The sequence below is a fragment of the Trachypithecus francoisi genome, unplaced genomic scaffold, assembly GCF_009764315.1.
Source record: "Trachypithecus francoisi isolate TF-2019V2 unplaced genomic scaffold, Tfra_2.0 Lachesis_group2, whole genome shotgun sequence".
Lineage (NCBI taxonomy): Eukaryota > Metazoa > Chordata > Mammalia > Primates > Cercopithecidae > Trachypithecus > Trachypithecus francoisi.
The window spans coordinates 37,844,866-37,989,044 of NW_022681465.1; the positions used below are offsets into that span (position 1 = coordinate 37,844,866).

The 144,179-nt window shown below is 36.9% G+C and overlaps 2 long non-coding RNA genes across 2 annotated transcripts; both read left to right on the forward strand.

Moving 5' to 3' along the window:
• The first annotated feature begins 16,919 nt into the window (after window positions 1-16,919).
• Window positions 16,920-81,151, forward strand: LOC117064874. The gene is made up of 5 exons (XR_004429720.1): window positions 16,920-17,211; window positions 17,366-17,458; window positions 17,739-17,844; window positions 72,051-72,222; window positions 80,716-81,151. It is a non-coding gene; the product is annotated as an uncharacterized LOC117064874 (long non-coding RNA).
• On the forward strand, window positions 22,860-54,311 carry LOC117064873. The gene is made up of 3 exons (XR_004429719.1): window positions 22,860-23,131; window positions 31,907-31,974; window positions 53,331-54,311. It is a non-coding gene; the product is annotated as an uncharacterized LOC117064873 (long non-coding RNA).
• Window positions 81,152-144,179: the final 63,028 nt, after the last annotated feature.

The window sequence follows — 144,179 nt, forward strand, 5'->3', positions numbered from 1 at the left end:
GTTGCTTTAGAGTTTGTTTTGTTTGATATAAGACTAGCTATTTCTACTTGCTTTTGGTGTCCATTTGCACGGAATGTTTTTTTCCACCCCTTTCCTTTAAGTTTATGCGAGTCCTTATGTGTTAAGTGAGTCTCTTGAAGGCAGCAGATAGTTAGTTGGTGAGTTCTTATACATTCTGCAATTCTGCATCTTTTAAATGGAGACTTTAGATCAATTATATTCAATGTTAGTACTGAAATGTGAGGTACCATTCCATTCATCATGCTATTTGTTGACTGTATACATTTTTTAAATTGTCTTTTGTTTCATAGGCCCTGTGAAATTTATGCTTTAAAAAGGCTCTGTTTTGATGTGTTTTCAGGATTTGTTTCAAGATTTAGAGCTCCTTTTAGCACTTGTTGTAGTGGTGGCTTGGTAGTGGCAAATTCTCCTAGCATTTGATTGTCTGAAAAAGACTATATCTTTCCTTCATTTATGAAGCTTAATTTTGCTGGATACAAAATTCTTGGCTTATAATTGTTTTGTTTGAGGAGGCTGAAGATAGGGCATCAATTCCTTGTACAATATAGGACTTCTGTTGAGAAATCTACTGTTAATCGGATAGGTTTTTTTTTTCTTTTTTTTATAGATTACTTGGTGCTTTTGCTTTACAGGTCTTAAGATTCTTTCCTTCATCTTAACTTTAGATAACCTAATACAATATGCCTAGGTGATGATCTTTTTGTGATGCATTTCCTAGGTGTTCTTTGAGCTTTTTATATTTTGATGTTTAGGTCTGTAGCAAGTCTGGGGAAATTTTCCTTGATCATTCCCCAAATATGTTTTCCAAACTTTTAGATTTCTCTTATTCCTCAGGAATGCCAATTTCTCTTAGGTTTGGTCATTTAACATAATCCCAGACTTCTTGGGGGCTTTGTTCATATTTTTGTATTCTTTTTCTTTGTCTTTGTTGGATTGGGTTAACTCAAAGACCTTATCTTTGAACTCTGAAGTTCTTTCTTCTGCTTGTTTGATTCTATTGCTGAGATTTTTCAGAGCATTTTTCGTTTTTATAAGTATATCCATTGTTTCCTGAAGGTTTTTATTTATGTGATCTAGTTCATTGGAAATTTCTTCCTCCACTTCTTGTATCATTTTTTAAATTTCCTTAGATTGGGCTTCACATTTCTCTGGTGCCTCCCTATTTAGATTAATAATTAACTTTCTGAATTCTTTTACAAGTAAATCAGGGATTTCTTCCTGGTTTGGATCCATTGCTGGTGAGCTAATGTGAGTATTTTTTTTTTTTTGGCAGGGGAGATAGGTGTTAAAGAACCATGTTTTATCATATTACCAGAGTTGGTTTTCTGGTTCCTTCTCATTCAAGTGGGATCTGTCAGAGGGAAGGTCTAGGGCTCAAGGCTGTAGTTCAGATTCTTTTGTCCTGTGGGGTGTTCCCTTGATGTAGTACTCTCTCCCTTTTCCAAGACATATGGCTTCCTGAGAGCTGAGCTGTAGTGATTGTTATCTCTCTTCTGGATCTAGCCACCCAGCAAGTCTACCAGACTTTGGGGGTTTTCTGCACAGAGTCCTGTGATGTAAACCATCTGTGGGTCTCTCAGCCATGGATACCAGCACCTGATCCAGTGGAGGTGGGAGGGAGGTAAGCTGGAATCCGTGAGGGTCTTTGGCTTTGGTTGCTTAATGTACTATTTTTGTGCTGGTTGGCCTCTTGCCAGGAGGTGGTGTGTTTAAGACAGCATCATCTCTAGAACTCACAAGAGTATATACCTTTTGTCTTCAGTTACCAGGGTGGGTAGGGAAGGACCATTAGGTGGGGGCAGGGCTAGGCATGTCTGAACTCAGACTCTCCTTAGGCTGGTCTTGCTGCAGCTGCTTGGGGAGATGGGGGTGATGTTCCCAGGTCAATAGCATTATGTTCCTAGAAGGATTATGGCTGCCGGTACTGTGTCATGCAGGTTGTTAGGGAAGTGGAAGAAAGCCAGCAGTCACAGGCCTCACCCAGCTCTGATGTAACCCAAAGGTCTGGTCTCACTCCCACCATACCTCCCCAAATAGCATGGAGTCTCTTTACAGGCAGTGAGCAAGCAGATTTGAGAACATGCCCCAGGCTACTCACCTCCCAGCTGCAAAAACAATTAGGGCTTTCGTTCTTCCCCTGCCTGTGGAGTCTGCACGCTGGATTCAAACCTTCTCCTGAGTTCTGGCCAGGAGACATCTTGATTGGTTCAGATTGTTAACAAAGTTCAACTGGAGGTTTTATTCTCCTGGAAGACTTTTCCAGTGTCTCTGTCTGCCCTCCCCAAGGACCCTTTTGAGGCAGGGTAAAAATAGCTTGCTTGGGGACCCAGCAAGCCCACAGAGCTATTTCAGCTGCTTTCATTACCCTTGTATTTCTCTTAGCTCTCTAAATTGACTCAGATCCAGGTAAGATCAGAATCTTCTCCCATAACATAGACCTTCAGGTTCCCCAGTGTGAGGGTGTGTTCTGGAGCGGCCAATCCCCTTTTCCCACTTCCACAGTTTGGACACTCACAGTATTTGGGGAGTCTCCTGAGTCCTGCAGGAGCAATCAGCTTCTTTCAGAGTGTCTGTGGGTTCTCTTGGCTTTCCCAATGTATTCCTGCGATTGTTCTGGAGCAAAAATTCACAATACAAGCCTCCACAGACTGCTCTGTCTGTCTGAGTGGGAACTGTAATCTAGTCCTGCCTCCCATCTGCCATGATCTGTGTTGACAGTATCTCTTGTTGTTCAGAAGGTATTATAAAAACACATGTATGCATAAATTCACTGTAGCAATATTCGCAATATCAAAAACATGGAATCAATCTAAATGCTTGATATGGCTTGGGAACCTCCACTTAGATTTCAGAGGATGTATGATGCATCTGGATGTCCAGGCAGAAGTTTGCTTCAGGGGTGGAGCCCTCATGGAGAACCTCTGCGAGGGCAGTGCAGAAGGGAAATGGGAGGTTGGAGCCCCCACACAGAATCTCCACTGTAACACTGCCTACAGAAGCTGTGAGAAGAGGGACACTGTCCACCAGACTCCAGAATACTAGATCTGTTGATGGTTTGCACCATGTGCCTAGAAAAGCCCACAGACACTCAACACCAGCCTGTGAAAGCAGCTGGGAGGGCGGCTGTATCCTGCAAGGCCACAGGGGCAGAGGAGCCCACCTCTTGCATCAGCATGACCTAGATGTGAGACATGGAGTCAAAGAAGATTATTTACGAGCTTTAAGATTTAATGATCACCCCACTAGATTTTATACTTGTATAGATCCTGTAGCCCCTTTGTTTTGGCCAATTTCTCCCGTTTAGAATGGCATCACTTATCCAATGCCTGTAACCCCATTGTATCTTGGAAGGAACTAACTTGCTTTTGATTTTACAGGCTCATAGTCAGAAGGGACTTGCATTTTCTCAGATGAGATTTTGGAATTGGACTTTTAAGTTAATGCAGAAATGAGTTAAGACTTTGTAGGACTGTTGGAAAGGTATGATTAGTTTTGAAATGTGAAGACATGAGATTTGGGAGAGGCAAGGGGTGGAATGGCATGGTTTAGCTTTGTGTTGCCACCCAAATCTCATCTTTAATTGTAATCCACAGGTCTGGAGGGAGAGACCAGGTAGGAAATGAATAGATTATGGGGCGGTTTCCCCCATGCTGTTCTCATGATAGTGAGTAAATTCTCATGAGATCTGATGGTTTTGTAAGTGGTAGTTTTTCCTGCAGTCATATACACACACACACATTCTCTCCTGCTGCCATGTAAGACATACCTGCTTCCCCTTCCACCATGATTGCAAGTTTCCTGAAGCCTCGCCAACCATGCAGAACTGGGAGTCAATTAAATCCCTTTTCTTTATAAATCCCTCAGTCTTGGGTACGTCTTTTAGCAGTGTGAGAACAAATTGATACAATGCCTATCAATGACAGAATGGATAAAGAAAATATGGTACATATATACGAGGTAATACAGCAAAAAAAAAAAAAAAAAAAAAAAAACCTTATAAAACAAAGAGATCATATCCTTTGCAGGAACATGGATGGAGCTGTAAGACATTATCTTTCACAAACTAGAGCAGGAACAGAAAAACAAATACTGCGCATGTTCTCACTTATAAGTGGGAGCTAAATAATCGAAACACTTGGATGGAAAGAGGGAACAACAGACACCAGCGCCTATTTGAGGGTGAAGGGTGGGAAGAGGGAAAGGATCAGAAAAAATAACTGTCGGGTACTATGGTTAATAACTGGGTGATGAAATAATCTCTGCAACAAACCACTGTAACATGAGTTTACCTATATAACAAAACTGCACATGTATCTCTGAACCTAAAATAAAAGTTTTTAAAAATTTCAAAAAGTAATAATGTTTAAAAAAAAGCACCTAATAATTTGCAGGGTTGGCAACACACAGTAATATAGCTAGAAACACAACATGCCCTTTTTAGGACACACATATATTATGAGCTTTTGTGTTGCTGAATCCCATTGACAGATTTGCCTGGTGCATTTTATCACAGTTGGGATATATAAACATATTTTCTGTTTCTCTTAAAGTATTTTCCATCAGAAACATTATTTGAAGATATTTAATGAACTGAGGCTAATGAGGAAAATGCATAAAGGGAGAGAATGATGAGTAAAGCTGGAAAATTCTGGATATTGATTGAAATTGGAAAAAGAGTGAGGCATATTTATATTATTTATATAATGAAAGAGGTGAAAATTTTCAATAATATATATTATTTTCCAGATGCATGACAAATCATGAACTTTCACTAAGACAAACTTAAAGAAAGCAGGCATTTCCTAATTTTCCCTGGCAAGTATGCACTATGGATATGTAGATACGTTTATTAAAAATATATAGAAATATATACACGTGAATATATGTTTACACAAATATCGACAATGTGAATTCTCCAGTGCAAACTTTGCATATTAGTGGGTAAACACAGCTATAATACATTCCTGTGCAAAAATATATTCAAGAACCATATGTGTCAATATATTTATTTCTCCACCTGAGTTAAAGAAGAAAGTTTACTATGAACTAAGAGGAGGTAAAGGGGTTACATTATAGGTTAATGCAAAGATAAAATTGTTTACTACGCTTTCCAAAGAAAGGTAGGGGTCCCCATCACCCGTCCATAGATCAGTACCAGTCTGTGGCCTGTTAGGATCAGGAGTGTACAGCAGGAAGTGAGCGGCCTGGGAGGGAGCATTAACACCTGAGCTCTGCTTCCTGTTAGATGAGCCAGGGTCCTTAGAGTCTCATAGGAGCATGAACCCTATTGTGGAACTCTCCATCTCCTCTAGCCCACCTCCACCCTGACCCCATGCATGGAAACGTTGTTTCCCATGAAACCGGTCCCTGGAGCCCAAAAGGTTGGAGATCACTGCTTAAAGGGACTTTATAAGGAACTATGATCCTTTAGTCCAGTTGTTAGAATTTTTTTATCACTCTCTACCTTTACTTCTAACAGCTGCTTCAAACTGCTCTGTATTCTCCCTAATGTTCAGCTTATACCAGAAGGAAAACCAGAGGGATAGTTATGCTATCTCACCACAAATAGACAAAAGGCACAGGAAACTCAGGTTTCGCCTTTTGACATTTTCAGAGTCTTGTAGATCAAAAAAGTGAGCCCAACCCTATTTCTCACTGTGCATTTGAATCACAGCCAAAGCAACAGGTAAGGATATTAGGCACATATGCTAATTACTCCTTGGATTCATATTCTTTGACAACGACTTGCAGAGATAAGCTTCAAATTAAATTTGGTTACTGTCTAGCATTTTTGTTGTTTTTGTAAGTTGATAAAGTTGAGTCAATGGAATAAATACCCTTTTTACAAAAATAAAATATAAAAATTTGATTTGTGTACAGGCATTTATTTGATATGTTTATTATGTAATTTATTTATTTATTTTTTTTTTTTAATTTTTTGATATATTTTTTTTTATTATTATACTTTAAGTTCTAGGGTACATGTGCATGACGTTTATATCATGTATAACTCCCCAATGCAATCCCTCCCTCCTCCCCCCTCCCCATGATAGGCCCCAGTGTGTGATGTTCCCCTTCCCGAGTCCAAGTGATCTCATTGTTCAGTTCCCACCTATGAGTGAGAACATGCGGTGTTTGGTTTTCTCTTCTTGTGATAGTTTGCTAAGAATGATGGTTTCCAGCTGCATCCATGTCCCTACAAAGGACGCAAACTCATCCTTTTTGATGGCTGCATAGTATTCCATGGTGTATATGTGCCACATTTTCTTAATCCAGTCTGTGACAGATGGACATTTGGGTTGATTCCAAGTCTTTGCTATTGTGAATAGTGCCGCAATAAACATACGTGTGCATGTGTCTTTGTAGTAGAGTAATTTATAATCCTTTGGGTATATACCCAGTAGTGGGATGGCTGGGTCATATGGTACATCTAGTTCTAGATCCTTGAGGAATCGCCATACTGTTTTCCATAATGGTTGAACTAGTTTACAATCCCACCAACAGTGTAAAAGTGTTCCTATTTCTCCACATCCTCTCCAACACCTGTTGTTTCCTGACTTCTTAATGATTGCCATTCTAACTGGTGTGAGATGGTATCTCATTGTGGTTTTGATTTGCATTTCTCTGATGGCGAGTGATGATGAGCATTTTTTCATGTGTCTGTTGGCTGTATGGATGTCTTCTTTTGAGAAATGTCTGTTCATGTCCTTTCCCCACTTTTTGATGGGGTTGTTTGTTTTTTCTTGTATATTTGTTTGAGTTCTTTGTAGATTCTGGATATTAGCCCTTTGTCAGATGAGTAGGTTGCAAAAATTTTTTCCCATTCTGTAGGTTGCCTGTTCACTCTGATGGTAGTTTCTTTAGCTGTGCAAAAGCTCTTTAGTTTAATTAGATCCCATGTGTCAATTTTTGCTTTTGCTGCCATTGCTTTTGGTGTTTTAGACATGAAGTCCTTGCCCATGCCTATGTCCTGAATGGTACTACCTAGGTTTTCTTCTAGGGTTTTTATGGTATTAGGTCTAACATTTAAGTCTCTAATCCATCTTGAATTAATTTTCGTATAAGGGGTAAGGAAAGGATCCAGTTTCAGCTTTCTACTTATGGCTAGCCAATTTTCCCAGCACCATTTATTAAATAGGGAATCCTTTCCCCATTTCTTGTTTCTCTCAGGTTTGTCAAAGATCAGATGGCTGTAGATGTGTGGTATTATTTCTGAGGACTCTGTTCTGTTCCATTGGTCTATATCTCTGTTGTGGTACCAGTACCATGCTGTTTTGGTTACTGTAGCCTTGTAGTATAGTTTGAAGTCAGGTAGCGTGACGCCTCCAGCTTTGTCCTTTTGACTTAGGATTGTCTTGGCAATGCGGGCTCTTTTTAAAGAGAATAAAATACCTAGGAATCCAGCTTACAAGGGATGTAAAGGACCTCTTCAAGGAGAACTACAAACCACTGCTCAGTGAAATCAAAGAGGACACAAACAAATGGAAGAACATACCATGCTCATGGATAGGAAGAATCAATATCGTGAAAATGGCCATACTGCCCAAGGTGATTTATAGATTCAATGCCATCCCCATCAAGCTACCAATGACTTTCTTCACAGAATTGGAAAAAATGATATGTTTATTATGTAATTTAAAGGTGAGAGGACTTAACAAATTTATTTCAATGTAATTAACTTGGGCTTAATTATTGTGCATTTATTAGTCCTTTTATAGTTACACTTTTCTCAAATGACAGTGCTTCTCAGGAAATTACTGATGCTTATATATTTTGTTTAATGAAATTTAACCAAGTAAGTAAAAATCAAAAAGATGACATTATGTTTCAGATACAGATCAAATTAGGGCTGGTTTGTGTAAGTGTTTTGCTTTATTTGCTGTACTCCGAAGCACAATTTTCCACACATTTTCTTACCAGCCATCAAGCCTTGTCTGCTCTTCATGATCTGTGTTAATTAAACCTTGCCATTTTTATGGAGTTTTTGACCTTTAGCAATACCCTAAAGGTCCCTAAAGTCTATAATTTCTTCTGGGGTTAAGACCAAGGAGAAATTGGTATATAAATTTCACAAAAATATTTTTGATCCTTTCTAGCTTCTAGCAAAGTTAGAACTGGTAGAAAACAGCAAAAATCATCTAAAAATAAAAGATGATGCTATTTATGAGAGCAGCATGGCTCCTAAAACTATTTTCAAATTAACTCATTGTAAATGTTAACAAACGTTTGATTTAAACTTATTAAAATGTATAACTATACAAATTCTCATTTTAAAAAAGGAAAGCTAGCTTAAAATTGTATCAGGAATGAGACTTTATGGGCCAGTTTTTCAGAATGTTGATTTCAATGGAACTGAAATAACATCTATGCTACCTCATCTACACACCACAGAAAAACCTTTCACTTCTTCAATTCCATGTTGCTAAATTACAGAACTCTATGAAGAGTAACTTGTGATCTCAAACATGACTTTATGAAATCCTGCATCTTATTTCTCAAACAGTACGAATATATGATCTTTACTGCAAAAAAAAGTCTTACTTCATTCTGCTTAGCATATTCTGGTAGGTAATCTTGTCTTCTTTCCCCTAATTTACTGAGTCCAAAGATTCAAATTAAACCTACTGATCAGTCTCTGCTTTTGAGATACACTCAACAAAAGAGAAGATAAAGTTACTGGAAATGACTTGCTTTTAGTAAATTTGTATGTGCTCCTAGTGACAAGTGTGTGTTTTTTTTACTAAATTTTTAGATCATCAGTTGGAGAATCTATCTTAGTATTTTTGGGGGGAAGGTCACTCTCAAATATCCATTTTTTACATCACTTAGAAAGTCTTATTTTATTGATCTTTATTCTGTCTTCTGACATTATTCTCATCTCCTTGACATTTTTAAAGATTTATTTAGTTTTAATGCGCTCCTTCTGTAAAATTTTCACACAACTCAGGATATAACTCATCCAGATATAGAAGCTTCCTTTGCTGGATCAATCACCTTACTCAACCTCATTTTCCCAACTCCATCGATGTTGTCTGTACACAAGACTCATGACTCATGATATACCTCTTTTATATGGAGTAACTCATAGTTATGTTGGTTTTAAAATTCTATCAGTGTGTACCTGATCCTTCAAACAACAATTTGTTATCAGAAATAAGCTAGCAATTTGTTGTTACAGACATTTTAAGAAGTGATTGATGAAAACCTACTGAGTATATTAAGGGTCATTTTATTACCCTCATTATTCATTAAGACAAATTGAAGTGGAATCTGTAAGTTCTAGTATTAAAACTTTAAATTTCCTTTTGGGTTTTCTGCAAGGTTTTCCTTTTTGCAGGATTAATTCAGCTACTACTACCATTTGTATAGTTTTTACATTTCGTGGTATTTTAATAATCTCACTATATTACCATATACAATTAAAATATAACTTTTAGAAATGAAAGAAAAATAATCTTCCTTTTATTACTATTCAAGTATAAACATTAAGATGTGAGAATGAAAATGTATTAAATGTTTATTCTCTGGAGTCTTATGAATAACTGTAAAGCCATTACAACCACAAAAAAAGAAACAATGATTATTTCCTAATACATTGGGATAAATTACCAGTTGGCTTTAATCAATGAGTTTGGATAAGAGATGCAGACAATTGTGTGACTTAATTTGTATGGTTTTTATAGACCTTTTGTGATGCTATGAATAAAATAACAGCTTTTGGGCATAAGGTACAAAAAGTGAATCACAGTTTTTTGGGTTTACATGCTCTGTTATCCATGTAACATGTGTAGAACTCATGTGAAAAATTCAAAAGAATAGAAAAAGTTTTAAATTACTTATCTGTATATTTATTTATTCATCTAATCTGTTATTTGAAAAGTAATGATCTCACTGGGTTTAATGACCCCAAGTTTAGAAAGTTGCTAATTTATCTTTGTCTTTGAATTAGTGCTCAGCATCTTGTCTTACCATTCAAAATTTCCAAGAAGCTTGCTAAATGCCCACTGTATCTAGCAAAAATAATATTCATAAATAAGATGGACTCACAGAAAAACATTTTCATATTATATCAAATGCCTTTATAGTAATTTCACAAGTGTAGGTACTGAATAATCAGATTATATTTCAAATTAATATAATATAAAATTATATAGTTATTCTGGTTACATTAATTTGTGATAATTTTAAAATTAATTAATTAAATAATTTATCTTCATCTTTCATTCTTTAACACTGTATTTTCAAATTCTCTATTTTTTCCTGGTGTAAACTTTTTCAGAAATATTGCTAGTTTATCTATATGTGAATTTTTTAGCATATGGTCATTTATTATATTCCTTCATCATTCTATTTAACTTCTATATTATCTGAGTAATTAAAATGTTTATTTTGTTTCACAAAAAATAACAAATTAAAAAACCTAATACTCAACTTTTTAAAGAGTTTTCATTTTGCAATGGGGCAATTAATAAAAGGGAAGGAGACAGGTTGTGTCCACTGGGAGAAAATACAGGGAATTTGTACAGTATGGAAAATGTACATAGAAAACCTTGACTGTCCTTTCCCCTGAGATTAGAAAGTGCTGTGGTGAAGAAAGAAAGGGAAAAACATCCCTGAGGGGATATTTCTGTGACTCTTAAAAAGTGAAATGACCAGATTGTATTGAAAAGAAGCAGCTGAATTATGTAAGGGAAAGCAAAAGACGTTGTTTCTGTTGTGAAAATTTCAAGCTTCAGTAACTCTCTAGTGCGAAATATAGCAGACATGTTTCCATTCTTGGAAAAGTATGGATAGCTGAAAATTCAGTAGAACAAGGTATTGCATAGAGTAAGCATAGATAAATGTTAAAATGTATTATTTTCTCTTTTAAAAATTGTAAGATGAATGATTCTCACTTCCTAATATATTTTGTTTCCAAATTAGTAACTTAACTGTATGCTGGGGTTAATACTTAGGTGAGGTGTTGATAGGTGCAGCAAACCACCATGACAGATGTTTACCTGTGTAACAAACCTGTACATCCTGCACATGTACCCCAAAACTTAAATTAAATAAATAAACAGAAAAAACAAGTACCCCCAAAAATAATGTATGAAAAATAAATAATAAATATCAAAAAGGCAAATATTCTCAAGTGCTAATGTAAACATGTTATGTTTAAGGCACTAAATATTGCACTTGGGAATTCAAAAGAAAGAATAGACATGGTCTTTTTACTCTAGGATCTTTGAACTCATGGGACTACTATGGGAAAAATTCTGGGAATTTAGATTCAATACTTTTTCCTTAATCTTCTCGACTGTAGACTCTATCCTGCAGCCAGAAGTTGTAGGTACAATGGGTGAGGGGTGCAGATGAGATACATTATTGAACAATTTCAGTAAGTGGTGGATGGACAAAACAATGTGTTAGGGAGATTGATTTGGAGACTGACACAGTAAGATTAAATTCTTAAAACACTGAATGTATAAAATCAAATTTGGAGGTTTTGAATTATTTATTATATAACACTATAAAGGTGAGGAGTACAAATCTGAGCTTGTTTACAATTGTTGTCTACCAAATAGTCCTTAAGGTAGAGATTTTTAGTTTACTTATCTTGGGGACTCTAGACAGCTAATTATTCTCTTGAGTAAAGAACAGTTCCCCTACAAGAGGCTGTGGGAGTGAGAAGATGTGAATGACCTGTGCTGTGGGTTAGATGTGCACATCCCTGCAAACGAATGAGTGAGTTGTTTCTCAAGCCAGAGCCCATGGTGCATCCAGAGAAACATGCTTGGCTTTGGTGTTTCTCAGAATGTTAATACATAGGAATGACCTAGCTTCATTATGGTTCTACCAACACCGCGTTCAGCAAAGCTCGGTAGTCTCCATAGTGTCAAGTGATGTCTCAGTTCTGCTAGCCTGTGTGTATCTCAAGGCAGAGCCTAATCTATCTTTCTACTGACTTTCAGCCTCAGAGGTGGTACGGGAGGATCCATGCCTCCTGTAGTTCATTTTTAATTTTGTTTCCCTCTAACACCACTGAATGAGCTGTAAGGCATTGTATTTTATACTTGCGTGACTCCCTCAAGGTGAAAATTTGGCTTAGAAAGAGCTGATATGTGTTTTCATGTGGCCTCCATGTTAACTAACATAACAAAAAACATAATCCTTCAACAACCATCCACTTGCCTCCCTCCATCCTCCTGGATGTGCATGTGGATTTGACAGAGCAGGAGGTGATGTCCCCCAAGCCCTCACCACCACTCATCCAAAGTCACACTTTCTCAGCGTTGCACTGTTACAGCCATTGCTTTTGGTACAATTAGTGAGGCCCAATAATTCTTCCACTAAGCCCAGAGCTAATATTTTAAAGATAAAAATATTTTTACTTAAGTTTTTAAAATTGCATGTGTGGCAACACATATACCTATACATATACACACTATTTTATAGTATTACTTAATGAAAGGTTTTGTACTCTACTATTTAAAAATACATTTTAGTGTTACTTAATCCATTTGGGGACAATGTTAATAAGTTAAAGTGACAAGTATAATTTTTCTTGGGTACATATTTTCACTTTATAGAAATAATTTATCTTTATTCACTTTTGGCTAAGGTTTATTATTTTTCTTAAATAACACCTCTCTCTAACACAGATCTCCTATATAGTTATATAGTGGATAAGAACACACACTATGAAATCACACAGATCTTTGCTCAAATGTCAGCATTCCATTTGACTCTTTAGATAATTGTTTAATCTTCTATGAAATGGGAATAATAATAATAATACTACCATTCTGAGACTTGTTTGAGTTAATCATGCATGTAATATAATTTACACTGTGCCTGGCACATAATAAGCAGCCAATTGACCCTATCTGAACTTCGCTTAGTATATAGTCCCTGATATATATTAGCAATGTAATAGTTAAACAGCAAGAAGAAAGGAAAGTCGGGGAAGGAAGGGAAAAGAAAGGGGAAGGGAAAAGGGAAAGGAAGCAGAAGCAGAAGGGGAAGGGAGGGGACTCTCTTGAATGAAACAGAAGCCTAGATGTGTTACAAAGTATTGTCATGATCTGTTTACATATCTTTCTCTCCCACAAAACCGTAAGCATCATGCAGGCCAAAAGGATTGTGTTGTTTTCATGTCTGTAGAATCCAGAACTAGTAATGCATTATCTTACAAGTAGTAGATACACCTACATTTTTAAGTGAACTAAACCAAATAAGAAATATATATGTATAAGATAAGATTTGTTTAATGTCTGTCACCATATTAAATTGTAAGCTTCAAGAAAGCAAGGAAAGGACTTGTATTTTTTTTCACCACTATATCATTATCAGTTACTAGAAAACTAGTTCAGTAAATGGCTATATTGGACTTCAGAGAAGAAATTTCCGAAGGTATCTACATCCTTGCATAGTCTGATCTATAAGTAGCACGTGCTACATGAACATGAGAGAAGCAATCTTGGAAGGCATTACCATGAATTAGGTAATCAATTTTTCGGTAACATTGCAGATGTCCATTGCTTTACCTTGTATGTACAACGTTCCTGAAAACTTGTGAACATAATATCTACTTAAAAATTACAGCGCTAAAGATAATTTTATTATCATTATGTGAGGCATTTAAAATATCTTTGAAATATGTTTAATATTTTCAATCACAATGTGTTGTTGGTTATTCTCCATATGTGCTGTGATAGCCTTTGTTCCTAGGACTTAGAAGATTTCAGATAGCCTTGTTCCACCTCTAAGAGGCTAGAGAGCAATCTAAGGTCAGTTCACGGTAAGAATTGGGGTTGATCACGCAGGATGTTGCCTGGCCACATAACTCCCAGAACTGCCTGTGAGGTTACCCAAACAAGCACTTTTCTCCCGCAGCGAGAAATTACAAGATGTAGCCATCCCATGTTGGGAGAGTTTCTTGCCATTTCTGCTGTCATCCTGATTTTTTCTTTTTGGGTGCGTAACAAAGAAAATGGATCCCATGGGGCAACTCTCACACTTGTTACCCTCCATTTCCTCAGTCTAACTGAGTGTAAGTAATGGAACTGTGTTTTAATGGCCCACTCTCCCAAACGCCCTCCTAACCCTTCAGCAGAGCTGCTTTGTAGCTGACAAATATGACAGGCAAGGCTAACGAACCCTTAGGCCAGCAATATTCTCATCTTTAATCCATCATAGACATCAAAAAATAATGAGATTTCTTGAAACCGTGCCAGCAGTGAGCTCATATGACACTGAGATGATGAATTTATTCAACCACTTACAAAGAGGTAGCCAGCACACCAAAAGACCCAGGTAATTTCACAAGGCAGAGTGACACTGCTTGGAAACATTAATGTTTGCCACATTTTCTAGGTGGTATCTCGTCCCAGAAACTAGTCCATTTGAATTTTTATCCCTGATTCTAAGTTGTGCCTGTTATTTCTTAGTGTGTTGCATGGAAATTTAATTCTGCCATCCTTCTCCTGGGAAAGCTGATAAGGGATACTCAAGCTTATGTGCATGAGGCTATTGCTGCTGTAAAACTGTGACAAAATGAGACATTTTAAAAAGAGAGTTTTTTTTTTAATGGAGAATTTGTGTTTCTTTATTTGTTTGTATTTTAAGATTTAAGTTGAACTGGTCTAATCTGGGGGACCTGAATACGATTTTGTAGTTTTGAGTATTTTAGTTTTATTATATTGATAAATTATAGGTGTGTATATATATAATGCTTAAAAATACTTATGGAGTAAAAAGTATGTTGTGATTTTGGAATACAATGTAGAATGCATAAATCCTGCTAGCTAACATCTATCACCTCAAGTATTACCATTATTTTGTGACAGCATTTGAAATTTACTATCTTAGCAATACTGAAATGTACAGCAGTCAATTATAAGCTATGTTTACCATGCTGTGCAATGGATCTCCAAAAAAACAAAACAAAACAAAACATAAAAAAACAAATCAAACTTATTCCTCCTATCTAAGAGGCTTGTACCCTTTAATTACCATCTCCCCGTTCTCCACCCTGTCCCCAGCCCCTGATAATCAGCTTTCTACTCTCAGCTTCTATGGGTTAAATAGTTTTAGATTTCACATATAAGTGAGAACACATGATATTTTGCTTTCTGTGTTTGGCTATGTCATTTAACCTAATGTTCTCTAGTTTCATCCACATTGTCACAATTGACAGAATTTCTTTCTTTTTTAAGGATGACTAGAATTCCACAGTGTACATATGCCACATTTTCTTTGTCCTTTCCTCCCTTAATGGACACTTAGGTTGATTCCATGTCTTGACTATTGTGAATAGTGCTGCAGTGAACATGGAAATGCAGACATATCTTTGACATTCTGATTTCAAATCTTTGGGTAAATACCCAGTAGTGAGATTGCTAGGTCATATGATAATTCTATTTTTAGTTTTTTTAAGGAATCTCCAAACCGGTTGTCATAATGGTTGTGCTGATTTTCATTCTAACAGTGTATAAGGGTTCTTTTGTCTCTACATCCTTGCCAACACTTGTTATCATTTATCTTCCAATAATAGACATTCTAACAGATGTGAAGTAGTTTTAATTTGCATCTTCTTATGTTTAGTAATGTTGAGCATTTTCTCATATATCTAGTAGCCATTCGTATGTCTTTTTTGAGAAATGTCTATTCAGGTTCTTTGCTCATTTCTTAATCAGAATATTTGTTTTTTTTTCCTATAAACTCGTTTGAGTTCCTTTTACATTTTGGATATAGATCTCTTATCAGATATATGGCTTGTAAATGTTTTCTCCCAAACTGTAGGTTCTCTTTACTCTGTTTATTCTTTCCTTTATTGTGCAGATACTTTTAAATTTTGATGTAACTCCATTTGTGTACTTTTGCTTTTGTTACCTATGCTTTTAGGGTCAAATCTAAAAAAAAAAAAAAATCATTGCCCAAATCAATGTAATGTAGTTTTTCTCCTGTGTTTTCCTCTAGTAGTTTCATAGTTTCAAGTCTTATGTTTAAAGTCTTTAATACATTTTGAGTTGATTTTTGTCCATATGATTTTTGTCCTTTATTCTGCTGATGTGGTGTATCATATTTATCAGTTTGTGAATGTTGAATCATCCTTGTATCTCAGGGACAAATCTCTCCTGATTATGGTGAATTATCCTTTTAATGTGTTGCTGAATTCAGTTTGCTAGTATTTAGTTGTGGATTTTTGCATCATGTTCATTAATGATATTGGCCCATAGTTTTCTTTTCATGTGATGTCCTTGTCTGGCTTTGGTATCAGAAAAATATTGGCCTTGTAAACAGAGTTTAGGATTGTTCCCTTCTCTGTAATTTCTTGAAAAGTCTTTAGAGAATTGGTATTAACTGTTACTGACAAAGCTGGTCCCCCAAAAGATGGGGTCCTTCCCTGTTCAGTCTCACAAAACCAATACACAAAACTGAAAGTGTCCATCAGTGCAGGCTTTATTCAATGGCCATGGGATTGAGAAGTAAAAGCATGGCTCAAATCAACTTCTCAACTAGTGAGGGGTGAAAGGGTTAAAATATAGGATTTCTCTAATGAAGGGATTTGCCTTAAAAGTAAGAAGAGGAATATTCATGTCTTTTCTGGTAATGGGAGGGAAATGTCCCAGAATCTGAGTGCTGCCTTTCCTTTTGTCCTTTCATGGCTTCTTTTTGTCATTGTCATGGTCATTGTCAGCAGTCATGGTGCCATTTAGCATGGAAATCTGATCATAATGGAGTCTGAGGTCTTTTTGAAGTGATTTGATTGGCCATCTTGGTTCTTACCAGTCTCAGCTCGTAAGGGTTACAAAGGGAACTTTTTATTACAGGTGTCCTGTTCCTTAAAGATAAGCAGAATTAAGACTGGGTAGAAATTCAGCTATGTCATGTTACCATTAAACTGTGTAACAAATTCTTCCTTTTCTCTCTATGTACTCCTCATTCTTGAGGAGTATGAAGGGACGAAGGTCCATCTTCTATAACTTCTTTAAGCTGAATCCAGGTGTTGATATGGGACCCACTGGAGGAGTGAAATTTTTCCTAGCTAGTCTTAGGTAGGTCTAGTTATCTCCCGGGTACAAGCCTAGCCGTTCATATTGCTGTATGGCCTCAACTTGCTTAGACACAAAAGAAACAAGGCAGTTTAAGAAACAGGGCCCAAAAATCAAAGAAGTAGGATGTCAGCTAAAGTGCCCAGGAAGGGTAAGAACCATGCAAGATTAGGGATGGCCTGTTTTATAATTTTTCCATATTCCCTGAGGGCCCATGCCCTTTTGGTTAAATTGGTGCAACCACTTGGTCTGGTTGTAGATGACTTTAATGTATTTTTTTATTTATCTGAAATTATTTACCCAAGCACAACAGGAAGAGTTGGTGACTATACACACCCTACCTTGTTCTGCCAAGAGGTCATCAAGAGCCAGGCAGTTATGATGCACGATAATGGCTAGTAAGTCTGAGGAGACTGTGAGGCAGATGAGGCCATCACCAGTCTTATAGGCTAAAGTTTCTATAACTGTTTTGAAGTTGTGGAGGGTAACTTCATTGTAGGCAAACCTTCTCTATGGAGCAAGGAGACTGCCCACTATCCTGATGCCAGCCAGAATAAGCCAAATCGCTGTTTTACTCCTTGAGCAAGAGGGGAATGGAAAACAATTAAATATTTTGACTTGTCTGGGGGTTAGGTTCCCTAACTGCACTCTCCTTGATGTCATGTGTTTTCCAAACAGGGGTAGGCTCTGAATGAAACAAGGTGACTCCAAGAGCAAAGCTTAGAATACCTGCAAGCAAGACAAGTAGATTAAGTCCTGGCAGGAAAGTATATGCAGGTCCAAGGTAACTTATGTGTTTGAGGTTTCTTGTCCATCCTTTTGTAAAGGAACCTTAGATCTGAGAATGTTTCAGTTGAGTAAGTGGCACTTTCTTCCTTAGGTTCCGTGGCTGCCTGTATCTGGGTGTGGTGGACCCAAGTGCCACTCCCTATAACTCTAAGGTAGAGCTAGTTGTGAAAATTACCAGATATGGTCTTGTCTATTTAGGTTCTAAATAATCTTGTGGTCCTCCCACTTTTAGGTTTTTAACAAAACCCAGTCCTGGGTTGTAAAAGATGAAAGGCTAAATGAGATGATGAAGGTAATCCTTGAATTCTATACTCCTAAAAGGCCTTTATTATTTTTCTAACCTTGGTGGCATATTTTATTTTTTTCATGTTTCTGAGGACCTCCTGGTTACCTTACCAGACCTGGACCAGTTGGCCATATATTAGCTCATAAGGGCTCAGTTTGATTCTTTCTTTTGGAGTTCTTCTTATTTTTAACAAGGCTGTGGGGAATAATGAAATCCATGGGAGATGGGTTTTCTGGCTTACTTTGGCTAAAGTCCTTTTAAGGGTCTGGTTGGTGTGCTCTATTTTGCCTGAGACTGTGGTCTCCAGATGGTATGTAGGGATCCTTTTATTTCTAAGCCCCAAGAAGCAGCCGTAGTAATGAAAGCTATAAATGCTGGTCCATTATCACTTTGGATTGACCAAGGCAGCTTGAATCTGGGGACCTTTGCCACCTCATGGGCAATTTCAGTGTGGGTGGCAAAGGCTCCTACCCGTCCTGAAAAGGTGTCCGTAAGAACCAGGTGGTATATAAGCTTTTAGAGCCTCTGGGCATAACTGTGAAACTGATTTACCAGTCTTTCCCTGGGTGTCTACCTTGGTACCAGACCAGCTGTGTAGTCTCCCTTCCCTTCTCCCCACCCACTGCATAAGGTGGATATTAGGGTTATTAACATAGCAGATGGACTAGTCTCACCCATCTCTTTGATTGGCTCCCTGAGGGTTGGGGCAGTTATACTTTTACAAAGTCAGTTGACGGGCCTCTTGACCAGTGAGTGTTGGAATGGTTTTTGTTTTAACAGTCTGCAAGTCAACTGCTTTTGGGGAAAGAAATTGTCCATGAGGGCTAATTAGCCATCCTGACTGATCAATACTTTTGGTATAACCCCATTTGGAGGCTTTTTTCCATTCCTTTTGAGAGTCAAAGAGGGTAAAAGAGCAGGACCCAGGAAAGAAGGTGAAAGTGGCATTTGGAAAGTGACCTTCCCTAAAGTCACCTGTTTTGACACTAGGTTGGCTTTATTAGTTTCTTTAATTACCTTAACATCCCCCTTCTGGTGGCTGCAGCAATGAACTACTGCCACCTGGGCGAGTTGTCTTACAGTCTCTAATAACCTTAAAATGATGGTACCATTTTTGACCTGTTTGTTATCCAATGTTAACATGCCCCTTTTCCTCTAACTAGTGCCATGTGTATGAAAGATGGAATATTAGTACCTAGAATCAGCATACTCATTCCCTTCACTCAATTTTATGCCCCAGTTAGATCAACAAGCTCTGCCTTCTGTCCCCCAAAAGATGGGGCCTTTTTCTGTTCAGTATCACAAAGCCAATACAATGAAGCTGAAAGTGAGGGTCAAGAAGTGCAGGCTTGACAGTGCAGGCTAAAAGCATCCAGGTAGGAGACTGCCCGCTTCTACGGTATCAGTGAGACCATAGCATACCCTGCCCTCCCCTGTTCCTCTTGCATACAGCCATTCTCATTGGTGAACCACTAGGATTCTGCATTCTCAATAGATTCCCGTTTAAGGTTCGGCCTACTGGAGTAAACTTACTCCATCACCTCTAAGCAATTGTGAGATAAGTCACCATCTTCAAGTGGAAGGAGTGTGGCTGTGTTCAAGATATTACATACCTTCAAAGTTATGTGATGGTTGTCTGTAACTGGAGAGCACTGCCTGAGTACAGCCATTTTGACCCCCTTTCATTCATGAGGGTCTGGGTATGGTGGGGAGTCCAGACGGTTAGGGGTCGGCCAAAGGTTAACTTTTCTGTTGCTTTTAAAAGGAGGGCTGTGACTGCCACTGACCAAGGGGGCCAGCGTTTAGCAAGTAATTCCAGTTGCTTGGAAAAGTAGATCGTTTATCCAGGTCAGTGGGCCCAACCTTCAAGTTAGTATTACTAGAGCAATTCCTTCCTCTTATGAAACATAAAGATGGAAAGGTTTGTTTAAGTTGGTTAGGGCTAATAGTGAGGGCCTTGTGAGTAGGGTTTTAAGTTTTCAGAATGCTTGGTCACATTATGCCATCCATTCAGAAGAATCAGGTGCTCTGGGTCCCTAGCTAAGGCTTCTCCAAATATTGTAGGGGAGTTTTTGAATGCCTGGGTCCACACAGTGATATAGGAGTGGGGTAGGGCAGTGCTGGGTAGACACAGGTAGGTCCCTGGCAAGGGCTCCACCCCCACGGAACTAGGTGAGGACAGGCACTCCTGCTTTCATGCCCAAATGTTGCATTTTTCAAGACCATCCTGACCCCTGTCCTATGCCTATAAAAACCAAAGACCTTAGCGGGCAGACACACAGGCGGCCAGATGTCAAGAGGAACACATTAGCAGAAGAAGACAAAAGTGACTGGACCCTAGAGGACGGGGAGGGAGCACGCCAGCAGAAGAGTACACCGACAGACACAGGCAGGCACGCTAGCACATCACAGGTCATCCACCAGGGGGACGAGGCAGAGTTTAGCTGGGGCAGTCAGAGAAGAGTCTGCCGAACTCCAGGAGAAAACCATCTCCCCTCTGACTCCCCCATCTGCTGAGAGCTACTTCTACTCAATAAAACCTTGCATTCGTTCTCCAAGCCCATGTGTGATCTGATTCCTCTGGTACACCAAAGCAAGAAACCCGGGGATACAGAACTCCTTCTGTCCTTGTGATAAGGAAGGGGGTCTCATTGAGCTGGTTAACACAAGTTGCCTATAGAAGGCAAACTAAAAGAGGTCCCTGTAACACACGCCCACTGGGGCTTCAGCTGTAAACATTCACCCCTAAACACTGCCATGGAGTTGTTGCCCCACAGCCTGCCTGTCTGTATGCTCCCCTAGAGGTTCCAGCAGTGGGCACTGGAGAAGCAAGCCACATCCCCATCACACTCCCTGAGATGAGGGCGAGGTAACCTTGCCCATTTCAACTGGGGCCTCGCCTAGGATCCTGGAAGGTGAGGGTGAACGAATGTGAAACTGTCAAGTCTACCTCTCTTCCAAAACCTCGCCACTTCACTTTCTTCCCTGCGGGTAAGAGGCTCTGTTTCCCTTCACTGAGTTTTAAATAAAAAATAATTAGCAAATCTGAACAAAACTGTATCCTAACAATATTGAAGACATGTTTAAAATTTTTATTTTATTAATTTTAAAACCATTTTTGTTCATCAAAGATTACTAAATTCATGTGAACTTGAAGAGCATTTGGACTTACTTAACTCATGAGTACTTATTTACTTACAAGCCACTTTGGTGGTATACTAGACTTCCTGCATAAGGTAACACATCTCTGCACATACACAAAGATGCAAGAGCTTTTACCTCAGAATTTTAGCCGTGAGATACAATACAAGCTCACCATTTCATAAGTGACAAAATGGCAGATTTAATTTTTTTTTTTTTGACAAAATTGGAACCCGTTCACATGACTAAAATTTCATTTGCCCCAGTAAGTATTCAAGGAAGGCTGTGGACCAAAATTTCGGCAAAGCAGTTTTTATGGCAGTTTTTTTTCTTTTTTTTTGTAATCCTCTTTTACAGTTTTTCTTCAGTTTCAAATGGGTTTCCAATGTCTCCATTTCAATTAGACCATAAATAATAAGTCTTATCTCAGCACCAGCAACTGGATCACAGGGGATTCACAGCAGGCAAAGAAAAGAGAGGAAGATAGCTTTAGAAAACTGCTTAATAAGTGCAGGCTCACCATTTGAACTCTAAATATTTCTTACTGTGCACAAAACTACTATTTATCACTACATGCAGGCATCCCTAATATCTTCTTGAAGGCCAGCTAGGCATCCTTGACATCTCTTCTTTCAGTAGAGTAGCCAAGGCCACCTTGTCCTTTTGGTTTTGTCAAAGAGTGGGAAGAGGTATTTTCCAAGAAGGATGAAACCCAAGCTTCTCCAGTGCAAGAAAAATGGTATGTTGGAGGTTTTTACAGATGTAAGAGAACAAACACTAACAGGAGTAAATAGAGAGGAACAGAGAAGGACACACACACACACACACACACACACACAAATTTACCTATAGGCTGTTTCCTGATCCTGCAGTCTAGACTGTCAGCCCTTCAGTTCTTCTCTCATCTTTTCAAGAGCCTTTTGCAGGCCCTCTACTTGGGGCATAGCCATCCTTCAGTTCCTTTCTCACCGTTGCCGAGACACTTAGGGGAGTCTCGGGATGTAATGAGCCATTTACTGAGGATGGGACAATGATGTGGTGCCAGGAGTCCCCATGCAGAACACTAATCCTGGGAAAATGTCCCACCGTACATTGCTCAGCGGGTCCTTCCCAGTATAGTTCTATAACCCTTTGCCTGCCTGCTTACTCCCTCACAACAATAATATATTACATTCCTCAAAGCTGATCCCTGGCACCTAGAGTCAGGACAAACGTACGTTATTTGATGTAGGTGTTTATTGGTATAAACATTTTTGAGAACTGTTTTTGCTGCTTCTCGTAAGTTATGATACATTGTGTTTCCATTTTGTTTGTCTGATGCTCTTTTAAATTTCCCTTTCAATTGGTTGTTCTGGGACATATTGTTTAACTTCTGTGTATTTGCAAATTTATCAAAATTTCTGTTGTTATTAATTGTGACTGGAAAAGATGCTTGATATAATTTGATCTTTTCAAATTTGCTACCATTTGTCTTGTTAGCTAACATTGATCTATCCTGGAGAATGTTTTGTATGTTCTTGAGAAGAATGTGTATTATGTCGGATGGAATATTCTGTATAGGTCACAATTCTTTGTCAGCTGATGCTGTCAGGTGCCAGTTGCTGGGTCTCCAGGGAGATAAGAAGTTCCCATACAGGGAGGTGGACCATTTAGTCCAGGGCCACACACTGGTTAACCAATTCTGTTACTGACAAAGCTGGTCCCCTATAATAACATGGAGTGTTCCCTGTTCACTGTCATGAAACCAAATAAAGGAAACTGAAAGTGAGTTTCAAGCAGTGCAGACTTTCTTTAATGGCCATGGAATTGAGAAGTGGGAGCATGGCTCGTGAGTAAACTTCTTGACTAGCAAAGGGTGAGTGGATTAAAATATGGGGTATCTCTAATGCATGGGGTGGACATTAAAAGAGAGGGAAAGGATATTCATGTCTTTTTTGGAAATGGGTGGTGAACATTTTGGAAATGGAGTGCTCCCTCCCTTTTTCTTCCTTTTATGGCTTCTTTTGGTCATTGTCACAGCAACTGTCAACTGTCATGGCACTGATGGTAGTGTCATTTAGTGTAGAAATTAGATTATAATAAAGCCTGAGGTCTTTTTCGAGTAATTTAATTGACTATCTTGGTTCTAAACAATCTCAAAACAAAGAGCTCTGGTTCTAACCAGTCTGATTACAACAAGAATTTTTATCATAGGTGTCTTGTTTCTTAAAGATAAGCAGAGTTAGGGCAGGGTAGAAATTCAGCTATGCCACATAGGCATTATCCCAGGTAACAGTTGTTCTTTAAATACTTGGTAGAATCTAACGACTATGCTATCGGGTTTTAGAATTTTCTTTGGTGGAAGACCTTTTTTTTTTTTTTGTCAGACTTTTTTTTGTCAGACAGAGTCTTGCTCTGTCCCCCAGGCTGGAGTGTAGTACAGCAATCTCAGCTCACTGTAACCTCTGCCTCCCAGGCTCAAGCAATTCTCATGCCTCAGCCTCCTGAGTAGCTGAGATTACAGACATGTGCCACCATGCCTGGCTAATTTTTTTGTATTTTCAGTTGAAACAGGGTTTCACCATGTTGGCCAGGTTGGTTTGGAACTCTTGGCCTCAAGTTGATCTGCTTGCCTTGGCCTCCCAGAGTTCTGGGATTACAGGCGTGAGACACTGCACCCAGCTGAAGACTTTTTATTACTGATTCAATCTCTTTACTCATTATTCCAAAGCCTCTTTATTTTTAATGCCTCTTTTACATTTTTTGGTCTGTTCAGATTTTTTGTGTTTTTATTTTATTTGTGTGTGTGTGTGTGTGTGTGTGTGTGTGATTCAGTCTTGGTAGGTTGTATGTGTCTAGGAATTTATTCATTTCTTGTAGGTTATCCAATTTTTTGGCATATAATTGCTTATAAAAGTCTCTTATGGTATTTTTATTTGATGTGAGTTGTAATATCTCCTCTCTAATATCTTGTTTTATTTATTTGAGCCTGTTTTGGGTTTTCTAGATAAAGATTTGTCAATTTTATCTTTTTGAAAAAAAACTCTTCATTTTGTTAATCTTTTGTGTTATTTTCCTAGCCTCTATTTCATTTATTTCTGCTCTGATCTTTGTTATTTGTTTTCTTCTGCTTACATTGAGCTTAGTATAGTCTTCTTTGTCTATTTTCTTAAGACAAAATGTTGTTTATTTGTTAAGTTTTTTTAAGAGATGGAATCTCACTCTGTCACTCAGGCCGAAGTGCAGTGGCATGATCCGAGCTCATGCAGTCTAGACTCCTGGGCTCAAGTGATTCTGTCCCTCAGCCTCCTGAGTAACTAGAATTACAAGTGTGATCTTCTTTTTTGATGCAGGTGTTTATTGGTATAAAACATTTTTTTAGAACTGCTTTTGCTGCATCCCATACGTTTTGGTATTTTATGTTTCCATTTTGTCTTGTGATATTTTAAACTTCCGTTTTAACTGGTTGTTCTGGGGCATGTTGTTTAACTTCTATGTATGTGCAAATTTACCAAAATATCTGTTGTTATTGATTGTGACTGGAAAAGGTGCTTGATATAATTTGATCTTTTCAAATTTGTTAACATTTGTCTTGTTACCTAACATAAGATCTGTCTTGGAAAATGTTTTGTATGTTCTTGAGAAGAATGTGTATTCTGTTGGATGGAATATTCTGTATAGGTTTGTTAGGTCCATTTGATCTAAAGAGTTGTTCAAGTCTAATGTTTTCTTCTTAATTTTCTGTCTGGATGATCATTCCATTGCTGAAAGTGATGTATTAAAGTCCTCTAATATTATTGACCTGCAAGCTATTTCTTCCTTTAGATTCTTTACTATTTGCTTCACATATTTAGGTGCTCCACTATAGGATGCATAAGTCTTTACAATTGCTATATCCTCTTGAGGAACTGATCCCTTTGTCATTACATAATGTCCTTCTTTGTCTTTTTTCACAAATTTTGAATTAAAATATGTTTTGTCTGATAGAAGTATCACTACCTCTGCTCTCTTTTGGTTTCAATTGTGTGGGATATCTTTTTCCATCCCTTCACTTTCAGTCTATGTGTGTCTTTAAAAGTGAAGTGGGTCTCTTGTGGGTGACATATTGTTGGATCTTATTTTTTTATCTATTTGTTCATTCTATTTTTATTTACAATTTTAATCTATTTTCCTTCAAGGTTATTATTGATAGGTGAGGACTTACCACTGCCATTTTGTTAACTATTTTCTTGAAGATACTTTGTTGCTTTCTTCCTCTCTTGTCTTCCTTTGTGGTTTCCTGGTTTTCTGTCATGGTATGTTTGGTTGGAAGGCAAGATATACAAATAATATGAGAGTACTTATGCTTTAAAAAAAGATACAAAAAAACAGGCCTCAAATAAAACTTGGCATATTTTACAGTTTTTTGCATCATGGATGATGAAGTATGGTGGTTCAACTCTAATTATATGAAGAAAGTGTTTAATTCATAAGAAACTGTTTTCTTTTGCATTCTAAGGTAACATTCAAGAGTGGAATTTATAGAAATAGTTGCCCTATAGGTGATGGAAAAGAAAATTGTTCGTATTTAAAAGAAACAATTCTTTCAGGCTACTGTATGATCCCATACACAAAACTTTATTTGAGGTCTTTCTTCGTACCCCATAAGGAAGATCAAGTTCAATACCTATTCAATTAACATCCTGAGGTGATGGGTAGAAGAAGGAAAGTACTGGAGAAACACTGTTTGTGTGTGTGTGCATGTGTGTGTGTGTGTGTGTGTTTAGAAACTGTGGATGAGAAAATCATTTAAGTCTTCATATCCATTTACAAACTTAAATGAAAGAAATAGCCAGTGTTATTCATAGCACAAACCATTTTGCACATATAAGCAAATACAGTCTTTACTTGCTTAAGTCTTAACCTAATTCCTATGCAAGCAGGGCCTAGGGCCCTGGCCCCTGACCCCATTGTTTTTGGGAGTCTGAGCTGGCCACAGCACTGGGGCAAAACTGCTTCGTGATTGCCAGAATGTAATGTCAAAGGTAAAATCCATGAGTAAAGCCAGAACTGAGATCCAATTAGACCATACTTACTCATATCACAGTAAATATCTGAACAGAGAAAGGAGAACAAAGAAAATAGCAAGATGGTAGAATAAGAATCATCTAAATAGAGCAAGTGCATTTAGAATGAAGGTGAGAACAGAAAGTCAGTCATATTCCTGAGACACTGAGGTGCAGGAATAAGACCCTTTTCCTGCCTGCTATTTTGGGTGGGAGATAACATTGAAGTAAGTGAAATTATTTAAACAACCTGGGGACAGGAGAATGTGATGATAAGGTCTTGGGGTACTAAGTAGTAGAAGATGTTGGAGTGAGGGAATTGGTGATTTTTATAACCCAATGGAAACCAGATGCAGCCTCTCGATTCACAGCAGAGGCACAAGTGCATCTGTCATGGGCAGCCTGCTCAAAAGGATTTCTTTGTCAGAAATTCACAGAACTGTGCCAATTTTTGGCCCACCAGAGACTGCCCTGATGATCCCTCTAGGCAGTAACTGACATTTACTCAGATGGTCAGTTGTTGGAGAATTGTTTCCAAGTGGAATGTGGACAAGAACTGGACCAGAAAGCAGAGCTATTTTCAATTGAGGTGCTGTGAGGGGAGAATCAGCAAAAGATTGTAAGTCAGTTCTGTGATGGAGAGTTAAAAGGATTAGTGATCTGATGAGTAAAATTATGTAAACCCAAATCTCTTGAAGTTGCTGAGTATAGGTAAATGATATGATCTAATTTACCTATTAATGATAGGGTGGAGTAGGACAGTGGATAGTAGACAAACGTTGCAATTTTTGAAGACCTTGAAAACTCCAAAACTAGTTCCAAGGAAGAAATTGATTGGCTTGGTGATTCTGGTGAAAGTCATATCTGGGTGAGGAATATAATAATAAAGGGAGTAGTGTCCTAGAGCCAGTTAGGATTTGAAAGAAGATGCAGAAAGCAGTTCTGCACTGTTTTCATCTTATAATTTGGAGGATGGTTTCATTTTACGGTTTAAAGTTTACTGTAGGGTAAGATTCAGCAGTGTTTTCAATTGGGATCTGCCACCACCGCAGCTTCAGCATACATGGGGAAAATGGCCACCTAGGCACAGGTTCCCAAACTAGTATATTATTCTCTTCCTGGGCATCAGCAAATGGTTAGTCTGGGCAGAGAATAACAGGGCTTTATTCTGTTTCTATAGTAGTAGTCTGAGTTTTAATGGCAGAGCATCAAGGAGAAAAGAAAAGTTATTTCTCACGTGCTTCTGATACTCATGGGGAGGTCTTCCAATTCAGAAGTTCTGGAAGGCTCATGCTACCCAGACAGCTATGCATATAGGACTTCCCTGAAGCTTTCCTGAATCTGGGCCTACACAATTGAGTCATTTCTCCTTTATGTCCTGGAATTAGGATAAATGTTCTACAGGGCAACAGGTCATTGATTCTGATCCTGCCAGCATCCACCCATCTTAACGGCAGGCATCATCCCAGGGTGAACCTGTGAAAGATGTTTCTTAGTACTGCTTGGAGGTAAGGTATCTTCAACAAACAACCTGGAGAAAGGAGGGTTATGGACCAGTTATATGGCTTCTGTGCAAAGCATGAAACCAAGAAGAGGCACATACATTTCTCCAGAAATTGCTCTTGTGGTGGGGGGTAGGGGGCAGCAGTGGTAGTGCTCTCTATGATGGACCCAAATCCAGAGAACTATCTGCAGTTTTAGCATCAATTCATGAAGTGTCTAAAGCTGTAAGTGGTCATAGCATAACATTAAAGATCCTTAAACCCAAAACTCTAGACACATCCTCATTAACTGGGATACAATGCAGCAACTATGAATGAATATACAATGGGCAGGTGGTATCTGTAATAGTAATAGATCTCAGAATTGAGATCAGTGGTGAGGACTTGTGACCTAGGTCCTCAGAGAATTACTGTCTTTTGTATGTAATTTTTCTGTTTGCTTTCAGCTCATTTCTCTAGTCTCCCCTTGCTTTGCTCTGAATTATAGGGAGCCAATTGACCCTACAAATTCAAAAATCACATTTCTTAGTTTCTTTGTCCATTGGCTTCTGGCTAAGCTTCATCAATGGGAAGCACTGCAGAGAAATTGGGAGGTAGAAGGAAGAGAGAATCCAGAGTATTCCCTCTACCTTTTCGGTTTCAGGCAGTTCTTTAGCAGTGGCTGTGTCTCCTTCTCCATAGTCCCAGCTCCCCCAGATTGACTCTGATTTCTCACTGTATGGCCCTGGCTTATCAGTTTGTATAACATCTTCTTCCCGTGTCTTAGTAATGCTGGTCGCTTCCTGCTTTTGTTAATTTGTTCCTTCTTTGTTTTATCATCCTCCTGGAAGCTTTATAACTAGTTTGCCATATAAAATTTGATTTTCTTAATGTAATCACTTGTTATGAGTTTCCTGACACAATTGACTGTCAGAGAGTCTTGGGCAAGAGGGAATACAGAATGTGGGATATGGGGTGGGGTATCTGTTAGCATAGGCTTGCTCCAGCAGGCAGGCTGGGCTGGAATCAAGGGAAAATTGAGCCATGGATTCTAGGGGCAAAACTAGAATCAGGCGTCACAAGCAGCCAAGTAGTGTTATTATGCAAGGGGTTAGGAAGAAAGAAGGAAACTAGTGTAACCAAGTAATCTGAGTGAGGTCATAGAGAAGGAAGCACTATTTCAATATTGAAAAAGAAAAATGAATGCAAATGTTTATTAAATATGTTCAAAGTGGCACAACGAAGAGGTTATGTTGCCTAATACACAGCAAAATTTATCTTTGCTCTTCTCTCTACTCAGTTTCACTCACCATGACTGTTCTTTTACTACACATGTTTAATCTAATTGCCTATCTGTCTAATCTCTTTCTGGTCCAAACTCTTTCCTTTTGCTTTTTCCTTCTCTTGTATCTTTCTAACACCTTTTCTCTTCCAGAAGGAGCCTTTTCTTACGTAAATCAATCACAGAGGATGTATACTTGTTATAATGTATTTATAGTTTTGCATCTCTCTCACACAAGATAATAAAAACCAGGATGAAAATTGGAGATATTAGATCAGGATAAACTGGACTGAAAGAAAAGTGGGAAGATGAGCCCAGAGATATTACTCTCATTAGGACTAAAAATTACCTTTTATGTAATGATTTTGCCTTGTCCCTGCGAAAGGAAAACTCTGCTAATGGGACTCAACTAGTTCAAATAGTTGGAATCTAATGCTGCATGTGGAAATCAGCTGTTTTGAATTCAGAGCGTGTTCATGTATAAGGATATATACTGGGTAGGTTTTCAATGCCATGGAGACCACACTCAATGGATGTTTAATAAATGAATGCATAATATGTGAAGTACAACATGGTATTCTACCAAGAATTCTAGAGAAAATAGCTACCAGATATAGATATGTTGCTGTAATATAATTCATTCAGAATTCCAATTTGGAATATAAGAAACAAATTCTTCAGGTTATGAGAGTTGAAATCTCCTTTTCTTATCTTTCCCATTTTCTATGTGCTGCTCAAATTCTTCAAACTCCAAAGGGATCAGATAAAAATAGGTATTTCTAGAAAGATACTACCCAACCCAGGAACAAAACTTACAAACTTAGACCTTTTTTTTTTTTTTTTTTTGACATGGAGTCTTGCTCTGTTTACAGTCTGGAGTGAGTGCAGTGGCGCGATCTCGGCTCACTGCAGCCTCTGCCTCGTGGGTTCAAGCAATTCTCCTGCCTCAACCTCCCAAGTAGCTGGGACTACAGGCATGTGCCACCACGCCCAGCTAATTTTTGTATGTTTAGTAGAGACGGGGTTCAGATCTTCCCTTTTTTAAAAATATGGCTCCAAGGAGTGGCTTATGAGCTTCAACTTATTGCTTCTGATTAAGATTTCATTTATCCTTTACTATTCATCAGAACAGACCATCCTTGCTTTCTTTCCTTTCCTAGCCTATCTTTAAAATGAACTCAGCTCTTTGGAAGGTAATAAGCAGTTTATTGGTAGCAACAAAAGGGGGAATATATCATAAGTGAAAAATAGCAACAACCTTAAGTGTTCTCAAATATTTTTAAAGTATCAGTTATAAATAACATGAGAGCTACAGGTAGTGTAATAGTTAATGGTGAGAAACTGGACACTTTCTATCTAAGATCAAGATAAGATGAGGATATCCCCCTTACGGCACCTGTTCAATATTAGCATGGAAGTGGTAGCTAATGCAATAAAACAAGAAAAAGAAATGAATATAATAGTCTTTGTTCACAAAGAGCATGATAAAATCCCAATTAATCAAAACGACAACAACAAAATATACTGGAATTGATAAGGATGCAGGATACTAGGTTAATATACAAAAGTTAATTGTTTTTCTACATTCCAGCAATAAACATAACAATGCCATTTGCAATAACACCCAAAAATGGAATATTTGGGCATAAATCTAACAAAATATGTACATAATTTATATGCTAGAAGCTATTAATACAAAACCCTGTGGAAAATCAAAAGAGCTCTAATTGAATGGAGTGATATTCCATGTTCATGGATTAGAAAACTCGGTGTTGTAAAGATGTTTCTTCTTCTGAATTTCAACTATAGATTCAACATAAATCTCAAATCTATAGATTTCAACAAAATCTCAGAAAGCTATTTTTTCAATATTGAAAACTCATTCTAAAATTTATATAGAAAGGCCAAGAACCTAGAATTCTGATATAATATTGAAGGAGAAGAAAAAGTTGGAGAAATTCTATCCAATTCCAAAACTTATTATAATATCAGAGTAATCAACACAGTGTGATGCTGGTGAAAGGCCAGACACTTAGATAAATGGAAGAGAATAGAAATATAATCACATAAATATAGTAAACCAATCCTTTACAAAAGAGTAAAGGCCACTAAATAGAGAAAAAATAGTCCTTTCAGCAAAGGTGTGGGAACGATTGAAACCAACATGCAAAACTTAACCTATACACAAGCCTTATATCTTTCACAAAAATTAACTCAAAATGCACCATACACTTAGATGTAAAATACAAAATAGTAAACTTCTTGAAGAAAATATAGGAAAAATATAGGTGACTTATGGTTTGACATTATATTTTTGATACACACTAAAAGCATGATTCATGAAAAATAATTTAATGTTAGATATCATTAAAATTAAAAATTATGTTTTTTGAAAGGCACTGCTAAAATAATAAAAAAATGGACACAAAAAAATTTGAAAGAGAATATTTGGAAAATAGAAAATATATATTCAATAAAGGATTTATATTCAAAACATAGAAAGAGCTCTTGGAGCTCAACTATAAGAAAATAAAAGACACCAGGCATGGTTACTAATATCTACAATCCCAGTGCTTTGAGAGGCCAAAGTGGGAGGATTACTTGACGCCAGGAATTTGAGATTACCCTGGGCAATATAGACAAAAGAAGAGGAAGAAGAGGAAGAGGAAGAAGGGAAGAAGGAGGAGGAGTAAGAGGAACTGGAGGAGGAGGAGGAGGAGACATATCTATACATAGGTATACACCATGGCAAGTGTATGCTTATGTAACAAACCTGCACATTCTGCACATGTATCCCAGAACTTAAAGTATAATAACTTAAAATATATATATATAGTTTATAGAGGAGGAGGAGGAGGGGGGAAGGAGAAGGAGAAGAGAAGAAGAAGAAGGAGTAAAGTAAGAATAACAGGTAAGGGGAAAAAGTCTATGATAATCCATATAGTAATGAATTAGAATTGGAGACATCAGTATGAACTCATATTTAATTTAATATAGATAAAAATAGTTACATCTGGAGATTTTTATAGATATGCATATGTACACTGGGTAATATAAACACATTTTCTTGATCTTCCATTAGATAGAGCCTAAAAAAAATGGCTGGGCATCTTGACTTACACCTGTAATCCCACCACTATAGAAGGCCAAGGCAGGAGGATTGCTTGAGCCCAGGCATTTGAGACCAGCCTGGGTAACATAGAGAGACCCTGTAGCAACAAAAAATAAAAGTAAATTAGCCAGGCATGGTGGCACACACTTGTGGTCCCAGCTACTCAGGAGGCTGAGGTGGGAGGATCACTTGAGCCTGAGAGGTTGAGGCTGGAGTGAGCTGTGATCCCACCACTGCACTTCAGCCTGGATTGCAGAGCAAGATCTGGTCTCAAAAAAGAAAAGAAAGAAAAACAATTGATAGGCATTTGTCAAAGAACACAGGAACAAATTGAAAGACCTCCCAATGGCCAAAGCTGTAACAATTTGAGCAACAAAAGAGGTAGTATTGTATTAGAACCTAAAATATAAAATAAATATCTGTTGGTCCATATTGATACATTGCCTTCAAGGAGGTAGAACATAATTCCCCACCGCTTAAAGAGTAGGCTATGCATAATGGCTTCATTCCAAAGAGTACTGTATGTAAAGAGGAAAAAAAAATAACTTTACAGTGAAAAATTGAGACAAGCACTACCTCAGCCAGTGATCAAGGTCAATATCATCAGTGATAAGTCATTTTGATAGTATATTCTCTTAATATGATGCGGGAAAGATGACACTTTACCCTTTGATGTTTCCACCTAAGCTCACAACTTCAGTTTAATCAAGAGAAACACACTAGACAAATCCCATAGAGATTTGTAGAGAGATGTTATACCGAATACCTGTCTAGTACTCCTCAAAACAGCCAAGGTTATCAGCAACCAAGAAAGTCTGTGCAAATGTCACAGCCAAGAGGAGCCTAAAGAGACAGGACAACTACATGTAATGTAGTACCCTGGGTGGGATTCTGGAACAACAACAACAACAAAACATTAGGTAAAACTAAAAAATGTTGAATAAATTGTGGACTTTACTTACTAAAAAGGCATCAATTGTAATAAAACTATCATACTAATATAAAATATGAAAAACAGGAGAAACCCAGTGTGGCGTCTATAAGAGCTCTCTGTATTATCCTTTCAACTGCCCTAAAAATAAAGTTTATTTAAAAAATAATGTGGAACTTGGAACCAACCCAAATGCACATCAATGATAGACTGGATAAAGAAAATGTGACATATATACACCATGGAATACTATGCAGCCATAAAAAAGGATGAGTTCATGTCCTTTACAGGGACATGGACTAAACTGGGAACCATCATTCTCAGCAAATTAACACAGGAACAGAAAATCAAACACTGCATGTTCTCACTCATAAGTGGGAGTTGAACAATGAGAACACATGGACACAGGGAGGGGAACATCACACACTGAGGCCTCTTGGGCGGTGGGCAGGATAGCATTAGGAGAAATATCTAATGTAGATGACAGGTTGATGGGTGCAGCAAATCACCATGGCATGTGTATACCTGTGTAACAAACCTGCACGTTCTGTACCTGTATCCCAGAACTTAAAGTATAATAAATTAAAATAATGTGGAAGAATGAGAAGTGTTATAGAATAAATATGCTTAACCATAAGTTAATAATTATTGAAGCTGCATATAAATACATGGGTTCACTATAATATTCTGTTTACGCATATGCATATTTAACATTTTTATAATAAGATTTTAAAAAGTAAATCAGCAATTTAAAAACTCACCAGAAGAAAAGTTATTTGTAATATTTATTCTATTTTAATTGAAAATAGATCCTACTTTCTTCCCATATTTACGAGAACCTCACTTAATCACTGGAAATTCCTTGGACCTGGAATAGAACTTTAACTGCAGTGACTAAATAATTTATTGTCCAGAATGGGACACTTTGGAGACTGAAAGGAATGCTATTATGTAATTACACTGGGACAATGATAATCAGCTAGGAGTAATCTGGGTAAAATCAGGTTATCCTATTTTTCATTTTTTTTTTTTTTTGACCTAACATGTCCTCTATCTGTGTAATGCTTCCTTCCCCCATCTCCATCTCGGAAAAGACAATGTTTACATAGATGACAACAGTGAATTTGGGGTTTCTAGAGCCCTGAACTAAGATTAAAGCTAGACTGTTGCCAACTGCTTTCTTTTATCACCAAGAAAGACTTGAAAGTTTAACATAGAAATTAAAGATGACAGCCTCAGTATGTGGTGGTAAAAAAAGAAGAGAGAACTAGTTAAGACACTCTTCTTCCACCCTCAAACCCCAACACAAAGCAATTCTAGCAACAAATAAGCAGCCAGGAGTCAGTGGAGGTTACAGTTCTGAGTCTGTACCAAGTGGGTGAAGGGAGAATGTGGGTAAAGGGTAACCCAGTGTGGTGGTGTAATGGCAAAAAGGACTTCACAGCCCTTTGGGATAGCAATTCCACGAAATGAAATCTAAGTTGGCTTGGTATGTGTTATCATTTTGACAGAAGTTTAACATTGGAAATTGTTTCAATCCAAACCGCTATTGATGTGAAAGCTACTTTTCTGTACATGTCTGTAAGCTTCTTCAGAACAGTACTGTGTCTTACGGATCATTTTTTTAACCACCTTTCACAATACCCTCAACATTGTAAAGCTCATTGATGTTCATGGAGATTAATAGTTACACGTAAATTTCAAAACCTAGAAAAACCCACTATGGAAGATTTTGTCACTGATTTGCAAAAAATGTACTGCACTAAAATTACATTCATAAGGTCTTAGTTGGCTGAGACCACCCGTATATGCCTTGTATGTACGGTGGGATCCTCAGTCTTACCCTATCTAAAATATTTTATTGTGTTTCTCACTAATCCAGCAGTGTTCTTTTATTGATGAAGCTGTCAGACGAGAGAAAAATCCAAGGGTGAAAAGATAAAGGAAAAGAGAAAATAAGAATAGAAAATGGCTGACAGATGAGAAGAAATGGTTTGAAATACCTGTTGGAAATTTCTATCTGATGACACAAACACTCCATTGCCATGGCTTCATAAATTCACATCATTGATACTTGCCTTTCTGAGATATTCAATATCATTAAACACCCTCTCCTTCTGGTAGCAGGCTGTTCCACATTACCATTCTTCCTGCTTGTTCTTCACTTTTTTATTTTTGGTCTTTAAAAGAAAAGACCATGTTCTTTGTCCTTCATAAAAATATGTTCCAGCCATATTGAATTACTTCCTGTGCTTTGTGACCACTGTGCTACCTCACGCCTTCATGCCTCTCCCTTTGCTTCTCCTGACGCCTGAAACACCTGCCAACCCCTCTTTGCCAAGTAAGTGTTCCTCAGTGACTCGGCTGAGATCAGGAATTTGGATGTATTTCCTAATCTTGGCAGGCTAAGACAAGGAAGGTGTTTTGTTCTGTACTCATCTAATATGCTCTTTAGGTCACTTATTTCACTGTATTGAAAGGATTAATTTTCTTAACTATCTCATTAGATTGTGAGCAGTTTGAGGTCAGGAATTGTGTCTTATTAATGTGAAATGTGTCTAGCACATAGAAGGCATAATAATAAACACGTCATTAGTGCTAAGTCAATAAAGATGTATGCATATTGTCTAACCATAAAAAATCAGAATTCGTTACTCTCTGCTATAGAAATCTGTTCACCTTATGTGAGTATCATTTTATTTTCACTGTTATATTTAGACTTTTGCTGAAACATGCTCCCAGCCCCAAGAAGTCATTCCTCTACCACTTCAGAAGTTGTGGCAGCTGTTGTATATTTTCAGCCTTGAAAATAGTAAGCTCTATATTTGGACTTGTTGGAAGGAATTAAAGTCTGTGCCTTTGGACAAAATAAGCATTTCATTCATTACCCATCATTCCAGAGATACCCCCTGGGCGCTTTCACTTCTAGCAGCCTGGTCAGGCTGACATCTGTTGCTTTGTCTCCTAAGACTTATCTTGAAACTGTGTTAAATTGGATTGAAATATTTCAATTACTTTTCTATATGTAAATTCCTTCCACTATGATGAATTAATTGTAACATGAAATCTATGAAATTGTACTATTTTGATCTGAGTTCCTTATTAATAATTATGTGTCCTAAGTATCTTTAATATTATGTGTCCTAATTAAGGCTTTTTTCGAGAGGGTTTTGTAACATTGTTGGAATTGTAGGTGAGATAGTCAGGGAGTCTAAACTCAGGGAATTCATTCTTATCATTTAGTTATTTGCTCTTTCTGAGACCTTCAGGAGAATAAAAGACTCATCCTCTCTATCAGCGTGCTATTCCAAACAGGGATATAAAAGCTTTTATGGGTTGCATTGTGTCCCCTCAAAAATCATCATTGAAGTCCTAACCCTCAGTACTTTAGAATGTGACCTTATTTAATGATAAGGTCTTGACAGAGGTTAACAAGTTAAAATGAGGTCACTGGGTGGGCCCTGATCCAATTTGACTGGTGTCCTTGTAAAAAGGAGAAACTTGGAGAAAGATAGGCACACAAGGAGACTGCCATGTGGAGATGAAGTCAGTAATTAATGTGATGCATCTATAAACCAAGGAATGCCAAAGACTGGAAGAAAATCAGCCTCTGGTAAAGCCAACTTCTGGGGGACAAGGCATAGAACAGGTTTTTCCTCACAGCCCCGGGAAGGAGTTAACCTTTCTCTCACCGTAATCTTGGACTTCTAGCCTCCAGAGCTGTGAAATAATAAATTTCTGTTGCTTAAGCCACTCAGTTTGTAGCACTTTGTTATGCAGCCTTAGAAAGCTCTTCCAGCCCCATGCTTAATTACTGTCCCCACAGACCTTTGTGTGATAAGCCATGGCCAGGTGTGCTCATGAAGACACTGGGTAGACATGCATGAGTTCCTAGTTGCTACACAGTAGATGCAGACAAAGGAGTGTTGAAAATTGGAATGTAAAGAGGGTGGGAGAAACAGAGAGAGAGAGAAAGGGCATAAGTGCTGTCACAGTAGGGATTTCCACCAAGTGCCAGTGCAGGAAGAATGTCATAGCTCAAAACTCATCCATAAGGCCTAGGTGATGTTAGTGATTTTGTTTATGAGTAACAGGTCTGTTTATTCATTCAATATTTATTTTTTGAGTGCCTAAAATGTGTCAAGCACTGTTACAGACACTGGGTACTTAGCAATTAAAAAAAACATAGAAAAATTCCTGTCTTCAAGGAGTTTACATTCTGGGGAAGAAATAGACAATAACTGAATACGTAAGCACAATGTATAGCATATCACATAGAGAAAGCTAAAGCAGGAAAGAGAGCAGGGAGGATAGTGTGTGCATCTGGAGTTGGTTCATTTTGGTCACTGGTTTTAGAAGACTACAGATACAAGATGCTATTTTAGGAAAGATCTGATATAGGCAAGGAGGGAAGATATGCAGAGTCCAAGGGAAAGTATACCAGGCAGAAACAACATCAAGGAAAGGGGCTCTGAAGTAAGAGTAGGATTGACATGTCTAAAGAACAGAACAGAAAGAAAGCCAGTGCAGCTGGAACAGAGTGAGCACGGGGAGGGGTCCTAAGGGATGAGGCCACATGGGAAAGTCCTGTGGGGCATGCTAGTGCTTTTGATTTTTAGCCAATATGAACTGGAAAGCCACTGCATTTTGTAAGCGCATTAGAGACCATCTGACTGGCAGGATTGCTCAGATTGCTGTGCTGAGAAGAGACTGAAGGCAGAAGAGGTAAAGGCAGAAGACTGGTTAGGAGGGAGAACATGGTAGTTTTGACAAGGAAGGTGATGGTGAGATTGGTAGACAGAGTCGATTCTGAATTTAAATTTAAAGTGGAACCAACATGATTTTCTGACAGAGTAGAGAGGAGACAAAGATAGGTCCAAAGTCTTTTTGATTCTTGGCCTGAGGAAACTGGAAAGCTTGTATCATCATTTTCTGGCATAAGAAAGACAGTAAGAATGGTATGTATTTGAAAGAAGATCAGGAGTTGAATCTGGATGTAGAATTATCTTTCCTGTTTGAATCCATTCCGTTCCTAGATTTCTGTGACCAAAGTTTAAAGAGTGAGAGTTGGGATAAATAGAAAAACCTGTAGTAAGATCCCACTGTCTTAGATATTTAAGTAGATATGCTGAGTAGTTAGCTGAATAGTGGGACATATGATTCTGGACTCCAGGGGGAGAGGTCTGAACTAGTGATAGAAATGTGCAAACTATACTAATCTAGGTAGTATTTGTAACTGCGAGAGCAAATGAGATCAATAAGTGAGTGAGTATAGACTTGAAAGAAAAAATATCCAAGCACCAAGTCTTGAGGCTCTCCAAAAATAAAAGGATGAGAAGATGAGGTAGAAGCTGAGAAGAAACTGAAAATGAGTGGCCAATAAGGTAGAAAACTAGGAGAGTGTGATTTCTGAAGCCAAGTAAGTAAGCAAGAAATGCTCAACTGTGCCAAATAATGCTTACATGGCTGACAAAAGGAAATCTGATTTGACAACACAGAGAATATGGGTCAGCGGTGAAGGAGAAAGCTGTGAAGTATATTGAAAGTTGGATTAAATCAAGAATGTAGTTGTTTACTGGGACAAAGCAAGAGAAAGAGAAAGGAATTGACAGTGTGTAGAAAAGTATGATTATAGCTGATCATGAAAAACCAACCTGAGAAGGAGGGAAGCAAGGGTATGAAAGGGCAGAGAGAGAGTGAAAAGGTAGGAGGATCAGTGGATTGTAGATCCCTATGTCGATAAGGTATTTCTGAAATTCCATCATGTCAGCTAGCAAACTAGAAAAATCATAACAAGTCTAAAGAATGACCATGGAATAAGTGGCTCAGGGAATGGAAGAAAAGATCACTAGAGAGAGGAATTCAAGGAATTGAGAGACTATGGTAATAGAAAAAAGATAGCTGCAAGGACATTAAAATCACCAAGAATTGAAACAGCGTTATCGTGGAGAGAGTGACAGTGAATCTTTAAGAAACAAGGGGAAGTGCTTGAAAGGTTGATCACTGAGGGCAACAAGGAGGGTAGTGGGGCTCATGAAGATGAAATGAGATGCAAAGCTGGGAGTCAGGGTGTGCATGCAGAAGAGTCTGAATGGTTTGCAAGCAGGAATGGGAGGCAAAGAGGACTGTTAACTTACCTCCAGGCCCAGCAGTAAAGGGCTTTAGGAAGAGAACAACACACATGTTGTTGAACCCTGAATATGTCTCTGAATGATACAGAAGCGACCTTCTATGGGTTTGGGTTTACTCAGAAGTATAATTTTCATATATATTGTGCTCGATTTTGTGAGAGGAAGCCAATATGTTCTGTGAGGCTCATTTTCTTCCAGTCTTCTAATCTAGTCCCACTTCTCTACAACTAAGGCCCAGGATAGTATGATTTTAACTTCTTCTTTAATATGTAGTGTTCTCAGCTCTGCTGTGACAGAGACACACCCAAGTACCCTGACAATTCCCTCTGACTCTTGTACCTGATACATACACTTAAGTCATGGCTCAGACATAACACAGAAAATCAAACAGCAGATACATTGGTATTCCAAAGTAGGGCATTTTCTAATTTATTACCTAAATCAAGTCCCAATTGGAGTGCAAATGGTAAAGAGACAGCATTTCTTTTATAGAGAGGGCTGCTCAGAGAAGACACAATGAAAACTACTAAAGTCACTGCATATTTTGTTCTTTTTCTTTTGGGAACACTGGTAAAATTTGAAGGCAATTCAAGAGAAAAAGGTATCAATTACTGTGTAAATCCCCTTGAGCACCTCAGGTTTTGCAGCATTTCATATTATTTTTATTTGGGAGTAGCAGATTTATACAATTTCTGACTACTGCTTAATGATGACAAGACTATACTGTGCCAAAACATCATCTATCAATTCACAAGCTGCCTAGTTAACTAGTGTGCCTCCTGCTGACATTTTAACTCCAGATTAATGTCAAACCCTTGCAATTTACAGATGTCTGCATATTCAAGCCAGAAAAGGCATAGTTTTCAAAATCTAGAAAAGACATCCCCTCCACATTTGCTTGAAAAATATAGATTAAGATTTTTCCCTACAATGAGAATGTAAGAGTTTGGGAACTCCTGAATTTCTCCCATTATGGAAAAGCTTACATTTTCCTTTGGAGCACTTGTTTTCAGGCCCATCTCCTAGGTGACCTCTCTTCCTAGGCCTCCTTATGCTGCCCCTCACTGACAGCTAGGTTTTCCTTTTCTTAAATTGACTTAGACTTATGATTATGTATGGTCACCTGATTGAGCTATCTGGCTCTGCAGCTGGGCTCCCATATTCATTCCTAAATTTCTTTCACTAGCAAACAGTCTTGAGATCTGAGATATGTGGGGTGAATTTTGGTGGCCTTGTAGCTTTCAAGTAACAGTATTTCCAACTGCCATACTGAACCAGCCCAGTGTCCAGGATACTCCATTTTCAAATTCCCTGATGTGGTCAAATTGTGTAATTTCTGTAAATGTTTGTTTTTACGTCTGTAATATGGAGAGAACAATACTTACTTCATGGAGTTGCTGGAATGCTAACATTAGTCCACACTAGAAGGGAATCTTTATGTTCTATTGATGGTTTAGATGCATGACATGCAATCACTTTTATGAACAAATTTTCCAGCATCACCTGCTGCTTTGTATGACTTTTGCATTGGACTGCCAACTGAAATAATGTTGCAATTGTGTCTTCACTGAATTTGACATCATGGTATTTAAAGACTAACTGAATTGCATTTGATATGACTACAACTTTTAGAGCAACACCCCTCAACCTCAACCTTTAATGTTTATACAGATATCCTAGGCATCTTGTTAAATGAAGGTTTTGATTCAGTAAAGTCCAAGGTGGGGCCCAAGATTCTACATTTCTTACAAGCTTTGAGATGATGGCAATGCTATGGATTACATTTTGATTATCAAGGCTTTAGATAACTGGTCCTCAACATTGTCTAAATATTAAAGTCATCTGGGGAGTTTTCAAAACTCTCAATATTCAGGCTAAATGCCAAAGCAATTAATTTGAAGCCCTACCCTCCCTGCCTTCCTAACTTACTTTTTTTTTTTTTTATTAATTCAGGAAATATATACCATGTGTCTACTATCACTAAATGCTATATAAATAATAGTGACTAATAAAAAAGATTGCTTTCACAAAAATAGAAAAGGAGTTTCAAGAAGAAAATTGAGTGTATATTGAGAAATATGCTAATATCCTAAAAGTTACCTTAGGTTGGTAAGAATCCTGATACAGAATGTTTACTTTATACCAAGCACATTGCAGGGGCTAGTTTATTTCATTTTGAGAGATAATATTTCACCATTTTGAGATGAGGTTCAAAAAAAGTTTGAGATTAAACATCTGGAAGGAGACAGATGTGGAGGTGAAAATTATGCCTCTCTTAGTTTATAGACCCTTTTGTTTCTACCACATCTATTCTCAGGTGTTCCCATGCTTCCTATGTAAGGACTGTACATCTGTAGTATGGGCTCAGGTCATTGGATGCAATTAAATACAATTTAGGAAGGCTTGTAATTTGTATTTCAAATACACACTTTCAAGAGCTATAAGCTATCACTTACTGAATTTCAAAGGGTTCTGATTTATTTATAATCGATTATATTAGTGAGGGTAGGTTAACTGCTATTAAAATTATGTCAAAAATATCACTAGTTTAGTGCACCATAATTTACACAACCGTCTTAAGGTGATGTTCTTTGTCTTATTAGCTATCCTTGTAGTAGTAACTAAGGTATGCAAGCTCCTATGGCTCTGCCTTCCCCTAGGTCATTTGAGTTCTCTCTGACGCAGATGGCTAAAGTGCATGCAGGATCTCGTTTAGGAAGTTTTGTGAGAGATAACTGTGTGTCATGCATTGCTTCCAGCCACATCCCAATGGCTAAAATGCATGTGCATGGCTCTCTCTAACTGCAAGGGAGCCTGGAAAATGTAGTCTACCTGGGTACCAAAAAGAAAAAGTGAAAAAGATTTTTTTTCAACTAAAATAAAATATGAAATGCAGATATAATTGTTTAGTTCACATGTGTGGAACAACACTTGCCATGACTTTTTCTTTCTTTTACTATTTCTTGTCCTTTTAAAAATTACTCATTAATGTCTTCCAAATGAGATATTACCACTTCAAGTCATTGACAAGGGAAGGGCAAATGCACAGGGAGCAGGAGAAATGCACCTCTGAACACACCTACTTTAATTGCTTTGTTTCTGAGACTCTAAGTTTAGTGAAACCACACCATCCCCTCACTCTTAAGTAGAATTCTGTGCATGCCATTCTTTACCAGGGTAAGATATACCTTTATATTTCTTCATTCCATTCTCGTCATTTTATGCTAGAAACACAGGAAAACTGACCTCAAATGTCAAGGTAGCAGAAACAAGATATCATATTAACTTTGGTTCAGGTGCTCTTAAAGAATAATATATTCTATGATGAGCATTTAAATTTTTTATATAAGTATCTATTTTGGACCCCTTTTTAATTGACTCTTCTTTGAGGGAATAAAATTTTAATATATAAGCTGTCAGTTATTTTGCAGATTTTCAAATTCTTTAAATTTTTCCTACATTAGGAAAAAAGTCTTCAAAGCTTACTATGCCTTTAACACATCTTACCAATAACTGCTGACTATTTAGGAGGGAAAAGGTACTGGATTGGGCTGTCCACAGATAGCAATAGCAGGAATAATGAGAGAAGAACAGTAGGCAAGATCAGAAATGGGTTTAAGTGAACTGGAAGCAAGTGAACCCAGTATAGACCTCCTGTTTAATATTTTAAACTAGAGCCATAAAGCCTTAAATCTGGAGGCTATGCTCTACATGGACCAATTATAAAGCCCATGCCTTTTTGTGATCATTACATCTTGTTACAGGTTTGCTAAGGTTTTCCAAGCCAGTTCCTCAAAATCAGATAGCCTTTAAGATTTGGTAAAACCTCATGATGGTCATTCTGGAAAGTGGCACCACTTGGAATATAGGCCATCTGGAATGGTTTTTCCCAACCCTCTGAATAAGGCAGTCAATGTATGTGACAATTTGGTCAACACCCTGTCAGCAATAAATAGCTGCATCCATATGGTTTCTTATGCCCAGTTTACATTGTGCTTAAGCCAGGCTTTGAATCCCTTCCAATTCCAACCACATGAGAGAAAACACATTAACAAACACATGAAAGAGATCTGTTTTCACTTTGTCCACTTTCATTAAGATTGGAAAACCCGTAATCTTCCTTTTCGATAGCTCATTTGGTAAATGAGTGATGACTTGGAGCTTGTTGTTTAGATACGTGTATAATTTTCCTTTTACTTGCTTGAATCTCTACATGCACTCCATCTATTATTATTTTTAAGATAAATTTAGAACAGCAAATACAACCACACTCATGCATATCACATAATGATGTTTTGGTCAACAACAAACCATGTGTATGGTGGTTGCCCCATAATATTATTTACAAACTGAAAAATTTCAAATCCCTAGTGATATCATAACTATTATAATGTCATAGCATAATGCATTACTAACATATTTGTGGTGATGCTGGTGTAAAAAAACTACTATACCACCTGTTGTATGGAAGTATAGCATATACAATTATGTACAGCTTGAAATACTTGATAATGATAATACATAGTGATTTATTAATTACATTTGATCATTATTTAATTTATTTAATGTATATTTTTATTTACTTACATTTTTAAAGATGAGTTCTTTCTGTGTCACCCTGGCTGGAGTGCAGTGGTATGGTCATGGCTCACTGCAGCCTTGAATTCCTAGATTCAAATGATCCTCCTGCCTGAGCCTCCTGAGTAGGTGAGACTATAGGCACCACCACCATGCATAACTTATGTATGTATGTATTTATTTATCTATTTATTTATTTGTTTGTTTGTTTGTTTTGATAGAGCCAGGCTCTCCCTATCTTGTCCAGACTGGTCTTAAATTTTTGGCCTCAAGCTATCCTCCTACGTCAGCCTCCCAAACTGTGGGGATTGCAGGCAGGAGTCATTGTACCTAGCTTGTAATTTTTTTTTTTTTTAGAATGTATTTCTTCTACTTAGAAAAAAAGAAAGTTAATTGTAAATCAGGCGTGGACCGATCCTTCAGGTGGTATTTCCGAAGAAGACATTGTTACTATAGAAGATGAAAGCTTCATGCCTATTATCGTCCCTGAAGACCTTCCAGTGGAACAAGATGTAGAGTTGGGAGACAGTGATATTGGTGTTCCTGGCCATATGTAGGCCTAGGCTAATATGCATTCTTGTGTCTTTGTTATTTTTTTTAAGTTTAAAAAGTAAAAAAAAAAAAAAAAGAAAAAAAAGCCTGAAAAAAGGATATAAGAAATTTATATAGAGCTGTGCAATGTGTTTGTGCCTTAAGCTAAGTGTTATTGCAAACGAGACAAAAGGTTTAAAAAAATTAAAATGTTTATAAAGTCAAAAAGTTATAGTAATATAAAGTTAATTCATTATTGAAGAAAGAAATTTTTTAAAAAAGAGTTAGTGTTAGCTAAGTGTACAGTGTTTATGTCTACAGTATATGGTAATGTTCCAGGCCTTCACATTCACTCACCACTCACTCACTAAGGCCTAGAGCAACTTTCAGTTTTGTAAGCTCCATTCACGGTAGGTAAGTGCCCTATACAGGTATACTATTTTCAAAATCTCATATTATGATTTTACTCTATCTTTTCTATGTTTAGATATGATTAGATATACAAATACTAACACTGGGTTACAATTACCTACAGTGTTGAGTACAGTAATATGCTGTACAAGTAGTAGCTTAGAAGCAAGGGGCTACATGGTATAGCCTAGGTGTGTAATAGGCTATACCATTTAGGTTTGTGTAAGTACATTCTATGATGTTTGCACAATGATAAAGTATTCTAATGATATGTTTCTTAAAATATCCTTATAGTTAGGTGATACATGACTATAATAGCTATTTATTTTGAGAACTGCCATGGACATCTAGGCAGCTGGTGCTGTATGGTGGACTAGAGCCTGTAACTATGGCCTTAGCAGACCTGGGTTCTGAGTCCAGTTCTGCCATGTAGGAGCTTAGGACTGGTTTAACCTCTCTGTGAAGTGAAGGAATATAAGAATAAGACCTCCTTTGGAGTATGTGGAAACGATTAAGTGTGATGGTGCATGTTGTTTTAGTACATTTTTCTACTGCTATAGCAGAATAACACAGATTGGGAAATTTAAAAAGAAAAGAGGTTTATTTGCCTTATGGTTCTGGAGGCTGGGACATTCAAGAACATGTGCTGGCATCTTGAGAGAGTCAAACCATTCACTAATGGTGAAAGGGTAGAAGGCAAAAGAGAGCTTGCTTTTATAACAAAGCCATTCACACAGTAAATAACCCACTTCCTCGATAATGTGATTAATTCATTCATGAGAGTAGAGCCTTCATGACCTAATCACTTTTTTAAGCTTCACCTCTTAATATTGTTACAGGATAATTGCATTTCAACATGAGTTTTAGAGGGGACATTCAAACCACAGCACATGGGAAGCACTCGGTCCAATGAATGGCTGCTGGCAGGTGTTCATCACAGCTATTATTAACACCACCATATGCCAGCACTGAGCAAAATAACTTACCTTCATTCTCTACTGTCACACACAATAGAAAGTGTTTTTAAATAGAGTTTTTAAACACTATATTGTACAGGAAGAAACTGAAACTCAGAGTTGAGCTACATAGGTATGATGTAGAAGAGCTACTTACTCAAGAAAAGTCATGCCATTTTCAAACTACTTTATCCTAATGTAGGACGTGTTGAATGACGACTCTAAAGATATGAAACATGGTTGTCCAAAATAACTACTGACCTAATATATAAGTTGAAAGTAACAAGGCAAAAATGAATGGACACCTTTTTATTGTTTTTAGTAGCTAGCTATCTTGTTTGGAATGTCTGTCCTATCTCAAGTATGCAGAGGGAGGAGAAGACGCTGTTATCAAAAATGAAAAGATTTAGTGCTGTTCTCACCTTCTAATGACTTTCCTGTGATTGGTGGACATCAAATAATGAAGAAAATATCAACACAAGTTGTGAAAATTCATTCATTTATTTAGTTACACATTAACTTACTAATTCATTAAGGATTTATTGAGCACCTACCTGTCAAAAACCATATTGGAAAAAAATAAATATGTTGATAAAAACCCTATAATTCTTATCTTGGAGGAGCCCACAGTCTAATTTAATTAAAAAAAAAGAGCTATATATGAATTTCCTTCTTACTTGTACTTTTAAATTTATGTTTCCTTATGAGACTGGTGCTGGGAACATTTAATGTGATAAGGCAGTGCGTATCAAATTTGTAGGCAGGGGCTTGGGAGTTCATCAGACCCTGGTTTGAGTCCTGGATCAATCCCATACTAATAGTGTGACCAAAATATAGTTTTCTTATCTGTACAAGCAGAATTTTAATTCTTATATTAGAGATTTTTTTAAAAAAATGTTTCAAGGCCGGACGCGGTGGCTCAAGCCTGTAATCCCAGCACTTTGGGAGGCCGAGACGGGCGGATCACGAGGTCAGGAGATCGAGACCATCCTGGCTAACATGGTGAAACCCCGTCTCTACTAAAAATACAAAAAACTAGCCGGGCGACATGGCGGGCGCCTGTAGTCCCAGCTACTCGGGAGGCTGAGGCAGGAGAATGGCGTGAACTCGGGAGGCGGAGCTTGCAATGAGCTGAGATCCGGCCACTGCACTCCAGCCTGGGCGGCAGAGCGAGACTCTGTCTCAAAAAAAAAAAAAAAAAAAAAAATGTTTCTTTTTGGTTTTGGGGTGCATATGTAGGATGTGCAGGTTTGTTACATAGGTCAATGTGTGCTATGGTGGCTGCTGCACCTATCTACCCATCACCTAGGTATTAAGCCCAGCATGCATTAACTATTTTTCTAATGCTCTCCCTCTCTCCACCCTACCCCGCAACAGGCCCCAGTGTGTGTTGTTCCCCTCCCTGTGTCCATGTGTTCTCATTGTTTAGCTCCCACTTATAAGTGAGAACATCTGGTGTTTGGTTTTCTGTTTCTGCATTAGTTTGCTGAGGATAATGGCTTCCAGCTCCATCCACATCCTTACAAAGGACATGATCTTGATCCTTTTTATGGCTGCATAGTATTTCATCATGTATATATACCACATTTTCTTGATCCAGTCTATCACTGATGGGCCTGGGTCCCTCCTATACCTGGAATTATCACCAGTGGACCCTGCAGAATAGCAAAGATGGCAGCCTGGTCCTTTCTCTGAGATCTCTGTTCCAGAGAGGCACCAACCTGATGCCAGCCAGAGTACTCCTGTATGAGGTGTCTGGAGACTCCAGGTAGGAGGTCTCACCCAGTCAGGAAGAATAGGATCAGGGACCTGCTTAAATAAGCAGTCTGCCTGCCCTTTTGCAGAGCAGATGTGCTGTAGAGGGGATAATCCCCGTTGTCTGGGCTGCCCTGACTCTCCAGAGCTGGCAGGCATAAAAGACTAAGACCGCTGATTCATGATACCGTGGCCACCTTTCCTCCTAGGAGCTCCTCTCAGAGAAATCAGAGTTCTGTCCATAAACCCCTAGCTGGTGATGCTGAGAATCCTGCAGGCAGGCCCTTCCCAGTGAGAAGAAATGGGTCAGGGTCCCACTTCAAGAAGTCTTACCATGAACTCTTATAGCCGCTGTGCTGCGCTGTGGGGAATTCCTCCACCAAACCACCCAGTCTTGCCGACAATGGCAGCAGGGGAATATGACTGACTGGAGCCGCAGTGATGGCAGCCGCCCCTCTCTGTCCCCTAATTCAGTCTTCTTAGGCAGTCTCCAGCCTGCTGCATTGGCGGACAGGAATTCCAAGTCAGTGGGTTTTAGCTTGTGGGGTTCTGTGGGAGTGGGGCCTGCTGAGCAAGGCTGCTTGGCTCCCTGGCTTCAGCCCCATCCTATGGGAGTGGATGGATCTCCTGCCTCACCAGAGTTCCTGGAGCCAGAGTATGCAAAACCGCCTGTGTTTCAGTGCCTGCTTGAGAGGTCACCCACCCAAGCAGGCACCATGAGTCTGCAGAGCTGTGTGCTTGGGACCCAAGCCCTGGTGACATGAGCTCACAGGGGGACCTCCTTATCCATGGGTTGCAGAGATTCATGGGAAAAGCATGGTTTTCAGGACGGGGTAGCACAATCCGTGACCACCTTGGGGAGGGAGCTCCTTTTGACCCGTGCGGCTTCCAGGTGGGCCTTTGCTCCACCCTGCTTTTCCTCACTCTCCGTGGGTACAGGCCAATCACCCAGTCAGTCCCAGTGAGAAAACCTGGGTACCTCAATTAAAGATCAGAATTCACTGGCTGTTTTCATTCTTCTCAGAGACTGGAACTGTTTCTATCTGGCCATCTTGACTGTTCCTTTGTGAATTTCCTTCTTTTTAAGGCAATGGCAATTTGAGAATCTTTCTCTTCTTGCAGAAACATGTGTTCTATATTATAAAAACATTACCCTTCAAAGTGAATATCTTCCTTAAAATTTGGTAAGAATGCATGATTTCATTAACTGTCTCTGTCAGTATGATTCAGATAATTATCTTGTATTTCCTTTCTCTAAAGATATCTAACTTAATTAAATTGAATGTAGAATTATCTTTTCATACATTGAGTCATTAGGTGGAAGTTTTAAGGAACAACTGACCTATGGGTGTTATTTATTCTTGATTATTTCTATTAAGAATATGGGCCTTGTGGTTCAGCAGTTTGGAATTGAAACCTGCTTCTGCCTTTATTAGCTGTGTAATTTTGAGAAAATTACTTGAAATATAAAAATAATTAATATTGCCTGTTTTCTAGTGTTATGAAGATTAAGTTGTAAGCACTGAATAATGTTAGATATTATTAGTTATTATTGTTATGTTAGCCAAATCACTTAGTACAAAAATGTAAAAATGTCCAGGGGACCTCAAGAAAACAAGCAACCTCAAGTGGTCCATCTACTCTTTGGAAAAGCACTAACTGTAGAATTCTATTAAAGAATAACTATGTAATGTTGATTACATAAAACCAAATGTAACCTCAAATGTACTTTTATTATATGATTGCAATCAAAAATAATCAAGTATTAAATAATTTTTCTGATAACTCTTTATAAAATGTATTCCAACTTAGCTCAATAATAATTTATTGGTCATGTAATCTACATAAGAAATTATATTATAGGTTGAAGCATAGATAAACACAAATAAGCCCTGATCTGCCCCCTCAAACTGCTTAGAGTTCAGGAAGAAGAGGAAAAATGGATTTCTGCAAGTTACTTCAGTAAAGAAAATAATAATAATATGTCACAAAACAGAGAATGGAAAGAAGCTAAGGAGATTTAGAGACAGGAGCGAGAGAGAGCTACATCTTGGAATTAGATCCCCAGTGTTTGGTTATTAGGTTCCTGAGTCAGTTTGCACTGGTTGGAAGGGTTCTGAATGTGTAATGAGTATTGCTCTCTTGATTCTAGCCTTGGTTTCACCAAAAAAGAGCTTTGCAGTCCAAAGCAAATTTGCTTACCCTCTAGGAATTCACTTCCTCACTTACAGAACAGGTTACTTCCCAGGATAGGTATAATGACAAAATAAAAAAAATTAATATGAAAATACTTTAAAATATGTCACAGAATTAAACAAAAGAGGGATGCAGTTTTATCACTTTTAAGAGACAAAAGATCTTTTCTTTAATTTGGAAATTTTAATTTTATTTATTACTACATGTTTTATTATTAAAAAGGAATATTTTATTATAGGTCTTTGAAGACAGGCATGTAAATTATTATAAAATATCCTAACTTTGCCTTATAGTGCTTTCAGGTTAATCTGTGAGAGAACTAGAGCAGTAGTCCTCAACCACTTTAGCACCAGGAATTGGTTTTGCAGAAGACAATTTTTCCACAGACAGTGTGGGGTGGAGAGGATGGTTTCAGAAACTGTTCCACATCAGATCACCAGGCATTAGTTATATTCTCATAAGGAGCACACATCTAGGTCCTTTGCGTGTGCAGTTCACAGTAGGGTTCACGTTTTTATGAGAATCTAATGCTGCTGCTGATCTGACAGGAAACAGAGCTCAGCTTTGCTCTCCAGCTGCTCATCTCCTAGTGTGCAGCCTGGTTTCTAACAGGCCATGCACCGACACCATGGCCTGGGGATTGGGGACCCCTTGAGCTAAGGATCAGTAAATAGTAGGAAAACATTTTGGATTTCTTAAAAATGGTGCCTATTTAAATTAATTCATTATTTTTCTCACCTTAACTCTCCTGATATTTATTAGACAATGAATGTCTGCTAGGTGCTGTGATATGCATAATTTATAAGAAAGGCAGGATTTCTCTCCTAGATGAGCTTAATGTCAAGCTTGGAAGGTAAACACAGAATGGGCCAGGTGTAGTTGCTCAAACCTGTAATCCCAGCACTTTGGGAGGCTGAGGTAGGTGGATCACCAGGTCAGGAGTTCTAGACTAGCCTGACCAACATAGTGAAAACCCATCTCTACTAAAAATACAAAATTTAGAATTCAGCTGGGCGTGGTGGTGCACACCTATAATCCCAGCTACTTGGGAGCCTGAGGCAGGAGAATTGCTTAAACCTAGGAAGCGGAGGTTACAATGAGCCATGATTGCACCACTGCACTCCAGCCTGGGTGACAGAGCAAGACTCCATCACAAAAATAAAAAGTAAAAATAAATAAAGATAGACACAGAATGTTACTTATATGTAAGTATTATGAAAGAAAAGTGCAGAATACAACAGAAGCATGTAGCAAGGAATCTTTTATAACTTAACTTTGGAAGTGACATAACATCATCTCTGCCGTATTCTATTGGTCACACTGATCTGGAATCTCCTGGAACAATATTCATGGGAGCTACCCAAATATATAAACATCAGAAGGTAGGGATCATTGGGGGCCATTGGAAGCTGGTTATCTAAGGATCCTAACCTAGATTTGCAATTGTAACATTGTCTTTGCTACTTAGACACACAAAATTAGCCAGTAAATGTGATGAAATCGTTGCATATAAATTTTAAGGACAAACTAGAGAAATATCACAATCCTCAATGCTTTTAAATTATTTGTAAGAAATTAACCATTTGCTGTGGAAAGCATCCATGAGTGATCTGTGTCTAATACACATTCAAGAATTCTTGAATCTAGGCATGAAAACCAAGCAATATGGCAGCACAGAGCCCTGTTTCCCTTCCCACTCACATGGTTACAGAATCATGAATGAGCTCAGACTAATCAAATTCAAAGAAGAACAGTGTTAGCAAGGGCTAGTGTAACTGGAGAATCTGCAAACTACAAGTACATTAGAGAAGTTCCAGTACTTGCCTATAGGGATGCTCTGTCCCTAGCACCTCTGCTATGTGAGGATGTCTGTCTTGCTGCAACACTGTATAGCCTGTTCTGCTAAGGAAACAGAGACACTGTTGGGCTTTTTCCACTAATGCTTATCTACTTCTTGATATAACTATCACTTATTTTAACAGTATATTTTTCCCCTAATGAGAGAATTGTTTAACACAACATTCAAAATAAATAACAATTTAATTTCTGCAGTAAACTACTGTGACATTTGCTACAATAAACAAGAACAGGATTATGTGCTTGCTTTATCATTTTGAAAAGACTGTTATTAAATATTCAATCCTTAGAAATTATAATTTATATTTATGGAATATTAGAAAGGAGAAGTTATATGTGATTATTAATAGATATATATTTGCATTTCAAGTAAATGAGGAAAGAGGAACCAGACGAAAATGCATTTTTGTTTCTCTTTGTCTACTTTATGTACCTTATTTTACTACAGATCTGGAGACCTAGAATTCACTACCCAAAGAATTTGCTATGACCTCATTCTTACCAGATTAAGCTAAGAATGATAAAAGCATGTGAAAATTCAATAAAGATACTGATCATTTCTTTCATTCTGTAAACATTTGAGGATTTTCTGTTACATTTGGGATCAATAAGCTGATAATATTTGTGGACTATTATTTAAAAATAAGTATTTGTGTGTGTGTGCATGTAATTAATTTTACTTATAAAATGTTTCTATCAGTCCCTTAGCTCAGGGGTCCCAAGCCCCCAGACTGCAGAGTGGTACCCTCCATGGTCTGTTATAAACCAGGCCGCACAGCAGGAAGAGAGTGGTGGGCGCATCAGCATTACCACCTAAGCTCCTCCTTCTGTCAGATCAGATCAGCAGCAGCATGAGATTCTCATAGGAACTTGCACCCTGTATTGCAAACTGGACATGTGAGGGATCCAGATTGTGCACCTGTGAGAATATCTGATGATCTGAGGTGGAACACTTTCCAAAACCATTTCCCACAACCCTCCCCCACACTCTCCCCCAAACAAATCCTTCCTGTCCAAGGAAAAATTGTCTTCCATTAAACTGGTCTCTGGTGCCAAAAAAGTTGGAGGCCACTGCTTAGCTCGTTCTTAAGTGAGACACATTTGAACCCACCATATAATTAGATTAAAGTAAACATTTCTGAACCCAACTTTTTTCCTTAATTTTACTTTAGGCAACAGGTGATGGTAATTGTGCCTATTATTTCCTATATTTCATGTTCATGCATCCTTGTCAAGCAAGTACAATATGTAGCATATCTCCGTAGTGCCCCCTGCTTTCTGTGAGAGACTCAGCTCAAAGTTTATGAATATTTGGAGGATGAGGCAGAGCAGCAATCTTATCAGCTTTAATTTGTCACTCTACAGCTTGCCTCCATATTAAGTCCTCACATCCAGAGATGGTCCATAACTTTGAGATTAGCTAAGCCTATGAGATAATGCATTTTATTTCATTAACCATCTGTGGTGTGCTGCCAGGGATTTATAAATGCTGGTCAATGCTTGTGTTCCCTTAAGGATAATTTTGCAATCAGTCTGCAAAGATGTGAATAGAAACTACCCAGCCCTGCGGAAAGATGACATCCTCACTCAGATAAATAAAGATATAGGGAAAATATGATGACTAAATAAAATATATGGGAGGCAAAGCCAAAGTAGAGAAGACAAACTTCCTAGAAGGAGCCATAGAATGACAAAATAATGAGAACTTTAAAGACAATCTGATTCTATTTCTTCACTTTAATGATGAGAAAAAATGTGTTCCAAAAAGAGCTTTTTTTTTTTTCTTCTTTTTCTTTCTTTTTTTTTCAGGGTCATGGGCTATATGAGTTGAAGACAGCTCTGAGTCTGGTATTTTCACTGGGAAGCCTTTCTCTCTGGAGCATCTCACAGAGAGGTTACTGCAAGCACACCACACCCCAGCAGTCTGGGAGCCTGTATTCTTTTAAAACAGAACTTAACAAAGGACACAGACACACAAACCCACAAAAAGATTATTGTTAGCAAACAGATGACTGAATCACTGGGTCTTTTCCATTTTTGATTTGAGGGGTTTATGATGATTAATGCAGGGTGATGTGAGAAGCTGCTTTCTGCACAAAAAAGTCTGGAGCACTAGGGAAAAAGTGGAAAAGGAAAAAAAGCTGATGTTCAAAACCACAGAATCATATGTGACAGAGGGAGCCAAAACCTCTCCAACCAAGGCTCACAGAGCACACCACATAGAGGCTAGCGTGGCTCAGGCTGCCTGTGCCAGTCTACTAGGCTAGTACTCTCTCCTCTGAAGGGTGGGGAAGGAAGAGGATTGGAAAGCAGCAATGTCAGGTGGCTCTGACACTTTACCTGTAATGCCTTAAACATATCCCAAGGCTTGCATGGACAAAAGATGAGCTTTCTGAGGCTACATGGACTTTAAACATTGAATAATTCCAAATGAAGGTACAATTTGTAGTTAGTACACATGGATCCATTTGAAATGTTTCACTGGAGCTGGTGGTAAAAACTTTTGTTTATGAATAAAAATTTTCCAGTTATCTCTGGATATATTCCTAAGACCCTCTGGCTAAACATGCACTGCATGTATTTGTTTAACATACAATCAGATTGATTCTGTAAAAAAAGGTAATGTGATTATATATGCTTATGCAGTAAAAAAAAAAAAAAAAAAAAAACTTCACATCTGTCTGTATCCATCTGTCAGAAATACATATGGCAATATACTGACAGAGGACATTCTTTCACTATTTATTATGCATAATGTGGACATATAATTGCATAAGAACAGAAACAGAAAAGTTGATGTGAAAATGTACCCCACACTTGGACAACGAATGATTCCCCAGTCCAAGCTTTTAACTTATTTTACATACAATTCTTAAACAGATTAAAATACAAATACAGATCAAGAAGGATTCACCTGATCTTTGCCTGATCCCAAGCTAGCTTATAACAACCTCACTTAAGGTTCAGTTTATCTTCTACTGCCCACCAGAATCCCACAGGCTTCATGTATGGAAAATCTAATTCAGAAGGATCAAACTGGGAGGCTGAGGCAGGAGAATGGCGTGAACCCGGGAGGCGGAGCTTGCAGTGAGCTGAGATCCGGCCACTGCACTCCAGCCTGGGCGACAGAGCGAGACTCCGTCTCAAAAAAAAAAAAAAAAAAAAAAAAAAAAAAAAAAAAGGAATGTATGTTTTAAAAAGCTCTAGATATCTAACTAATTTGTCATATTTTTAACTTTAAGAACTTGTGACTCAAAGCACCATCACTTTCCCCTAACACAAATCCCAGACATAAAGCTTACTCTCTCATGCCTGAAGAATATGAGAACTGTTCTGATGAACCAAAGCTCTGAGGACATGGGAAAGGGTAGTCACTCTAAAGGGCCAATATTAGGCCCAGATGTTTAGGTAAAGGGAATGGAGAGTCAATCCCCCAAGCTAGCATATCAGACCCCTCAAGGGCAGCATTTGTGTCTCATTTGCATCCTCACTTCTGGCACAGAAGTTGATGCTGAAAAGGGCTTGATCAATGAAAGCAGCCTTCTCACTGGAGAAAGTGGACCATCAACAGTTTATAAGGTCTATGCAACACAGAGGAGAAGACCAAAAATTAAAAAGAACTAGCGGAAGTATATTAGGTAGAGATGTCTATTATCTACTTTCATACTGCATGAGGTTTGGACTAACATTAAAATGATCAAGGACACAGAAGTTGGATAGCTATATTTAGCTCTACTTTAACAGATCAGTGAATGGTTCTAGTGTTTATTTCTTGCTTTTCCTCAGAGTGTCATATATCTGTTTCAAGGGCTATGGATCATATATATATATATATATATATATATATAATATAAGATATATATTATATGTGTGTGTATTGATCCCTTTCTCCTAAAATTAATGAGATGAATCTAGCTATTTGCAAAGGATTCATTGATAAGGATGCTGAAAGGAGAGAAACAAGGAGGTTAACAGGCCTATTTTGCCATGTAACCGTTTTGATGAATAGTGAGAAGGTAGATCCCTGCTGTACTAAAGTCTTTTCTCTTTAGATAAATAATATTGATTTACATCTATAAACCACTGCCCTTTTATGCTTTAGTCTAAGATTTTAAGGGGAGAATAAGGGAGGTACAAGAAGGATACCACCTGAGATAACATGAACTAAGTCTTTATAAACCATAACTTGACATTAGCTGGCAACTCATTTCCTCTAAAATGCAGTATTACAAAGGTTTTACTGTGTGTATACCCATGTCTATATGGTAATGAGATGGGGGTTTTATGTGGTTTATGGAAAGCAGCAATCATTATTTTATAGCCACTTCCTGACCTTTTCCCTATTCTCAGCAGTAAATTATCTTTCTTTTAATGTTCTCTATATCCCCACCTCAATTTCTAATGTCTCTTAGGTCAACAATGTTCTAAATGTCCAATAAACTCAACTTCAGGTTTCTCATATTGTTTTTAATCTCTGATCCATCTGAACATACCACTAATTAGGAGTGAGAGCAAGAGAAAAAGATATTTTTGTTGAGAGATTTATATTTAACGTTTTACAATTTCTATTGCATAGACAGGAAAGTTAAATCATACGATAATAAGATGATTGTTTTAGATTACTAAATAGTACATCTAAAGGGAAAACAGAAAAAAAAAGAAAGCCAATCTACGTTTAAATATTTTAAGAAATTAAGGTTTTTTATTTGTTTTACTTAACTTTTAACCAACAAGTTCTTTAGACACGGGAAGAAATTGTGGGGTTCAAAGGCTGTAAGAATATAGCCAACAAGTTCAGAAAGAAGATTTGTTTGTGGGAAAAAAGTACAAGTAAGTTACCAGTTAGAACCATATCATAGCCTTTTTCTATTGGAAAAAGGAATTATTTTTGGACTGTAACATGTAGTCTTACAGTGTTTCTCCCCTTAGAGTTGGAGCTAAATAATATTTAAAAAAATAGCTGTCTGGTTTCCCACAATCCACAGGAAGTTTTTGTGTCTGCACTCTTGCTCACACCCTGAAATTCTGTTATATTAGTCTCCCTCCCTCTCTGGGGAGCAGATGATGCCTCTTCATCTTTGCAGAGCTTGCCTTCACATGGTAATGAAACCAACTAAGGAATGCAAAAAAAATTATTAAAAGAAAAAAAAAGGCTAGGTTAAATGATACTCCAACTGCTAAATCTCAATGATGTCAGCTCCTCAAGAAACATGTGCATATGTGGTTTCCCCCAAGAAATCCTACCTAAACTTCCTATCCTACTCTCTGATATTTTTGATATTTTCTCAAATGAAAGAATACCAGCAAGGCATACAGCATGTACACACTAAATTATACTTTAAGTACCATATGACTTTTACAGAAAGGGTCTTTAAAACACTAAACGTCTGTTTGAACATGAAGAGGAAATGACCATTGTGAAATTTCTCAGCAAAATCAGTTTACTGGGAATGACATGGAAAGTCATGAGCAATTTCATTTTCTGTTGCAGCTGCTTAAACACTGGCTAGAAATTAAAACATTGGAATAACTTCTTTGCTTTATGGTCATGATGCAACTCAGTGGTTTCAAACCTGTTACCAAGGACAAGCGAATCCTGAAAATAGGTCCATTTTCCACTAGTTCCTTAGAAAAGAAAATGTTTAGCTTTCCCCAGTTTGTCAATCTTGTGGTAAGGAAATGCCACCAGGGTACCTTTTATAAGAATTTGGGTTCAGAAACAGCTGTACAAATCATAAAATAAGTTTTTTCCCCTTTAATCCAACTGGCATTCAAGTCAATGAGCATTTTCAGAACAAATTATAAAGCAGACTCGCTTTGAAACCCAACCTGAAAAGAGAGACACACACAACCATGACAACCTGTTTAGAACTGGATATTCTGATTTTCAACACTGGAAAATGAGGGGAAATCATCTACGATACTATAAGCAAAGCTCTCCTAGTGTTCTCTACTTGCCTGTAGATGGAAAAACAAATCAATGCAATAGCCCCAGGTTTCTGGAAGAACAAGAAAAAATGTCCTTGAGAGATGATACGAAGGATATTATTCTTTCATGAGCTAATATTCTCTCCTTATTCGTTTAAAATGAACAAAGAAACCCCCAAATGGAAAGCTAAATAAAGGCTTCACAGTACACAGCAATAACAAGTGAATCACTGAAACTAATTTTAATCCCAGAGTGACAGAGAATGGTAAATCGTTTCCTTCCCCCTTGCAACCTCCCCTCCTTGCTTGCAAAATTTTGCTGTTAGATTTAACCACATTAAAATGTAATTTCATCTTATTCTATGCCTGCCTTTGTTACTTCTAAGGGTCCAGCTTCTTTTCTTCCCACACTAGTAGGGAAGAAGGCACAATTTTTTATTTATTTTTAAAAACATATGTGTTTTATTTTATTTTATTGTGATAAGAACGCAACATGAGATCTATTCTTTTCACACATTTTTAAGTGTACAATATATTATTGTTGACAATGGTTACAGCAGATCTCTAGAGCCTGTTTATTTTGCTTCACTGAAACTCTGCCCATCTTATTGACAGTGGGAAGAACATAGCTGCCCTGGTAAGATGCTGCATGAGCACTGGCAATTCAATTGGGCAACTCAATATGTCCCCCACAAGAGTTCTGAAAGCCTGTTTTAAAGATATCTAAGACGGTAGTGTGTTTAGGGCAGATCTCCTTTCCTGGTTCTCTTCTTTCTCCTATGAGAAAGACTTTGTCAGTGGAGGAGCTAGACACATAGGCCTAGGAGAGGCATTTTTATTTAAATTGGTGCAATATGTTCTGAACCTCTCACCTTGTGTCTTGCACAGAGATTTTGCACTAAGGAACCCTGCTTCCTGAGTGAGCATATCTCAGAAAAGCAAATAACATATTTCTGTTACAAATAAATTATTATGAAACCATTTCTATGTTTGAATATCTGGAGGGCTCTGTATGGCTTTGTAGAGCAGCAAGATTTCTGGAGGAAAGGGATGCTGTGGTAATCACCCAGGACTTAACACAGGGGATTGAAAAATAGCCCAAAGTTTGGCCAGTAGAAGACAAGGGGAAGGTTCAGATTGCTAAACTCAAAGTTGTTGAGAAACTAAGTGTTGATGAGAGAACACTCAAATCATTAGGATAAAAAGAATCAACAAACTCTTTGGTAGAAAGGTAAACAAAGGGAGATGATCCACTCTCCCCTACCCTCAGTTCTCCATATTCACTTTGAACAGCTGAGCGTCATTCAACAACTATCAACATTTAATGAGCACGTATTATGAGAGAGGCAAAGAGCACAATCCTAATCAGACAAGAGCCAGGCACAGAGCAAGATGCTAACCACACCAAGTCAATCAAGACATGGTTCCTAACCATAATACACATAAAAATTCTCCAATGGAGTGCTGCCCACATGGCTTTGAATCTATCATTAGTTGGATGATTGATGGCGTGGTTTTTCAAGGCCTAAACTTTCTGAGTGCTCAATGGGTCAACAACTCTGCAAGGCATTTAAACTGAAATCTTTCCAATTAGACCTCTAAGTTAAACATCACCTACCACCATTTTACTGACAAGAACTAAATTATTAACAATGAAGAAACTTGCCCAAGCTTAGCTATAAATGGCAGAATTGAGATTTAGATGTTTTTATGACTCAACACCAATGGCCTGTTACCATGTAAGTGCTGGTGTTCTTCATTCAGGTAGTTTATATAACGGATATGTTTGAACCTGTGCTTATTAACCTCCTCCTACTATGTTGCTTAAGAAGCATTTTATGCAGAAATGGAAACAAAAGGAAAAATGATCATAAAATTACAGGTCTTTCTCGTTGATGAGAATGTTCAAATTGGATACACACTCACTTGAATGTATAAATGCATTGTCTCTCCTTCATCCCCAGGAGATGTGGCTCTGCATATCTGGTTGCCAGAGAGAGATTGCAGCTGGCTGGAAACATTACACAGCACTGTGTGAGCCTGCAGTGCATTATCACTATTATATTTTCTGATTATGGCAAAGATTAAGCTTGCAGCTTCCTCATATGTTAGATAGTATTAGCAAAGTTCAGCATGAATAAAGAGAATCAATCCAAACAATAATTCAACCTGCTTTTCATGGGTCTACCAGTTTCCTGTAATCATTAAAAAATTATGTATCACAGATTTAAATTTTGAATGTTATAAACATTTTCATTTATTTTTATTTTACCCATTTTCCATACAAATTCATTTGTATTTTATAAATTAACAAACACAGAGGTTAAAAAGCTTTCACAGAGGGACGCAGTGGCTCACGCCTGTAATCCCAGCACTTTGGGAGGCCGAAGCAGGTGGATCACAAGATCAGGAGATCAAGACCATCCTGGCTAACATGGTGAAACCCCATCTCTACTAAAATACAAAAAATTAGCCGGGCATGGTGTCGGGCGCCTGTAGTCCCAGCTACTCAGGGGGCTGAGGCAGGAGAATGGCATGAACCCGGGAGGTGGAGCTTGCAGTGAGCCAAAATCGTGCCACTGCACTCCAGCCTGGGCGACAGAGTGAGACTCCGTCTCAAAAAAAAAAAAAAAAAAAAAAATCACATAACTAATGGCAAAATAAGTTGGTTACAGATTTTTGATGTTATTTCCATAATAATTTCTTTACTTTTTATGATTTGTAGAGCTGGAAAACAGAATAGGTACAAAAAATGCATATTTTAAGTTCACGTGATCTATTCTAAACTATTGTAAAACATATTATTACATACTGACCTCCTTTTAGGTTTATGAAAATATTCACTTGATACATAGTTATGCATTTTCTACTTTTTATGATTTGTAGAGCTGGAAAACAGAATAGGTACAAAAAATGCATATTTTAAGTTCACGTGATCTATTCTAAAATATTATAAAATATATTATTACATACTGACCTCCTTTTAGGTTTATGAAAATATTCACTTGATACATAGTTATGCATTTATTTTTGAAGGGAAGTTCAGTGGATAACCACCAATGAGCAACTGGGAATGGACATAGCATTTAGATGAGATAGTCTTGTAAATCATGTAATAGAACACTGGCTTTCATCCTTAGCCCTTACAAATGGCAACAGAGGTAAGTGAGTGGTATGAAACATTCATTCATTCAACAAATACTTATTAGGCATTTATTATGAAAGGAATGTATTCCGCCAACAGACACATGAAAAAATGCTCATCATCACTGGCCATCAGAGAAATGCAAATCAAAACCACAATGAGATACCATCTCACACCAGTTAGAATGGCAATCATTAAAAAGTCAGGAAACAACAGGTGCTGGAGAGGATGTGGAGAAATAGGAACACTTTTACACTGTTGGTGGGATTGTAAACTAGTTCAACCATTATGGAAAACAGTATGGCAATTTCTCAAGGATCTAGAACTAGATGTACCATATGACCCAGCCATCCCACTACTGGGTATATACCCAAAGGATTATAAGTCATGCTGCTATAAAGACACATGCACACGTATGTTTATTGCGGCACTATTCACAATAGCGAAGACTTGGAATCAACCCAAATGTCCATCTGTGACAGACTGGATTAAGAAAATGTGGCACATATACACCATGGAATACTATGCAGCCATATAAAAGGATGAGTTTGTGTCCTTTGTAGGGACATGGATGCAGCTGGAAACCATCATTCTTAGCAAACTATCACAAGAAGAGAAAACCAAACACCGCATGTTCTCACTCATAGGTGGGAACTGAACAATGAGATCACTTGGACTTGGGAAGGGGAACATCACACAACGGGGCCTATCACGGGGAGGGGGGAGAGGGGAGGGATTGCATTGGGAGTTATACCTGATGTAAATGACGAGTTGATGGGTGCTGACGAGTTGATAGGTGCAGCACACCAACATGGCACAAATATACATATGTAACAAACCTGCACGTTATGCACATGTACCCTAGAACTTAAAGTATAATAATAATTTAAAAAATAAAAATAAAAATAAAAAAATAAAAAGAAAGGAATGTATTCCAAGCAGAAAGAAAAGCAACTCTGCAAGGTCTATTTTGTATTATTCGACGATGAGAAACAAAATCAGTGTGAATGAAGTAGAATGTGCTGGGGTACAGCTGCAGCAGATGAAGTCAGATGGTATAGATATGTCAAATCATGTTTGGATGTGTTTGTAGGGATACTGAATTCTATTCTCAGTTAAATGGGAAGCTGATGGAGACTATTCATTAGGGGCATTGCATGACCTCAGAATCCAAAACTATCTGGATTTGTTTCTGCTCTTTTGATGAATATCTATGGGCTCGATCTTTATGGGCAATATATATTCTTGAGTTACACGTATAAGAACACCAGTTTAGGGATTATGACTCGGTCCATTAATTGAATATTTAGTGAGAAATATTTGTGAGCCAGAATTGGGTAGGGGATAGGTTGGATGAATATTGGACCAGAAATCAGAAGTAAGCAGATCTTTTGTGTTGGCCAACAACAGATGGATAAGACAGGGAGGAAAAACAAATGACAAACTGGAAGTGGTGAGTTATGATGTCATAGCAGAAATAGAGGGGTGGGAGCATCAAAGGTGAGTATATAACCAATACCAGATGATGTCGGTAGCTTCATGGAGTCCCGATGAATTTCTGTAGATAATTTGCTGCCACTACAAATAAGGTCTCATACGTGAGACGAGTCAAAATTTTGATAAAATTCTGGTAAGGAATTAAATGATCCCATCTATTTGGTAGCATCTTTGAGTTTAATGGACTTTAATATAATTTTATCTTAAAATAATTTTGCCATTTCTCAGTTGAAAAAAACAAAATTTAGAGACTTTAAAGCAAAATGAACAAGGACAAATCAGTTATTAAACTCAAATATTTTGACTCTCAACCCTTTGTTGAGAGTTTTAACCTTGTCATTAATTTAAACTTTTTTTTTCTTTTTTTTCTTTTTTTTTTTTTTTTATTATACTTTAAGTTCTAGGGTACATGTGCATGACGTTTATATCATGTATAACTCCCCAATGCAATCCCTCCCTCCTCCCCCCTCCCCATGATAGGCCCCAGTGTGTGATGTTCCCCTTCCCGAGTCCAAGTGATCTCATTGTTCAGTTCCCACCTATGAGTGAGAACATGCGGTGTTTGGTTTTCTCTTCTTGTGATAGTTTGCTAAGAATGATGGTTTCCAGCTGCATCCATGTCCCTACAAAGGACACAAACTCATCCTTTTTGATGGCTGCATAGTATTCCATGGTGTATATGTGCCACATTTTCTTAATCCAGTCTGTCACAGATGGACATTTGGGTTGATTCCAAGTCTTTGCTATTGTGAATAGTGCCGCAATAAACATACGTGTGCATGTGTCTTTGTAGTAGAGTAATTTATAATCCTTTGAGTATATACCCAGTAGTGGGATGGCTGGGTCATATGGTACATCTAGTTCTAGATCCTTGAGGAATCGCCATACTGTTTTCCATAATGGTTGAACTAGTTTACAATCCCACCAACAGTGTAAAAGTGTTCCTATTTCTCCACATCCTCTCCAACACCTGTTGTTTCCTGACTTCTTAATGATTGCCATTCTAACTGGTGTGAGATGGTATCTCATTGTGGTTTTGATTTGCATTTCTCTGATGGCCAGTGATGATGAGCATTTTTTCATGTGTCTGTTGGCGGTATGGATGTCTTCTTTTGAGAAATGTCTGTTCATATCCTTTCCCCACTTTTTGATGGGGTTGTTTGTTTTTTTCTTGTATATTTGTTTGAGTTCTTTGTAGATTCTGGATATTAGCCCTTTGTCAGATGAGTAGGTTGCAAAAATTTTCTCCCATTCTGTAGGTTGCCTGTTCACTCTGATGGTAAACTTTTTAAAATATGCTGCTTGCATGATTTCAGACCATTTGAATTGGAAGTTCAACATAACATTTCATATATTTTTAGGAGTCATTGAAATGAAATGTTAATGCAGGCTCTAAATATGTAATTTTCTTGTTCATATTTGATAGTAATTAAAAAGAAGATAACTGCTGATAGCTGGATTCTTTGGGTAATGAATCTGCCACTTAGTTGAGTAATGAGATCTTGGACTTTTTGGTGAAGCTTCATTTTTAATACAGACAGAAGGAGTCTAAAATCAAATCTGTGAAATAATTGGATAACTCAAGTTATAATGAAAATTAGAATATGACAAAAATCATGGGCTTGTTTCCTTGCAAATTTGAAATTAAGTAATTAAAGACAAGTGCTGACATTTCTGTTTAACATCAAGTCTGGCTTATGTGTATTAAGTAAAAAAGAACATCTTTGTACGTAAAGAACATACAGGGGCCAGGAATGGTGGCTTACATCTTTAATCCTAGCACTTTAGAAGGCTGAGGCAGGCAGATTGCTTGAGCCCAGGTGTTTAAGACCAGCCTGGGCAACATGGTGAAACCCCATCTCTACAAAAAATAGAAAAATTGGCCAGGCACAGTGGCACACTTGTGGACTCAGCTACTTGGGAGACTGAAGTGGGAGGATAGTGCGAGCTCAGGAGGTGGAGGCTGCAGTGAGCTTTGATCATGTTATGCACTCCAGCCTGAGTGACAGAGTCACCTGTCAAAAAAAAAAAAAAATGAAAAACAAAAATTATACAAGGGGTTAGTCACTGAAAAGCGTCAAAACTGTCTTGGCAAAGAAGCCAGGATTTTCTTCCCTAGTGATTATGTAAAAATCCAATCAAGCAAGCAGATAGACTCTATTCCTCAATAGAATGCTTGTCAAGAAATGAGTGAACTTCTGTAATTGACATCTTGGAAAAACAACAGATGAGTAGAAAAAGAAGCTAAGATATAGTGCCACTGAGTCACAGGTGGTCACAGACAACTAAGAACATATCAGATTTAACAAAAGTAGCACCTACATAAAAATTTAGAAGAGCTATATCAATTGTTCTCATCGATGACTGATTTTGCTCCCCCAGGAGACATTTGATAATGTCTGGAGAGGTTTTTTGTTTGTTTGTTTGTATTTAATTTTCACAAATACGGTGCCATTGGCATGTAGTGGGTAGAGTTAGGGATGCTGCTAAATATCCTACAATACATGTAAAAAGTGCCAAGGTTCAGAAGCACTCATCTAAATAAAGATTTTACTATGAGACCACTTGGAGGAGAATTAGTCTTTCCTAAATTAATTGCAATCAAGAAATCAGTGGTGGATGGTGCCATAAAACAGGGCTAAATAATATAGGAGAGTTAGAGGCACTTTGAGTCACCGTCACTAAAAGAGAAAATAGAGGAAAAGTCATGGATGTCCACCACAGAGTACTACACAGCAGTTAGAAACAACAGGTTAGATAGACTCATAGCACTATACAGAAAGAGAGCACTGATTTAAATATAAGAAACAGTGGGAAATATCTATCAAAATACTTTTTACAAATATACCAAGTACAATAAGCAACAAAATACAAACAAAACAACAATGCACATTTTGCAAGAACATAAATAAGCAAAAAGATATGTTAAATTTCTTAGCATCATTACATGTCTAGAAGGAGAAAATAGAGAACTATGGCAGGAAGATAACTGATCAATTAATCAGTCAATCAAGAGAGAAGCTAATACAAATAATGTGCTATGCACTGAGATTTGTGATTACTTCAATCCTCTTCATCTTATGCCCCAAAACATACCATATGTGTATTATATATATATTCTTAGCATATATAATATGCTATATGTCTGTATGCTAGTATGTATAATATGCAATACACATAATATGTATGCTAAGAATATTGACACTAGGTGAGAATACTCGAAATCAATACAGACGGTAATCAAATAGAATTTTAATTATTCACATCTGGATTCGTAGATTTTTCTCATTAAGGATAGGTATGAGGAATACATTTTTGGGAGAATAAATAACTGTTTCTTAGATTAAGTAATTCTGGAATTCACATGGAAAGGAAATACACCAAGTTCTGCATAAAAGACAGGAAGTGAATCAGGAATTACACAAATCATTATATATTAGTGATTAGTATATGATTAAGTTCCACTTTCTACTGAGGGTGGAAAAGCCAAGAAACATAGAACACATGCTAACTCACTTTTAGAAAAGAGGCCTACATCAAAATGTGAATATTAGAATAAAATGCAAGGGAGTTGGAAAAAAAAAAAAAGCAAATAATCTACCAGAAACCTGGAAGCTGTTTAAAACACCTTATTAGAAGCCCAGGCAAAATATGTGCCAAGGATCAAGAAACCCAGGTGTTCAAACAAAAACCCTGTATGGCTAACTGGTAAAGCAAAAGAGGTCATTGTGGGTGAGGAAAAGGAGAAGGCATTTTTTAAAGGTACAATTGGTAAAGGGACCAAAACAAGAAAATCTATTAAGTAAGGTAAATTAGGTGCAAAAAACCCCGTAAGACTAGCTAAAAAAAAAAAAAAAAAAAAAAACAGACTTTAAGGAATACTATGCTTTCTATTCCAAAGAAAATAATAAAAGCTTAAAAAATAAATAAATAAATCAACAGCCGGGAGTAGTGGCTCACGTCTGTAATCCCTGCACTTTGGGAGGTCGAGGCAGGCAGATCACATGAGGTCGGGAGTTGGAGACCAACCTGACCCCATGGAGTCAGAGATGGGGGAGAAACCCAATCTCAACCTAAAATACAAAACTAGCTGTGTGTGGTGGTGCTTGCCTGTAATCTTAGCTACTCAGGAGGCTGAGGCAGGAGAATCACTTGAACCTGGGAGATGGAGGTTGCAGTGAGCCAAGATTGCGCCATTGCACTCCAGCCTGGGTAAGAAGAATGAAACTCCATCTCTAAATAAACAAGTAAATAAATCAACAGTAAGATGCCAGCTTGAGAATCACCAGGACTATACAATGATGATCATAGTTGAAAAGCTGACTTTTGAAATAGAATTCAGCAAAGAGAATCAATAGATTCTTTATTTTGATTTTTATTATGAAAAAGTTAGCTAAATATCTAGCTACACATAATTGTAAAACATAAAAAAGACCAGAGAATTAATAAAAGTACTTTGTAAATTCAAATATTCTCTTCATTAATGGCTTGTAATTAGAATTAGAAAAGTAATACTTTAAAAGTATGGATTTGGGGACCTGCAATTGTATTTTTCCTAAGTTTCTATGTGATTTTGATGATTGATTTGTTTAGGAACAACTGTTCCAGATCTAATTAGCAATCTAGAATTTACATATAAACAATGTCATGGCTAAAGTAAGTAATTATTCAGCTCAGTTGTCAAGAAATAACATCCAAATCCATATTCTGCTGAACAACTGAAACAAGCTCATAGCTAATGTGATTTGCACCCAGAAAAGACCCTGAAAAGTACAACCTGTTAAATTGCACTACCATATCTGACTGGAATTACAATAAAAGGCAAGATTATTTTACACTTAAATATGCATAGAAATTTAGTGGAAAGGCAATATGGTATTTTTTCAAGGGAAATTTTTTCTATTAACTTTAGAATTATTTGACAGATTATTTATATGAGAAACAGTTAATATAATTTATTTAGAATTTAAATTATACAAAAGTATGTAATTAAGGATATTAAAAGCAGTTAATCAGTATGAAGTGGGAAGAACAAATTCTTTAAAGAGGGAATAACTCATAGACAGAAAACAAAGGCTAGGGAGAGATAGGCCCCTTTCAAAAATGAAAAACAGATACTATGATGTGACAGTGTCTGGCCACAGGTGCCCAGATAGTTGGACAAACATTATTCTGGGTGCTTCTGTGAGAGTATTTTTAAATGAGATTAACATTTAAATCTTTAGACAGAGCAAAGCAGATTGCCCTTGATAATGTGGGAGGGCCTCATGTAATCAGTTGAAGGCCTACATAGAAGAAAAGGCTACAATTTCTTGAGTGAGAAAATTCTCCTGCCTGATGATCCTCAGACTGGAATATCAGTTCTTCCTGGTTCTACAGCAGCTTTCCAATTTCCATCACTAACCAGTACATTGGCTCTGCAGATTTTGGGTTTGCCAACATCTATAATCATGTGAGCCGATTACTTACCATAAATCACTCTTTCTTTCTATATATTCAATTGGTTTTGTTTCTCTGGAGAACCCTGACTAATACATAAGATATAACCTACTTGGTGATCTGCCAAGACCTACCTGAACATCTTCACTATGAAAGAAAGTCAGTAGGGAAACTTCAAGACTTTCAAATAGCACTAAATATTTAAAGATAATGAAATGTCTGGTGGAGGAGTATAGGCTACAACTGAGTCTTATGTATAAATTGGCATATAAGTAGACGCCAAGTATCTGAATGAACTAGTATAATAATGCATTTGAAAAATAAAAATTACACACACACACACACACACACACAATACCCACATACATACATTCTATACTGTGAGGAAAATGCATTCCTCTTGTAGAATCATTCCTAAGAATACATTCTGAAAAACATGAGGCCAACAGAACAATAAGGCTTATTATTGAGAATGTAGTTAAAAGAAAAATTAGCTAGTAAGTTTATTCTTATCCTTGAATAAAATATAATTTATTGAAATTAGTGTACTGAATGCAGTTCTGTATGCCATACCTTAAGAAAGAAATAACAGTATAGAAACTGATCCAGAAAAGAACAACCATACAAAGATGAATGGGCTTTTTAAGATATGTGATTTAAAGAGACAAAAACTTAGAGATAAGAATGAACGTAGGGTTGGAGGAATCAAAGTTTATAGAATTATAAAATATGTGAATATGATTAATATGTATTTGTTTACCCAGATCTAGAATATTAGAACTAGAAGGGCTCTCATTAAGTATAGAAGAATCATTAAATAAAATAATCAGGATGAATAAATAAAAATACGTTATAAAACTTAGAGACAGCAAGTGTAAATAGCATGGTGCCAATTATTTGGCCACAATGTTCATAATTATGGATTTTCTCAAATGAGAAAAATGGTATTTGTGGATTATAAAGTGAGTAAATGCCATTTATATCACATAGATTATACACTTGGAAAACACTTTTTATAAACATTGCATTAAAAAATGGCAATCTGGGCATGGTAGCATGTGCCTGTGGCCCCAGCTACTCTGGAGGTTGAGGTGGGAATGATTCCTCGAAACCAGGAGGTCAAGGTTGTGGAGAGCTCTGATCACACCACTGCACTCCAGCCTGGCTGACAGAGTGAGAATCTGCCTCAAAAAAAAGAAAAAAGAAAGAAAAAAAGGGAGGAAGGAAGGAAGGAAGGAGGGAGGGAAGGAAGGAAGGAAGGAAGGAAGGAAGAAAGGAAGGAAGGAAGGAAGAAAGGAAGGAAGGGAGGAAGGAAATAAATGTCAATCTTTGGAAATGAGAAGAAAACAATTTCTCCATGTGTCACTTTTTTTTTCTTCAAAGGTTTTCTATATCCTGAAATAACTTAACTTTAAAAAGCTGCCGTGATAGATACATTATTAAAAACCCTATTCAGACCAAAGATGTGAGCTCCTATGTCTGACACCTTATGCATAAATCAATACTTACAGTCCTGTTAGTAAGATAAATGCCTGGGATAATAGATATACAAAATGAAAGGCCTTAGATCAGAGCTTGCCTAGCAGACCATTAGGTTTATATCTTACTTTCTTCAAGGCACTTATTTACTTTTGGAGATGCTGGGCCACAGAGGTTTCATTGGAATGTGTAAGTCATTATTACTCAATGTAACTGACATTTGCCTTTGTAAGCATGATGCAATTGCTTCTTCCTTTCCTTCATTTCTAGCTGAAATTATGCAGCTTTAGCAATTGATCTTCAACCGAATGAATAAGTTATTCCATCACAACCTCAGAGAACACGAAAATGCTCAAGAAACATTTCATACCTTAGAATAACTTATATTGCAGAGGTAAATTCTTAGGTAAACATTTATTCTACTTATTGCACACTCAAGTATGTTCAAAAAGATTGTGCTACATGTCTGAAGTGACTTTGACCTTGAACTTAAAACAGTGATTCTGTGGTTATTGGCTGATCAGTCTCATTTTATATCACATTCACAATTACTTGTTCAAGTTTCAACTGCAACTACAACATTAGGCTATTCACAGTTTTAATAGTACTACTTGTGACTCCAATCTACTTCACACAGGACTTTGAGATCTGTTTACAATACAGCTTGCACTTTAAAATTAGAATAATCGATAAAGTTCTCATGCCTCCATTTTCTTATCCATAAGTAATATTGCCCCCAAAATATACACAACTCAAAAAGCCATAAACACTGGAATAGAGTATAAATTATAGAATGAAAAAACTAAAAGAATAGAAATGCACAGAATATGATTTTCTTAACTGATAGTTCATGATGGCCTTGGGGATCGGTTGGTAGAAAAGTGATTTCATCCATCTGAATACATCTAAGATTCATTCAAATGTTTTGTCTAGTAATTAAAACAGGAAAGAACACCTCACTTCTGCAAAAATTAGTTTAAACTACATTATTCTATGTCTCTTACATATTTTAAAGTGATAGTCCTACTGTATTAGTTCATTCTCAGACTGCTATAAAGAATTACCTGAGACTGGGTAATTTACAAAGGAGAGAAGTTTAATTGATTCACAGTTCCACAGGCTTAACAGGAAGCATGACTGTGAGATCTCAGGAAACTTAGAATCATGGTGGAAGGCAAAGGGGAAACAAGCACCTTCTTCACATGGTAGAGAGAGAGAGAGAGAGAGAGAGAGAGAGAGAGAGAGAGAGAGAGCGAGCCACATACTTTTAAACCATCAGATCTTGTAAGAACTCACTATCATGAAAACAGCATGGGGGAAATCCACCCCCATGATCCAATCACCTCCCCCTAGGTTCCTCCCCAACACTGGGAGTTACAATTCAACATGAGATTTACATAGGGACACAGAGCCAAGCCATATCGCCTACATTAAATGTTCCAGATAAATTTCATTTGAATTTGATACAGAAGGATAATTTATTCTGATAATGTTAAAGATTCTCAGAAAAAAAAAGTTTTTAATGCAACCACTCATTTTTAATGTAAGATTTTTTTCTTGGCTGAGATGAAGGATATCAAGAAAATGCCATTTTCTTTCCCCCGCTGGATCCAGGAGCTTTTTCTTTGGATTTTCACAAAAGAAAGACTTTTTAAAAGTTATTTGAAAAATGAATCAATGATGCCTTAATTTTAAGTGTCATCATCTACATTTCATTTTCAACTTTTGCTGTTTTATCTTCTTCTTTGTTAAGCTCTATGAATCTGGCTTGGTTTTTCCTGTTCCTGACATTTATGAATAAATAAAAACTATGGAACTCAACAAGTGTGACAATTCTAGAATAATAGAAGCATAATGAAGAATCTCACAGAATTTTCTTTCTAGTGGCCCACCTAACCCTTGCCTCACCCTCACCTAAGTATATAAGTAAAGATGAAGCTTTAGGGGAAACCTCTGGTGTACAGAGATTTCATCTAGGAATGTTGCTACAGTACAAACTGTCATTATCTAGATAAACTCACATGCATTTTCTTCAAAATAATGATACTCTCACTTGCTTTCCTTCACAGCCCAGCTGAAACCATTTAGCCTTATGACTTTGTCCTCAATGGAACATATTGATTATACCATCATATCTCACGAGACACACATCCGCATACACAAATCATTCCACATCTTAAAATAATTTTCACTGCAAAGAAACATCAATGAGTGTGCATTTACTCCTCTTGTCTGGTGTTTCACACTCAATTCTGTTCAGAAATATTGATCAGCATGCTTGGATTAGGTTAAGAATATGAATAAATTTAATCAACATATCAGCTGAAAATGTCATGAAAAAAATCCACACAAAATAGAAATCTACAGGTTAAGTAAACACACTTAAAATACATTCATGAAATAAGAACATGGTGGGGGAACATGGGAAAAGAGACAGATGAACTAAACTGACTTTTCTTGCAAATAGGTATATAACAGAGTAGACTCAAGGTTATCCTGCATAAAATGAATGTGACAACAGAGTCCTGCTAACGACTTTCTAATTGCTACACAATAGTTGTTTCAAATAACACCAACAAGCTAATTACAGGCATATTACCTGAGGCCACATATTAGGTTGGTGCAAAAGGGATTGCGGTGTTCACCATTAAAAGTAATTAAAAGTTGGTGCAAGAGTGACTGCAGTGTTTGCCATTAAAAGTAATTAAAAGTAATGGCAAACACTTCAATTACCTGATAAATCTTGTTTTTCTTAGTGACATTTTTGTACACTCTTGCAACAGCTTCTTGGAATGTGAATAGTTCGTATACATGCAAAAATACATGAATATATAAATATAGTATATGTTATGATCATTGAAAAGCCTGGCTCAAAATACCTATGCCATATTTACTTATCCATGCTTTTATCTCTAAACCCCCTTATTAACATATGTGTCCTCCACCTCTACTATTTTCACAATATTTTTCACTTGTATATATTACTATTGATATGATACACATGATACAACATGATTTTATCTGGATTATCCTATTTATAGCTATTTTTAGCCTCTGCGGATAGCTCCATAGGGAGAATGAACCATTCCTCAACGTCAACCATATTTTACTGAAGATTTTGAAGGTATTCCAACATGACTGACTACTACATTTCCTCACATGTGTGCTGCTGTGTCTGAGATCACCATGTTTTCAATTATCTGACATGAACCTGTAAGATAAATGTACTTTTTAAAACATTAGAAATGTTGGAATAGTAAGGAAAATATTTTTAATTAAAATATCTGCTACTGGCAACCTTGTCATCTTCCAAATGTAAATATAGAACTTCCATAACCATAAAATTTGTTGTAAAACTTTGTGATGATTCTTTCATCCAAGGGAGTAGCAAGGTCATGTTAAAATTGCCTGGAGAGAGAAATAGAGGTGTGTTCACATTCTTTTTTTCTTTTTTTAAAATTTTTTTATTATACTTTAAGTTCTGGGGTACATGTGCCGAATGTGCAGTAAGGTGTTTTCACATTTTAAAGCTGTTAATAAGAACTCAAGGGGTCCTCCTGCCCCAAATAGCCTCTCCTCAAAAACTGTATCTGATATAATTCCACTTATCTGGGAACAGAACCTAAAGTATTTTTTCCCCAAGTAAATGCTGCTGTTTCTTACGTCTGCATCTTCCCACACACAACTCTCTGGAATATCCTTTATTTTCTTTCTCTCTGGTAAAGGCCTACTTTCATTTGAGATTCATATTCTCTGGGACATACTCCTTGAGAACATTCTAGGCTTGTGAAAGTCCCCTCTCCCATCTCCGTTCTCCCATGACATTTTGCCCCTGATTTTTATCACCCATCACAAAATTGTTATTATTACTACTATTATTATTATTTGAGGCAGGGTCTTGCTCTCTTGCCTAGCCTAGAGTGCAGTAGCATGATCATGGCTCACTGCAGCCTCGACCTTCTTGGCTCAAGTGTTCTCCCACCTCAGCGTCCTAAATAGCTGGGACTACTGGCGCAGGCCACTACAGCTAGCTAATTTCTGTATTTTTTGTAGAGACAGGATCTCATTCTGTTGCCCAGGCTGCTCTCAAACTCCTAGGCTCAAGCAATCCACCTACCTTGTCCTCGCAAAGTGCTAGGATTATAGGTGTGAGACACCATACCTGACCTATTTTTAAGTGTTAGATTCTCCTACTACACTAAGTATCTCTGAAAAGAAGAATTAAGCAAGAATAAAATCTTATTCTAAAATTGCTTATCACAGAGGTAGCAAGTTAATGTCAACATAGTCTAAATTCTGATTTATAAGTTTTTTTTCACTTTTATGGTGCTTTATGAATATTGAAATTTTTATATGAAGATCCACATTTCTGGCTCCTCTTGAAAAATCTAAACTCTTGAAACATTAGGCCTTCATTCTTACATGATAACATTCGGCTACAGTTGAATAATGGATGTCCATTATGGACATGGTCCCTGTCTCCAGTTTATCTCAGTTTTCATCATTCAGGTTTGTTCTATTTCTTGCTTTACTTTCCTTGGTAGTACTATATGCCTGCTATAGTATTTAATTGTGTTAGAAATTCCAGGCCTATTCAAAGTAACCTTTAAGGATATTAGAAAATACATGAAATAATAGAACACACCAATAATAGCAGAAACTGAATTTCATAGCACATAGAACATTGTGGAAGGCCAGGCCTGCTCCAGGTGCAAAAGGTGAAAATTTGGGTTGTAATGGGCAAAAGCAGAAAGTGGTAGGAGGTTGTTAGACCCTCAAAGGAAGGAGAAGATCACAGAATGCAGAATACGAAATGTCAAAAATTAATTTCACCGTTTTTACAGCTTTGCTTAAGGGCAGGATTAGTGATAAGATTTGAAACTGAATCAGTAAAGCTCACATTAAAACATTCAATATTTAAAAGGAAAGATTTGCAGAACAGTACCATATGATCTTCCTAGAAGGTCTTTTGTGAAAGATATTCCACTTCTCACAGTATTTTAGCTTTTCTTCATCTCAGCTCATTTATTTCTGTACCTGATAATTTTTAAGTTATGAATTTGAATGATCTTTGTTGCTGAATTTTATTAGGCTCTGTATGTCCAAAATCCCCAGACGTGATGGTCTTCTGGATAGTGGGTGCATGTGTGTGTGTGTGTGTGTATGTGTGTGTGTGTTATAGGAAAATTGGAATTAAGAAAGAATAGGAAATGAAGAGTGAAAGGAAGGTATAGAAATGGTTAGGTGATATACGGCTAATAGATTTAACCAGTTGTTAAATCTAAATATATACTATATATATTAAATATGTATTAAACATTGACTATTATGATCACTTTCTCTTATTGTCACCTTCATCCTGTAAATCAGGCAGACAGAACTGATTGTTGAAATCTTGAACTGTGAAGCTCAGACTACTCCTTTTCCTCCATGTAATGCTTCAAAAGAAGATTGGTAATAAGGAAAAGGTCTCTGCAATGATAACATAACAGTCACATATTCTAAATAAGTAATAAAGATGACTATGTTTACAGTAATAGAAAATGGAGGGAAGAGAAAATTGCAATACCCAAGAAAGAAGTAGGTTCTTGTTTGTGCCTCCTCAAAAATTTTACACAATTTTAACAGATAACCAGTCATTACATATTTATCTTTTTTACCACTGTGCTAGGCATTTTGGGAGACATGGAGACAGAATCTCTTTTCTCAAATGGCTTATGTGTAGAAGTGAAATTATTGGTGTTAAGGATATATATCTGTTTAGGTTATAATTGTTAACTAACCCTACATCTACAGCATTGTAGTTGCTACTGTAATTTAAAACAGTATCATTTTTCAAGGTAGAGTGCCCTGCATTTTGCTCCATGCATCAATCGCCGTTGCCATCATATGTCATTTGGAGATATTCTATCTATTAGGACATTAGTATACATTGGAGAGTAGAATGATAGTTACCAGGAGTTGGGGTGGTTGGCTGGGGGCAGGGGAGAGAAGCTGGTCAAAGGATACAAAATTTCAGTTAGGAAAAAGGATTCAATTCAAGAGATCTATCGTACAACATGGTGATGATAGCTAACAATAAATTATACTCTTGAAAAATGCTGAGAGTGGATATAAAGTCTTTGCATCACAAAAATCTTAATTATGAGAGGTAATGCATGTTAGTTAGCTATATTTAAGTCTTTCCACGGTGTATATAGACTTCAAAACAACTTGTTGTTTCATTTGTCAATTTAAACAGTTTCATTTGTCAATTAAAAAATTCTAAGAAAAAAATAAGAAATTTTGGGCCAGGCACCATGGCTCATGCCTGTGGGAGGCTGAGGCAGGCAGACTGCTTGAGCTCAGCAGTTCAAGACCAGCCTGGGCAACATAGTGAAACCTTGTCTTTACAAAAAGAATTCAAAACTTAGCACATGCCTGTAGCCCCAGCTACTCCAGAAGCTGAGCAGGGGACTTGCTTGATCCCAGGAAGTTATGGGTACAGTGAGCCGTGATCCTGTCACATGACAGAGGGATACCCTGCCTTAAATAAATAAATAAATAAATAAAAATAAAAAATAAAGACATTTTCCTTTTATTCATAATCTACTGAGAGGTTGTTTTAAAATCACAAATACATGTTGAATTTTTACCATAAAAAGGAAATTTCTAAATTATGACAAAAATTCTTAGAGATGATAAGTTAATCACACGTCGGGAATTATGTTGCTACATGATCCCTAGTTTGGGGGCTAATTGTTTAATCCAGGTACTATGGTTTGGCTATGTCCCTACCCAAATCTCATCTTGAACTGTAATCTCCACATGTCCAGGGAGGGACCTAGTGGGAGTTGATTGGCTCGTGGGGGCCATCTCTCCCATAATGGTTTAAAAGTGGCAGTTTCCCCTGTGCTCTCTCTCTCCTGCCATCTTTTGAAGATGTGCCTTACTTCCCCTTTACCTTCATTGTAAGTTTCCTGAGGCCTCCCAGCCATGCAGAACTGTGAGTCGATTAAATCTCTTTCCTTTATACATCACCCAGTCATAGGTAGTATCTTTTTTTTTTTTTTTCTTGAGACAGAGTCTCGCTCTGTTACCCAGGCTGGAGTGCGGTGGCATGATCTTGGCTCACTGCAACCTCTGCCTCCTGGGTTCAAACAATTCTGCTGTCTCAACCTTCTGAGTAGCTAGGACTACAAGTACATGCCACCATGCCCCACTAATTTTTGGATTTTCAGTAGAGATGGGGTTTCACCATGTTGGTCAGGCTGCTCTCAAACTCCTGACCTTAGGTGATCCATCTGCCTCTGCCTCCCAAAGTGCTGGGATTATAGGCGTGAGTCACTGCACCCAGTCGGTAGTATCTTTATAGCAGTATGAAAACGGACTAACACACAGAGATCCATATATTCACTAAAGCTTCTTATGTATAAGACACATGAATAGATATAGATACATAGACAACCACATGCTGTCTTTTTCTCTCACTTTCTCTCCTCCAAATACAATACTTCATTCTAGTTGACAGCTCTAGCAAATAAGCTTTTCTCATGTAGATATTGTAAAAGAAAGCTATAAGAGTTATAATAAGAGTTATAAAAAGCAATTACATTTGTGTTCCAATAATAAGCAGAATCATTGCATTTTGTAGACAATCTTCTCTTGATGCAGTCCTCATTCAATTTCTAAATATAGATGTGTTCAGCTCCTCAGTCCATACTGACTGTTTATCTTATTGAGCATTTATGTAATACTTCATTCTTCAACAATCTGAAGAGTTGAATAAGTACTAAAGCAGAGCAACAACGTTATAACGCAAATGACTTCTATTAAAAAACTGTAAGGAAGTTTGAACAATCAAACAAAAAATAGTGGATTATGATGATATCTTAACAATGTGTTAAACAAATAACTCTAGTTCTAAGTAACCACAGGGAAAAAATATTGAAAGGAGAGAAACAAGACTGAAATGAATGAATGGCTTTTAGCTTTGCTGAATCCTAGTACTTACAAAGTCTGGTTTCCAGCCTTTGACTCCCTCATCTCCCTCACCTACCTCATACATCCATTTCTATCAAGGATTATATTTTGATATTGGGCTCAAAACTAAAGGGACAGCTTTACCTTTAATTCCTAGGATTTAACCCTAGGTTGAGTCAAATGTCTAGCATCACATATGGTAGCCCGTCATTGGGATAATTCATCCAACAACCAGGCATTTTGACAATAAAAAATGACTGAAAAATGCACCTACACTTAAGGCACTCAGCCTCTGGAGGGAGGAGGGGAAGTAATAATACATAACCACAATTCATAGTGATTCACGTTGTAATTCATGTTCATGCAAAGTGATGGGATCAAGAAAAAGAGTTGGGAACTTATCCTGCTATGACACAGAAACTGATGAGTTATTCTTGAATGATCGTAAGAGTTCTCTAGCAGAAGAAACGATTCTATTTAAGGAAAGATCATGTGCAGTGTGCATAGACAAAGGAGGATGCAGTAATCATATTTGTTTTACAAATGAGAAACTGGAGGTAGTTCAGGAGAGCAGCTAAAATATGACATTGGAGACAGTAAGATGGATAAAGGAGTATTTCAAAAGTCTAGACAAAAGATTTTGATGGTTAGAATTTAGTCAATGGATTGGACATGAAGAAAGACAAAGACTAGAAGTGAAATTTTTTCAGGAGACAGGACAAAGTACTTGAAGAATTAAATGTCAGACTGATGAGAGTAGAAGTCAGAATTGATTTGAGATGGCTAACATGTTAGGCTGGATGAATTATAATGTCCTTATTACTGAGAAAGAATATAGGAAAATAAACATGTTTGATAGGTACAAATTTGGTTTTGAGTATGCTTGGTTAAGATGCCTGAAAATAACCTGGTGCCAGACTAACAGGTGAAGATACGCAATAGAAACTGGAAGTGTGAGTCTTAAATGAATTGGGGGCTGAAGATAACATGTTGATACTCATTAGTATAATTATCCATGTCAAAATCCCAGACTTCATTACTCATAAGCAGAAAATAGCTTGATCCTTTCTTTTCACTGCCCTTTAAAACTCTCACAAAGAGCTGTTTCCTAACCACTTGGATAACATCTTCAACAGATCCTTCTCTGCATAATTTCTTATTATAAAAATGACTGTGGTCATTTTTTTTTATTTTCAAAAATAGTTTTAGTCCACTAAATACAATGACGAGTCTAGATAATTCTCAAAACCTGGCTTTCATGTAACCTCAGAGCTCCTCTTTTCTCCCTCTTGGGATGGATTGTAAAAAATCTACCCATCTCGCAGTTCTCTTCCTCTTTCCTGACCTTTCCCAGGATTGAAGGGAGAGAAAGAAGGAAAAGAAGTGAGAGCTGATCCCAAAAAAGTGGAAGTATTCTACAGGGATATATGTTTCAGGGTGAGGACTGAAATGAAACCATTTGATCTGAGAGTTATCTGGGTACTGGTGATATTGGTGAGTAAAATTTAGGGTTAATTCAGTTTCATTAAATGAGATACTTTGAAGGGAAGAAAAAAGAGAGATAAGTTACGACCAAATAAAAAGCATTGTTTGATCTGACATGGGGAAGTACTGAGTACGTTTGGAGATAGTTCGCATAGTCAGACCAGTGGTTTTTCTTCCTAGTCCCAGAGAGGAGCTCACACCTGGTGCCTCATATCACATAACTATGCTTGATCTATGCTTCCTCTCCCAAGCTTTTATTTCAGTAGCTTTCCTCACACCTATAACCACAGATAGGTCTGAGGAGAACTTGCTAGTGAGTGGGATTGTGGTGCAGTGATAAGGACCTTTCTGTTGACATGACTACCTAAGTATCACCTCAACCATTGCAGCCCTCACTTTCTCAGGCACCCATTGAGATACTCTCATACTTTATCATGGGACTTCACCTACTTGGTAACTTTTTGTCTGGGTTGTTCTACATATTGTCATATATTTTGTCACTGGGCTTGGACTAAGAGTTGAGATGGTCATTTCTGTCAATGCCAGCCCACTTCTAGCCTAGTCTTTTCCTGCCTTTTCTGCACTGCTAAAGATTGAAGCCAGATCTAAAGACAGTGGGCTGCCATGCTCAGTAGATGTTCCCTGACAACATCAAAATAAATATTGAAGACTTCATGTCTGTATATCTGCTATGCTTCAGCAGCTAAACCAAGCTCAATGTACTTTTGAAAATGTCTCTGACTTTCATCTTTTTAATTGTTTATACCCTAATGTATTGAGGAAAAAAGTTATATTTTTAAAATTCTCATATAACTCAGCTCAAATAAGGGTGTTACCTAATTAAAGCAAATTGTCTTATACTTTTCAAGCATAACTCCCTTTGGGTAGAACGTAAACATTTTGTTATCATTAATTACTGTATACAAAAAAAGACATAAGTAAAAATTCAACACCACGTTTTTGTGCTTTGTTTTTTTTTTAAAGCAAATTTAATTGGTTATTTTAAAAAGGCTAATTGCTTAGGAAATAGATCTTTGGAAATAGTAAAATATCAACCTTTTTTCTCCTTTGATAAATATTGATGGAAAGAAAATGAATGATAATTGTGTTGCTTACTAAATATCAGGCACCTAATGAAATTCAGCATCCTTTATTATTCTGTCATTTGTGAATTCTGGGCAGGGCTATTGCTCCTGGTAAGTCTCCATCAGCTTTATGACTTTCCCACAGACATGTTATATTGCAAATAAAATACTTTTCTTATTAACTGTTGGCATAATTAAGGATAATGATGAGCTGTGAAGCAGCCTGAGGTTTGTATTACTAGATATTTGTTATAATATACTGCTGTTTCCTTTTGTTTTTCTATCTTGTCACATTCTAAGATCCTGGAAAAATGATTTGTCTGTGAATATATAATTTGAAATGTATAGGCTTACCTATGCATATTCTAAAACACATTAAAAAACTGTTCATCTGGAAAGTAGATTTGTACAGATATTTTTGTTCCTAAATATTGCTGGTTCTCGTTTTTGGTGTTTTAGTGTCTCTTCTTTTCTTTAAAATGCTTCAACTACTCTTCCCTTTCATTGCTTATAGTAGATTACTTAGGATTATATGAAAATAGTGAATTATATGAAATTATATTCTCACATTTATGAGCAGTTTGGCTGAATTTTTTCATCTTACTGTGAAGTTAAATAATGCACATCAAGTAAGATAGAATAAATCAACAAAGATTTTTGCAAATAAGTAGTGTTTTGGTTTGTTTTCTTTGAATTAAAAAAAAAAATGCTATAGTTCTATGACATGCCAAGTCATAGGTGCTGTCCAGCCTGTGTGAGCTAGTTTTCCCCGGGTGAAGTATCTGTGCTGGCTCCAAACAGCTATGCCAAGGTGGGTTTAGGGTGGCCTAGTACCAAACATGGCCACCTGACTGTCTTTGCCATGAGGCACCTTCAATTATTAGGAAATGTTGGCTCAATGAATATTTTGATCATTGTGTCCAATACACTCTCATCCTCTCTCCTCTTTCTTGTACTTCTGTCCTTATCATCACTTCCCAGGCTCCCAGATCCCCCTTCCTGATCTCTTTATTCACTGCCTATCTCTTATTTCCTTCAGATATTCTTATAAAAAAGTTGTTGCTTAATACAATTAAAGAATGGTAAAATAGATTATTAAAATTTTTTTTTAGAGTCTAGAGTGTAGCTATACATTTTTGTATGTTAGCAAAGTTTATTTCTATATTTCATTCAGGATTCTATTCAGAAGAAAAGCATTCCCTGGTGATCCTATTGTGGTAGACATAAAACTGTGCCACCCAGATCCCATGCCAGGGAAGAACATGCTGCTGAGCTGTTGGAAGTACAATCAGTGGAAAACCTTGGTCTGTCAGCAACGTCAAGGTTTACCTCCTTTGCAGAAATGGCCCATTCAAAGTCATGCCCTTCCTATAGCAGTCTACATTCATCCACTGAATGAGGCAGAGATAAAAAAGGACTGATAATTTTCAACCCACAGGGGCATTAATGAGCAACAGGGGCATTAATGAGCAATACCTGCTCCAGAGTTCCACAGTGGGTTCTCACAAGGTGTGTCTTGCCTGCATCAGAGCTTGACTCCTTCCACTATTCATTTTTTCTTCTTTTCCTTTTACTTTACAGCATTAAAAACAAATAAAAATTTTGAACTCTGAACTCTGTCTCAGTACCTGCTTAGTATGTCACAGAACCTAGAGTGGGATACCTACCTGAAACTATTTCCTGTTACTTCACCTCCTCCTTGTCGAGCATATATATGTTTTCATAGCAACTAAGGCAAGGCTGTGTATTTACTTATGTGTCTTTTTTTTTTTTTTTTTTTTTTTTTTTTGACGGAGTCTTGCTCTGTCGCCAGGCTGGAGTTCAGTGGCATGATCTCAGCTCACTGCAGCCTCTGTCTCCCAGATTCAAGCAATTCTCCTGCCTCAGCCTCCCAAGTAGCTGGTACTACAGGTGCACGCCACCACACCCAGCTCATTTTTGTATTTGTAGTAGAGACGGGGTTTCACAATGTTGGGCAGGATGGTCTCAATCTCTTGACCTCGTGATCTGCCTGCCTTGGCCTTCCAGAGTGCTGGGATTACAGATGTGAGCCACTGCACCCGGGCTTATTTACTTTTTTGTTTGTTCATTTATTGCTCTGTGTGGGCAAGGACTCACCCCTGTTGTTCATTGTCATATTTGTATTCCAAGAACATAAATTACCACCTGGCACATAAAAAGTGTTCCATAATACATGAGGGCTCAAGGAATTAGGCGTACTGGGGCTGGCCTAACCATCACTGCCAACATTCTCCTGTAGAAAGAATATTTTTGAATTGGTATATATTGCTGAAATTCAATGTATTTTTAAAATTAGAGATGGCCAGGGTATACTGATTAAAACCCAACTAGTTAAAGAATTCAAAGTATTTCTACCTTTTGGAGACGTATATTATGAAAAAATGAGATGTTCTTTTCTTTTATTCTGTAAAAGATAAGTGTATCAGATCTTTGGCCATCCAGTTCATCTTTGTATCATTAGTCATGATGAATAGTGTACTTACAAAGGCAATTATATTATGTGTGATTTGGATCTTGATGGAAGAAGATAAATTAACTATAGGTTTAGGTAACATTACAGCCAGCATTACATCTGGAAAAGAGCTCCACCTTGAACAGCATCCAGGCCAGTCAAATCACCATCACGCCAGTCTCTTTAATAACACATTCAGTAGTTAATGCTGCTTTCATGTTTCCTAACTGCCTGCGTTTGGTGAATTTGATAGCCCTGAGTCACCTAGTCTCTTAAGTCAGAATTGATTCATTTACATCTTATTTGCATAACAATTTTGTATACACTTAGATGAATACTAAGATGGCAACAACAGCACTCTCATTAATTACTCATGTACAAATGGTACAGAATACGCGGTGCTCAAGAAATGGTATTAAAATTCTTAACGTCAAAAGCCGGTAGATAAAATAGCCACATAACCACCTATTTTTTTTTTTAAAGAAACCTTTAAAGCTGTGTGTATTTTCTTGTTTAAGGATTTTAATTTAATGTGGCATACAATTTCTCATAAATCAGCATTCCTTTTGTCACTCCCTCTGTATTTTCATTATTTCTGATTCATTTTCTTCTTCTTTTCTACTTTGTTAGTTTCTGTTTTCTCTTTTGTCTCTTAGCTTTTTCTCCTACAGCTGGCTGCATGTTTTTTTCTGCAGTCTCCTTTTCCCTCTTATTCTTAATTTTTCCTTCCCAAATATGAATAACAAAGAGTAAAAAGAGAGAGAGGTATTAATGAACAGATTGGTAGTGGAGTAGCCATGTACAACTGTATTCCATAATATATTTCACAAGATATTTATTTAATTTTATTTTACTGTGCTCTTTTAAAAAGTACTTTCATATTTAAATAACTATGCTACCTTTTTATTTTTGTGTGGGGATGTTTTGTACAAAGGGTGGCTGGATGCAATGAGATAAAGGTTCAAGGATAAGAAAGACAAACAGAGATGGAGAGAAGAACAAGCTCACCGCAATGCTTCCTTGCATATGTGTTGTAATAATTTCTGCGAACAAAACAAAACTGAATAATAATTTTAAAATCCCATTACATCTAGCCCTTAATATAGAAAATAATTGGATTTTAAAATTTGTATTCCCAATTAGACTCTGCTGCTAACTCTCTGTATATCACTGACTTTCTTCTTCACCATTATTAACGTAAAGTTAATGGAATCTTAGAAATGAAAGAAAATTTTCAATTAGCCTTATAATCACAATTTACAGGTGAGGAAACTAAGACTAATATTTTCAATATTCTAGTAGAAAGACGCAGAACATTGCCTCATCTGATCTACATATTTCATAAGATTTTTGTAATTATGCAATTGAATGATTAACAACATGATAAATGGAACATTTCTGCCAGGTTTATTTCTCGGCTCTGCCATTTATCAGTTGTGAGACCTTGGGCCAGTAAACATATCTCTCTATACCCCACTTTCCTTATTTGTAAGATGGAGATGGCAGTTATCATATATGCTACTTTTGATGACCATACGGTAGTTATACTTCTGTAGTAGTCACTATATTCCTGAAATTAGTAAGAGCTATATACGCGCAGCTACTATTGTTACCTCCAAACCTACTTCTGCTCTTGCAATTCCTCTTTAAGTGAATAAATTAAACCAGAAAAGTTGAATTAACCTATTCCCCTCTCTTTACTTCAACTCCACATTCACTCACGCCCAACACTGCTCCACTTCAGAGCCATATAATTTTCACCTTGATTATCAAAAGCATCCTTATGGCTCTTCTGTGTCTCCTGCTCCATCCTGCTGAAAACGTAGCAATTTTTAAAGGAAAAGCTTACCATGCTACCCTTCTGCTTCAGAAACAATGCTAACATTTGTTGAGTAGCTCCAATATGTCCCACACTACATAGCTCTACTCTTCACTCCTACTCTGACAGTTAAGCATTTTTACCCCCATTTTACTGAAGAGAGTACTGAGAGCCAGAAATGCCAAGTAAGGTATACAAGGTTACATAACTGGTGAGTCTCAAAGTCACAGTTGGAGCTAAGTCTGCTCCCATCCAGAGCTTATGCAACAAACATACTGTTTTCTCATCACCAACAAGATGCAAAGTTAAGCAATCTGGCAGGCAGAAAAAGCCTCTCCGGACTGATTCTTTATTTATCTCTTCGGATATATATATTTTTTGTTTTTGGGTTTTGTTTTTATTTTTAAGAGGAATCTCACTATGTCATCCAGGCTGGAGTGTAGTGGCATGATCTCAGCTCACTGCAACCTCCTCCTCCCAGGTTCAAGTGATTCTCCTGCCTCAGCCTCCTGAGTAGCTGGGATTACAAGCGTGTGCCACAACACCCAGCTAATTTTTGTATTTTAGTAGAGATGGGGTTTTGTCATGTTGACCAGGCTGGTCTCAAACTCCTGACCTCAGGTGATCTGCCCGCCTTGGCCTCCCAAAGTGTTGGGATTATAGGCATGAGCCACAGTGCCCAACCTTCAGATCATTTTTCAAAAGGCCATCCAATGTTCTTATTATACTGAATTAGTTCTGTACTTATAGCCTTGAATGGGGCATTATTTCTCAAGACTCTGTGCCTTAGTTAACACATACTACTTTCCCTGTCTGACATTCTCCTCCTCTACTTTGTCTGCTCAACTTCAGAAAGCCATTCTGACCACCTTGTCAGGGTTATGAACTGTAACTCCATGATCTGTATCAATAGATAGAAAAAGATTGCTAAGTACAAGAGTGGAAAGATAGATGAATTTATATGTTAATTATTATACTTAAAGCATCTCTATTTTTCTCCTGTTCTGTCAAATTTTGAGATTTATTACAATTTCTCATACTGATTGTAATTTATAAAATCTGTATTTTTTTCCTTTAAATAGGGTAAAACTCAGATTGTTTGTGGCATAAAAGATTATGATTCCAATTTTTCACTGATTGTGTCTGTATTAGTTTGCTCTAAAGAATGGCCAGAGGCAGGGATTTATCAAGGAAAGAGGTTTAATTGACATAGTTCAGTGTGGCTGGGAGGCCTCAGGAGACTTACAATCAAGGTGGAAGGCAAAGGGGAAACAAGGCGCCTTCTTCACATGGTGGTAGGAAGGAGGAGTGCTGAGCGAAGGGGAAGAGCTCCTTATAAAACCATCAGATCTCGTGAGAACCCACTATCACGAGAACAGCATGGGGGACACTGCCTCCATAATCCAATTACCTCCATCTGGTCTCTCCCCCTACACATGGGATTTATGGGGATTATAATTCAAGAGGAGATTTGGGTGGGGACACAAAGCCTAACTGATAGTGTCTAATACATCTCTTTAGTATTACATGTTACTTTTCCTCCACTATTTCTTTTTATTTGTTGGTTTCATTTATATAAATTCTCTTATAACATTAAGATTGTTTAAAATTGTTTTTCATCTTATTTTACTATTTGTTATATTCTATTGTCTTTGCTTCCTCTTTGTCATTTTCTTTTTGTGGAGTACAGTGGCACAATTACATCTCACTACAGTCTCAAACTCCTGGACTCGAGCAGTCATCCTGTCAGCCTCTTCAGTACTCCCTCAGTTGGGACTACAGGCACATGCCACTATGCCTGGCTAATTTTCAAAAATTTTTTTGGAGACACAGTGTATTGTTATATTGCCCAGGCTGGTCTCAAACTCCTTGCCTTAGGCAATTCTCCTGCCTCAGCCTCCCAAGTATTAGGATTACTGGTTAACCACTGCACCCAGCTGGAATTAATACTTAAAAAAAGTTTCATTACACCTTTTTCCATTAACATAAAGTACTAACTAATTTCAATTTGCTGAAAGTTAGATCTTTATTATTAGGTTTTACTTAAAGTAATATTTTCTATTAAATACCTCAAAAATTCCAACTAATCACTTTATTCATGCACACCATTCAATCCAAGAGTAAATATTTAGCATCCCAGGGAAATTTTGCCTAATACTAAAAGTTTCCATCCTACCAGTAAGTGGAAAACTGGGCAATTTGCTTTTACTAATTTTGTTTAATATGAAAAATGTAAATAATACTTACACTTTTGGCCAAGGTGAAATTAAAGGGAGTAGATTTAACCTCTTACCTGAAACAACTAAAAACACACACACACACACACACACACACACACACCCAGGAATAGATTTTAAACAATGGTTTGAAAAGATGGGAAGCTAGGAAATGCAGGACAGTGATCTATAAGAGGTAAAAACATGAGATGAGCTATATAATTATCTCAGCTTACTAACTGGAGACAGTTTTCAAAACATGATGAGAAACTCAAGCAAGACCAGAAAGTCTTCCTAAATCAAAGAGATAGAATTGGGAAGTTAAGGAAGCCTATGTAGTTAGAATTTGCAGCAGAATACCAGAAAGGAAAGAAATACACAGAGACAGAATTTCAGATATCCGTAGTTCTCCCACAACTCTATCAGCTGAACACTTATAAAGTCATTCATGCTGGAAAATTAATCAAGGCTGGGAAATTAACCTTTGAAAGGATTAGATGGAACTATCTTTAAAACACAAATATGTAAATCATTCCTTTTAACACCAGCAAAAGTGAAAAACAGCATCAGGTAGCCTTTTTAGAAGGGTTTTTACATCAGTAATGACACAAAATCTGCCCTTTTTAAAATGCTGCTTTTCTCCTGTTTGGTGTGAGTTAACAGCAAGACCCAAAGGGATAAAACTTTTTCCAAGTTACTTAGCTACATCTAAGAATTAAGCTTAAGAATGTTTGTAGGAATTACAAATATATCCAAATCGAATAAGATAAGATGCACAGTATCTACAACTCATCTGAAATTACCATAAGTGAAAAGAAGCAGAAAAATGTAACTCAGCAAGAGGGAAAAAAATCAACAAATTAAAAGACCTCAGAAACTATTCAGATGATAAAATTAGTAGAAAAGAAAATCAAACCAGTTTTTAAAATGACATTCTATATATTCCAGAAGCCAGAAGTAAGGTTGAACATTAGAGATGTAAAATATATAAAAAAGACCCAAATCAAATTTCTGGAAATAAAAACTAAAATGTCTAAGAAAAAAAAAACACATATCATATGATACTGAGGACATAGGAGATATTACAGAATAAGAAATTAATGAGCTTGAAGATATAGCAAGAGAAACATCGCAAGAGAAACATCAAAAGTAAACACAAGGAAAATAAAACTGAACAGAATATCAGAGAGTTGTGGAATAAGTTTATATGGCCTAATAATATATGTGTAATTGGAATACCAAAACAAGACGAAAGGAAAAGATGAAAGCACATAAAAATATGTGAAAAAATAAGATCAGAACATTTTCCTAATGAACTTCAAGTAGAATAAAGCTGAATAAAATAACAATGAGGCCCACCATAATCAACTTCACCCTAAGCTTTTGCTTAAGGTGGGGCTCGCCACACTAGACAGTTAGGTTGGTGGCTGGCCATGCCAGACAATCTAACCATGTGATTTAGGATGGCAGTTGGCCATTCCAGAGTGGGGGCTTTTGGTCACGTGGTTCAATTTAAAGGAAGATTGAGTTCAAGCACATGGGAAATCAATCACTCAATTAATCAAGCTTACATAATAAAGACTCAATAAAAATCTCTCAACATCAAAACTTCAGTAAACTGCCCTGGTTTGGTTGATGTGATAAATATATTGCCATAAGAATGAAATTAAACATCTCTTTGAAGTCTATATTGCTTCAAATAATATTTAGAGTTTATAACTAACTCTTAACGTCACATAATCTGAGAAAAAAATTCAAACTGATGTGCAATTATTGTGAACTAGAGGTAAGTGACGTAAGTCTCCTGATGGTATAAAAATCACAGGTAGAAGTGTTTAGTTTGAGTTTGAATGTAATAACATTAATATAATAATATTATTCAATATAATAATATTATTCAAACAATATTCAGTATAATAATACTATTTTGAATTTGAAAATCAATTCAATATAATAATATTATTTTGAATTTGAAAATCAAAAACAATATTTTAGCACATTTAAATACAAATTTCTGCAAATAAAGCAAAAAAAAGCTTTTAAAATTGCAGTAGGTAGACAAAATATACCATTAGTCTCAGTCACAGTCATAGTCCATTGAGAGAATATGAGAGTTATATGCTAATAAAAGAGAAAATGAAATTTGGAAAAACATAGAAACATGTCATAACATGTCCAGATGAAAAGATCAGAATAGGGAAGCGATCGCAAGTTCATATTAACAGGAAGAATACGTAGAAGGAAGATTAAGATTTTCATTCTACAGGAGAAAATAATAGTGATTAGACAGTGATTCCAAATATTTGAACAAATGTGATGAGAAAGTAGGAACATACTTGTTTGGAATTTTCATAGCCATAGGCCCTTCTGTGTGCAATTTATGGAAAGAGCTGTTTTCTTGGCTCTCAAAATATTGACTTCCATCTTTTCAAAACTCTATATCATGAAGGTCAATTAAAGCATATCTCTGGAGTGGGGCTGGAGTAGGGATGGCAGTGACACCACTGTTGTTTAAAAGCTCTGAGCTATGAATCAATCAATGTGAAGGATTCCAGCGTATAAAACTTGTTTTCAAGTCTCTTATGGTATCTTCACAGAGCTCAGCCACCAACTGTCTTCCATCTGTGTGATAGAGAGAACACAACTATTTGGGTTTGAAGGGAAACTAACAAGATTTATGTTAGATATGAGAATTTTCTGACAGTGATATTTATTAAGGCATGGAATATGTAACCAATGAAACTCTAATGTCTTTATAGGAGGTTTTCACATGCAGGTCAACTTCTCTTTCAGCAATGGTTTAAATTTTCTTGAAAGCATGAGATGGACATAATGACTTATTGTAAACACACAATTCTTTATAAAAGCAGCACTTCATTTACCCAGCTTCATTTAGGAATAAATTGCTCTATAAAACAAACGTTGAAGTAAATAGTTTATTTTCAATGCCAATGTAAATGTTTTTGTAATAAATCTTTCCAAAGTTTATTGAAATTACAACCTATTTAAAAATATTTAGAATTATTTTAAAATTATATTCTAAGCTTTTATTAACAGTTATTAATATCTTAGTTATTTTAATGTGTTGAATATATTAACTCTGTCAAAGAATTTTTTTTTTATTATACTTTAAGTTCTAGGGTACATGTGCATGACGTTTATATCATGTATAACTCCCCAATGCAATCCCTCCCTCCTCCCCCCTCCCCATGATAGGCCCCAGTGTGTGATGTTCCCCTTCCCGAGTCCAAGTGATCTCATTGTTCAGTTCCCACCTATGAGTGAGAACATGCGGTGTTTGGTTTTCTCTTCTTGTGATAGTTTGCTAAGAATGATGGTTTCCAGCTGCATCCATGTCCCTACAAAGGACGCAAACTCATCCTTTTTGATGGCTGCATAGTATTCCATGGTGTATATGTGCCACATTTTCTTAATCCAGTCTGTCACAGATGGACATTTGGGTTGATTCCAAGTCTTTGCTATTGTGAATAGTGCCGCAATAAACATACGTGTGCATGTGTCTTTGTAGTAGAGTAATTTATAATCCTTTGAGTATATACCCAGTAGTGGGATGGCTGGGTCATATGGTACATCTAGTTCTAGATCCTTGAGGAATCGCCATACTGTTTTCCATAATGGTTGAACTAGTTTACAATCCCACCAACAGTGTAAAAGTGTTCCTATTTCTCCACATCCTCTCCAACACCTGTTGTTTCCTGACTTCTTAATGATTGCCATTCTAACTGGTGTGAGATGGTATCTCATTGTGGTTTTGATTTGCATTTCTCTGATGGCCAGTGATGATGAGCATTTTTTCATGTGTCTGTTGGCTGTATGGATGTCTTCATTTGAGAAATGTCTGTTCATATCCTTTCCCCACTTTTTGATGGGGTTGTTTGTTTTTTTCTTGTATATTTGTTTGAGTTCTTTGTAGATTCTGGATATTAGCCCTTTGTCAGATGAGTAGGTTGCAAAAATTTTCTCCCATTCTGTAGGTTGTCTGTTCACTCTGATGGTAGTTTCTTTAGCTGTGGAAAAGCTCTTTAGTTTATTAGATCCCATGTGTCAATTTTTGCTTTTGCTGCCGTTGCTTTTGGTGTTTTAGACATGAAGTCCTTGCCCATGCCTATGTCCTGAATGGTACTACCTAGATTTTCTTCTAGGGTTTTTATGGTATTAGGTCTAACATTTAAGTCTCTAATCCATCTTGAATTAATTTTCGTATAAGGGGTAAGGAAAGGATCCAGTTTCAGCTTTCTACTTATGGCTAGCCATTTTCCCAGCACCATTTATTAAATAGGGAATCCTTTCCCCATTTCTTGTTTCTCTCAGGTTTGTCAAAGATCAGATGGCTGTAGATGTGTGGTATTATTTCTGAGGACTCTGTTCTGTTCCATTGGTCTATATCTCTGTTGTGGTACCAGTACCATGCTGTTTTGGTTACTGTAGCCTTGTAGTATAGTTTGAAGTCAGGTAGCGTGACGCCTCCAGCTTTGTCCTTTTGACTTAGGATTGTCTTGGCAATGCGGGCTCTTTTTTGGTTCCATATGAACTTTAAAGCCGTTTTTTCCAATTCTGTGAAGAAACTCATTGGTAGCTTGATGGGGATGGCATTGAATCTATAAATCACCTTGGGCAGTATGGCCATTTTCACGATATTGATTCTTCCTATCCATGAGCATGGTATGTTCTTCCATTTGTTGTGTCCTCTTGATTTCACTGAGCAGTGGTTTGTAGTTCTCCTTGAAGAGGTCCTTTATATCCCTTGTAAGCTGGATTCCTAGGTATTTTATTCTCTTTGAAGCAATTGTGAATGGAAGTTCATTCCTGATTTGGCTCTCTGCTTGTCTGTTACTGGTGTAAGAATGCTTGTGATTTTTGCACATTAATTTTGTATCCTGAGACTTTGCTGAAGTTGCTTATCAGCTTAAGGAGATTTTGGGCTGAGACAATGGGGTTTTCTAAATATACATCATGTCATCTGCAAACAGGGACAATTTGACTTCTTCTTTTCCTAACTGGATACCCTTGATTTCTTTCTCTTGCCTGATTGCCCTAGCCAGAACTTCCAACACTATGTTGAATAGGAGTGGTGAGAGAGGGTATCCCTGTCTTGTGCCAGTTTTCAAAGGGAATTTTTCCAGTTTTTGCCCATTCAGTATGATATTAGCTGTGGGTTTGTCATAAATAGCTCTTATTATTTTGAGGTACGTTCCATCAATACCGAATTTATTGAGCGTTTTTAGCATGAAGGGCTGTTGAATTTTGTCAAAAGCCTTTTCTGCATCTATTGAGATAATTATGTGGTTCTTGTCTTTGGTTCTGTTTATATGCTGGATTACGTTTATTGATTTGCGAATGTTGAACCAGCCTTGCATCCCGGGATGAAGCCCACTTGATCATGGTGGATAAGCTTTTTGATGTGCTGCTGAATCCGGTTTGCCAGTATTTTATTGAGGATTTTTGCATCGATGTTCATCAGGGATATTGGTCTAAAATTCTCTTTTTTTGTTGTGTCTCTGCCAGGCTTTGGTATCATGATGATGTTGGCCTCATAAAAGGAGTTAGGGAGGATTCCCTCTTTTTCTATTGATTGAAATAGTTTCAGAAGGAATGGTACCAGCTCCTCCTTGTACCTCTGGTAGAATTCAGCTGTGAATCCATCTGGTCCTGGACTTTTTTTGGTGGGTAGGCTATTAATTGTTGCCTCAATTTCAGAGCCTGCTATTGGTCTATTCAGGGATTCAACTTCTTCCTGGTTTAGTCTTGGGAGAGTGTAAGTGTCCAGGAAATTATCCATTTCTTCTAGATTTTCTAGTTGATTTGCGTAGAGGCATTTATAGTATTCTCTGATGGTTGTTTGTATTTCTGTGGGGTCGGTGGTGATATCCCCTTATCATTTTTTATTGCGTCTATTTGATTCCTCTCTCTTTTCTTCTTTATTAGTCTAGCTAGCGGTCTGTCAATTTTTTTATCTTTTCAAAAAACCAACTCCTGGATTCATTGATTTTTTGGAGGGATTTTTGTGTCTCTATCTCCTTCAGTTCTGCTCTTAGTTATTTCTTGCCTTCTGCTAGCTTTTGAATGCGTTTGCTCTTGCCTCTCTAGTTCTTTTAGTTGTGATGTTAGTGTCAATTTTAGATCTCTCCTGCTTTCTCTTGTGGGCATTTAGTGCTATAAATTTCCCTCTACACACTGCTTTAAATGTGTCCCAGAGATTCTGGTATGTTGTATCTTTGTTCTCATTGGTTTCAAAGAACATCTTTATTTCTGCTTTCATTTCGTTATGTACCCAGTAGTCATTCAGGAGCAGGTTGTTCAGTTTCCATGTAGTTGAGCGGTTTTGATTGAGTTTCTTAGTCCTGAGTTCTAGTTTGATTGCACTGTGGTCTGAGAGACAGTTTGTTATAATTTCTGTTCTTGTACATTTGCTGAGGAGTGCTTTACTTCCCATTATGTGGTCAATTTTGGAATAAGTGCGATGTGGTGCTGAGAAGAATGTATATTCTGTTGATTTGGGGTGGAGAGTTCTATAGATGTCTATTAGGTCCGCTTGGTGCAGAGATGAGTTCAATTCCTGGATATCCTTGTTAACTTTCTGTCTCGTTGATCTGTCTAATGTTGACAGTGGAGTGTTGAAGTCTCCCATTATATTGTATGGGAGTCTAAGTCTCTTTGTAGGTCTCTAAGGACTTGCTTTATGAATCTGGGGCTCCTGTATTGGGTGCATAGATATTTAGGAGAGTTAGCTCTTCCTGTTGAATTGATCCCTTTACCATTATGTAATGCCTTCTTTGTCTCTTTTGATCTTTGATGGTTTAAAGTCTGTTTTATCAGAGACTAGGATTGCAACCCCTGCTTTTTTTTGTTCTCCATTTGCTTGGTAGATCTTCCTCCATCCCTTTATTTTGAGCCTATGTATGTCTCTGCATGTGAGATGGGTCTCCTGAATACAGCAGACTGATGGGTCTTGACTCTTTATCCAGTTTGCCAGTCTGTGTCTTTTAATTGGAGCATTTAGTCCATTGACATTTAAGGTTAATATTGTTATGTGTGAACTTGATCCTGTCATTATGATATTAACTGGTTATTTTGCTCGTTAGTTGATGCAGTTTCTTCCTAGCCTCGATGGTCTTTACATTTTGGCATGTTTTTGCAATGGCTGGTACCGGTTGTTCCTTTCCATGTTTAGGGCTTCCTTCAGGGTCTCTTGTAAGGCAGTCCTGTGGTGACAAAATCTCTCAGCATTTGCTTATCTGTAAAGGATTTTATTTCTCCTTCACTGATGAAGCTTAGTTTGGCTGGATATGAAATTCTCGGTTGAAAATTCTTTTCTTTAAGAACGTTGAATATTGGCCCCCACTCTCTTCTGGCTTGTAGAGTTTCTGCCGAGAGGTCTGCTGTTATTCTGATGGGCTTCCCTTTGGGGTAACCCGACCTTTCTCTCTGGCTGCCCTTAAGATTTTTTCCTTCATTTCAACTTTGGTGAATCTGGCAATTATGTGTCTTGGAGTTGCTCTTCTGGAGGTATCTTTGTGGCGTTCTCTGTATTTCCTGAATTTGAATGTTGGCCTGCCCTACTAGGTTGGGGAAGTTCTCCTGGATGATATCCTGAAGAGTGTTTTCCAACTTGGTTCCATTTTCCCCCTCACTTTCAGGCACCCCAATCAGACGTAGATTTGGTCTTTTTACATAATCCCATACTTCTTGCAGGCTTTGTTCATTTCTTTTTCTTCTTTTTTCTTTTGGTTTCTCTTCTCGCTTCATTTCTTCATTTGATCCTCAATCGCTGATACTCTTTCTTCCAGTTGATCGAGTCGGTTACTGAAGCTTGTGCATTTGTCACGTATTTCTCGTGTCATGGTTTTCATCTCTGTCATTTCGTTTATGATCTTCTCTGCATTAATTAGTCTAGCTGTCAATTCTTCCACTTTTTTTCAAGATTTTTAGTTTCTTTGCGCTGGGTACGTAATTCCTCCTTTAGCTCTGAGAGGTTTGATGGACTGAAGCCTTCTTCTCTCATCTCGTCAAAGTCATTCTCTGACCAGCTTTGATCCGTTGCTGGCGATGGGCTGCGCTCCTTTGCAGGGGGAGATGTGCTCTTATTTTTTGAATTTCCAGCTTTTCTGCCCTGCTTCTTCCCCATCTTTGTGGTTTTATCTGTCTCTGGACTTTGATGATGGTGATGTACTGATGGGGTTTTGGTATAGGTGTCCTTCCTGTTTGATAGTTTTCCGTCTGACAGTCAGAAGGACTGTCTGTTGGTCTGTTGGAGATTGCTTGAGGTCCACTCCAGACCCTGTTTGCCTGGGTATCAGCAGCAGAGGTTGCCGAAGATAGAATATTGCTGAACAGCGAGTGTACCTGTCTGATTCTTTCTTTGGAAGTTTCCTCTCAGGGGTGACGCCACCCCTGAGGTGTGGGGTGTCAGACTGCCCCTAGTGGGGGATGTCTCCCAGCTAGGCTACTCAGGGGTCAGGGACCCACCTGAGCAGGCAGTCTGTCCGTTCTCAGATCTCAACCTCCGCGTTAGGAGATCCACGGCTCTCCCCAAAGCTGTCAGACAGAGTCGTTCGCGTCTGCACCGGCCTCGCTCTTTCCCCTAATGGACTGCAGCTGTGCGCTGTCCGCAGAGGTAGAGTCTACAGAGACAGGCAGGCTTCCTTGAGCTGCTGTGAGCTCCACCCAGTTCGAGCTTCCCAGCGGCTTTACCTACTTAAGCCTCAGCAATGGCTGGCGCCCCTCCTCCAGCCTCGCTGCTGCCTTGTGGATAGATCGCCGCAGACGGCTGTGTTAGCAGTGAGGGAGGCTCCGTGGGCGTGGGACCCTCCCGGCCAGGTGTGGGATATATTCTCCTGTGTGCCTGTTTCCTTAAAGCGCAGTATTGTGGTGGGAGTTACCCGATTTTCCAGGTGTTTGTGTCTCAGTTCCCCTGGCTAGAAAAGGGATTCCCTTCCCCCTTGCGCTTCCAGGTGAGGCGATGCCTCGCCCTGCTTCAGCTCACGCTGGTCAGGCTGCAGCAGCTGACCAGCACCGATTGTCCGGCACTCCCTAGAGAGATGACCCCAGTACCTCAGTTGAAAATGCAGAAATCACCGGTCTTCTGTGTCACTCGCGCTGGGAGTTGGAGACTGGAGCTGTTCCTATTCGGCCATCTTGCTCCGCCCCAGAATTTTTAAACTTTGTTTTTTCATGCATTGAATTATCTTATCAAAACTTAGCCTCAAAATACATTCTTTCTTTCCTATTGGATTCCTTAGAATCATATCTAACTGCTGGTAATATGGGTGTATTTTAGTTTCCACTTCAACTTTTTAAAAAATTGCTTCTGTTGTTTGTTTGTTGGAAAATCTGATAATTTAGATTTTTAGAATTGTCTCTGACGTAAGAGTAAATAAGAATTGGATGAGGACCTGACACTATTGTTAAAGAATAAAGTTATTATCATTATCTATTTGAGAATTTCTTTTTTTCTTCTCAATCCTGTTTTTTACTAGCTATTGAACAGTCCTACAGTCCTGCTTAATTGCCATTTGGATGAATGTTAAATGTGTTAGTTATCTGTAGCTGTGTAACAAATTACCCTCAAAACTTAGCAGTTTAATATAGTACACATTTAATATCTCATAGTTTCTGTCAGTCCAGAATCTGGGCACAGATTAATTAGGCCCTATGTATTACAGTCTGTCTCTCTCTCTCTCTCTCTCTCTCTTTTTTTTCCTCACATAAGCTAAATCAGCTTCAATCATCACAGTCTCTTACAAGGCTTCAATCAAGCTTTGGGAGTATTACCTGAAAGGCTCTACTAAGGAAGAATCCACTTCCAAGATCACTTATGTGATTGTTGACAGAGTTCAGTTCCTCAGGGCTCCTGCAAGAAAGATGTCAATTTCTCATTGGCTATTACTAATCATTGGATACTCGCAGTTCCATGCCACTCAAAGATAGCACCTCCTTCATCAAAGCCAGTAAGAGAGAGCTTCCTACTAAGGCAGAAGTCACAGTCTTTTATAAACTAATCACAGAAGTGATATTCCATCACTTTTGTGCTATTTTGTTCATTAGAAGCAAATCACCAGATCCAACCTCCACTCAAGGGGAAGAGATAACACAGAACATGAAGACTGGGAGGTAGGAATAATTGGAAGCGATGTCAGAAACTGCCTGCCATAGTTTCTACACCTACCTAATCGCTCAGTCCAGCAGGTATAAAAGTGCATTTGTGTTCAACTACAGTGATTTTTTCCCACTGGATTAGTATATTATCAAGAATATTTATGTGATGTAATAAAATGTGTGAGATCCAACTTAACATACATGATTAAATTAAATAATAATTTTAAACTGATACAGACTAACCATCCATGTAAGTTTTATTGCTGAATGAAAACTAATATTTTGGAGTTGAGAGACATTACAGTGTATGTGTTGTATGGATTTGAGGACAATATCAAGGATTTTGTCTTCTGCAAGGCCAAGTATTTGAGGAGGCTTGCTCTGAGGACTGAGCTGCTTGCAGGAGATGAACAGAAGTTTTGAAAACACAACAGCAACAGCAAAATGGTGAGCAGTGGTGGGAATTACCCAAATAAATGGTAGCAAATTTAGTTCCAACTTAGGTCTCTACTTCTTTAGTTAAAATAAAATATAACCTTACATGTGCCATATAATGTTCTAGACTCAGGAATAACAGAAAGTAAAAGTGAATTCATTCTGGGAAGTTTGGGTCACATGATAGGAAAAGATCCACTTCAGTGTCAGAGCCACAGTTATACTACTAGTGTAGGGGTATGCAAGAGTCTTTGCCTTGACTAGGCTTAAGGTTTTTTTTTGCATTAAGCCTACACTGACTAACATTGGAAACTGGTCGAAAAAATAGGCTAAATCAGACTAATACCTTCAATATAACCAGATGTTCACATTCATAAGCACATAAATAGCATGAATAAGGTTTCAGAACCCAAATCTAATTCAGACTCAGACTATATAAAAGATTTAAGTACAAATTCAAGTGGAAAGAAACTGTTTCATTTTAAAGATGACAGATGTATCCAGAATAGAAAGACACACCACAGGGATGTGATCTTATATATGAGTCATCTAGTTTGCATTTCGGTTTCAATTTTAATTTCAGAGGGAAAATACAAGTGATTCTCTCTGGAACTGGAAGGCAATTATGCATAGCTCACAGATACTATGTTTGTTGTATCCTCAGTAATTAAATGTTGTAGCTAGCTAGCAGAGAACAAAGAAAAACAAAATAAGGTCTCTCCAGATAAAACTATACCCCATTTATTTCATATTATGACTGTGACAATGATGGTAATGATCGCAGATAGGTGTTGCTGATAGCTACTTCCCAATACCACTGTCCCAAACACATAATTAAATGTTGTCATAGACAGGGTACATTCAAGAGAGTATAATGCTAAAAAATGAAATACCAACTTACCCACAAGTATTTATTTCTTTAATATTTTTCATTTTCAATTAGCTGATGGGGAATCTGAATTATAGGCTAACAACTGGTGAAATTAGAAACACAGTACTTCTAAAAAAAGATATTTTTGCCAAAGTTTGGCATTTTAATGTCCCTTATTAGTAGCTATACCTCCGTTTTTCACAATGGTATGTATGGAGTTTCTTTGACTGTATTCACATACTCTTGTCCTCTCTCTTTGTCTATACTGTTAGCTTTCCTAGAATAGTGATCAACAGTCCAACACACTGCATTCCAGTTTCTGTCTACATGACTTGAACAGACAAAAACTCAAGATCTCCCTTTACCTGTGTCTAGGGACTTTCTTTTTCTATTTAGTTATACTTCCTAGTAGCATCTGGTCCTGCCGATTTCTCTCCACTCTTACTTTTGAAAAATAATCAAACAAAAAACCTTCTTCATTCCAGTTGTCCTTTCAGAGACCCTTCAACCTTTGTGTATTATTTATTTAGTTAGTTGAGTGAACTCCGTAAGTGTAGTTTGCACACTCTTCCATTTTTGTTTTACACATCTGTGTGAATGTGTTTTACATTCTCGGAATGTGGAAAATCTCATCTAGTTTCGGGGAACAAATCATCTTTATAGCTGTAACTCCAGTTTCTATACCTCTGGCTCTAACCTTCTTCCTGAGCTCCAGATCAATATTCTCATCAGCTCACTGAGCAACTGCATCTGGTGGTCTTAGAGATACGAGAGATTCAGCATGTCTATAATTAAACTCCCTTTCTTTTTAACTCTACTTTTCTTTTAGTATTTCCTATCCAGCATGAAATTTTTATCACTGAGCCAGTTGCCTTAACGATCCTGCACCCCATACAATCAACAAAGACTGCCTACCTCTCCCATGTCCTCTGTACCTGCATCCCCTGCTCAATGCCCACTTCATCCAAATGATTACCATTTCCCCTAGTGGTATCAAAGGAACTTCTTTCCCAATCTCTCCCTCTCTGCTCCATGTCTTTCTCTTCCTTTTTGTCAGAAAAATCTTTTAAAATGTGTGATTTATGTTTGTCCTATGCTGCTTAAAAGCCTACCTTATTATCTATAGAACAAGTTCGAGGTAGATTATAAATTTCTTTGCCTTTCTGACCCCAATTATCTTTTCATACTAGTCTTTTAACAGTTTTCTTCAAGAATATCTTTCTCTGTCTGCATCTGTATATCTCTTTTATTTCCTAAGTATAGTATGCAGGGTATGCCTTCATACTTTTACACATGCCTGAAGGGAATCTTTTTCCTCTGCATACCTCTACCAAACTCATATGAGTCTCAAGTCCCATACAAAAGTGGCCCTGTGTGTTAATCCATTCTCATGCTGCTTTGAAGAAATACCTGAGACTGGGTAATTTATAAAGAAAAGGAGTTTAATTGATTCACAGTTCTGCATGACTGCGGAGGCCTCGTAATACTTACGATCATGGCGGAAGTCATCTCTTCACAGGGCAGCAGGAGACAGAATGGGTTCCAGCAGGGGAAATGTCAGATGGTTATAAAGCCATTAGATCTTGTGAGAACTCACTATCACAAGAACAGCATGGAGGAAACCACCCCTATGATTCAATTACCTCCCACCGGGTCCCTCCCATGACACATGGGGATTATAAGAATTACAATTCACCATAAGATTTGGCTGGGGACACAGCCAAACCATATCATCCCTCTTCTATGAAAGTTTCCCCAGCTTGAAAGTCAAGATTAGTTATTATAATTCATTTCCACCATTTTTATTTGGTACACCCATGTATCAAACAATTATCAATTAGATTTTGTAATTTATATTTGCTAATAGTTATTTTATCTATTGAGCTATGGCCTACTTATGGACGGAGACCTTTCCATGTCTAACACGTTATAGTTGAGCTGGTTGAATGAACAAATAAATGAGTGCTTTTAAGGATAAAAAATACTGACTTTTGTAGGCAATGACCACTTTATTTGGTCTTCCCCCTTACTTACTGCTGTTAAAGGCTAAGCTACCTTACATAGTCTTATTCATTCCACTGCTAGTAGCTTTTTATGAAGTCCCATTCTAGTGGGTTCTCAATAATCTGTATTTTCACTATTATGTCTCAAAGGTTGAAATTGTAGCTGTGTAAAAGTGTTGGTTAAATTTTTAAAAATTATTAGAGTTTCTTTTTATACATACATATTGAGCATCAGGACATGTGTGGGTTTTATACATCAAGAATACATGCCCATAAATTTCCAGTGTAGCCCTTCGATGAGCTTCCATAGGAGGAACAACTTTGTTACACTAGCACCTTTTCTGACTCTGTAGTCAAATATATGCCTTCTTGGTTATGTTCCTAGATGCTCAGCTGTTGTCCTCAATGTGCTTCTAACCTATTTTCTATGGAAATAAAGGACTAAAATCTAAGATTAAAGTTACATATACACAGGAAGGTGGAGAATGTCTATGTTTACTTCTGCGTTTAAGAAATAAATTTTCCTCTCTAAAGAGAAAGGGCTTTAAGAGTTGTATTTTCTTTTCCTGGGAATGCAGGACTGTATATAGTCCAGCAGATTCACATGATGGATGATGACAATAAAGCATGACTTACTTTGCTGTATTGTATCTTAACTCCTCAAAGCTTTTAATTAATGATGCAGAGAGAAAGATAGAAATGGGTTTCTGCAGTGAGCACAAAACAAATAATGATGAAAAGGCAGGCTGTATTGAATAAAAACAGTATTTGCATGAGAGGCTCACTCTAGGACTTTGTATCTTGTTATTTAGGATCTGCTCCAATGGTTTATCTACTTCCCAAGGGATTTCCAGCCTTTTAAATGAGAAGAGCTATTTGGAAATAAAGACTTATACTCTATTGCATACAGATGCTGAAAATGAAATTCTATACATTCCCAAAAGATCAACTATGAAGTTTCTGAATCAGGAGAGTCTTGCCAATGTTGGTGAACCAAAATCTGGGAACTAAGTTAGCAACACATCTTTAATTTAGAAAACAATATATTTTAAGAACTTGACTATTAAAATATAACTAGTTGAAGCATTTTATATGTGTTATAGATATATGTCGGAATTTTTAGGGTTATAAATATGTGTATTATATGATGTGATATATTAGATATAGACTGGCCACCCTATTCATTTATTAACCAATTCATCTATTCAACATGTATCGTTTATAAATTTAAAAAGCTACATACCTGTGATAGACATTAAGAATATTCAAATGAATAAGATAAAATCCCTGACATTGTAGACCTTTCAGTTCAATAGAAGACAAACACAAATAAATAAAGGAAACAAGAGTCTGAAAAGGGCTAAGATAAAGAAAGATTGGAACACTATAGAGGCACAAAACAGGATACTGAACTTAGACTTGGATGGATCTAGGAAGCTTTCTTGGAACAGGAAATGTCTCGTGAAGATGGTGGCAAGGAGTTGCACATAAAGAAATATAATAAATTTGAAATATGTTAACTGAGAGGGAGCATGGTAGAAAACTGTAATAATCTAAGTATGGCTACATCAAAACAGAACAGCAGGAGCTTTATGAGACTCAAATGAAAGTTTAGTGGTTTTTGAATGTCAGGGAATGTAGTTGATCCATAGAGGGACAGGAAAGCAGCAGATTGTGATCACTTTTAGCAACCGTACTGAGGATATGAGCAGAAATATCTTAAGAAGAAGTTTTTCCCCGTAACTTTTGGCAGACTGGCAGAGTGAGAATGTTAGACATGAGGCAGTGGCAGGAACCAAAGCACAGACATTTGGCTCCCTTTGACTAGTTGGTACTAACTGTAGTTTAAAGAGCAAGGAGGGATATAGTTAGTTGCCCCCACTGCATCTTTTTCTTCCTCTCATGTAAACACTAATATTGGTCATCCATCTCACCTTGCCTATGGGCCCCAGAGGAAACCCATAGCCCTTCCTCCCAGAGGAAGCCAACTCCACTCCTATTACAGGAATGGGCACAAGAGGACTAATGATTATATCATCTTTCTGAAAGTAGTCAGTTCAGGAATAGGCTTATGATCTAGTTTTGGCCAATGCAATGTGAAAAGAAGGAATTTGCTCTTCTGGGTGAGCTCTCATAGCTAGTTCTTATTTTGATCTGAATGATTTCATGTTTGATTGGTTGTTGCCAACAAATTATAAACCTGTGAGTGATGCTGTCACACAATATGTAAGGGGGAAACAGTGTAGTCATGCACTGTGTAATACAGAAACTACTAGACCTAAGAGGTTATTCAATTTAAACTTAACTTACTGAGAATTAAATAATAGAAAAATTGGTTTCTAAAAGTCACTTGCACTTTTCCAGTGCCACATGTGGCTAACGGTTAACATTGGATAGTGTTGATAAAGAATATTTCTATTATTAGAGAAAGATCTATTGGACAGTGTTGGTCTAGAGAATCACAGTGAAACAGCACTGGAAACATGAGATTAAATCAATCCTGAAGCCTGCCCTACCCCTGGACTTTCAGATGTCTGAACCAATAAATGCCATTGTTGTTTAAGCTAGTTTGAGCTAAGTGTTCAATTCCTTCTAGCTGGAAGCGTCCTAGCTAATTAAAGTTAAGATGTTTAAACATTAAAAATTAAGATATTTTGTGCACCAAATAAGAACTTTGATTCCCTTAAATGATGGATGTTATCATTATAACTAGTCCTTTACTCACTTTTATTTTTGGCCAACTAATAAAGGAATAATTAAATTACAAAGCTCCTTTCACTTAATATTTTATGTTTTTCTCACCAAAAAACAGGCTTTTTGGTTTATTTTTCCTGAGATTAAATTAATTTATTTGGGTCATTTAAAATAAGATGCAACATTCTTCAAGTTTTACATTGAAAGTCCAGCTGAAGCATCCGAGACAAGATTCTTTGATTTAACAAGACAAAGGTCGGCATCTTTTCAAAGCCATGTAGCCTCATATGGTTTAACATCAGATGTAACTGTCAACCCTCTTGCACACCATCCCTTACTATTTGTCATATTTAGGGGCTGGATGGGATTCATTAAAGGGCAGTGTAACAATAGGGGGCAATTATATTTTTATCATGAAGCAATCACTTTTCTCAGAAAAACTCAGGCACCCATCTGGGGCTCCTGCCCTAGGGGGGCAGTTTTCTTTTGATAATCTCACCTATTGAACTGTCATGTTCCATTGCTCAATTAATTTAACTCAGTAGACGGTTCAATAAAAAATATTCCCTCTATTCAGGCGATTTGATGACTCTCTCTGCTCTTTCAGACTGAACACGATGAAATCGTGGGCATAAGTTCTTGCAGCTGCACACAAAAGCTCTCAAACCTCTAGCTGCCCTGGGGTGTCCTCCCCGTGGCTCCGGGCTCTAAGGCACATGGAGAGGGAGTGTCTCTGAGTTTTCCTCATCCCTCCTGGAAACAACCAGGCAGCTTTTTCTGCAGTCAAGACATTCAAGTTAAAGAAATAACTAAAATGCCAGATTTTGAGATTTGAGATTTGAGTTTTGGCTCTGACTCCAACAAAAAGATAAACCCTTGTATCTGTCACAGAGAGAGATTGATCTTATCTGCTTTACCCAGTGTTCAAAACATTTGTTTAGTCTTTTATTAAAGCATGTCTTTGAATGCCAATATTGGTAGTTACTATATTTAGCTCTCACTTTTAAATTGTCCTTTAATAATTAAATGTAGTAATGTTTGAAGTTTAAAAAATTTCAAAAGGCTCCATAGAATAGTAAGTAAAAGTCCTCTCACTTCTACCCTATCACCTTTAATCTCACTCTTTCTTCTCAGATAATCATTATCAAATGGGGTACATTTACTTCTGGAGAAGTTTCTATATGTTCAAATACACATGTGCACACACAGGTGCATGTTGTGTGCCATTTTACATAAATAAAATCCTACGCTATACATGTTATGCAGCTAGCTTTATTATGCTTTTCAAAATGTCTTAAAGATAATTTTATTGTATTTACAGAATACTATTTCATGTTAGGAAGGAAAGCTCCATAGTGGTTTATACCATAGAATTACATGATTTCTTAACCTTTTTATTAGAGATGACAATATAGATTATTTCCACTTTTTCCCAATATTACAAAAAATGTAAAGAACATCCATGTGCATATGTACACTTGCATATATCTATGATAATGTATAACTCTAAATGTCAGTGGAGTTTCTGTAATCAAAAGCGATTGGAGAGCCAGACAAGATGACTCATGCTTGTAATCCCAGTACTTTGGGAGGCCAAGGCAGGAGGAATGCTTGAGGCAATGAGATTGAGACTAGACTGAGGAACATAGCAAGATTCCTGTCTCACCCCCAGGCATCGTGACATGTGCACACCATTGCACTCCAACCTGGGCTACAGAGCAAGACTCTGTCTCAAAACAAAAGACAAAACAAAAAAAAACCTCTTTATGGGTAAAAACCCTTTATGGGTGCAGTGGCTCATGCCTGCAATCCCAGCACTTTGAGATGCTGAGGTATGAGTATCACGTGAGACCAGGAGTTCAAGACCAGCCTGATCAACATAGTGCAACCCCATCTCTTAAAAAAGTAGTAATTGCACACAATGTATTTTGATAAACAATTTGCATTCTGAAATAGATCTAGATACTCATTTCCCACACCTTAACAACTCTCAGTATTAGCAATTTCTAAATATTTTTCTTTGGGAAGCTGATGACCAATAAATACATTTATAATTACTTAATTACCAATGAAGTTAAGGATATACTTATATCTTTTCTGTAATTTTAAAATCATTCTTCTGGGAATTGTCTGCTTATATATTTGTACACTTAAAAACTAGAGTTTTACAATTAATTAATTGATCAAATTAATAAATTAAATTAATTAAAATAAATTAAATTAATTTGTGATAATGTATGATATTTATAATTGATAACAAGCCTTTGTTTTATCTGTGACAGGTATTTATTCCTGTTTTTTTCCTCTCTTTTTGTTTTTCTCTCTCTTTAATATATACCATCTGTTTCCCTTGTAAATATTTACAGCTAATTTGTAGGTATTTCAAACCACTATAGTTTATATTTTTTATTTTAATGTTTTTAAATTGACAGATAAAATTTTGTATATTTATTATGTATAATATGATATTTTGAAGTATCTACACATTGTAGAATGACTAAATCTAGCTAATTGACATAGGCATTACTATATACAGTGAATCACAAAATTCACTCTCAGCTTTTTTCAAGAATACGGTATATTTTTATTAACCACAGTCATCATGTTGTACAACAGATCTATTAAGCTTATTCTTCCTATCCAACTGAAATTTTCTGTCCTTTGACAAACATTTTCCCAGCTCCTGGTAACCAGTATTCTATTCTCTACTTCTATTAAATCAGTTTTTTTTTTAAGTTCCACATGTAATTGAGATCATTTGGTATTTTTCTTTCTGTGCCTGGCTTATTTAACTTAACTTAATGTCCCCTAGGCTCATCTATGTTGTCACAAATGACAATACTTCCTTCCTTTTTGGCTAAACAGCATTCCACTGTATATGTGTAAACACATTTTGTGTATCCATTCATCAACCGATGGATGCTTAGGTTGTTTTATTACGTATGTTGGCATTGGCATTGTAGTGCATTGCAATGAACATGGTAGTGCAAATAGCTCTTTCACATACCGGTTTCATTTTATTTGAACATAGACTTAGTACTAGGATTCCTGTATTGTGTGATAGTTCTATTTTTACTTATTTATTTATTTATTTATTTATGAGATAAGGTATCAGTTTATCACCCAGGCTGGAGTGCAGTGGCACTATCACGGTTTGCCATAGCTGCAACCTCCCAGGTTGAAGCTCCCATCATCACTTGATGATCCTCCCACCTCAGCCTCCCAAGTAGCTGGGACTACAAGCACAGGCTGCCATGCCCAGCTAATTTTTGTATTTTTTGTAGAGCCTGGGTTTCACCACATTGCCCAGGCTGGTCTCGAACTCCTGGGCTCAAGAAATCTGCCCACCTCAGTCTCCCAAAGTGTTGGGATTACACGTGTGAGCCACTGTACCTGGCCTCTATTTATAATTTTTTTGAAAAACTTCCATATTTTTCGTAATTGCTGTACTAATTTACATTCCCATCAACAGTGTGCAAGCGTTCCCTTCCTTCCACATCTTTACCCACACTCATCTTTTGTCTTTCTGATAATAACAGTTGTAACAGGTGGGAGGTAAAATCTCATTGTGATTTTAATTTGCATTTCTCTGGTAATTAGTACTCTTGAGCATTTTTTCATATCCAACTATATTTTGGTTTCTGGATTCTTCATTTTAATCAGATTAAATTCTCACCATCTCAAGGTAATTAACTATTAGTCTGTAGGTTATTCTACTAAATTCATGATTTAAATATACATCTTTAAACCAGTTGGAGATATCTTTGCAAATAATGAAAAATATGGATTAAATAAAATAAGAATTCATTTCCAAATGTATATTAAGTTTTCCTAGGTTTCCTTTTTCCCATTGATTTGAAGTATGGTGTACTTCTACATCATACTAAATTTCCACATATACATTAGCATGTTTCTAAATTTTCTATTTTGATACATAGATATTTGTGTATTTCCTCACCAAAATATTGTCATTTTAATTATTCTAGCTTTACATTACTGCTATAGATTTGATTTTTGGTAGAATAAGTCATTCCATTTATTTTTCATTTTTCATAAGTTCTTGACTATTATTAGATGTTTTTCCTTCAATGTTAACTTTAGAATTAATCATGAAAATTTCATGATATATTTTGTTAACATTTTGTATTTGCTTCTATGGTTTTATAGAATAATTTCGGGGAAATTGACATCATCAAAATACTGACTCCTTTAATCTAGACCCATATTATGACACTCCATTTATTCATCATATTTTATGTTCTTCAGCATATTTTTATACATTTCCACATATTGGTTTTACAGAGTTCTTTCTTAAAATTTATCCCTATATGTTTATTATGAAATACTCATAAGAATTTATTTTTATGGGCTCCTACACCAACAGACACCATCTTACATTTTCCCCTTTACATAGGAAGCAGATGGAATTAACAGACTACTAATCTTTTACATTGGTTTGAGCATATATTCTGGAATGTTAGCTTGTCCTTTACTGACATATATTTTTAAAGTATTTTTCTCATTATTTATAAATAATTTTTTAATGTTTTATCTGTCGCTGAGGATTTTAAGATCGGTAAATAGGAAATCAAGAATGGGAATGCCCATTACAGCTTTGTGTGTCTGTGTGTGATGTTGTACAGTTAAGCATGGTGCAGGTGTCTGTTTCTGAGAGGATGAAAAGCAGCTGATAGGATGCACATGTAGCAAAATAGAGAGATCTTACAAGCACTGGTAAGTGGAGAAAGTAAGAAACAGAATCAGCAGCTCAACACAATATTATTTATGCAAATTTAAGATACTTCTATGCACACCAACACTAAATATTTCACAGAGGCACAAAAGAATGCATATGCATAAATATATTAGAATAGTAACCTGTAGAATAAGAGAGAAAATAATGGGACTAGAAAATAGATAGTTTGATGAAGAGAGGAACTTTGCTTAGACCAATAACCACAGTGAGCCAAAAACAGAAAAGTCAACTAGATTAATTCATCACTTGCCTTTTGCCTGTAATCAGGGTGGTAGTGAGGGGACAAAATAAAAATGGATATGTAAATTTTATGACAGCCTTAAAAAATAGCCTAATGATACTATACTTTTGGATACCCTTCTCTATATTTTGTATATATGTAATAATGTTTAATTATAACGCTGGTTTTATTATGGTCAAAATAAGAAAGTTCTTTGTACTTTTTATGTGTTTTGTAATTGAAGAACTTAATATTGCTCACTATGAGGTGAATTCCTATATTCATATGGAGTAACTAAAGTACAAACAATAGTTTGTTTAGTTTTTGCTCACAATTTTTATCATGCACAATTGGGTCACATTACTTCTTAAATCAGAGCAATTTTGATGCATATTATTATATACACAAGACATTCAGTACTCTTAAGAATTTATAGAATCCAGCACAATTTAGTCTTTGATTTTTACATGTATAACACTCAATGCTAGTTATTTGTAAAGGATATTAGATTAAGCAAAAATGTTGTGAGATCATATGCATTTATTTAATAGAGCTGTGTGTGTGTGTGTGCATATATATATATAAACTTACCACTGATGCCCAAACACATTATGTACACTTTACTCTCCACTGGCTCTATTAAATAAATATAATTATATATATATATATAATATATATATATATAAAATATTTTAAGTTCTAGGGTGCATGTGCACAGCGTGCAGGTTTGTTACATATGCATACATGTGCCATGTTGGTGTGCTGTACCCATTACCTCATCATTTACATTAGGTATATCTCCTAATGCTATCCCTCACCCCTCCCCCCACCCCATGACAGGCCCCAGTGTGTGATGTTCCCCTTCCTGTGTCCAAGTGTTCTCATTGTTCAGTTCCCACCTATGAGTGAGAACATGTGGTGTTTGGTTTTCTGTTCTTGCGAAAGTTTGCTGAGAACTATGGTTTCCAGCTTCATCCATGTTCCTACAAAGGACATAAACTCATCCTTTTTTATGACTGCATGGTATTCCATAGTGTTTATGTGCCACATTTTCTTAATCCAGTCTGTCATTGATGGACATTTGGGTTGGTTCCAAGTCTTTGCTATTGTAAATAGTGCTGCAATAAACATACATGTGCATGAGTCTTTATAGCAGCATGATTTACAATCCTTTGGGTATATACCCAGTAATGGGATGGTTGAGTCAAATGGTATTTCTACTTCTAGGTCCTTGAGGAATTGCCACAATGTTTGAACTAGTTTACAGTCCCACCAACTGTGTAAAAGTGTTCCTGTTTCTCTACATCCTCTCCAGCATCTGTTGTTTCCTGACTTTAATGATCACCATTCTAACTGGTGTGAGATGGTATCTCATTGCGGTTTTGATTTGCATTTCTCTGATGGTGAGGGAGGATGAGCATTTTTCATGTGTCTGTTGGCTGCATAAATGTCTTCTTTTGAGAAGTGTCTGTTCATATCCTTTGCCCACTTTTTGATGGGATTATTTGTTTTTTCTTGTAAATTTGTTTGAGTTCTTTGTAGGTTCTGGACACTGGCCCTTTGTCAGATGAGTAGATTGCAAAAGTTTTCTCCCATTCTGTAGGTTGTGTGTTCACTCTGATGGTAGTTTCTTTTGCTGTGCAGAAGCTCTTTAGTTTAATTAGATCCCATTTGTGAATTTTGGCTTTTGTTGCCATTGCTTTTGGTGTTTTAGACATGAATTCCTTGCCCATGCCTATGTCTTGAATGGTATTGCCTAGGTTTTCTTCTAGGGTTTTTATGGTTTTAGGTCTAACATTTAAGTCTTTAATCCATCTTGAATTAATTTTTATATAAGGTGTAAGGAAGGGATCCAGTTTCAGCTTTCTACCTATGGTTAGCCAGTTTTCCCAGCACCATTTATTCAATAGGGAATCCTTTCCCCATTTCTTATTTTTGTCAGGTTTGTCAAATATCAGATGGTTGTAGATGTGTGGTATTATTTCTGAGGGTTCTGTTCTGTTCCTTTGGTCTACATCTCTGTTTTGGTACCAGTGCCATGCTGTTTTGGTTACTGTAGCCTTGTAGTATAGTTTGAAGTCATGTTTTTAGTGATTTTCATTATGTTTGCAGAACAATTTTATTTATCTTTCAAGGGGAAGTATTTACTTTCTTTTAGAAGATTGAATTCTTGTGATAAATTTGATATTACATTTAGCAAGTTGGGGAAAAAGAAATGGTGGTTATAAATGAGAAACAGGGTAAGTGTGAAAATGTGAACTGATGATGGGGCAGATGCAGTTGGAGATGGGGAGAAATGACCTGATCATCCTTCAAGAAACTCCATTTCCAAGTGTTATATGTGGGTTATAGTTAAGTGGCGTGATTTCCTAAGGGATGAGAAATTTTCAAAGCTATAAAATATTCATACTAATAGTAAAATAAATCTAATAAACCAAAAACATGCATGTTTCTTGATAAAAATCTAAGATGATTTTTGTGTTGAAGTGCAATTACTTTCTCAAACATACCTAGGATCTAGATTTTTTATGGATGCATCACAGGATTATAGAACTTCAACCTGGAAGTGGCTTAGACATCATTTTGTTAGGTTTCTTATTTTTGTAAGAAACCAAAACAAACATACCTGAAGTCAAGTTCTAAAGCTGAGTATGAACACGGCATGATCCTAAAAGGGGAACAATCCTCTTGCATAGGCTTGTCACTAACAGAGACATGATACTGAGAAGTGAAAGGTGCATTTGTAATTTCCAAAGTATCAGTGTTTCTGTGCTTCAGCTGAAATCACATTTACCATAGATATCAAAAAGGAGAAGAAATATCTTGACAGGAAAAGTGTAAAAGAGCTCTTGCTTAAAAACAGTAACAATTGCTTTGGGAGGAATTGATATACTTAACTGCCTTATAGGGCTTCAATAATTAAAATCTACAATAAAGAGGATATCAGCCTTAATGGGGTATTAAATGGGAATATAAATCAATTTAAATGGTGATAAATAGCACCTTATATTTTTGGTAACTCATTCCAAGAGTGTCAAACTATATTATCATTCATCTATTTTATTTGGTAACTGTAACTAGACTTTGATTGCATGTATCTCTACCTCAAATCCTAAATAATATATTTTAATTAATCATCCATATTTATAGGTTGGTTTCTGACTTTCCCAAGGTTAGCTTTGCTGCAGTTCTTTTAGTCCTGTTCATATACTGAATCTTGATAAATACATCCTAGAATCATTCTAAGATAATTGGTATTAAAAGGACATCCTGAACCATTAATATGACATTCGTTAATTTTAGATAAAAACTATTTTTAAAAATTGATTAGGGTAAAGAGGAGAACAATATAGTAGGAAGCATAGTACATTTAAAATCAGAATATTTGTATTGACCTATTACATATGTTATTTTGCAAAATAATTAATGTTTCCAAATATTTGTCTCCTGTAACAAAATAAGGATAGGAATGCTTGCTCAATATAGTAAAAAGGAGAAAAGAATTTCGTTCGTTCATTTTCAATGACAAACTGATCTTGAGCCAAAATTTTAAGAACAACGCTTTCTCGGCCGGGCGCGCTGGCTCAAGCCTGTAATCCCAGCACTTTGGGAGGCCGAGACGGGCGGATCATGAGGTCAGGAGATTGAGACCATCCTGGCTAACACTGTGAAACCCCGTCTCTACTAAAAAATACAAAAAAAAAACTAGCCAGGCGACGTGGCGGGCGCCTGTAGTCCCAGCTACTCGGGAGGCTGAGGCAGGAGAATGGCGTGAACCCGGGAGGCGGAGCTTGCAGTGAGCTGAGATCCGGCCACTGCACTCCAGCCCGGGCAACAGAGTGAGACTCTGTCTCAAAACAAACAAACAAACAAAAAACAACAACAACAACAACAAAAAACAACTCTTTCTCAAGAAAAAATAAAATCCATTGTAAGTTTGTTAATTAATCAAAAACTCATTGGAATGAGTTAGTGCATCTCTATTATCATACCCAAATTTTGCCCAAAATAGGAGATTAATGACTTTAACTATACAAAGTGTAAAATTTTCTGCCTGTCAAAATTTAATTACCAAAAGACAAACTATGGTAGAGAAAACAATATTTGCAAAGGATATGATTAGAGAAGTCAAACTTTTTTAAAAAATTAATATTCTTTAAATTTAAGACAAAATACTCAATGGCATTCAAGATGAAATAAATACAAATTAAAAATACTAGAGCTCATTTTTCATCTATTAGTTTTGCAAAGATCAGTTTGATAGCACTTTGTGTTGGTCTCTGACTGAATAACAAAACACTCATACATTTCTTATAAGCATTCAAACTGCTACAAATTATCCAAAGGGAAATTGGGCAATGCATATTAATAATAAGATTATATTGACACTTAACTTTGCATTTCTACTTCTAAGATATTTGAACAAATGTTTACATGGTGACCCATGGCAGTATAGTTTATATCAGAAGACTGGAACCAATCATACGTCTGATGAAGACATTGGTTGAATAAATTATGTTACATTCATACAATGGAATATTATGTAACCATTAAAATGAATACATACTAGTTGAAATAATCTTCCAAATATAGTATATATAGTATTCTGCTATTTTAAACCATTTATGTTCCCCATTTTTCATTTTTGTAAAATGAATGGTCATAATTTCTGTATGCACAGAATACTTAGGATGTTACAAAAACAAATAAAATATGTTTGTCGCTGAGAGACAGGTAATTACAGTTGAAAGTGAGAAATCAACTGACACTTTTTTGTAATGTTTCAATTTTATTTTTACTATACTCATTTTTTTCTGTCACAAAAATAGTTGATTTTTATACATTGTATTTAAAGTCAGTTCACAGTGATAATAGTCTCAGTAAATAGCATCTACCGAAGATACCTCCACATTTTATAGGAGAGTCTCCAGCTGTTCTTATATTTTTAGTGGCTTTTGAAATTTTAGAGGAATCCTCCATGATTTTTTTTTTCTAACTCTTAATCCACTGGATCCTGAGACATTTTAAGTTAACTTGGAGTTATCCAATAAGAAGTTAGATTTCATTTTTATATCAAAATAGTCACCTCTACTTTTCTGTCCTCAGTTCTTGTACTCTTCTTTAAAATGCAGATAGCTGAACATGTGTTGTAAGCCTGGAATATCCCACAGTCTTAAACATGGGAGAAAGAACATATTAATTTAGTGCTATACTAGACAATGCAGGCTATCTGGTCATCATTTATTTATATACTTTTTAACAGCCCAAGGAAACAATTAGAACCATTCTGAAATTTGGGTCCACAGCCCATTGATTCATGTAGATGCTTTATATTTTGTATCTGTGTCCCATAGCTTTTTTAGTGAACAATTGGCCATTATTTAACAAACTAAGTAAAATCTCTTAGAGTTGTCTAGAACATAAGCACTATATAAATAATAGCTAATATTATTATTTTATTAATAGTAGGGTAGTTTATGTAACTTTTAAGAATTCAATTACTATAATGCAATATTTCAAAATACAAGTTGAATGAACAGTCACGTGAGAAAAGTAATCGCTCATTTGAAAAAAAGAGCAATTTATTTAAAAAATATTTTAACAGTTTTATCCACATTCCAACACAATTTTTTTACCATGTATGGAAGCTTGGAAGATTTTGAACCTTTAAGAATCAATGTCAGTGCTGCAAGCTTGTGTTTACAATTTCAGTCTGTGAACCTCTGAGGCTGTGATTTTAAAATTACACCAATGTTTACTTATCTGAAATATAAGAAACAGCCCTTCTACAGGATTGCTTTTATAAACAGTATTGCCTGTAGGTAGTGGGATAAATTATGGCCTAGAATTCTAAGGGGCAGCCCCATCCATCTGAATATGAACTGTTCATGCACAAAGACAGAATTTGGACCAATTCCCAACACAATTGATTCCAGAGGCTCACAGAGGCTAATCCTCTCCTATTTTAAAATGGGTTCATGCATTAGTTTTTAATTCTTGCAACCCCTCTTCATAACTATGTAATTTGGATAATAATTTCTTTTTCTTTACTCAGTTTCTTGGGGACTTGTAATTTATTTTATTACTTTTTACTATGTTAATTTTAATTGCATTTTATTTTTTGCAACTTTAAAAAATTTATGGATATGTAGTAAGTATATATATTTATGAATACATGAGATATTTTGATATAGTTATACAGTGCATAACCATCACATCGAGGTGAATGGAGTATCCATCACTTCAAGCATTTATTTCTTTGTGCTAAAAATTTCAATTATACTCTTTCCGTTATTTAAAAATGTACAATAAATTATGGTTGGTTATAGTCACTTTGTTTTGCTATTAAATACTAGATCTTACTCATTCTATCTATCTATTTATAAATGTTAATCAACCCAACTCTTCCCATCCTCAGCTACCTTTCTCAGTCTCTGGTAACCATTATTTTACTCTCTATCTTCATGAGTTTTATTCTTTTAATTTTTAGCTCCTACAAATAAATGAGAACATGCAAAATGTGTCTGACTATGCCTGGCTCATTTCACTTAACATTATGTCCTCCCATTCCATCCATATTGTTGCAATGGACAGAATCTTACTCTTTTTTATGGGTGAATAGTAGTCCACTGTGTAAATGTACCACATTTTCATTATCCATTCATCTGTGGACGGACACTTAGGTTGCTTCCAAATCTTAGATATTGTGAACAGTGCTGCAGTAAACATGGTAGTGCATATATCTCTTTGGTATATTGATTTCCTTTCTTGTGAATATATACCTAGCAGTGGGATTGCTGGATCATGTGGTAGCTAAATTTATAGTTTTTTGAGGAACCTCCATACTCTTCTTCATGGTGGCTGTATTTATTTACATTCTCACCAACAATGTGTAAGGGTTTTCTTTTCTCCACATGCTTGCCAGCATTTGTTGTTGTTTGTCTTTTGAATAAAAGCCATTTTAACTGAGGTGAGATAATATCTCCTTGCAGTTTTGATTTGCGTTTTTTCTGGTGGTCAATGATGTTGAGAACGTTTTCATATTTCTGTTTGCCATTTGTATGTCTTCTTCTGAATCTACTCAGATCTTTTGCCCATTTTTTAGTGGGATTATTAGATTTTTTCCTATAGAGTTGTATATTCTGAATATTAACCTATTGTCAGATAGTTTGCAAATACTTTTTTCTGTTCTGTGTATTGTCTATTCACTTATTTGATTGTTTCTTTTGCTATGTAGAAGCTTTTTAACTTGACATGAAAAGACTGTCCATTCTCCAATATATGTTCTTGGCACTGTCGTCAAAAATGAGTTTACTTAGGTGTGTGCATTTATTTCTAGTTTCTTTATTTTGTTCCATTGGTCTATGTGTCTTTTTATGCTAGTACCCATCACATTTTGGCTACTACAGCTCTATAGTATACTTTGAAGTTGGGTAATGTGATTTCTCTAGTTCTGTTCTTTTTGCTTAAGATGGCTTTAATTATTCTTTGTCTTTTGTGGTGCATATATATTTTATGATTACTTTTTCTATTTATGTGATGAATGTTGTTGGTACTTTCATAGGGATTGCATTGAATCTGTAGATTGTTTTGGATAGTATGAACATTTTTAATAATATTGATAATTCCACTCCTAAACATGGAATACATTTTCATATTTTGTGTCCTCTTTAATTTCCTGCATCAATGTTTTAAATTTTATTGTCAAGACTCACTTCTTCGGTTAATTCTTGGGTATTTATGTTTATTGGTAGCTATTGCAAACGGTATAACTTTGTTGATTTCTTTCTAACATAATTCACTGTTGTCATATAGAAATGCTATTGATTTTTGTTGATTTTGTATCCTGCAACTTTACTGAATTTGTTTATCAGTTCTAATAGTTTGCTGAAGGAGGTTTTTCTAAATATGAGATCATATTGACTGCAATCAAGAATAATTTGGCTTATTCCTTTCTAAATTAGATGTCGTTTATTTCTTTCTCTCATCTGATTGTTCTAGGTAGGACTTCCAGTGCCATGTTGAATACCAGTGGAGAAAATGGGCAACCTTGTCTTTTTTCCAGGTGTTAGAGGAAAGTTTTTAAGTTTTTCTCCATTCAGTTTGATAATACATACCTTCTGTACCCAGTTTTTAGGGTGCTTTTCTTCATGAAGAGATGTTGAATTTTATCAAATGCTTATTCAGCATTAATTGAAATGGCCATATGGTTCTTGTCCTTTATTCTGTTGAGATAATGTATCAAATTGACTGATTTGAGTATATTGGACCATCCTTGCATCCCTGGAATAATCCCACTTGATTTGATGAATGATCTTTTTAATGGTTATTGAATTTTGTTTGCTAGTATTTTTTTGAAAAGTTTTGCATCAACGTTCACCAGTTATACTGGCCTGCAGCTTTCTTTTGTTGTGTGTCTTTGTCTGGTTTTGGTATCAGAGTAATACTGGCATCATGGAATAAGTTTGGAAGTATTCCCTACTCGGTTATTTTTTGGAAGGGTTTGAGTAGGAATGGTATTAGCTTGTTTTTAAAAATGTTTGGTAGAATTCATCGGTGAAGCTATTGAGTCCTGGGCTTTCCTTAGCTGAGAGACTTTTAAATATAGTTTTTATCCCATTACTTGATGATGGTCTATCTGGGTTTTCTATTTTTTATCATGGTTCAATCTTGGTAGTTTATGTGTATCTAGGACTTTATCCATTTCTATTAGGTTTTCCAATTTATGTGCATACAGTTGTTCATAGTAGTCTCTAATGATCCTGTGAATTTCTGAATTTTCCATTTTAATATTTCCTTTTTCATATCTGATTCTTACTTATTTGTGTCTTCTCTCTTTTCTTAGTCTGGCTACACCTTTGTTGATTTTGTTTATTTTTTTTTCAAAAAATCAACTTTGCATTTCATTGATTTTTTGGTATTGTTTTTAGTTTCAATTTTATTTATTTCATTCAGCCTCAACGTCTCAATGTAGTCTTATTTAGGTTGAATGTGCTTGGTATTCTATAACCCTCTCTACTTGAATATTGTTATTTTTCTCTGTGTTTGGAAAGTTCTCTATTATTATGTGTTTGAATAAATGTTCTCTTCTGATCTTTCTCTCTACCTCCTCTTAAAGGTCAATAACTTAGATTTTCTCTTTTGAGGCTGTTTTCTAGATCGTGTAGGAATGATTTATTGTTTTTTATCCTTTGTTTCTGTCTCCTCTAGCTGTGTAATTTCAAATAGCTTGTCTACAAGCTTACTAATTCTTTCTTCTGCTTAATCAGTTTTGCTGTTGAGAGACTAATGAATTCTTCAGTGTGTTGATTGAATTTTTCAGCTCCAGAATTTCTGCTCGATTTTTAAAAATTATTTCTTGGTTAAATTTATCTAATGGGATTTTGAATTCCTTCTCTGTGTTATCTTGAATTTTGCTGAGCTTCTTCAAAGCAGATATTTCGAATTCTGTGTCAAAAGGTCACATATCTCTGTCAATCTAAGATTGATCACTGGGATTGGTCCCTTATTTAGTTTGTTTGGTGAAGTCATGTTTTCCTGGATGGTCTTGGTGTTTGTGGATGTTTATCAATGTCTGCGCATTGAAAAGTTAAGTATTCACTGTAGGCTTCACAGTCTGGACTTATTTGTAGCCATCCTTCTTGGGAAGGCTTTCTAAATATTCAAAGGAAATTGAGAGTTGTGATCTAAATCTTTGGTCACTGTAGCAACATCTGCCTTAGGCACCACCCCAAACCCAGTAACACTGTGACTCTTGCAGACTTGTAGACGTATCACCATGGTGTTCTCGAGTAACATCTGGAAGAATTCCTTAGATTACTAGGCAGAGACTATTGTTCTCTTTCTTTACTTTCCCCCCAAAAAACGGAGCCTATTTTTCCATGCTGAGCTGTGAGAGAAGTGACAAAAGCACCCCTATGGCTGCCACCACTGGGACTGTGGTGGGTCACACCCAAAATCAATACAGCACTGAGTCTTGCCCAAGACCTGTGATTTTAACTGGCTACTGCTGACATTCACTCATGGCCCAAGGTCTCTTCAGTCAGCAGGTGGCAAATCCAGCCAGGCATGTGTCTTTCCCTTCCGGGTGGTGAGATTCCCCTCCTGGCCAAGGATGGGATCAGAAATGCCATCTAGAAGCCTGGAGTTGGGAAACTTAAGTCTGACTGTTGCTCTACTCTACTGTGACTGAGCTGGCACCCAAGCCTCAAGACAAAGTTCTTCCCACCCTTTTCTATCCTTTCCTCATGCAGAAGTAGTCTCTCCCTATGGCCACCATAGCTGGGAATGCACTGGGTCCTACCTGAAGTCAGCACAACCATGGGTCTCACCCAGACCCACAGAAAGTACTGCCTGGGTACCACTGATGTTTATTCAAGCGCTCTTTAATCAGCAGGTGGTGAATGCTGCCAGGACTAGGTCCTTCCCTTCAAGGCAGTGGGTTCCCTTCTGGACTAAAGTGTATCTCGAAATGTCATCAAGGAGCTAAGGTCTGGAATGGGGGGGACCTCAGGACTCTGCCTGGTGCCCTATCCTACTATGGCTGAGTGAGTATATGAGTTGCAAGACAAAGTCCTCTTTACTCTCCTTTTTTTCCTCCTAGAGCAGAAAGAAGGAGTCTCTCCCCTGGAATGGTGAGCTGCACTACCTGGAGTTGCAGGAGGGGTGATGCAAGCACTCTCTTGTCTGACCCAGCTAGTTTCTCCCTAGGTCACAGGCACCCAAGTTCACTCATTCTAAGTTCATCACAGCACCAGGACTTTGCCCAGGAATTGCATTCCTTGTGGCCTCGACCATCTTTCAAGTTTATTTAGGACCATAGACTGATTTAGCCCATCATGATGGGGCTAGTTGTAACTCAGGTTCTGACATCTGTGATGGAAGGTTCCCCTGTGGTTAGGACTGATCTAAATGCTTCCTCTGTGGGTGCCATCTGAATTCTCCCCCATGTTGCTGTCTGCTGTGACAGGGCAGCACTGAGTTCCAATGCAAATGCCCACAATCACAGCACTTGTTCTCTGCCAAAGGCACAGGTTCCCTCTGTACCACATGGTCACTGCTAGGGGGCTGGGAGAGGGGTATTGTAAGCAATTCAAGACTGTCTTTCCTATCCTTTTCAGTGCCTCTTTCCTTGATAGGATGTTAAAACCAGGTATTGTGATTGCACACCTGAGTTTTGATTCTTCTGTAGGTGCTTTTCTGTGTGGATAGTTCTTCAATTTGGGGTCCCTGTAGTGGGGACCATCACTGGAGGGTTCTATTCAGCCATCTCGCTTCACCCCCATTGGGTGACACTGCAATGATAGTTACTTGACAAAGCAAAGTGATGAAAGGACACATAAAATAACTTTACAGTTTTTGAAAGCCTTAGCTTATTCTATTTAGTTATAAATTCGTACTAGACATATATTTTATATGAAATATATTTTTAGTACTATTGAAATAAACATACATATAAAATTAACTCTAACTCTTTTATAGATTGTATAATTACTAAATAATTTTAGGTACAATACTTGTGTTAAGAACTTAAGAACCACTCCACCAAATCAGTTTTTAATAAAGAAATATCATTGCTGTCAACAATATTTGTAGGATTTTTATATTTATTTAACTTTGAAAATAAAAGATCTTGAAACTCTATAAAGTACCAGTAGTTTTTTAAAAAACAAGCTAATGTCACCTCATAGTGTGAGTGTCCTATAAAAGTTTAAATAATCTAACAGGATCTTCTGTGAGAGGCTAACAGTCAACCTCTTGCAAAGGCCTCGATATTATCACACACATGAGCAGGATGAAGGAGATACTCTCTCACGAAGACTTTTTTGCAATATGGCAAAGTAAATATCTGTAGATAATGCATGCAAACACACCTAAAATTGCATTTCAAATGAGCTAAAAGAAGTTTAGAGACCAAATCCACCAATTAGGAAAGGCTTTTTGAAGTATTTCACCACTCCTTGGAGATTAAACATGTAGCAAAATACCCTGGTGTTAGATACCAGTGCTAAAACAATACAGGTGGAGTTTCTTTTTTTAATATGTTTACTCTTCTTCAGTGTGCTCTTAGAAGAAAGTCACAGATAATTTCCTTGGCCACAGTATGCATCATCTTTAATGACTCTTGTAAGTTTGCCTCATAAACACATCTGCAGGATCAGTTTGAATTGTCTGCTTAGAGTAAAGGTACACATTTCACAAACTACCACTTCATAAAAGAACTTTTCCCATTCACGGATATCACAAATGCCCAGGAATGTGATTACAGCTTCACTCTTTGAGACAGTACCAGACATTCCAAGTTATCTAAGGGCAGGACTATATAAAGCAATCTTCCTTCTAAATGTTTATTATGAAGATACTTTTAAATAATTTTTAAAATCTAAAAATGTGCTACCATATACAATTAACCATTTTCATTTTCTGAATACTTGTCTAGTAAACATATAACAGTGATGTTCAAATACTGCACTCTTTACCTTTCAGCTTCTTCCAGAACCTTTTTAAAGAGATATATTTCCCATTTTGACTTTTAAAAGTATTTCTTCAGACTGTTTGCATTACTTTATATTTCTTTCTAATAATTTGCTTATGAAGCCAATTTTCTACAAATTGAATAAAAATTACTCATTTTTCTTATTCTAAAAGTGAAATCATTAATGCAAATTGATTATCTACTGATCTTCTTAGATTCAAAATAGAAAAGAAAAATTCTCCATTGTTTAACACAAAGGCTCGACATAATTCGCAAGCTCCTTTTGTTCTTTACAGGCAGTGACTTTAGCAACAATTAGTGTGGAGCTGTCAGTGAATCTGAACAACTGTCTGAAAAATGTATTTTTAATTGTCATTATGTATACAATGATCACATTAGGGGAATGCTTTCATAGTTTTTAAGAAATTGGCTTTGGTAGTTAAAATAAAACATGAAACACATCAGATTCAATAAACAAACCTACATCCTATTGTCCTTTATGTTGTATCTTTTTGAATGCACAGTGAATGACACTAAAGGAATAAGAAACAACTCAGTTGAATGGGCGAAACTCATAATGTAAATTCACATAACACAAGTGATGCACATTTAGCTATACATAAGGAAGTTCCTCTAGGAATTTCTATGCACTCTTGACTATACTGTTTTCTTTATCCTTCCAAATCTTTTTCCACAATTGCAGTAAATTTAGACCATATTTGTAGGCCATCAAATTCATTTTTTTGCAGAGTTATTTCATTATTCCATATTACCTTTTCTAAAGACTGATGCATTTGTTGTCTCTATCTTTCACATTTTTTGCAAAAGAATTTTAATATAGAATAAAGTGTAATAGAAAACAAAGGCATGCAAACTTTTCATGTTTATTTTTAACTATGAATTGCTATTTTTCTATTATTGTGTGGTATAATTCTGTATTTTATTTCTTAATGGTTAGGATTTAATGGATGAAAGTCACAGGCTAATTGGAATATAAAGGTGATGAATGGTTGTGATGGTAAGGTGAAAGTGAGGCCATAACAGTATCTTTTTAATCATCACTATCTTCCCTGAAGATTTTCCAATTTGGCATGTTGTATTCTCTAATAAAAAGGATATTGCAATAGAAGTCAAGAGACTATTTATTCTTCTGTCAATTTATTGTGAGATCTTACCTGTCCATACGCATATATTCTCAGGTTTAATGACCTAACTCTTAACAAGAAAATAATAGCTCAATCCCTAAGGTGTCCTAAGAATTAAGCACCTCCAAAGTATGCCAGGTTATTGGACATACAGTGAAATAAAAAAGGCCAAGTAACCTGTGTAAAAAGAATCAGTAGAAGCAATGTGTCACGCTGTGGATTTCCCTGTCCCTTATGTTGTAGGAGGAAAAGAAAATAGTTTTTTTTTTTTTTTTTTTTTTTAAACTAATACCATCCAATTAAGCTATTGAATCATCTGGAAGAGTACTTCGGGAGGTAGGAGATGACAGGTTGTCAGTGAAATATCAAAGTTAAATAATCACATGGATAATTTATCTTGTACTCAATTGTTTGTCTTCTGGGACAACTGCTCTTCTGCCAGTGTATTTATGGTATGGCAACAGAAAATCCAGTTGCTACATTTGTGACTCTCTATACATTCTTATTTCCCTTTCATAAAATGGAGCTCTTTATTTATAGCAGAGGTTCAATATCTGTTCAGTAAAAGAACACATTATTTGAATCAATCAGTAGTTGGAATGTTTCATAACAGTGAGTGATGAACTTTTTTTTCTGCTCCAGTTTAATGAATATAGCAGAAAGTCTTAAAATGGCCACTAATATTCAAGGGTAATTTCCTTCCTTCTTTCTTTCCTTCCTTCATTCTCTCTCTACTTTCCTCCCTCTTTTCCTCCCTTCCTTTATTCTTTTGTTTCTTTCCTTTTTTTAAACCTCTTCAAAACTCTTTCATCTTAAGAGCCTGGTAGAGATTTGTATGTCAGAAGTTTCTAGGAAAATCAAGTTCATCTTCTAGGTAAGGTATATACCACCATGATGGTTAAACAAGAAAACAGATATGAAAGTGAGAAGATTTTTGAATTAATACAGCTGATGAAATGTTTCTTGGAAGCATAGAAACAAGGGGTTATGAAACCTACTGATAAGGCACAAAAGAAATATTCTGCAGGAAAATTAGCAGAGTCTGAGAATTAGTTTTATGATACCATGACATTTCAGAGTAAAAATAGTCCAGCACCAGTTTTTCAGCTTCATCTTAGCCATATTCTAACATTCAATATTCCTCAGTTCCTACCATCCATTGAGTTATTCAAACTGACAGGATTTTTTACACCCTGATTATAAGGTTTATGCTTTACCTCACACACATTCATTTTGCAAGTCCAGCTTAAACATCATTTTCTTCAAAATGTGAATTGCTAGTCCTCCTCATTGCTCAAACCAATCTACATTAGTTCCTCAATATTTTTATAGTATCATATACATGTTTATAAAATGCCATAATTATAATTACATATTAATTTTTGCAACCTATCTCTGCACTATCTTGTAAAATCCGTGAAGGCAGGAACCATGTCTATTTTGTTAATTCCCATATCCTCAGTACCTGGCAAAAATTTTCTCACATTGGAGACTGTCTTTATATATATAGGGAAGGAAGGGAAGAAGGGAGGAAATTCCTTGTATCACCATATAAACATTGTAAAATAAGTTATATATTTGTCATTGAGTACAGAAAAATAAAGAAAAATTTTGGCTTTAATGTAACCACAGATTTTATGGTAAAAACATTTGTGAAACATATGGATCATTTACATAATTAAATAATAGTTATAGTTTCAAGTAAAATTTAGTAATTCCAAGAAAAGAGATGACAAATACACACTTAAGAGTTGTTCTGAGCTTTCACTCATAGATGCACATTATGTTTTGCTTTTAAAAACAATTCCCCCAAGGATCCCACCAAAAATGGTGACATTCATACATACAGATTGAATAGAAGATATTTTATTCTTTCTACATTGTTGAGTCAAGAGAACTGGGCTCTAGTTCTAATGCTATCTTCCATGACTATGTGACTTTGGGCAGGAAAAGTTTATATACACATCAGTTCTTCCAACAGTAAAATAAAATGGCTGAGCTCCTAAGCTTTCAGTTCTACATATTTTTCTTTTTGAAGTTTGCGATAACGACCCTTTGATATTCTAAAAGACACAGTGAAGCATCACAACTTCCTCTACAGCTTATCATCTCCATGGCTCACAACTTCCTCTACAGCTTATCATCTCCATGGATCACAACTTCCTCTACAGCTTATCATCTCCATGGATCACAACTTCCTCTACAGCAAATCCGTCTCCATGGATAAAACAGGGGGGTACACTCACATTTTAAGATGCTATTATAATAGAACCTTGGGAGGATCAAAGGAGAATTTAGAATCTCCTAATTTATTCCCTTATCTCAGGTGAGGAAATTTAAATCAAAGAAGGTACATGCTCGGCTTCATACAATGAAGGCACAGCAAGCCTGAGACTGGGACATACAGACATTGACTTCCTTTCCAGTGTGGTGCTCCATACTCAGTCCTGCCTGCTATAAAAGATGATGCTCTAAATTTTGCTGTGGACAGTTAACTTTTTAAGGTAAAATGAATTTTAGTCTTTTAAAGTCATATGAGTAGAAGGAATTATTATGAAATACCTTTGAAGGATGAAAGAGAGCATAATGAGTATGTAAAAAGATATTGAAATTAGTAGTAATCATGAAATGCACCCAAATTTATTATACTTGTCCCAAAAATTAATTACTTAAAGTTGATTAGGTTAAAAGCAGAAGTATGTAATTTGTGGATTTAACACTTTTCCATTAATCAGATGGAATATTAATTACCCATTTCTATATTTCTATTTCCATAAATTGCATATATATGCTACATCTAATTATATTTATTGAAACAATTAAATTCTCCTTTTTACCTAAATTATACATATTTAAATACTACTATGAAAAGTATATTTCTTTCTCATTAGCTTGACTTCCTGAGGTTATTTTGGTTGTATTTTGAGTTTCATTATCATTACTCTTTACATATTTATAATGTATTAATGGTTGCTTTCAGTTTCATTAAACTTCATTATATAATTCAAAATTTTAAGTATTATAACTTACAATAGTACATAAGTGTTTTCTGTGAAATACCTCATAATGCTTTCCTATTTATTGCCTTACATTCTTCATCTGTCCCTGTCTTAGCCAAGCAAATAATGTTCCCTATTCTGAATAAATTTGAATAAAGCAACTCATTAAAACGTGTCTGAATGCTTGAATTTAATGAACATTATTAGTCTTTATAATATTCTTAAAAATAATAAAAACAGCCCTCAAAAACTAAAGTGCTGTGGCCTACTTTCAAAGCAACATTAGATTAGATTCTCGTTCTATAAACCCTGTAGAAATTTTTCTATTTTTCTCCTTAAAAATAAAAGCTGTTTGGATTGATTTGAAAGAATGAATTATCCACTTTCTTGTAAATCCTGCTTCCCGGTGACTGTTCATTGGCAAGTTTGTTATAAATGGGTCAGTAACATGAGGCCCCTACACAAAAGAAAGCAGAGATACCAATTTTACCCCTGTCCACACAAAAGTCAAATTTTACCTCAACACTTCAGTGTAAAACGCAGGATTTTTCAGAATGTAGTTCAAATCATCATTTCTGAGGAAACCATTTTCGACAGATTTCATAGGTCTTTGCTACTGCTGCTTAGCTGTGGTTCTCAGACTTGAGGTTCTCTTTCCAGGTGGTTCTGTTTCTGCACAGGGGGTTGACTTGTGAGGGATCTCATTGAAGTTTTGTCAACCTACCTGTAGGAAGAATTTTTTTTTTTTACTCTTTTCAAAAAGAAGATAAAAATAACATGCAGAAAATTTGAGAAATTCCAATAAGATAATCAGAAAGATTATTCTTTCATCCAAATGCTCTTACCTTTAATATTACAAAATGTCATAAAAATATCATACAGTTAGCTGAAAATGAGATTGGCCATTCTCTAAAATTGCAAAAGCTATTATATCCAAATGAGGTATATAATCAATAGTCAGGATTTTTTGTAAATCTATTTTATATATCCTGCATTTTCAAACTGTGATGTCACAATGGTTGGGAAGTGGGATATCGCTCTTGACTATAGGCACTAACAAAAAATGACTACTATTTACTGAACACATAGTTTATGTTACCTTAAATGAAAATTGTGTTAATTGAAATATTATTTTTAAATTCTTGCAACCAAATGTTATTATTATCATCAATTTACAAACTTAAAAAAAAACTGAGCCTCAGGAATATTAAATGACTGACCTAAATTCACATTGTTTGTAAATGGTAATGCTGGTATAAATTCATTCACTTGTTTTAATATTCATTGAACGCATACTCTGAATCAGGCAATGTAGTACACATAGGCTGCATGGTGGTTAAGAATATGACAAAGTTCCTACTGTCATCACAGTTACATTGTAATGGGAGACAGTTACAATAAATATGTCAAAAAGCAATTTGATTAAATGTAAGAAAAATGAATATGAATTTCATTCATTGTAAACAGCTATGAAGAAAATAAAGCATGGAAATGGGATAAGAGTGCCTGGGTGTAAGTTAGAAAAGGCTATTAAGGAAAGTCTATTGAGGAGTGGACGCTTGAGCTGAGACAAATAATGAGAAGGCTGAGAGCAGATGAAAATGTAAGAAGAGTTTTTCAGGGAGAAAAAAAAAGCCTGAAAAACTTTCTTGAGGCATAAATGAGCTTCATGGGTTTGAGGGGCAGGAAGAAGGTACACTTGGAGCTTAGTGAACAAGGGAGAGATACGCAGCAAGAGCTGTAAAGTCAATGTGTTTCTACATGATCAACTGAATTTGAAAACCTAGGAGTACTGCTTAAACTAACAAAATGCTGTTGCTGGTCATATGTAAAGGTACTACTGCTGAGTTGGATAGGCATTCTTAATTACTTTTGCAGTAGAGGGATAAGCACAACACACATATTTTGGCTGACTCTGGAACACTTTCCTTTGTGTAAAGCTGACTATGCCTGCCATTAAAATAAACCGATCCAGAGAAAAGTCAGTGTTTCATTCACCAAAGCATGTGACAATGGATATTTTTATTAAAGGAAGAATGGCCAGCCTCTCCAAATATGTCACTTTTAAGAATTAAAAAAAAACAGTATTAGTAATTATATTGGGACAAGAGGTGCACAATGTGGATTGTCACAGGCAAAACAGAATGTAAGAGCACCCTAAGGGAACATATGTTGAAAATTGGGAAGGAAATACATACCTTTGGCCAGGGTGGTGGCTCATATCTGTAATCCCAGCTACTGGGGAGGCTGAGGCTGGGGCATCCTCAGAGCCCAGGTGTTCAAGGTTACAGTGAGCTATGAAGTCATCACTGTACTCCAGCCTGAGTGACAAAGAAGGCGCTGTCTCTAAAACGGAAAAACAAAAACCACAAACCAAAAACATATCTCAGAGTAACAAAGATGTCATGCTGTTTAGTTTTTATTCAAAAATATTATCTCTTATCTACTCAACTCGTTCTGTTTATAATAAAAGCTTGAACAAAAATCATTAACTGTGTCTGAAGAACTTGTACAAGGAAAACCTCAATAAAAGTGAATACAGAGCCATAATGGTGCTTAAAATCTATCCTACCGTGCTTTAACCCTGGCCATTATCTTTCTCCTAAATTCTGCTAAATGTCTCCTGAATACTTTCACCTTTCTCACTCATCCCTCCCCTATCCAGCCTCTCACACTGTCGGTAGCCCAGTGCTGTTTCTCAAAAATTTGCTCATAGCATTTCTTGGTTTGAAATGCTTCAAGAATTCCCTCAATACTTCATTTTTCTCATTTTTTTTTTACTGTTTATTGAAATTGATTTATTGATAACATTTTATCCTATTTGCTGCTCTCTCTTTCTCCCTCCTGTTTTCACCTCCCTTCCCCCTCTTTCCCTCTGTCTCTCTCTCCTGTTACCTACACACACAATTATTTTTCTGAACAATTTAAGAGTAAGTTACATACATTATGGCTCTTTACCCATACTTTTGTGTGTATTTCTTTCATCATTTTTCCATCTTCTATCTCCTGATACTTTCTACAGCGAAACTTACACCTCTCCTCTCTCCACCTACAAACACACATACATCCCTACACTGTAGTCTTGCTATGTTAACCAATAGTAGTGGCATCATCCAAAATTTATTAGAGAAGCAGAATCTAGGGCACACTGCCCAATCTTGTTGAGTACAAAACTTTCAGAAAATTGACACCTCTGTGGTATTTAACATTTTCATTCAAATCCATAGAATAGCTCTCTGTTTATTCAGGCCACTTTTGCATATTTCTGGTATCTTATATAATTTTGTGACTACAGTTCTTCAACAAATATTGTTAGACTTATCCTTAGATATTGTGATGTTCTTCAACGTATATTGTAGATTTATTCCTAGACATTGTGAAATATATGTCATTTTTGAAAATAGAACCTCTTTTATTGCTTTTTATAATTAATTATTGCCATTTTATAAGACTATTCTTGATATTTTAAATACTGAGTTAAGGTCAGAATCCTACTGAATTCTGACCTGTCAAATAAGAATCTGCATTAAAAAAAAAATCCTCAGGTAATTTATAGTTAAAGTTTGAGAAAGTCTGGTAGAAGTTTTAAAGCTCCCCAGGTGATTCTAATGGTCCGACAAGTTTGAGAAATGCTGCTTTAGGAGTACTTGACTCTTACTTAATTGAATTCTTGATTTTTCTTACACTGGGTATCTCATATCTGACATTTCTTCTGCTTGAACCCTCCTTCCCTGTGGCTCCTAAGGACCCCTTCATGTTGCTGACTCAATCCATCCTCCAGATAGGAGATTCTACTAGGATACTGTTCTTTTTTTTAACTTTTAGGTTCAGGGGTACATGTATATGTTTGTTATTTTGGTAAATTGCATGTTGCTCGTGTTTGGTGTACAGATTATTTCATCACCAATGTAATAAACACAGTACCCGATATGCAGTTTTTTGATCCTCATCCTCCTCTCACTTACAAGTAAGTACATGTGGCATTTGGTTTTCTGTTCCCGTGTTAGTTCATGTAGGATAGCTCCATCCATGTTGCTGCAAATAACATGATCTCCTCCTTTCTGATGGTTGCATGGTATTCTATGGTGTATATGTACCACATTTTCTTTATTTGGCCTACTGTTGATGGACATTTAGGTTGATTCCGTGTCTTTGCTATTGTGAATAGTGCTGTGATGAACATACGTGTGCATCTGTCTTTATGGTAGAATGATTTATGTTCCTTTGGGTATATAACCAGTAATGGGATTGCTGGGTTGAACGATGATTCTGGTTTTTTTCCTTTTGTGGGGTAGGGGGGACAGAGTCTCATTATCACCCAGCTGGAGTGCAGTGGCATGATCTCGGCTCATCGCAACCTCTGCCTCCGGGGTTCAAGTGATTCTCCTGCCTCCAACTCCCGAGTAGCTGGGATTACAGGCTCCTGCCACCATGCCCGGCTAATTTTTGTAATTTTAGTAGAGACACGGTTTCAACATGTTGGCCAGGCTGGTCTCGAACTCCTGACCTCAGGTGATTGACCCGCCCTGGGCTCCGAAAGTGCCAGGATTACAGGCGTGAGCCACTGTGTCCAGCCCGTGATTCCATTTTAAGTTCTTTCAGAAATCACCAAACTGCTTTCCACAATGGCTGAGCTAATTTACATTCCCACCAGTAGCATATAAATGTTTTCTTTCCCCACAACTTCGCCAGTATCTGTTATTTTTTGATTTTTTACTAATAGCCATTCTGACTGGTGTAAGATGGCATTTCATTGTGGTTTTGATTTTCATTTCTCTTATGATTTGTGATTTTCAACTTTTTTCATACGCTTGTTGGCCACGTGTATGTCCTTTTTTGAAAAATGTCTTTTCATGTCCATTGCCTACTTTTTAGTGGGGTTGTTTGTTTCTTGCTTGTAAACTTTTTTAAGTTTCTTATAGATTCTGGGCAGTAGACCTCCATCAAATGCACAGTTTGCAAATACTTTCTTTCATTCTGTAGATGTCTGTTCACTCCAATGATAGTTTATTTTGCTGTGCAGAAGGTCTTTAGTTAGGTTCCATTTGTCAATTTTTGTTTTGGTTGCAGTTGCTTTTGTTGACTTTATCATTAAATCTTTGCCAGCTCCTATGTTCAGAATGGTATTTCCTAAGTTTTCTTCCAGAGTTTGTATAGTTTTAGATTTTACATTTAACTCTTTAATCCATCTTGAGGTGATTTTTGTATATGGTGTTAGGAAGGGGTCTAGCTTCAATCTTCTGCATATGGCTAGAAAGTAATCTCAGCATCATTTATTGAATAGAGAGTCTTTTCCTCATTGATTGTTTTTGTCAACTTTGTCAAAGATCAGATGATTGTGTGTGTGTGGAATTATTTCTGGGCTCCCCATTCTGTTCCACTGGTCTAGGTGTCTGTTTTGGTATCAGTAACATAATTGTGTAGATTATTTCAGGCTTGACTACTGTTAGTTTTCCTATTAGTCTGTATTTTCTGTATTGTAACTGTCTACAATTGATTGTGATGATTGCTTTTTAATTTTTACTATGTATTCTTTGTTTTTAATTACGAATTGGATAAAAAATAAAATACTTCACCAGAAATCCATAATTTATTTAATATTTAATATATAAAGGTTTTGGTTTGTTATATTTCCTTCAATTCTTTTGTTTTATTTTGTGTTTTTCTTTTCCCTAGAATTCATGGCAGCTAAAATTGTTTTGCTTTTAAAACAAAATATAGCAGAAGCATTTTTCTCTCAACCCATTCTTTTCCCTTCATCCTTTCACAAAGGTAACTATTTTTCAGATGTTAGTTTGTCTTTCCTTTCATCTGCATGCATTTTTAATGTTTATCTTAAATGATATACAGTATTGATTTTTAGATTTATGTAATGTTTACTGCTGGTGTCATTTGCTTGTCATTTCAGTTGATATAATATTAATAATATTTATCTATATTTAGATAAAGCATGTAGGTTTGTTCCATTAAAACTGCTATATAGGAATCCAATGTAGGAATGTACCATAATTTATCCATTTATTTACTGATGGGCATCTTTATTATCTGTTTGTACATGCAATTCTATAATGAGATTCTTTGAAGATATTTGTACTTGTGTGTAGGCATTTTCTGTAGTAAATTTTCTGTAGTAAATACACAAATTCTCTAAGGAATTCCTGCATCTTCAATATTCCTAAAAATTATAAGAAGTTGTTCATCAAAAAGCTTGTAGGTATTAAAAGCACCATATGAATGCATCTCCCCACATTCTTGCCAATATTACTATTATTAGACTTAAAGTTTCTTCATATTTAAGAATTTCAATGTATATTTCATTGTTGAATTGATTTGTAGTAACCTGATTACTTGCAAGGCAGGACATTTTTAATATGCAATGCCCATTGGGTTTTCGTTTTTGTGTAATTTGTCTATTCAAATCCTTTGCCCCTTTTTCTATTAGTCTACTTATATCTTACTGATTTGATACACGTTTTGTATATTTTTAATAACTAAACCTAGTGATGGTAGGAATAGAAAATAATTTTTTATATATGTGACTTATCTTTAAAAATATTTTTGTTTGTTGATTTTTGTCACAGAGAAGTTATAGTTTTGATGTTGCAAATTTATAAATTTCCTTCTTTGTGGATTATAGTTTTTGTTCCTTCTTAAAATATTTTTACATTTCAATAATATAAAGGTAATTTTATGTACATTCTTATTCATATGAATAAGAATTGAAACATAATTTTCACATTTGGTCTTCAATACTTCAAAAAAGTATTGAAATATACTTTTCACATTTTGGTCTGAATCCATTAGGAAATATTTTTCTTTATGTTTTGCGACAAAAATCACCTCTATATTTTTTTACGTCTATGGAGAGTTCATTTTACCAATTCTGTTTACTAAATTATCAATTATTTCCTTCACTATATTTAGTGTTATCTCAATCCTCTGCCAAGTTTCCTATGTAAATTTTCCATGGTTGACATTTTATTCCATTGGGCTACTTGCTATGCTTGTGTATGTGTATGTGTGTGTGTGTATATATATGTATATATGTGTGTATATATATGTGTGTATATATACACATATGTGTGTATATGTGTGTGTGTGTGTGTGTGTGGTGTGCAGGTTGTATCTCTGCTTTCCTCTTACTTCCGTCTTGCATAACCCATCTCTTCTTCAAATTTGTCCTGCAAGTTTGGGTATTTTAGATTCTTTCATGTAAATTGTAGATTCATTTCTCATAATAAACCCTGTTCAATACTTGACTTTTAAGAAATTAACAATTTTATGATAGTTATACCCAAGATCATGGGACAGGCTTCTATTTATTTGGCTCATTTTTACACCTTTCACATATATTTTGTGAGATTAAATTTCTTGAACACATTTTGTTAGGTACTATAAAGAGTTGTTGCTTTTGAAAAATGGGATCTCTTTTTATTACATTTTAGAGTAAGTAGCTACTCTGTAGAAATACTATTGGTATTGCTATGGTAATCTTATAATCAACCCTCGACCAGATTCTTTTTAGTTCTAAAGATTGTCACTAGGTTCAATTAATTATCTGCACAAAATAAAAATGTATTGTTTCCTTTTTGTTTCTTATCATTGTAATTTGACCTTTGTGTTAACAAGGACATACAACATAATTTTGAATAGATAGGATGGACTTAATTATCCACTTGAGAGAGTGCTCCTAAACTTTACAGTGAAATATGAATTTTGTTGTAGCGTTTTAGAAATTATCTTCATAGAGTAAGGAAAATTTAACTTATATCTAATTTTCTAAGATGTTTAAAGTCACAGATGGGAGTCACATTTTGCCAAGTGTTTATATTGCATTGATTGGAATAATCATATTATTTTTTTCTCCTCAATCAGTGAATGTGGTTAGATTCAATTACAGATTTTCTTCTCAAAATTGTACATTTAATAATAAAATATTTAAAATATTCAGAAAACACCAAAATAATATAATAATAATATTACCAGATGGCAGCATTTTGCCATCTTTGCATCATTATGCTTTTCATTTTATAGAAAAACTATATCTTATAGATATGTCTTAAGCATCCTTTTTCTCTCCCCACTTCTCCAGTTCTGAATTTGTGATGCATCAATTACCAGTGTATTTTATACTTTCACTTCATGTATATGTATCCATACACAATATATTCATTTACATAAACCATATACTTTGCCCTGTTTTAACTTATCTTTTCTCCCTCGGTATGCTGTTTTTATTCACATTTATATATATATACATATATATATGTATATATACACTTTTTTCTTTGATTGTTTCATTCTATATTATTCCATTATGTGTTTAAGCCACTCTTTATTTTCTTTCTGGTAATAGTTTTTTTATTTTTCTCCTATTATAAGCAGTACTGCCGTAAATAGCCTAACATAAGTTACCTTATTCACATATGTGAAGTTATTTTCAAGGATATATCTCTGGATACGGAATTTCCATCATGGAATACGGGCATCTTCAATTTTAACAAGTACTAACTTTATGCTCTCTGAAGTGGGTGTCCCAATTTTCAGTATTACCACCATTCCATAACAGTTCTATTTCATCATGTTGATGGCAGTGCCTGTTGCCAACAGATTTAAGTTTTGCCAATTTAATGTCTGGTAAATATTATCTCCTTTTCATCTGGATTTCTCTGGTTTCTGTGGAGTGAGGCTTTGTGCTACAAACCCATGGAAGAACTAACTTTTGGTTTTAAATGGTAGAGAGACTTTTGCTTTCTCTCTTCCCAAAGAGAGATAGACACTTTGTAAAAAGTTCCCTTCTGCGTGTTTGTCCCATTCCTAGCTTACACTTAGTCTGATGGCATAGCCTTTGGGGACACAGCTGCAAACTGGGTCACTTCTGAGGCTCACTATCTTGGCTTTCTCAGCAAAAGTCACCAGGGTCGGCCGGGCGCAGTGACTCAAGCCTGTAATCCCAGCACTTTGGGAGGCCGAGATGGGCGGATCACAAGGTCAGGAGATCGAGACCATCCTGGCTAACACGATGAAACCCCGTCTCTACTAAAAAAAACAATACAAAAAACTAGCCGGGCGAGGTGGCGGGCACCTGTAGTCCCAGTTACTCGGGAGGTTGAGGCAGGAGAATGGCATAAACCCGGGAGGCGGAGTTTGCAGTGAGCTGAGATCCGGCCACTGCACTCCAGCCTGGGCGACAGAGAGAGACTCCGTCTCAAAAAGAAAAAAAAGTCACCAGGTTCCAGAAGATAGTCCAAAATAGGAGCCCCATTAGGAGCACAGTTGCCATTTTGATTTCCCACTCTCACTCTGATTTGGGCTTCTGAACATTTCTTACTGTATGGTCATCTTCATTCAATATTGTATTTGAAATATTTTTAAAAACTTTATTTGGCATTTTTAATGTTTTCAGTGGGCCAATTGGAACTAATAGAACGAATAATTTTTTGCCTTTCTTACTAAACTGTAATCTCTGCCAAGAAAGAATCTATATCTGCATTGTTTGTTATTCTGTATAGCACCCAACGCTGTTCCTGGCATATTATAAATAATCGATAATCATTTGGTGAAATAAAATCTGAAATTATTTGTGATGGCTAATACTGAGTGTCAACTTGATTGAATGGAAGGATCCAAAGTATTGATCCTGGGTGTGTCTGTGAGGGTGTTGCCAACGATTTACATTTCAATCAGTGGGCTGGGAAAGGCAGACCCACTGTTAGTCTGAGTGGGCACCATCTAATCAGCTGCCAGCATGTTTAGAATATAAAGCAGGCAGAAAAATGTGAAAAGGCCGGCTGGCCTAGCCTCCCAGCCTACATCTTTCTCCTGTGATGGATGCTTCCTGTTCTCAGACATCAGACTCCAAGTTCTTCAGTTTTGGGACTCAGACTCGCTATCCTTGGTCCTTAGCTTGCAGATGGCCTATTGTGGGGCCTTGTGATCATGTGAGTTAATAATAAATTCCTATTTATATACATATACATATATCCATTCCATTAGTTCTGTCCCTCTACAGAACCCTGACTAATACGGATTTTGGTACCAGGAGTTGTTCTATAGGAAAAGAATATTAAGGATGGAGTTCTTTCATTGGTTTTGGGGTTTCTGGAGTTGGCTGCTCAATATGATTAGACCCATAAATGGTAAGGACTCTACTTCTAATACTATGGAGAACACTGATAGTCTTTGGCATGAACTGTTTAGAAACTTATGCAAAATAAATGTATTTGACACTTCTGATTCACCACTTATGAGAGGCAAGAAATTTGTGACTCTATACATAATACCTTTGAGCATATGTGGAGAACCAAGGAACATAATGAAGTTAGTTGGTTGCTCCTAAGTTCAGTGGACAAAGTTATGAAAGAAAACGATGGACTCAGGGATTCTGTCTCCTGGCTTTAGATGCAGCCACTGAGTCTCAAAGCTGCTAACATTGCCTTGAGCGAGAGTCTTATCTCCTGTAGAGAAAAAGCTGAAATTGCAGAAAAATAGACACATGCTCTTACCATGTGAGTGGCTGATCTACAACGAAAGTTGCATGCACAGCCTCACCATTTGTCTACTGTGAAAGTGAGGGCATTGATTGGAAAAGAATGGGACCCTGCAACTTGAAATAGGTGTGCGTGGAGGACCCTGATAACACTGGGGACACTTAGTTTATAAACTATGATGAAACTTTTTCTTCTAGAAGAAACAACTTCCCCATCCCAGTAGTGGCAACATCCCCTCCCTGACCCATGCTGCCATCAGCCTTTCCAACCTTCTCTGAGGAGATAAACCCTGCACTTCCTGAGGCAACAGTGATGGCCTCCCCTGAGGCAGTTGCTAGGCAAGATAATGTTGATTCTCCTCAGGAGCCACCCTCAACACCCCTGTTTGCTTCTAGACCTATAACTAGTCTAAAGTCCCAGTGGGCCCCTAGAGGGGAGGTTGAGCATGTGACCCATGAGGAGGTGTGCTACACTTGCAAAGAACTGCTTGAGTTTTCTAATTTACATAAACAGAAATCTGTAGAACAGGCATAGGAATGGGTATTAAGGGTGTGGGATAATGGTGGAAGGAGCATAGCATTGGATCAGGCTGAATTTATTGACCTGGGCCCACTAAGTAGGGAGGGACTCTACATTTAATGTTGCAGCTCAGGGAGTTAAAAATAATTCTGATAGTTTATTTGCTTGGTTAGCTGAAATATGGATTAAAAGATGGACCACTGTGAGCAAGCTGGAAATGCCTGATCTCCCTTAGTTTAATGTACAGGCAGGGATCCAAAGGCTTAGGGAGATTGGGATGGTGGCATGGATTAATCATTTTAGACCTAATATCCCAGCTGGGAGAGTCTAGAAGATATACCCTTGACCAAAGTCTTGCAAAATAGATTTGTGAGCGCAGCACCTGCATCTTTGAATAGCCCTGTAATTGCTCTTCTCCATATGTCAGATCTTACAGTGGAAACCAGAGTCACTCAACTACAAAATTTAAATACAGTGGGAATAATTGGACCCTGAAGCAGCAGAGGTCAAGTGGCAGCACTCAACCCTCAAAGGCGAGGTGGGCATAGCTATCATAATGGAAAGCAGAGGTAAAGCAACAATTAGAATAGTCACTCATGTAGAACTCTGGCATTGGCTAATTAATCATGGTGTTCCTAGAAGTGAAATTGATAGTAAACCTATAGCATTCCTACTTAATTTATATAAGCAGAATACTTCTAGGTCGAATGAACAAAATACTAATTTGAATTATAAAAGGAGAGAATCACGGCCCTTCAATTAATTTCCAGTCTTGAGCCAGTTTACAGACCCAGAACCCCTTGAATGAAGGGGAGGCCAGGTACCCTTGGGAATGACCCCACTGTACTACCAATAATTTATGCTGTTAATCTTTTTCCCATCCCACCCCGTGGAGACCTCTGGCCTTTTACCAGGTACTGTGCATTGGGGAAAGGGAAATGATCAGACATTTTGGAGATTACTGGACACTGGCTCTGAGCTGACGTTGATTCCAGGGGACACAAAATGTCACAGTGGTCCTCCAGCTAAAGCAGGGACTTTGGAGGTCAAGAAATTAATGAAGTTTTAGCTCAGGTTTTACTTACAGTGGGTCCAGTGGGTCCCTAGACTCTTCCTGTGGTCATTTCCCCAGTGCTAGAATGCATAATTGGCATAGACATACTTAGCAGCTGGCAGAGCTCCCACATTGGCTCCCTGACTGGTTGGGTGAGGGTTATTATGATGGGAAAGGTCAAATGGAAGCCAGTAGAGCTGCCTCTACCTAGAAAAATAGTAAATGAAAAACAATATCACATCCCTGGAAGGATTGCGGGAATTACTACCACCATCAAGGGAAGATTCCCACCCCATCCCATTCAACTTTCCCATTTGGTCTTGAAGAACGACAGTAGATTATCATAAGCTTAACCAAGTGATGACTTCAGTTGCAACGGCTGTACCAGATGTGGTTTCATTGCTTGAGAAAATTAACACATCTCCTGGTACCTGGTATGCAGTCATTGACTTGGCAAATGCCTTTTTCTCCATTCCTGTTCATAATGCTCACCAGAAGCAATTTGCCTTCAGCTGGCAAAGCCAGCAATTACCTTTACTGTCCTACCTCAAGGGTATATGAACTCTCTGGCTTTGTGTCATAATCTTATTTGGAGAGAACTTGATTACTTTTCACTTCTGCAAGATATCACACTGGTCCATTACATTGATGATATTATGCTAATTGGATTCAGTGAACAAAAAGTAGCAAATACACTGGACTTCTTGGTGAGACATTTGTGTGCCAGACGATGGGAAATAAATCTGACTAAAATTCAGGGATGTTCTACTTCAGTAAAATTTCTAGGGGTCCAGTGGTGTGGGGCCTGTTAAAACATTCCTTCTAAGGTGAAGGATAAGTCACTGCATTTGACCCCTCCTACAACCAAGAAAGAAGCACAATGCCTAGTGGGCCTATTTGGATTTTGGAGGTAACACATTCCTCATTTGGGTGTGTTACTCTGGCACATTTTTTGAATGACTCAAAAGGCTGGCAGTTTTGAGTGGAGTCCAGAACAGGAGAAGGCTCTGCAACAGGTCCAGGCTGCTGTGAAAGCTGTTCTGCCACTTGGGCCATATGACCCAACAGATCCAATGGTGCTGGAGGTGTCAGTGACAGATCCCTATCTCACTGTTGGGATGCTGTTTGGAGCCTTTGGCAGGCCCCCATCAGTGAATCACAGCAGAGGCCTCCAGAATTTTGGAGCAAGGCCCTGCCATCTTCTGTGGATAACTACTTTCCTTTCGAGAGACAGCTCTTGGCCTGTTACTGGGCTTTGGTGGAAACTGAACGTTTAGCTATGGGTCATCAAGTCATCATGTGACTTGAACTGCCTATCATGAACCAGTGCTTTCTGATCCATCTGGCAATAAACTGGGGTGTGCACAGCAACATTCCATGATCAAATTGAAGTGGTATATATGTGATTGGGCTCAAGCAGGTGATGAAGGCACAAGTAAGTTACATGAGGAAGTGGCTCAAATGCCCAAGTAAGTTACATGAGGAAGTGGCTCAAATGGAAGTGAGTCCACCCCTGCTACCCCAGCCTGTACTGATGGCCTCATAGGAAATTCCCTATGATAAGTTGACAGAGAAAGAGAAGACTAGGCCCTGTTTCACAGATGGTTCTGCACTATATACAGGCACCACCCGAAAGTGGACAGCTGCAGCACTACGGCCCCTTTCTAGGACATCCCTGAAGGACAGTTGTGAAGGAAAATCTTCCCAGTAGGCAGAAATTCAATCAGTGCACCTGGTTGTGCATGTTGCATGGAAGGAAAAATGGGTCAGATGTACAATTATATACTGATTCATGGGCTGTAGCCAATGGTTTGACTGGAAAGTCAAGGACTTGGAGGAAGCATGATTGGAAAATTGGTGACAGAGAAATTTGGGGAAGAGGTATGTGGATGGATCTCTCTGAGTGTTCAAAAACTGTGGAGATATTTGTACCCCATGTGAGTGCTCACCAATGGGTGACCTCAGCAGAGAAGGATTTTAATAATCAAGTGGAGAGGATGACTCGTTCTGTGGACACCACTCAGTCTCTTTCCCCAGTCACCCTGTCATCGCCCAATGGGCCCATGAACAAAGTGGCCATAGTGTCAGGGATGGAGGTTACTCATGGGTTCAGTAACATGGATTTACACTCACCAAAGCTGACCTGGCTATGGCCACTGCTGAGTGCCCAATTTGCCAGCAGCAGGGACCAACATTGGGTCCTTGATATGGCACCATTCCTTGGGGTGATTGGCCAGCTACCTGGTGGCAGGTAGATTATATTGGACCTCTTCCATCATGGAAAGGATAGAGGTTTCTCCTCACTGGAATAGACACTTACTCCAGATATGGGTTTGCCTATCCTACACATAATGCTTCTGCCAAGACTACCATTCGTGGACTCACAGAATGCCTCATCCACCGTCATGGTATTCCACACAGCATTGCCTCTGACTAAGGCACTCACTTTACAGCTAAAAAAGTGCAGCAGTGGGCTCATGCTCTTGGAATTCACTGACCTTAGCATGTTCCCCATAATCCTGAAGCAGCTGGAATGACAGAACACTGGAATGGCCTTTTGAAGTCACAGTTTTAGGTGACAATACTTTGCAGGACTGGGGCAAACTTCTCCAGAAGACCATGTATGCACTAAATCAGCATGGAATATATGATACTGTTTCTCTGAGAGCCAGGATTCACAGGTCCAGGAATCAGGGGGTGGAAGTAGAAGTGGCACCACACAGCATCACCCCTAGTGGTGCACTAGCAAATTTTTTGCTTCCTGTCCCCGTGAAATTATGTTCTGCTGGCCTAGAGGTCTTAGTTCCGGAGGGAGGAATGCTACCATCAGTAAACACAACGATTCCATTAAACTAAAAGTTAAGATTGCCACCTGGACACTTTGGGCTCCTCCTACCTTTAAGTCAACAGGCTAAGAAGGGAGATACAGTGTTGGCTAGGGTGACTGAGCAGGACTATCAAGATGAAATCAGTCTACTACTCCACAATGGAGGTAAGGAAGATTATACATGGAATACAGAGATCCATCTGGTGTCTCTTAGTATTACCATGCCCTGTGGTTAATATCAATGAGAAACTACAAAAGCCCAATCCAGGCAGGACTACAAATGACATACACCCTGCAGGAATGAAGGTTTGGGTCTCTCCACCAGGAAAAATACCACAACCTGCTGAGGTGCTTGCTGAAGGCAAAGGGAATACAGAATGGGTAGTAGAAGAAGGTAGTCATCAATACCAGCTATGACCACATGACCAGCTGCAGAAACAAGGACTGTAATTGTCATGAGTATTTCCTCCCTCTTTTGTTAAAAACATGTTTGTGCATGTATACCCTTGTACTAAGAAAATAAGTTCATTTTATTTCCTTTTTCCTAAAATAAATTCAGGTAATCTGAGATTTATTGACTTCACATCAGTGTTTAACTTTATGTAATCGTATTTGGGTTGGGAATTGGTATATTTCCGGTTGTATGAAGGATATTTGTATTATGTTAAGCGTAATTATGACCTTATCATTTTCTTTATCTAAAGATTATGTATGATCTCAGGAGACGTGTATGGGTTCAAGTTGAGAAAGGGTGGACTTGTGATGGTTAATACTGAGTGTCAACTTGATTGAAGGATGAGAAGTATTGATCTTGGGTGTGTCTGTGAGGGTGTTGCCAAATGAGAGCAACATTTGAATCAGTGGGCTGGGAAAAGCAGACCCACTCTTAGTTTGAGTAGGCACCATCCAAGCAGCTGCTAGTGTAGCTAGAATATAAAGCAGGCAGAAAAATGTGAAAAAAATTAGACTGGCCTAGGCTCCCAGCCTACATCTTTCTCCTGTGCTGGATGCTTCCTGCCCTCGAACATCAGATTCTAAGTTCTTCAGTTTTGGGACTCAGACTGGCTCTCTTTGGCCCTCAGCTTGCAGACAGCCTATCGTGGGACCTTGTGATCATGTGAGTTAATATGTAATAAACTTTACTCTCTCTATATATATCCTATCAGTTCTGTCCCTCTAGAGAACCCTAACTAATACATTATTGGACAATAATTATTGGACAGCTGGATTTATCTGAAACAAAAGTACTTTCCAATAGAAAAATGGCAGGCTCTAATAATTCCTATGTCTTCTTGATAATTTGGTTTTCATGAAAAGTCTCAGAGTGACATCGAATAAGCATGCATTGTTTAAACAGGAGATCAGGGTTTTAAGTCCTACTTCTAGTATTTTTATTTCTGTAATTTGGACTGTTCATTTAATATTTCTGGGTCCCAATTTTTTAATTTCTAAAATTTAAACTACAAGGTGTTGTAAGTATTATAGATTAAAATAACAGGTGAATTTTACCCCCCTAAAATGTAAAGAAAACTGTAATAGTATAGTATTTCCAAAAAAAGTATCTGACCAAAAATTTATGATTTACATTCAACTCATTTCTACCATAAATACCATGAGAAAATGAGATTCCTAAATGTTATTTTCCTATTAAAAATGAGAGATTATCACCATTTCCCTTTTGTGGAAATACTATATTATTTTCATTGATTTTTTTCATTTAAAGTTATTTAAAAGCAATTTTACAAGTACAGATATGAGACTTTGCTATTTTGTAGCACTGATAGAATTTCTGTATAAGCCAAATTAACTCAATGGGAAATAATAGGTTCTGAATTTAAGTGATTTATCTTTTTCTCTGAATAAGAGTGACAAGAAACTGATAATTTATAGCAAAAGAAAATTATGGGAGATACCCTGGCTGTTTCTGTCAAGAATAAAATATAAGTTTATAGAAACATCAGTTATTGAATAGAACAAAAATGTATTGAAAAATCCTACTACATGTCAAATGACTACATGATATTAAGGGATTTCTGTGAGGAATTTGCTTTCTGCGCAGAGAAGAGACAGAGCCTGGGGGTTAGCAAATTTAGAATAAAATATAATATAGTAAGGAAAGAATGAAGAAAGTGTCAAAGAGAAGTATAATTAAATGAACTGAGGATTAAAAGGTCCCCAGACCAGGGCTGAAGCTTGACCATAGGTGGCGCCTGAAAAGGCACTATAGGTATAGAACATTTTAGGCTATACATAATAGGTTGAGAAATTTGTTTGTGGTTAAGATCATGGATGGGAAGGAGAGCTACTTTGAGGGAGTAATACCATTTTATCTAGAAGGGAAACAAGATTTGAAGTATAGGATTCTGACCACGTTTTGATAATCAGACTTGTAAATGGCTTGAAGCACAGAAAACTAGTAATACTATAGTAAATATGAGGTAGAATGTGTAGAAAACTAGTAGTAGTACAATAAAGTAAGGTTGGGATTATATTGCTGAGACTTAAGGGAAACCTTTGAGTTCTTTGAATTTGGAAGTAATAAAGTATGAACTGGATTTTAGGAAATTTTATTTGGCTATTTTCAGAAAGACAAGTTAAATGGGCCAGAGTAGGCCAGGCCAAAACATAATAAGGTTCTCCTCTTGAGTACTAGCACAGAAAACAGACAAAGTGGGTGGAACAGACACGATAGAGAAAGAAACTACAAAAGTTGTCAACTGATTGATTTTCAGGGTGAGGGAGGAGGAAGCGTCAAACATAATTATAAGGTTAGCAGACAGAAGGATGATAACAGGTAAATGGAAATGGGACTGTCAAGAAGATGATTTGCTTTTGGGCAAGGAACACTGGGTGCTGTTTTGATTAGAGTTTAGATAAATTGAAATGCCACAAAGGGTAGAAATCATAGTTTAGACTTGCTTTAGAAGTGTCAAAAGTTACCCCTCTGAGTCCTCTATACAATAGCAGCTCCATTTTCTAAAAGTGTATAGTTAGGAAATAACACTCTAGGAAAACAGCTGAGGACCTTCACAGCCCTGAGTCACGTGATTGCCAGTGAAGCCTAACCCTCCAAGAGTGCTGTTGATTGAACGAGTTCAGATCAAATCAGTTCATACTGAAAGCAGAGAGCCGCACAGATCACAGAGCAAGACAGATATGTCCAGTCCACTCAAATACTTTGTTTCTCATATTATCCCAACAAATTTCAGGTAACTTTTAGAATGTTATCACTGCCTGTGGTTGTATTCAGGTGTAACCACAGAAAATATTGAATAGAATCAATTTAAAACATTTAAAGCTAATAATTATAGACTTTCTCATCCACACCAAAATATTTTATTTTAAATGGGGGTGGTGAGGGTGTCATGACCTTTTATATTGAAAGGTGCGTAATTATAGCTGTATTGTTCAAAAACAAAAAACAACTATGAAAACTCTCAGGACTACCTAAGCAACCCTTTTCTTTGTGAAGAAGATAGATACAGAGATAGAGATAGATAAACACACGTACATACCTGTATGATTTTCTGTCAGCAAAACCAAGTTAGGTTGAGTCAAACAGGAAGCTGCCCTTTTGCAGGCAACATGGAAAGATATGAGATCTAATTATATTAACTACAGGTGGTAAAGAAATACTCTTCCTGGATTACTAGTGTCTCCTAAGATAATTGAAAATCCAGAAGCATATCCTCACAATTTAATCTATTCACTTAAAACATATTCATGGTTGTCTCGTCTCAGAAGACAAACAACACAGAGCAATATTCTTCTTCCTAAGCAGCAATATTCTCGGTATTCACGAAGACAGCTTCCTGTCATATGCATTTTATCTCTCCCAAGGTTAAAGAATATTTTATCCAATGGGTTAATTAATACTTAGTTTCCCTTCCTTTTGCATAGTTTTTCCTACAACTATCCTTTCCCTGTCATCTGTATACTTAAGCTGACATTTGTGCTCTTTTTCCTCTGTTCTCCTCTATAATTGTGTACTATTTTTAAGTCCATGTGGTACACAGTCCACCTTTTTCAGAATGTCTTGTGCCTCCATTCCTACATTATATCACAGCACTTGCATTAGTCGAAGTTGATTAGAATTGTAGAGAGGATCAATATTTCCAAGTCACCATGCCTATAGCTTGGAGTAACTGTCATTCAGGTGATCACTGATGCCTATATAATTTTTGGGTCAGTACATCCTAAACAACAAAGGACATGAAATAATTAAATAGCAAGGTCCATTGCCAAACCGTATTTAACATAGCTTAACAGGGAACATGCCATGACAACTGCGTTTCTGTTTAACAGCAATTCCGTATTTTTATTAAAGAAACATTCTGGAGTTTCTTGTGACTTTTGTTTAAGATAAAAAGTAAAAAATAACTCCCTTTTCTACCTGCTATGTTATAGTTCTACTGACACTATAGCATAGCAATTCAGTACAATAAGGCACTCAGGATATACACACACACACGCACAGAAATTATTCCAGAAATAGCAAATAAATGGCAATAGACATCCTACAGAACACACTGGAGGAAGCAACTTTCATCAGCAATAAAAGTGATAAAACAGATATGGTGAAAATGAACTTTGAATAAAGTTCATGAGCCAGGCATGGGAGTAAGAACCCTGATTAAAAGTACAAAGATTCATATAAATCGTAAGTGGCCAGAAATAGCACAGGAAAAGAACAATATACAGAACACATGACAACCTGAGAGGAAGAATCCAGATAAAAATAGAGAAAAAGAATCTTGGTCATATCAGGGCTCTTCTGAAAGGCTCCAGGATTGATGTCATAACAACCTGTATCATGGTTGTTTTGAGAGAGCTGCTCATAACAACTGAATATTAAAATGTGGACAGATCTCATCACAATATAGGTTGTGTCATTCTAAGCTAACTCCTTGTTTTTCTTAATAAAATCTCTATTTAAAAAAGGGAGAATACTTTTAAGCTTGTGCTAGATATGTGGACTGGGTGACCCATGTCAGTTTACTGCAGTAAAGACTTTTATGCTGAGGTTAGATAATACTAGGTAAATTGCACTCAACACAGAATGTTGCTTTAAAAGGTCATAATTCCATCTGAAAGCAATGAACTTATTTCAAGTATATATTACAGGAATATCTAGATCCATGGCACTCAAAATGTTAAATCTGCAAGCCAAGCAAGGTGGCTCATACCTGTAATCCCTAAACTTTGGGAAGCTGAGGCAGGAGGATTGCTTGACACCAGGAATTCCAGAGCAGCCTGGGCACCACAGCAAGTCTCTGTCTCTAAAAAAAAAAAAAATTTAAATTAGTCAAGCATGGTGGCATGGACCTGTAGTCCCAGCTACTTAGGAGGCTGAGGTAAAGGATCACTTGAGCCCAGGACTCCAAGTCTGCAGTAAGCTATGATCACACCACTGTACTTCAGCCTGGGTGACAGATAAGACCCTGTCTCTAAAAAAAATAATAAATAGATAGATAATGTTAATTTTTGCAAGCAAAAGATTATGTAGAGAGCACTGAAAATTATTTA